This window comes from Microcaecilia unicolor, chromosome 5 (genome assembly GCF_901765095.1).
Source record: "Microcaecilia unicolor chromosome 5, aMicUni1.1, whole genome shotgun sequence".
In the NCBI taxonomy this organism is placed as follows: Eukaryota; Metazoa; Chordata; class Amphibia; order Gymnophiona; family Siphonopidae; genus Microcaecilia; species Microcaecilia unicolor.
Genome location: NC_044035.1, coordinates 21,094,984 through 21,214,144, shown reverse-complemented (window position 1 = coordinate 21,214,144; position 119,161 = coordinate 21,094,984). Strand labels below are relative to the sequence as shown.

The following is a 119,161-nucleotide window of genomic DNA, read 5'->3' as shown; positions in this document are numbered from 1 at the left end:
ATCTTTTAAGGCCCAAATCCATCATCGGTGCTTTGGCCTGGCAATGACTTTACTTATACACTGTCTTCACTAATGGAAGATAAATGCTTTCATATATCGGCCAATTCACAATTAATATGGTTCAGTGTCAGAGCATAGGCAGTGATTATAGATTTCAGAAAAACTAATTTTATCAAGAAGAGTGTCGTTAGGGTTGGATAGGAGTGCCTAGAAGTGGAAAAGCAGTGAGCATAACTGAAAGGAAATATTTGTAAGCAACAAATCTGTTTGTTAGGAAAGTAAATACAAAAACACAAAAAGAAAACGTAAGAATAGCCATACTGGGTAGGTCCAGCCCAAATTGCAGCACCTTAGTTTCTGCCCTGGACCTCAGCGTGTATAACACTAGAAGTAACTCTGTTAGGTTTATTACCTTAAAACTGAGACCAGCAATGAACCGTCGGCCAACAGGACACCCTCCCATTGGCTTGTCTCAGTTTCAATTCATAGTATAGTCTAATCAACAACCGTTGTAAATTCTTTCAATCTTTATTATATCTTTAATACATTTTAATATACCACATTATCTAACAAACATTGCCTAAAATCCCCCATATTATCCAAACATTCTTCCATTCACACTTCTCTCTATATAAAAGGCAACACCAACGTTCTATGAAGCCTCCAGCCGGAAGTGTGAAGGGGGCGAGATATCCGGTTTCCCTATGAGTGTCTGCCCCGCCCTCTCTGTAACACAGTCAGTGAAGGAAAACAGCAGAGCACGAAATCAAATCGCTGGCTCTGTAACAGTGAAGGACTCAGAGGGGGGAGGGGAGAGAGGCCAGAGGGCAGGGACACACACACTCCCACATGCACACAGAAGAAAACATTGCTAGCCCCCGTTTCATTTGCATCAGAAACGGGGCTTTTTTACTAGTATATTCATAAAATACATAAACACTACTACAATATTGTAGTACCTGGAATGAGTGTGTCACTTCTATTTCACAACAATCTAAACAACTCAGCTACTATTTAACCTGTCTTCTGCATAATGAATCATCAACAATTTAGCTTCGTTAGCATATTTACACAATTCATTTATTGCCAGCCTTTAAATTCATCTGGGTATATCAGGTCTTGTCCTTCTTGTATCTTTTAAAGACCAGCGTTGTTCAGTCACTGTTCTTTTCCACAGCAGGCATAACAAAAGGCTATCTTCACAGCGTGACTCCAATCCTCACAGAGATGAGGACTGGAGATGAATGTAACAGTCGTCATGATAAGAGTCCTCCATCTTGAGCAAGCATTCAGCCTTAAGCACAGGTACATAAGAGACATAAATACCGTCAGGCACCACGGTGAGGAAGTGTCTCCCGGTCAGGGCTAAAATCAACAAAGTTCAGGGGCCCCTTTTACTAAGCCGCTCTTTTTTTGAGGAGATACTTGTGGGTACTGAATACCGGCACCTTTTCCATTGTCTGCTAAAATTGGCCGATGGTCCCCAAGTTTTAATGAAAGAGCTCAGGCTCTACACACCAATTCTGCCTTGTCATAGATTCTGTGACTGGTTGCAGGGGGCCTGGCTATTGTGGGGTGGGTCCATACCTCACCCCTGAAGGGTGCTCTGGCATTTGAGTACCGGCACCTTTTGCACTAGAAACAAAATGCACTGGGCCTGCCCTATCCCTAGCGCAGGACAGGTCTTTCCCGCGTACAGAGGCCACTTATAGCATAGTGGTAAAATGACCCCAGTTTCATGTTTCCTATTAACAGCCCTGGACTAATTTCCCCAATAGCTCATGGCCATTAGCGTATGAGCCCTTTCCGCCACCTATTTTGTAGGTGGTAAGGGCTCATGCGCTAATCATACGCTAATCATCATGCGGTAATGTAGCTGCGCTAACTGATAAGCACAGAACACCCCTACTCTCCACCCCCCCCCCCCCCAGACCCACCTCCAGGGCAAAAAAATTAATTCTATTTTGTAGCACGTTGGTAGCACGTGCCTATCCCAAGAGTACCACAGGACACCCGAATGTGCCTCGCGGTAGAGCTTTTTAACCTGCGGTAAGCATGTGTTTGTGCTTACTGCAGCTTAGTAAAAGGGCCCCTCAGTGAGAGGGAATTAGCTCCACCGATCAGGCACAAGAGTGCCCTCCTGCTGTGTCACCTTTCTACATCAGGGGCGTAGCCAGACCTGCCATTTTGGGTGGGCCCAGAGTTAACCTGGGTGGGCCCTTACCACCCTCACCCTCGTAAATGCATACAGTTTTTTTTTTTAACCTTCCCCTCCCTTCCCTTCCATCTCCTCTGCCCCTACTCACGTTTTCATCTTTCGCCCTCCTCCGCCCCAGACCAGCATCTGCTCACCCCATTCCATCCTCATCTGTCATCTGCCCAACTCTGTCTGAACCCCCTGCCCCCCTGGTCTACCTCAGGGTCGTCGCTGGCAGCGATTTTTATAAGCAACCTGCACTGGTCCTGCAGGTTTCCCTCTACTGCGTCCCTACCAGTGAAGAAACAGGAAGTGACATCACCAAGGGTGGGATGCAATTGAGGAAAGCCTGCAAGGCTGCCGCAGGAGTGGGGAGGGAGAGAGGGGGTTCAGAGACAGACAGGCAGATGTTGGGCTGTGGGCGGGGGGAGGGAGGCACCACCGCTAGACTGGTTGGGCCTGAGGCAAGAATGGCCCACCCATAGCTATGCCACGGTTCTACATGTACTGTTCTTATCACTAAATGCACATTACTACTACAGTTTATCTGTGTCCAGTTTAGGCTACGAAGAAGAGAGCAAACCTTTTACTGTAGAATATGATTTTATTTATTTATTTAAATTCATTTTGCAGGTTTGTGGTAGATCAGTCTTCCGTAAGGGATGTGACATCCGGGGTTAGCTAAGCCCTTGTGGCCAGCAAGATGGAGAACTTACTTATCCTTGTATTCACTGTATAATGAATTGCAGATTTTCAAAATCCTTTTATACAGGATGCAGTGAATCTCCTGCTTTGTTCCGTATCTGTAGGCCAGAAGCCTCAAGTTCATTTATGTTCCTCTGTAAGTGTGACCGTAAATTTATCCTATAAAAAGAGAAAAATGATTAGTATTAGAGACTACAGAATAAGGAAAACAAGGCATGAACTGAGGGGCTCAGGCTAATATTTGGGAATTTTTTTTTCATGCCTCCTGATATTTAAAACCATTTAACTGGCCAGGAACAGCTCATGGCTGGTTAAAGAGCAGTTAACCGACTATCCTGCAATATTCAGTGGAAGATAGCCAGTTATCTCCTTGCCAGTTAGCGTGTTGTACTGGATAACTGGTTATAGCACATGATGTAACCGGCTATCCGCCTGCTAAGTTTGGCGGCCTAATCAGGCTGTCAAAGTAGCAGGCCCGTCTTTGGTCAGTTTCAACTTAACCAGCCAACACTGAATATTGATTTGGCCGGTTAAGTTGAAAAAGACAAAAAGAAACTGGATATTCAGTGCCAGTCACCGGAACCGGCCTGGCCTTGAATAGTCAGGCTCAGTGCCGACTGCAGGACTCAGCCTGGCTAACTCCCGTGGTCTGACTATCGGCCCTGTGCTGACTGAGAGGGGCATAATTGAACGGGGACAACCATCTCTAAGGGCACCCATCTCTAAGGACGTCCCGACGAAGGGGCGGGGAAACCCGTATTATCGAAACTACTACTACTACTTAACATTTCTAAAGCGCTACTAGGGTTACGCAGTGCTGTACAATTTAACATGGAAGGACAGTCCCTGCTCAAGGAGCTTACAATCTAAAAAGACAGGTGTACAATCTAAAGACAAGTGTAGAGTCCGTCTGGTAGGTAATACTATATTTCATGAGAGGTTAGGTGCCGAACGCGGCATTGAAGAGGTGAGTTTTAAGCAGAGATTTGAAAATGGGTAGGGAGGGAGCTTGGTGTAGGGGTTGAGGAAGATTGTTCCAGGCAAAGGGTGAGGCAAGGCAGAATGAGCGGAGCCTGGAGTTGGCAGTGGTGGAGAAGGGAACTGACAGGAGGGATTTGTCCTGTGAGCGGAGGTTACGGGCGGGGACATAGGGGGAGATGAGGGTAGAGAGGTAGTGAGGAGCCGCAGACCGGGTGCATTTGTAGGTAAGGAGGAGAAGCTTGAATTGTATGCGGTATCTGATCGGAAGCCAGTGAAGTGACTTGAGGAGAGGAGCGATATGAGTATATCGGAAACAAGATGGGCGTCTATCTTTCGTTTCGATAATACGGTCCGGGACGCCCAAATCTCAACATTTAGATCGACCTTAGAGATGGTTGACCTAAATGTCGAGATGGTCGACCTTAGAGATGGTCGGCCCCGGTTTTCGACAATAATGGAAACCGAGGACGCCCATCTCAAAAATGACCAATTCCAAGGCATTTGGTCAATGGAGGAGCCAGCATTCGTAGTGCACTGGTCCCCCTCACATGCCAGGACACCAACTGGGCACCCTAGGGGGCACTGCAGTGGACTTCACAAATTGCTCCCAGGTGCATAGCTCCCTTACTTTGGGTGCTGAGCCCCCCAAACCCCCCTCAAAACCCACTACCCACAACTGTACACCACTACCATAGCCCTAAGGGGTGAAGGGGGGCACCTACATGTGGGTACAGTGGGTTTCGGGTGGGTTTTGAAGGGCTCACATTTACCAGCACAAGTGCAACAGGTAGAGGGGGATGGGCCTGGGTCTGCCTGCCTGAAGTGCACTGCACCCACTAAAACTGCTCCAGGGACCAGCATACTGCTGTCATGGAGCTAGGTATGACATTTGAGGCTGGCAAAAAAAAATTATTTTTTTTTTTTAGGGTGGAAGGGGGTTGGTGACCACTGAGGGAGTAAAGGGAGGTCATACCCAATTCCCTCCGGTGGTCATCTGGTTAGTTTGGGCACCTTTTTGAGGCTTGGTCGTGAAAAAAAATGGACCAAGTAAAGTCGATCAAATGCTTGTCAGGGACGCCCTTCTTTTTTGCATTATCGGCCGAGGATGCCCATCTCTTAATCAGGCCCCAGTCCCGCTTTCGCTACGGTGCCGACACGCCTCTGTGAACTTTGGTTGTCCCCGTAACGGGAAGCAGTTGAGGACGCCCAAAATCGGCTTTCGATTATGCTGATTCGGGCAACCCTGAGAGAAGGACGCCCATCTCCCGATTTGTGTCGAAAGATGGGCGCCCTTCTCTTTCGAAAATGCCCCTGTGAGTGTATCTTTGCACCTTTTAAATTTTTAATGGACCCCCCTGGTGAAGACTCCACTTTGGAACTAAGTACCGAGACCTTAGGCAGGTCTTTTTTGCGTACCATGCCCGTTTTTTACGCAGCCATTAAAAAGCTTATTTTGTATTTCTTCAATTTATAGTCGTGCTCTACTGTTATCATTAGCAAGCAGCCACCTGAAAATACGAACCTGGGAGTCCTTAATACCTCCTATTTAGGGGGGCGGTAAGGGCTCCTATATTAACCCTGCAGTAACCAGTTAGCATATGCTAATGTGCACCTGTTGGTTACTGCATCTATAGTAACATAGTAGATGACAACAGAAAAAGACCTGCAAGGTCCATCCAGTCTGCCCAACAAGATAAACTCATATGTGCTACTTTTTGTGTATACCCTACTTTGATTTGTACCTGTCCTCTTCAGGGCACAGACCGTAGAAGTCTGCCCAGCACTAGCCCCACCTCCTAACCACCAGCCCCGCCTCCCACCACCGGCTCTGGCACAGACCGTATAAGTCTGCCCAGCACTATTCCCCGCCTCCCACCACCGGATCTGGCACAGACAGTATAAGTCTGCCCAGCACTGTCCCTGCCTCCCAACCACCAGCCCCACCTTCCACCACCGGCTCTGCCACCCAATCTCGGTTAAGCTTCTGAGGATCCATTCTCATGCTCTACATCCACTCTCTGTCCCAGAGAGGCCCCCTTAAAAAATTACAAAAAAATAAATACCACGCACACAGCACCCACTAATGCTAAACGTAATGTAGGACTCTTCAGCGGGTCTTGAATTAGGCCATTCTTCTGCATTAGCTGTGCATTAGTGCATTAGTAAAATGGCCTCTACGTTTGTATGTGATACAATGAAGTGTTAACCCCCCTAATCCTATAACAGGGTGCCTGAAGTTAAGCGCTTAAGTTTACACGTGTGAATGCACATAACTGCTAGCAGAGTGCTCATCAGTATTCTATAATATATGCATGCAACTGTCTTAGCATAAATGCAAATGAGTATATGTCTCTCACTTATAAGCACAACTTATAGAACATTGTCAGTTATGCATATAAGTAACGTGAGTAACATAGCAGATGATGACAGAGACAGACCTGTACGGTCCATCCAGTTTGCCCAACAAGATAAACTCATATGTGCTACTTTATGTGTATACCTGACATTGATTTGTATCTGCCATTTTCAGGGCACAGACCGTAGCAGTCTGCCCAGAACTAGCACTGCCTCCCAACCACTAGCTTCGCCTCCCACCACCGGCTCTGCCACCCAATCTTCGCTAAGCTTCTGAGGATCCCTTCCTTCTGAACAGGATTCCTTTATGTTTATCCCACGCATTTTTGAATTCCGTTACCGTTTTCATCTCCACCACCTCCCGCGGGAGGGCATTCCAAGTATCCACCACTCTCTCTGTGAAAAAATACTTCCTGACATTTTTCCTGAGTCTGCCCCCCTTCAATCTCCTTTCATGTCCTCTCGTTCTACCGCCTTCCCATCTCCGGAAAAGGTTCGTTTGCGGATTAATACCTTTCAAATATTTGAATGTCTGCATCATATCCCCCCCCCCCCCCCCCCTGTTTCTCCTTTCCTCCAGGGTATACATATGTTCAGGTCAGCAAGTCTCTCCTCATACGTCTTGTAACGCAAATCCCATACCATTTTTGTAGCTTTTCTTTGCACCGCTTCAATTCTTTTTACATCCTTGGCAAGATATGGCCTCCAAAACTGAACACAATACACCGTATTTAGGTGCACCCTTTTACACCTGCCAAAGACCTGGCATAAGTAGGTACCTCAATGTAATTGTGCTGATGCCAACTTACATCAATATTCTGTAATGGAATCTGGGGAACCCAAATGCCATTACTGAACAGGTGCTTCTTGAGCTGCATCGAGGCAGCCAGTTAAAGAATTGTCCCCTAAATGACTTGCCCAAAATCACAAGGAGCAGTAGTGGAATTTGATCCCTGGTTTCCCTGGCTGTGGTCAAGCTCCTTCTCTAAAAACAAACACAAAGGACAACCCAAAACCTCATGAACACAAGCAAAGCAAAAACAAAAAGTGAGGTACTGGAAAAATGAGGAAGTCCAAGCACAATAGTATAAAGCTTCTTTATTGATTCCGAAGTACTGCAATCCTATGGTTAGAAGACTCGATACGGCCGTGTTTCGGCTGGTTTGCCTTCGTCAGGAGCCTTCATAACAAAGAATATACATATAAATAATAGTACATAAAAACATAAATATCATAAGAAACATAAAAAATATATATTTAAAACATGAATCCATTATAAAAATGGGAATAAAGTTAAAAGTGTAAAAATATTAAAAAAACATAAAAAGAACAAATGGTGCACATAAAGAAATATTAACACTGTAAGCAAAAGATGTATTGTTTCAGAATTGCTCCAAGCAAACCAACTTGCAGACTTTCTGCACTTTTTCACACCTTAATCTGGTCTTTACAACATCCGTAAAATCCGCCCCTTTCTTTCCGAGCACTCTACCAAAACCCTTATCCACACCCTTGTCACCTCTCGTTTAGACTACTGCAATCTGCTTCTTGCTGGCCTCCCACTTAGTCACCTCTCCCCTCTCCAGTCAGTTCAAAACTCTGCTGCCCGTCTCATCTTCCGCCAGGGTCGCTTTACTCATACTACCCCTCTTCTCAAGACCCTTCACTGGCTCCCTATCCGTTTTCGCATCCTGTTCAAACTTCTTCTACTAACCTATAAATGTACTCACTCTGCTGCTCCCCAGTATCTCTCCACACTGGTCCTTCCCTACACCCCTTCCCGTGCACTCCGCTCCATGGATAAATCCTTCTTATCTGTTCCCTTCTCCACTACTGCCAACTCCAGACTTCGCGCCTTCTGTCTCGCTGCACCCTACGCCTGGAATAAACTTCCTGAGCCCCTACGTCTCGCCCCATCCTTGGCCACCTTTAAATCTAGACTGAAAGCCCACCTCTTTAACACTGCTTTTGACTCATAACCACTTGTAACCACTCGCATCCACCTACCCTCCTCTCTTCCTTCCCGTTCACCTTAATTGATTTGATTTGCTTACTTTATTTATTTTTTGTCTATTAGATTGTAAGCTCTTTGAGCAGGGACTGTGTTTCTTCTATGTTTGTGCAGTGCTGCGTATGCCTTGTAGCGCTATAGAAATGCTAAATAGTAGTAGTCCAGGTCTTGAATCTGACCCATATCATATATGCAAAAGAGGCTGTGCCCTACCCTCTTACCTCACAGGCACTGCTGCACTGTTCATCCTCGTCAGCATCAAAGTCTGGTAAAGGCATGCTGAATCCAACTTTACCTTTTAACCAGAATGTTCTATGTTCTCCTTTTCCCTAACAACGGGGGGGAAAAAAACAGGGATAGTCTTAAAGCACTAAATAACATTTATATATTTTGTTTGTTATGTCTGTGCTGTTTTATTTGTACTCTGCTTAGCTATAGGTGGAATATAAATGAATAAACCTGTAATCTGCTTACAGCCCTGGCTGTCACAGGCTGTTGGCATCCAGTCTACTTGGACCACGCCCAGCTACCTTACCAATCACGGCTCACCTTGATTTGAACAGTTCCTCTTTCTTGCAAGTCATAGCCACCGATCTGCTGCAGAGCCTTTCCAGTAGTCTCAGAGATATGAATTCGCAGAGCTAGGGCAAAGCAAGATTTTGTTAATTTGGTAATAATACAGAAAGCTTTTGACTAGAAAAATATCAAATGCAACAACCAGTGGCCAAAAGGTACCAGCCCACAGGCAAGAGGGCCTGGCCACAGGGGCTAAAATGCCCCAAATGCAACCAAGAAGTGACCTGTAGACCAACCCCAAGAGAGAAAACGAGACCTAGGACTCAACCAAAGAATATCCATCATGGTTGGGGTCTATAGGCGTCAGACCTCCACAAAAACAAAAAGCAGCTGCACCACCCCTTCTTGTACCATCTGCTGGAGATGGAGAAATACTGACTAGCTGCAGGTTGCACATGCTATTGTACCGGTGAGGTCACTGGGGACTGTCTGTTATTTCCCTACCTCCATCAGGGGATATAACCCACTGGTGTGGACTGGGCTAGCGGGATGATAAGGAAATGGCAATGTTCTAGTCATTTACACAAAGAAATGACCTCGTATTAAATACCAACTAGCGGAGAAGTATGTGCCATGACTTGTTAGTGTGCATTTTGCCAGTGGGCATGTGCGTGGGTAAAGTTTGGGCAGAGCACACATGTACATGCTTAAATGTTCTTGCATGTAACTACAAAGGGAGGGGCATGGATGGGGCACGGTCATTCCCACTATTTTTTGCACACGCTTTATAGAATTTCCATATTTATGAGCGCAACTGCTGCATTTAGGGATGACCATTTACACCAGCCAGGAACAGACTGACCATTCGAGCAACCGGACAGTGCCAAGGGCTAAGAGGCTCTGCCTGGTTGACCGTCAAACACTACAACCCCACCCCCCCTGGTCCTACCTTGAAGGGCCCTGGTGTTCTAGTGGCCTCTATGTGTGTGTGAGGGGGGGCAGGAAAGAACAACACTCTTTCCTGTCTGCTGTGTTTTAAAAATGGCTGCTGAGACTCCCTGCGGCAGTCTTGCGAGACTGTCAAGACCCATAAGACTACCGCAAGGAGTCTTGGCCACCATTTTGAAAACACGGCGGTGCTGGGCAGAATAACAATAGTGGGCAGGAAAGAGTGGGGCTCTTTCTTGCCCCTGAAGAAGACACAAGACCACCAGAGCCCTTCAAGGTAAGACCTACTGAGGCTCGGGGGACTGTGGTGTGTGGGAGGGACCGGCGGCTGTGGCGTTAGGGGGAGCGGCAGTGCGAAAGACTATGCTGTGTGAGAGAGGCAGCAGCTGTGGTGGTGGGGGGTGTAACAGCAGCACGGCAATGGAGGTGGTGGGGGGGGGGGGGGGGGGGGGGGAGGCAGCATGGCTGGACCCATCCAAGTTTAAAATCAACTCTGGCAAGATGTACATTCCAAATCCAACATATTATATTCACAACATTGAAAATAAAATAATTTTTTGTACCTTTTTGTTGTCTGGTCATTTTATTTTTCAAATCATATTGGTCCCAGTCTCTGGTTTCTGCTTCTCTCTCTTAACTCACTTGCCAGGGTCTCCTATCTCACATTTCTTCTTTCTCCATGTCCATCATCCATCTCCCATCTCTGTTTTCCTATATTTCCTTGTCCAGTATCTCCCCTGTGTTCATATTCCCTCATCCATCACCATTCCTCTGTGTACCTACAGTATGCACCCCATGCCCAGCATATCCCTTCTGTGTTCCTATTCTCCTCTTTGTCTGGTATCTCTCTCCCCCACCCTCGTGTCCATATACCTCCTTCTCCAGTGTCCAGCATTGTATCTCTATTCCATATCCCCTTCCCCCCCCCCTTGTCAGGCATTGTCCCTCTGTGCCCATATGCCATCCCCATACAGCATCTCACATTTATGTCCCTGTCCCCATGCTCCCACCTAATGCCCATCATCTCCCTTCTGTATCTGTATACTTACCCTATGTTCCCTTTCTCCCTCCTCCACATCAATGTGTCCCTCTCCTCTCTGATCCCACCTCCCAACCAGCTTCTCTTCCTCTCTTTTTTTTCCACTTATGCATCTGGCTCTTTCTCCCACTGTGGGTTCAGCATTTGACCCCCCCCCCCCTCTTCCTTTATCCCCTTGTCAAGCATCTCTCTCCCTTCCCTCTAACCCTTCCCATAGGTCCAGCACCTTTCTCTCTTTGCTCCAGCCCTCCTTGCAGGTCCACATCTCTCTCTCCTTTCCCTTCAGTCATCCCCTGCATATCCAGCACCTCTCCTCCAGCCCCCCCCCCCCTCTACATGTCCAGCATCTCTCTCCCTTTCATCCAGCCCCCCACTACATGTTCAGCACCTCTCTCCCTTTCATCCAGCCCCCCACTACATGTCCAGCATCTCTCTCCCTTTCATCCAGCCCCTCTACATGTCCAACACCTCTCCCCCTTCACTTCAACCCTCTACATATCCTTTCTCTCTTTGCTCCAGCCCTCCTTGCAGGTCCACATCTCTCTCCTTTCCCTTCAGCCATCCCCTGCATATCCAGCACCTCTCCTCCCCACATGTCCAGCATCTCTCTCCCTTTCATCCAGCCCCCCACTACGTTTAGCACCTCTCTCCCTTTCATCCGGTCCCCCTACTACATGTTTAGCACCTCTCTCCCTTTCATCCAGTCCCCCTACATGTCCAGCACCTCTCACCTTCACTTCAACCCTCTGCATATCCAGCACATCTCCCCTTTCCCTCCAACCCCCCTGCAAATCCAGCACCTCTCCACTTCCCTCCAACCTCCCCCCTGCAAGTCCAGTACCTCTCTCCCTTCCGTTCTCTCCAACGCATTAAATGAACAGCCCTAGTTGCTGTGTCTGGCGACACCCATACACAATAAGAAGAAATAACAAGAGAATCACAAGGGAGAGACAGAGAGATATAGACTTGGGGATAAGGAAGGACATAGATATGTCCTGGGTACAGTGGCGTTCCTAGCGTCGACGACATCCGGGGCGGATTGCCGATGTGCCCCCCCCCCCCCGGCGAAATGACACCCCTCCCGGGTGCACACTGGTAGGTGGGGGTGCCGCGGCGCACGCCTGTCGGCTGCGAGTTCGAATCGCTACGCTAAATTCTCTCGTTCGCTGCAGCTCCCTCCCTCTGCCCCGGAACAGGAAGTAACCTGTTCCGGGGCAGAGGGAGGGAACTGCAGCAAACGAGAGAATTTAGCGTAGCGATTCGAAGTCGCAGCCGACAGGCGCGCGCCACGGCACCCCCTAGCGGCATGCACCGGGGGCGGACCGCCCCCCCCCCCCCCTTGGTACGCCACTGCCTGGGTATAAGATGAGAGAAAAGAACCAAATGAAAAGAAAATGTTACTTACGTAAGCTGTTGCTTTCCATTCTTGAAGCCATGTTAACAGTATCCCCAAACAAGCAGTATCTTGGCATCGTGGTCCCCACCACACCTGCCACTACCGGACCTGCAAAAAGTGTCACCAGATGATGAGACAGAATGTGGTGTGAGGGCTGCACATGATGAGCTGCAACTCACACCAGCCCCAAAAGAGCTGGGAAGGACAAATCAGCAGTTTTAAAACCCTTGGCAGACTTATTCACCAAAAGCAACTTCAGTGGTATCGGCCCCCAAAGTGTAGCAAGTCCCTTTCAGTCAACATGCTTCCCAAGGGTGTCGCTACACCAGCTGTAGATTGTGCGTGGAGCATTTCAGTCCTCATAACTCTATTGCTCCTGCAGAAAATTGAAATCTTGGCTGTTTGCAATATCTTTTTAACAGGCTGACACAAGAATGATCTAGAGTTGATTTTTGGACATTAAAGACCAAGGAAATCCCTCTTTTGAGGCAGTGGCGTAGCCAAGGGTGGGCTGGGGTGGGCCCAGGCCCACCAACTTTAGGTTCAGGCCCACCAAGTAGCAGCACACCTATAATGTGGCTGGCAGGGACCCCAAGCCCCACCAGCCAAAAACTCCCAACAACTGTTTGCTGCCGGTGAAAATCTGCTAATTAAAAGGTATACATGGGAGAGGGGATGTTTGAAAGACCATATGGCATGCAGGCGAGAGAGGAAGAAACCAAATCACTTGTAGGACAAGGTGGAGTGCTGCCCACCCACCTTGGGTCCAGGCCCACCCAAACTTGGGTGTCTGGCTACACCCCTGTTTTGAGGTCATCTGAAAAAGGGACTGTGTAACCAGAAAAGCTCACGAGTTTGCAATCTTTTAAATTTGTTTGGGTCCCCTTAAGAGATTTCACAATCTACAAAAATTCTAGTTAGCCAAAACTAATTTCTGAGCTCAGCATATTCAGAAAGAGACATATTTAGAAGGAGTAATACAGAAAGAAATTTAAAGCTAGCATGATGCTCCAGGTTAAATGAAAACGTCAGTATTTTATGAAACGTTGAGGCCACATAGGCAGCTATTTTGAGGGTACTTTATAAAGACATATAGCCAGCTACGTGTCTTCATAAAATAGTCTTATATAAGCTGCCAAAATCATGACTAAATGGAGCCACATATATTTACACCGCAGGAGAAGGTGTAACTGTATGTGACTGAAACAGGAGTGGGTTCACATTTTATAACCAATGCACATACTTGATGACTCTCCTGTGATCAGGGGCGGCCCAAGGCAAAATGCCGCCTGAGGCAGAGATGAGATGCCTCCCGGGCCCCACCTCCCAGGCCACAGTCTGGCAACTTCTCCCTTCCTTCCTCCACCCCTTTTCCCAAGTTTACCTTTTTCCATTTTCCAAAATATGGTGGAGGCAGCGATTCCCATATGCTGCCCTGATGCTAGCACCAGCCTCTTTTCTACTGCGGCCCAGGAAACAGGAAGTTACATCAAAGAGGCAGGTCACAGTAAAGAGAAGAATCTGGTGTGTCGGCGGCAGGGCAGCATATGGGAATCACTGCCGCTGCCTTTTGCAAAATAGAAAAAGAAGGTAAATTCAGGGAAGGGGTTGGAGGAAGGAACAGGGAGATGCCTCTCCTGGAAGAGAGCCGCCTGAGGCCCCCGCCTCAGTTGGCCTAACGGTAGGGCCGCCACTGCCTGTGATTAACCCATATTATGGTCCCGAATATTCCTATACAGGGGTCATGGAAAAAGTATATACTGGGGCTCATTTTCAAAGCACTTAGACATACAAAGTTCCATACGTTGCTGAAGGCTCACTTCTTTGCCAACGCTTACTCCCCTAGTTACTCTTCTGATTGATACACCCTTCATGATCCCCACCCTGCTTGGTTTCCCATTGTTAGCTACTGCTCCTTCTGTCTATTCTCTGTCATCTTTGCAATATTTCCTTTATTGTAAATTTTCTTAATTTTCTATAAGCCACATTGTTCCTGCATGAGTGGGAAAATGTGGGATACAAATGAACCATAAATAAATGTGTGAAGAGCTGTGCATGGAATTTTGGGGGCATGGGGTGTGTGGGGTGGGGAGCATCTGAGGCAAGGGGGTGGGGGATGGGGCAACTGGGGGAGATGTCTGGGGTAGTTAGGTGTCTCTTAAAGGCACAGAGCAATGTCAAGGGTCACACTTTCCACATCACTTCACATTATCTTACCTCTGCTGTCCCTACTGTGTCCCTCTCTTATTCTTCTCTTCACCCTCCCCTCTCCTTACCTTTATTGTATTACCCTCTGATCCCCCTCTCCCACTCTCCCCATGCCTATACATGAAGCTTTCTTAGGCTGAGACTGAGTGTCAGACCCTTTGCGTTCCTGTACTACTAATTCCCCTCTGCCTCCCAATCTGGCTTCTAAACAGCTCCAGCCAGGTTGACAACAGAAGCCGTGTTTAAGCCTAGGCCCCCCCAATTTGGGTTCGGGCCCCCCCCCCAAAAAAAATTGAGGAGCTGCCTACCGCTTTGACTGTTGGGGGTCCCCAAGCCCTGCCAGTGGAAGCCCTATTCTGTGCAAAGTTAGGGAGTCTGGCAGTTGGCCGTGCTTTTCCTGGGCTGCTGATGCGCCAACCACATCCTCCCCCCCCAAAAAAACATTCTTGGTTTTTCTGTGAAACTGAGCATGTTCGAGGGAGCTCCACCTCCACACATGCTTGGTTTTCATGCATGCACACAGGGGTGGGCCTCCCTTGCATGCTCAGTTTCACAAAAAAAACGAGCATGTGCAGGGGGAGTGGCGCACCAGCAGCCCAGGAAAAACGCTGCTAATACCAGGCTTCAGATGGAGGAGGCCTTCTGCTGGTGGGACTTGGGGATCCCTGCCAGCTCAGGTATGTGGGATTGCGAGGGTGGAGAGTGGTAGGGGATTGAGAAAAATTTAGTGCCCACCCTCCCACATTGAACTCCGCCCTCCCCCCAAAAATGAGGTGTGGCTACGTCCTGGTTTAAGCAGACATCTAGTGGCATGGGCAAGGCCATACCGAGCTACAGTTGCATCCTGTGTGACTTGCCTACTGTCGCCCCTCTGCCTCACTTCACCACCACCAACGAATGAAAACAGTGAACTGGAAGCAATTTTTGCGCCTCTAAATATCTGCAACCCGTGAGGCCAAACTCCTTGCACAGCCATTGGACGATAAGTCTTGCAGTGTGAGCTGTCAGATGGGGCGTAGCTACTATGGAGCCACGGGGGCCTGGGCCCCCTTAGATTTGGCCCTGCACCCCTCTGCCGTGACCCTCTCGACCCCCCCCTTTCCGCCGGCAGCCCTCCCCGCCGCCATTGCGTACCTTTGCTGGCGGGGGACCCCAACCCCCGCCAGCCAAAGTTCTCTCCTCAACCGCGCGGCGTTGCTTGCTGAATTATCTGATCAAGTTTCTGTTTGTGCGTCTGACGTCCTGCACGTTGTGCACGTTGTGCAGGACATCAGACGCATGCACAGAAACTTGATCAGATCATTCAGCAAGCAACGCTCCGCGGCCGAGAACTTCGGCTGGCGGGGGTTGGGGTCCCCCACCAGCAAAGGTATGCGGCGGGAGAGGGTTGGTGGCGGGAAGGGGGGGGGACGAGAGGGTTGTGGTGGCGGTGTGTGTGTGTGAAAGTTGGCAGTGGCAGGCAGGGGGGGTCAGCGGCGCCGAGGGGGCTAAAATGTGCCCCCTCACCTCGGGCTCTGGACCCCCCTCCCGTTGAAGTCTAGCTACGCCCCATCTCTGTACTATTTGTTGGCTCGTGCTTGCCCAGACAGATGGACTTACCTTGACAACAGGTACTCTCACATAAGAAAGATGACTGAAATAAGTAGGGAGGGATTTGGGATTTAGCTCGTGCCTTTTTCAAAAGTCACCTACCCCACTAAATTGCTGTTATTTCCTACAGCGAGAGAAGACGGGAAGATTGCATGCACATATTTGAAGATATCATTCTGTGCAAGCACCTTACCCACATAACCTGTACAAACCCCAAGGAACATTCCTTTATAAAGCGGTTAAAAGTACATCATGAGCCCTGCATTCACTTTTCAGCTGCTCCAGAGAGCCAACTTACCCTCCCGGTTCCCAAATTAAAAAGGTTTCACTTTGTTATTCCGTAAATCAATTCACAAGAATGTAATTTAAGAATAGCACCAGCTGCTCTGATGTGGCAGACTGCAACATTCGAACAGACAGAACTATAATTACAATCTTTACTTCAGAACATGATTGTAATTTAATCGACTTACGGCACCGTTTCCAGTAGTATCAATCCATCATAGGCGTAGTTTGACTGTTTCATTTGGGGGGGGGCAAAGAATGGGCGGAGCATATTAGCATACATTTGCATATATACATATGCAAATGAATATGCTAATATGGAGAAAGGAATTGAAATTTACAGGCAAAATATCACAGATGCACATTTCAAAAAGCTGACACATTTCAATTAATAAATTATGAATAAAATACTTTTATCTACCTTTTTGTCTGATCATTTAGTTTTTCTATTCGCTTTGGTCCCAGTGTCTTCTGTTTTATGCAGTGTCTTCTTTCCAGTAGGCTTCCCTCTGCTCCCCACTCTCCCAGTCCCATCCATCTTCTGTTCCTTCCCTCTGCTCACCATCCCTCCATCCCATCCATCTTCTGCTCCTTCCCTCTGCTGTGCCTGACCTCTCCCAATCCCATCCATCTCCTGGTCCATCCCTCTGCTCCCCACCCCTCCATCTCTTGCTCCTTCCCTCTGCTCCCCACCCCTCCCAGTCCCATCCATCTCTTGCTCCTTCCCTCTGCTCCCCACCCCTCCCAGTCCCATCCATCTTCTGTTCCTTCCCTCTGCTCACCATCCCTCCATCCCATCCATCTTCTGCTCCTTCCCTCTGCTGTGCCTGACCTCTCCCAATCCCATCCATCTCCTGGTCCATCCCTCTGCTCCCCACCCCTCCCAGTTCCATCCATCTTCCTTCTACTGCCCCCCCCCCCGCGAGGTCCAAGATCGTGACTCCGTTACCCCCTCTCTTCCTCCCTCCCTCCGGCGCAGGCAACAGTCTTCAGCTTTTTCAGCGTTCCTGGCAGCGGTAGCGATGTACACGCTGCCTTCGGTCTGCCCCGGAAGCCTTCTCTTCAAGTTCCTGTTCCCACCTATGCGGGAACAGGAACTTGAAGAGAAGGCTTTGGGGCAGAGCCGAAGGCAGCGTGTACATCGCTACCGCTGCCAGGAACGCTGAAAAAGACTGCTGCCTGCGCCGGAGGGAGGGAGGAAGAGAGAGGGGTAGACAGACATGCTCCTCTCTGTCCGCTTGGCTTCCCTGCCCTCTCTGTCCGCGTCCCGCCTTCCTCTGACGTCAGAGGAAGGCGGGACGCAGACAGAGAGGGCAGGGAAGCCAAGCGGACGGAGAGGAGCGCGTGCCTGCATGTGTTTTTTTTTTAAACTAATGGCGCGGCGGCGCCTCGTCGTCATTTGAGGGGGCATTGCCCCCCCTCGCCCCCCCCCCAGTCTACGCCTATGCAATCCATGCAGTTTTAGAATGGGAAAAACTGTTGGAATGCTTGGAAGCAACAATCGTTACTGGATCACACAAGCTTCATTCACTTCACCTGTGTTAAGGCCTATTCGGAGCTTCAGTTTCTCCTTGGGCCTATGTCTTATTTTGAACAGTATAATAGCGCTGAGAAAGTGCAGGGACATGGTGGAAATCTCGTCAACATGGTGCATTCCATTGCGCAGGGGGAGGCCACTCGCCACCATGTATGCATCTCCAATGGTTTCAACCTAAGAGAGAGGCAAAATGGCATCACTTTCTTGTCCTTCTAAAGTTGGTAGAAAATCTGTGACACAAAGAGGGGAATAATCAAAAGAGGCGCCCAAGTTTTCCTGAGGATGTCCTCGCAGGACGTCCCCGCGAAGGGGCGAGGAAACCCGTATTATCAAAACAAGATGGGCGTCCATCTTTCGTTTCGATAATATGGACGGGGACGCCCAAATATCAACATTTAGGTTGACCTTAGAGATGGTCATCCTTAGAGATGGTCGTCCCCGGTTTTCGCCGATAATGGAAACCGAGGACGCCCATCTCAGAAACGACCAAATCCAAGCCATTTGGTCATGGGAGAAGCCAGCATTTCTAGTGCACTGGTCCCCCTCATATGCCAGGACACCAACCGGGCACCCTAGGGGGCACTGCAGTGGACTTCAGAAATTACTCCCAGGTGCATAGCTCCCTTACCTTGGGTGCTGAGCCCCCAAAACTCACTCCCCACAACTGTACACCACTACCATAGCCCTTAGGGATGAAGGGGGGCACCTAGATGTGGGTACAGTGGGTTTCTGGTGGGTTTTGGAGGGCTCGCTGTTTCCTCCACAAGTGTAACGGGTAGGGGGGGGTGGGCCTGGGTCCGCCTGCCTGAAGTGCACTGCAGTACCCACTAAAACTGTTCCAGGGACCTGCATACTGCTGTCATGGAGCTGGGTATAATATTTGAGGCTGGCATAAAGGCTGGCAAAAAATATTTAAAACAATTTTTTTAGGGTGGGAGGGGGTTAGTGACCACTGGGGGAGTAAGGGGAGGTCATCCTCGATTCCCTCCGGTGGTCATCTGGTCATTTAGGGCACATTTTTGTGGCTTGGTCGTAAAAACAAAAAGGACCAAGTAAAGTCACCCAGGTGTTCGTCAGGGACGCCCTTCTTTTTTCCATTATCAGCCGAGGACACCCATGTGTTAAGCATGCTCCAGTCCCGCCTTCGCTATGCTTCCGACACGCCCCCATGAACTTCCGTCGTCCCCGCGACTGAAAGCAGTTGAGGACGCCCAAAATCGGCTTTCGATTATGCCGATTTGGGCGACCCTGTGAGAAGGACGCCCATCTTCCGATTTGTGTCAAAAGATGGGCGCCCTTCTCTTTCGAAAATAAGCCTGAAAGCCTAAGAAAAAAAGACCTAAGCGCGCTCCAGATATATTCACTGGAGTTAAAAATAGAAAGGAGTGGAGAACATAACTGAAAATTCAACTGTTTAGCAGGCTTCACTAGAGTACAAGAAGATACAATTTTCCAATGGAAAGAGAAATTCAGGGACAAAATCAAGATATGAAGCTGGAGAGAGGGAGACTCTGACAAACTGCAAAATAGTAGGGATGGGCTGTCTTCTGTAATGACACACATATCCCATGACGTCGTGTGTTGTTGAGAAACAAAAATGAGCAAAAAACTGCAACATTTTCTCTCATTTTCCATACATAGTGCACAGTCTTGTGGAAAAAATGCACACTCTTTCCTGATAGTGCACACATGCACAATAGTTCTCACGAGTGCACCAATGGGAAAGAGTGTATATGCTTTTCAAAGAGGGTGCACTCTTATTGACATTGCTCCCCTGATGACAAAATGGCCATGAAAACCCAAATAAAACAACAATTCCCAGAAACAACATGAAACGAAAATTTTCCAGTTGTTCATCCTTAACAAATACATCTTTCTGAAAGGGTGGTGTTCATCTGGTGAGCAGCACGACTGATGGTGCTAGAAGCCAACACTAACTGAAGTGAAACATATTTGAAACTGACAGGGCAGATCATTTTTATCACAGCTGTAAATTCCCTTATAAAAATCTGCTGAGTTGGTGGCTGCTAGCTGAAGCATTTGTCCAGCTCTGATCTCCACCGCATTGCCTGCCCTACTCTTCCCCTCATATTGCTGCATACAGGGCAGGCACTGCGGCGGAGACCAGAGCTGGACAAATGGAGTGGAGGAGTGGCCTAGTGGTTAGGGTGGTGGACTTTGGTCCTGGGGAACTGAGGAACTGAGTTTGATTCCCACTTCAGGCACAGGCAGCTCCTTGTGACTCTGAGCAAGTCACTTAATCCTCCATTGCCCCATGTAAGCCGCATTGAGCCTGCCATGAGTGGGAAAGTGCAGGGTACAAATGTAACAAAAATAAAATAGATACTATTGGAGATTCTACATAGAATGTTGCTATTCCACTAGTAATATTCCATGTAAAAGGGTGCGCAGGCTTCTGTTTCTGTGAGTCTGACGTCCTGCACGTCAGACTCACGGAAGCAGAAGCCTGCGCGGCCACATTGGTGATCTGCAAGGGCCGACTTCTACATGGAATGTTGCTAGTGGAATAGCAACATTCCATGTAGAATCTCCAATAGTAGCAACAGTGGAGGAGTGGCCTAGTGGTTAGGGTGGTGGACTCTGCTCCTGAGGAACTGAGTTTGATTCCCACTTCAGGCACAGGCAGCTCCTTGTGACTCTGGGCAAGTCGCTTAACCCTCCATTTCCCCATGTAAGCCTCATTGAGCCTGCCATGAGTGGGAAAGCGCAGAGTACAAATGTAACAAAAATAAAATAGATACTATTGGAGATTCTACATGGAATGTTGCTCCTATTGGAGATTCTACATGGAATGTTACTACTATTGGAGATTCTACATGGAATGTTGCTATTCCACTAGCAACATTCCATGTAGAAGGCTGCGCAGGCTTCTGTTTCTGTGAGTCTGACGTCAGACTCACAGAAGCAGAAGCCTGCGCAGCCACATTGGTGATATTTGGTCCTGGGGAACTGAGTTCGATTCCCACTTCAGGCACAGGCAGCTCCTTGTGACTCTGGGCAAGTCACTTAACCCTCCATTGCCCCATGTAAGCCGCATTGAGCCTGCCATGAGTGGGAAAGCGCAGGGTAGAAATGTAACAAAAATTAAATAGATACTATTGGAGATTCTACATGGAATGTTGCTACTATTGGAGATTCTACATGGAATGTTGCTATTCCACTAGCAACATTCCATGTAGAAGGCTGCGCAGGCTTCTGTTTCTGTGAGTCTGACGTCAGACTCACAGAAGCAGAAGCCTGCGCAGCCACATTGGTGATATTTGGTCCTGGGGAACTGAGTTCGATTCCCACTTCAGGCACAGGCAGCTCCTTGTGACTCTGGGCAAGTCACTTAACCCTCCATTGCCCCATGTAAGCCACATTGAGCCTGCCATGAGTGGGAAAGCGCAGGGTACAAATGTAACAAAAATAAACTAGATACTATTGGAGATTCTACATGGAATGTTGCTCCTATTGGAGATTCTACATGGAATGTTACTACTATTGGAGATTCTACATGGAATGTTGCTATTCCACTAGCAACATTCCATGTAGAAGGCTGCGCAGGCTTCTGTTTCTGTGAGTCTGACGTCAGACTCACAGAAGCAGAAGCCTGCGCAGCCACATTGGTGATATTTGGTCCTGGGGAACTGAGTTCGATTCCCACTTCAGGCACAGGCAGCTCCTTGTGACTCTGGGCAAGTCACTTAACCCTCCATTGCCCCATGTAAGCCGCATTGAGCCTGCCATGAGTGGGAAAGCGCAGGGTACAAATGTAACAAAAATAAACTAGATACTATTGGAGATTCTACATGGAATGTTGCTCCTATTGGAGATTCTACATGGAATGTTGCTATTCCACTAGCGACATTCCATGTAGAAGGCTGCGCAGGCTTCTGTTTCTGTGAGTCTGACGTCCATTGCCCCATGTAAGCTGCATTGAGCCTGTGGAAAAGCGTGGGGTACAAATGTAACTAAAATAAAAAATAAAATGCTTCAGTTGGCAGGGGTTGGGGAACCCCCCCTCATCAGCCAAGATATGTGAAGCAGCAGCGGTGGGTGGGGGGTGGCGGGAGGCAGACCAAAATGTGCCCCCCTACTTTGGACTCTAGCCCCTTCCCACCTCAAGGTCTGGCTACGCCTCTTGGGGATGCCACTGGGATCTTTTACCCTACATATTTATAGGTGTAAACTATGCAGGGTAAACCATGAGACGGGGCGGAATGATCATTTGGGTAACCAGGCAGTGCCCAAAGGCCCAGTGGCTCTGCCCTGTTGCCCGCCAAAGCACATTGCAGCCATCCCTGGTCCTACCTTGAAGGGCCTGGTGGTCTAGTGGCCTTTGCGGGGGCAGGAAAGGACTGGGAAGGGCAGCAGCAATGCGGGAGGGGGCAATGGCACAATGGTGGGGCGGTGGGCAGTGGCTGGGGGGGGGCCCAATGACCTTTACTGCCCGGGAGCCCTGACCACTGTCAATCCGCCCCTGGCATGAGGGTTTCAGTGTAAACAAAACAGAAAAATGTGTGTGTATCACTGCCACATAACTTCTAATGAACATCGCCCTCAGAGTTTTTAACAATAACAAGCATTCAGGTATGTGGGGGCTAATTTATAATACGACATCTAAGAGGAAAGGTGTTTATTTTAAGCCTATTTTATAAAGGCAATATAGGCCCTTAAGGGGGTAATTAGTAAGGTACAGAAAAAGTTGGGCTTCTACTACACCTTCATTTCCCATAGAAGTGACTAACCTGCACTTATCTCAGTATCTACTACTACTACTACTTAGCATTTCTATAGCGCTGCCAGGGTTACACAGCGCTGTACAAGTTTAACATGGGGAAGGACCGTCCCTGCTCAAAGGAGCTTACAATCTAAAGGTTACAAACTATGTAGTCAGTGTAGGTATCATGAGTGGGGAAGGTGGTTATGCGCCAAAAGCAAGGGAGAAGAGATGGGTTTTGAGTAAGGACTTGAAGATGGGCAGGGAGGGCGCATGACGTATGGGCTCGGGAAGGCTGTTCCAGGCATATGGTGATGCGAGGCAGAATGGGCGGAGTCTGGAGTTAGCGGTGGTGGAGAAGGGTACAGATAGGAGTGATTTGTCCTGAGAGCGGAGGTTACGGGTGGGAACATACGAGGAGAGGAGGGTAGAGAGGTAATGGGGGGCTGCAGATTGAGTGCATTTGAAGGTTAAAAGGAGAAGCTTGAACTGTATACGGTAGCGGATCGGGAGCCAGTGAAGTGACTTGAGGAGAGGGGTGATATGAGAGTATCGGTTCACGCGGTAGATAAGACGTGCGGCAGAATTTTGGACAGATTGAAGGGGGGATAGATGGTTAAGCGGGAGGCCAGTGAGAAGAAAGTTGCAATAGTCAAGACGAGAGGTGACGAGCGAGTGGACGAGGGTTCGGGTGGTCTGTTCAGAGAGGAATGGGCGAATTTTGCTAATATTATAGAGGAAGAAGCGACAGGTCTTAGCTGTCTGCTGGCTATGGGCAGAGAAGGAGAGGGAGGCGTCGAAGATGACTCCGAGATTGCGGGCTGAAGCGACGGGGAGGATGAGGGCATTGTCAACAGAGACGGAAAGTGGGGGAAGAGGAGAAGAGGGTTTGGGTGGAAAGACAAGGAGCTCAGTCTTTGCCATGTTCAGTTTCAGATGCCGGTTGGACATCCAGGCAGTGATGTCTGAAAGGCAGGCCGAAACTGGCCTGGGTTTCGACCGTGATGTCGGGAGTGGAGAGATAAAGCTGGGTGTCATCAGCATAGAGATGGTACTGGAAACCATGTGATGAGATCAGCGAGCCCAGGGAAGAGGTGTAGATCAAGAAAGAAGCGGTCCAAGGACAGAACCTTGAGGAACCCCAACAGAGAGCGGGATGGGGGTGGAAGAAGAGCCATTAGAATATACTCTGAAGGTGCGTTGGGAAAGATACGAAGAGAACCAGGAGAGGACGGAGCCCTGGAACCCGAATGAGGACAGTGTGTCAAGAAGTAAATTATGATTGACAGTGTCAAAGGCAGCAGATAGGTCGAGGATGGATGGCTGTAAGGATATGCAACAATCTCAGAATTCAGTCTAGCTCTCCTGTCTTCCACAGTCCCTCCTACAATAGAAGATGTCTTCTTAAAAGATGTGCTGGTAGCAGGATGTACAGGATCCCTCATGCAAATTTTGCTAGCTGTGGCCATCATGTTTGCTTGTTTTTCCAAAAAATCAAAATATTGTCGTCTGCATCACTCAAACATAAATAACAGTCCAGCTCATTAACAGGCTTCAGGCTTCAAAGTAGAAAGTGACACAGGGACAAAGTTTGTCCCCATCTTCACGGGCTCTGTCCCCATCCCCTCCCCGCTCCCGTGGGATCTGTCCCCGCCCCATCCCCGCAGTCTCTGCGGGTCTCCGTCCCCGTGTCATTTTCTACTTTCTATTTAAAATTGGAAACTTTAGAATATTGGTTACACATACATGCAGTGCCGTAGCGAGGGTGCCTGACACTGTAGCGGGGGGCAGGCGGGAGGGCCGATCTGCCCCCAGTGCACGTCACTGGGAGCTGCGTCAGCTCTGCTGCTTCCCTGCTTTCTCTGCCCCGGAACAGAAAGTAACCTGTTCCGGGGCAGAAAGAGCAGGGAACCAGCGAGCCAACACCCCCCCAGCGTGTGCACCCGGGGCGGACCGCCCCACCGCCCCCCCCTTCCTACGCCACTGCATACATGGGGGGTTGTTTGTCCTCCTTTGGGGGTCAACATATAGAAAGACCTCCAAAGGTCTTTTTATAGCCCATCTAACAACATAACTATGCAACAACATTCATTGCAAAAGCCCTTTGGTATCCGGAATGAACTGGATGCAGTTTCTCACATATGCAGTGAAAACGTGCAACCCAAGAAATGCATATGTTGTCTGAGAAAGAACTCTGTAAAATAAGCCTACCTTGTAGACATCGTATGTTTTAATAATGTCATCAAATAAACTGTACAGGTCGTTCAGCAGATCCACCACCTCCAGCGGAGAGCTTTGAGAACACAAGTTGGTAAAGCCAACGATGTCCGAGAAAAAGATGGTCACAGAAGCAAAACTCTCAGGTTCCACCGATTTTCCAGCCATAAGTTGCTCTACAATAAAGCTGAAAGACCAGGAATGGGTTTTGCATTATTTACACTTAATTTTGTGTCTCCTGTCCTTCCATCTGAGAAGATGGCCATGTTGGAAACATGTCTATTCTGACATCATGAATAAAAGTGAATGATTGGTTTATCTCATGCAACACTATTTGTGACTTTTCCAATTTTGGTAGCTTGCAGAACATCTGGAAGAACGTCAAAATGATTGTTTCTATAAAAGTATAAATATGGCAGGGCAGGTACTTTCAGAGTTTTAAAAGTAGTGGGCTCAATATTCAGTCAGAATATTTTTTAAATGCCAGCTGCTGCATGATTCTTATTCCCGGACACTCGGCACTGGCCACGTAATCTGGCCACTGGCATTTATCCAGGTTCCAGCAATATTCACCGATACTCAGATTACTACAAAATCCTGAGTGGTGTAGAACAAGAAGAAGTGAATCAATTTTTTACTTGTTCCAAAAGTACAAAGACTAGGGGACACTCAAGGAAGTTACATGGCAATTACTAGCTAGGGGAGGTTTTGCTTTACCCCTTGTTAGTCTTTGGTAAACCCCTGATGCAGCCTATTTAGCGAAACGTGGCCACGCCGGGACTATTCTAATAAAGATACTTTTGGATTCCTGGTTTGTTCAGCTTGTTGCCTTCTGTGGTCTTGAAGAACCTCTTCTGGTGTTGTAAACTGTACCTGCTGTATACTGCCTTGGGCGAATCTCTTCATAAAGGCGGTTAATAAATCTCAATAAATACTATCTGTTGTTATGTTACTATACGCTCAATGCAGTAAAACACATCTTGTAGCCTCTCTTTGAACCTAGGCCGCAGGACACATACCTCTTTTCCTTAGGGTCTGAGCAAATGATAATTCATAATTTATAAAATGTGAAACTATACAATTACCTAGGCAACATCGTTGACAAGAGTTTGTCTGTCTTTTTCTTCTCTGCCATGAGCTGGATTGTCCTTTCTTCCACCACCTCTTCCAAATGATTGGCATACGTTTCTAACTTGTTCACCATGTTGTCCAGAATACCAACATGACTTTGAAAGAGTTCAAACAGAGAGAGATTTTAGAAATGAAACCAAGAACCCTTAGGCTCAAAAGACACAATATAGGTAATGAGGTGAATTCTATATAGGGTGTTGAAAAAAAAATGCTATTCTATAAGCTGCACTTAAAGTTAGGTGTGGTTTATAGGATAGTCCAGGAATCACATCTAACTTTAGGTGTGGCCATTTGCACCAACTGAAATGTGGTACAAATGTATGCGCCTAAATTAGATACGTATCTCTCGTATTCTAAAACAATGTACGTAAATGCTAGGAACGCACCCATTCTATCTATGCCCCTCCCATTTCTGCACCTTTTTTTTTTACTTGCGTGTAAAATTTAGACACGGGTCCAGCACCTAAATCTACTTGTGTAAGTTCTAAGTGCCAATAATTGCATATTAAAAAGCCAATTATTGAAGCTAATTAGCTCGTTCTTCAATTAAATTACATGTGCAAATTAATGCACGCAATTTTTGGCAACTTTTATAGAATTAGGCGAAACATGTCCCCAGGTTTTGGTGAATGCTTCCCAAATTTGATGTGTTAGGATTGTGAGATATGTCGTATTTTAAAATGGGCTGCTGTAGTTAACAACATAGAGGGGCATTGATGGGGACAAAACTTTCAACCATTGATCAATCAAAAGCAATACAGGAGGGGGGGATGAAGGAGGGGCCAGCATTTTTAGCAGACTGGTCCCCCCAGACACCCCAGGAGAGCAATGGGGCATCCTAGGGGACACTGCTGTGGACTTCATATAAATGTTCCCAGGTACACATCTCACCATTGCTCCCTTATCTTGTCTGCTGATCCCTCCAAAACCCACCACACCCAATTGTACACCTCTAAAATAGCCCTTATGGGTGAAGGAAGCACCTATATGGGTGCCATGGGTTTTTAGTGAGTTTTGGAGATCTCACAGTTCCCACCACAAGTGTAGCAGGTAGGGGGGAAATATGGGTCTGGGTCCATCTGTCTACAGTGCACTGCACCGACCACTAGGCTACTTCAGGGACCTGCATGCTACTCTAATAGACCTGGCTATAACAGCTGAGACTGTCGAGTATTATTTTTATTCACATTTTTAGGGGTTGGGAGGGGGTCAGTGACCATTGGGGGAGTAAGGGGGTCATTCCTGAATCCCTCCAGTGGTTTTCTGTTTATTTAGGGCACCTTTTTGCATCATATTCATTAGAAAAACAGGTCTAAACCAAAACATTGAAGTTTTCACCCTAGACATTTAGGTTTTATTCCATTATGGCTGCAAAACATTCATGTGTTAGGCATACCCTAATCCCTTCAAAACACCCCCAACATACCCCCTTCTGATCTGCATGCACTGCAGATGAAACGCATAGACAAATGTCTACAAAATAGGTTTTGAAAATACCGATTTAGACGTTCTGAGAATAAATTTGTCCAAATGCTGCTTTATGACACTTTTTGGACGTTTTTCTCTTTCGAAAACGAGCTCCATAGCCACTTAAGTTGATATTCATCACTTAAGCGGCCATGAATTACCACATAAAATAGGACAGACTTTTATGCAGTTCCATTTAAGCACTAATCGTGACCGCTTAAGTGCTGACTATCAGCACTTAAGCGGCCAAGGGCTGACCCCGCCTCCGGAATGCCCCGATAGTTGACTTTTTGTTTGGCACTAACCGCGATATTCAGTGACACTTTTAGCCGGTTAAGTGCCCCTGAATACTAGCGGCCAGCACTGACCAAGCACTTTAACCTGTCAGCAGCCAACTTAAATTATTTTGAATATTGGGCAGATAGAGTTTCATTATTATAGTGATAAAATCTCACCCATCAGGACTTGCCTCCCTTAATCTTCTTTTGATGGTTGAAAATGTTGGACGCCTCTCTGGAAGTTCATCCCAGCAAGATTTGAGCATTGCAATGATCCGCTCATTGCATTTCTCCACTGACAAGGAGGGTCTGAGTGGGATAACAGTGCTGCGGTCCTTGAGTTTGTTGATAATCTCTGGATAGAAAAGAAACATTTTCATGTTCTCATCTTGGTCTAAAGGCCAATGAAATACTCATTACCTTGAAGACATTGTACCACTCTAGAACTGAAGTTTGAGGTTTTAAATCATACTACTGCCGAATTTAGGCTTGCGCTCCCCCGGCACCAGTAATATATGTGTTTCAAACCTCAGCACATCTTGGCTTTTTCACAATCTCACACTCGCTTTCTCGTTAGTTGAAGAAACCTACATTGTTGCTACCTTCCTAGAACCTTGTGAAGCAGGTCTTGGGAAGACAAAGGTACAGGAATGGGATACAGGAATACACTCTGCTGCTCCCCAGTATCTCTCCACACCCGTCCTTCCCTACACCCCTTCCCGTGCACTCCGCTCCATGGATAAATCCTTCTTATCTGTTCCCTTCTCCACTACTGCCAACTCCAGACTTCGCGCCTTCTGTCTCGCTGCACCCTACGCCTGGAATAAACTTCCTGAGCCCCTATGTCTTGCCCCATCCTTGGCCACCTTTAAATCTAGACTGAAAGCCCACCTCTTTAACATTGCTTTTGACTCGTAACCACTTGCCTCCACCTACCCTCCTCTCCTCTTTCCTGTACACATTAATTGATTTGATTTGCTTACTTTATTTTTTGTCTATTAGATTGTAAGCTCTTTGAGCAGGGACTGTCTTTTTTCTATGTTTGTGCAGCACTGCGTACGCCTTGTAGCGCTATAAAAATGCTAAATAGTAGTAGTAGTAGTAGTAATATGTTACCTTTTGGTTCCATGTTCAGATCTTGGAAAGGGCCGTCTTCAGTATTGTAAATCAGTTCTCTCATGATTATAGCAAAACTGTAAGTGTCGCCTTTCTGAGTACCTTGAAAGGGATAAGTCCCTAATCGAAGCAATTCAGGAGCAGTCCAATAGAGATCTATGAAGAAAAGGCAGGAAAATACTCAGTTTTACCAGGACAGGTCTGACTTTTTTGAGGAAGGGGCCAAAAGAGACCCAAACATTGATATTCTAAAAAAGTTTTTTTTTAAAATTGATAAAAATCCAAATACTTATTTTCTTAGGAGGTCTTCAATTCAGAATAATGCCCCTATTTGTAAGTCTGACAAATTCACATCTGTACTGGCTTGAGAAGGCTCAGTGAAATACTTTTTCTTTCCTGGATCCCACTAAATAGAAAGGGCTTTTTGTTGACCAGATGACTCTTTGTCCATTACCCAATCAAGCCTGCACAGGGCAGGTCAAGACAGAGAGGGAAAGAAAGAAGAAAAAGAAATATAAAGCCAGCAAACACGCTTTGGCGTGTAAAGCCAGCGAATACGCTTTACATGCCAAAGGACTGCAGCTCTCGGGGGTAGACGGTGAGGACTCTTGAGGAAGCACGAGCGAAACGGGTCCGTCGGGACCTCACTCCATAAGAGAGCAGTAACGGAGCAGCACAGCACAGATAAGTGGCTTTTTGATTTAAGATATTGCTGAGGACATTTGGGTCTGAAATTATCGAAGAGACTTTATGAGAGGTTTTGGTGCCTATGATTACTTTTTCACCGTGGGTTCAAAAAGTTTTGCACAGACTTTTATAGTCTTTGTTAATAAGTCCGGTTTAAGCAACCGAGTTGAGCCACGGTAGTATGAGGTTTGTCCTCTCATTTTAGCATAAACACAAGAAGTGTCAGTCAATGTGTTCATTTGATTCACGGTATGTTTGGTTATCGTATAAAACTAACCTTGACATTGACGAGCAATAAGATGGCGGTAATGCTGATGCAGCCCATTCACTTGGAATGGGTTGTGTTGACATCGCACGCAGCTGCTAGTGTGGCTTTGCAAACGGGGGGGGGGGGGGGGGGGGGCGGCCAAGATATTTCAAAAATAGACGAAAAAGACTTCAGAAGCTCAGAAAATTGTCCTCTTATGAACATCGGACTTACAACTGAGCAAGGCTTCCTCATTAGTAAAAAAAAAACCCTCCTTATTACTTTATTATCTTTGTATTTTTATTTTAAATGAAAATCAATTTTACTCAATATCTTTTTTCTTAAAAACATATTTCAATTCTTCTAAATCAGTTCAATAAAGCAGGACACTTATCTGACGATTGAAGGTTTTTGCTGGTTCACTCAACAGGGCACCACTGTTTCACTTAAAGCTTCCTCAGGTGCGTAACCATCACTATTCACAAAAACGTGTCCTGCCCAATACTGCTCACTCTTCTATAGTCCCTCTTTCTATATCATACATTTTTCAGGGTTTTCATATTAATAATATGCTTGCTCCGTCTCTGCTGCAAGGGGTCTTAAAGCATAAACAAATATAATATGGAGGTACTATGTATGTGAATAAGATTGTCACCCAAGGCCATATGAAAGCATCAACAGATAAACATCCTTTTGTGTATAAACTTTCACAGCACCAGAATACCATGCTCACAACATCTCCAAGACAAATCACCAAGAAAAAAGTCTTTGCTATTTTCCATTGTCCTCTACTGTTATTGTCACTGATCAATACCTGTGTACTTAGTAGTTTTCATGGTTACCACTCTTAACGTAGACCCGTACTTGAATTCCCATAATCCAAACCCGGATAACTTGACTTGCATTCGACTGTCTACCAGGCAGTTTGTTGGTTTTAAGTTTCCATGAGAAATTAGAGGGCTGTTGTGGAGGAAAAGCATTCCCTGTGGAGACAAGATGTAGAGCACCATGGTCATTATTAAAATAGACTCCCCTGTTTGTGGAGAGCATTCAACAATCTGATGAAGTGTTACTTTCAGGCTTATTTTCAAAAGAGAAGGACGCCCATCTTTCGCCAAAAATCGGAAGATGGGTCGCCCAAATCGGCATAATTGAAAGCCGATTCTGGGTGTCCCCAACTGCTTTCCATCACAGGGATGACCAAAGTTCACAGGGGCGTGTGGAGGAGTAGCGAAGGTGGGACTTGGGTGTGCCTAATACATGGACGTCTTCGACCGATAATGGAAAAAAAAATGTCCCTGACGAGCACTTGGATGACTTTACCTGGTCCTGTTTTTCTTACGACCAAGGCACAAAAAGGTGCCTGAACTGACCAGATGACTGCCGGAGGGAATCGGGGATGACCTCCCCTTACTCCCCCAGTGGTCACTAACCCCCTCCCACCCTCAAAAAAAAAAATCTTTCAAAATCTTTTGTGCCAGCTTCGATGTCAGTCTCAAATGTCATATTCAGGTCTATCGCAGCAGTATGCAGGTCCCTGGAGCAGTTTTAGTGGGTGCAGTGCACTTCAGGCGGACGAACCCAGGCCCATCCCCCCCCTACCTGTTACACTTGTGGTGGTAAATGTGAGCCCTCCAAAACCCACCACAAATCCACTGTACCCACATCTAGGTGCCCCCCTTCACCCGTAAGGGCTATGGTAGTGGTGTACAGTGGTGGGTAGTAGGTTTTGGGGGGTTGGGGGTCTCAGCACACAAGGTAAGGGAGCTATGTACCTGGGAGCAATTTCTGAAGTCGACTGCAGCGCCCCCTAGGGTGCCCGGTTGGTGTCCTGGCATGTGAGGGGGACCAGTGCACTACGAATGCTGGCTCCTCCCATGACCAAAGGGCTTGCATTTGGTCATTTCTCAGATGGGCGTCCTTGGTTTCCATTATTGCCGAAAATCAGAAACAACCAAGTCTAGGGGCGACCATCTCTAAGGATGACCTAAATGTCAAGATTTGGGTGTCTCCGACTGTATTATCGAAACAAAAGATGAACGCCCATCTTGTTTCGATAATACAGGTTTACCCGCCCCTTCGCCGGGACGTTTTACGAGGACGTCCTCAGCAAAACTTGGGCGTCCCTTTCGATTATGCCCCTCCACGTGATTCCAACTTTCAAAAATATCTCTATGGGTGAAACAGTGTTTTACCCACAAAAACAAGCAATTTGAAAACTGCTCATCCTCTGTGCAGATAAAGGCACATGTGTTCTTTTATAAGGCATGATCTTTTACCCATATTTGGCAACTACAAGGAAGGAATTTCAACCACACTTGTATTTTTGTTATCGAGGGCACTGGGATTTTCCATTCATGTGAGGTTTGAGAGTAAGTCAGTGGTTCCCAAACCTGGTCCTGGAAGCATCCCAGCCAATCAGGTTTTCAGGATACTCACAATTAATGCATACAATGCATACAAATTAATCTCATGAATATTCATTGTGGATATCCTGAAAACTTGACTGTCTAGGATGCCTCCAGAGCCACTGGAGTAAGTGATATTTGTTCCACCACTAGAGACACCTGCATGATACGTTCACATATTTAATAGGTAGGGGGTACGAACCGAAGAGTTTGAGTCAGATGGATGGTGAGCTCAGGAAACTGTAGATTGGAGTGAATAAGGGAAAGTGGAAGTGGGGCACCCTATCTGAGTTCCAAAAAATTATCTGATTACATTGGGTTGGTATGGAGGAAAGTCAATCTAGGTCCAAGATGCATCTTTTGTCCTTATATCAACAAGAAAAAGAGGTATCCCTTGTCTGAAGGTGGTGCGAAACTTGAGGCACAAATGTTTTTTAGGACTGTATTTAACAGTGTAGGAGTTTGCTGAAGATTATTATGACTTTTCTGGGAGACAGAAGCAAATATCTGTTGGTAATAGTGTTTCCAAATGGAATCAGCAAGAATATAGTTCCTCATGGGTTGGCCATATCGGTGACATACATATGTTTATATACTGCTTTTCTTCCAACAAGGTAAAGCACAAACTTAACAGGAGAAATCGAAACAGTAAGGTGACCCTAGCGGTAGTACCACAAACTACTATTAAGGTTCATCGATGCCAGTAGGAATGTAGAGGGACCACTCCCATCTAGGGATACTAGGCCACCAAGGATCACTGCCATATAGAACTTGGGGGCAGGGAGGGGGGAGAAGGGTCTGGGGTGGAGGAGGGGAGGTTCCAGTGAAGGGGGAGAGTATTAGATAGGTTTGGGGAACTTTGATTAGATGGAGTGCGGGATTGGACCACCCTCTGATCTGCAGCTCCAATTCCCTCAATCATCATCCCAGTCCTTTGATCATCACCCCAATCTGAAGCCCCAATCCCCTCCTGATTATCACCCCAATTCCTTGATCCGTGGAACAGCTTTCCCACCTGTCCTGGAAAGCTATTTCATGCACTGACTACCTTTCTGTGAAGAAATCTTTTCTGCAAAGCAAAACATGTATACAAGTACACCCCATGTATTTTTGATGTAAATATCCCAAACTCTTTTTTGGTGGTGGAGATAGGTGAAAATTCTAACAACCAGGTCTCCATAAAGAGCAAATTTTGTAGAAGCCTGTGAAAAAGTTTGATAGTATCAGGACAAAAGTCCATGTTATACTTACATTGACTATGTCATATGCAAAAGAAAGTTTAAATATCCAATCCAGTTCAATGTCACTGTTCCTCAACACATCCTGAAAAACATGGTTATTGAAAACTTTACATATAACTGAGAGGTCTTCTATTGTTCTTCAAAAACATAGGCATTTTCGAAAAGACGTCCAAGTCAAAATAGAGACCTCCAGGTCATAACATCCAAACTGGACGACCATCTCACATGTATTTTCCAACTGGAAATACATCAGGATTTCCTGTTTGAAAATACACGAGATGGACGTCCATGTGCTGAGGATGTCCAGTGTGAAAAGCCATTTTACAAACTGTAACGTCCAACATCTGAACCAGGGGCGTATCTGCGTGGGGCCACAGGGGCCTGGGCCCCCGCAGATTTTGCCCTGGACCCCCCTACTGCCGCCGTGGGTACCTTTGTTGGCGGGGGACCCCAACCCCCACCAGCCGAGGTCCGCTTCCTCCTGCCGCTGCGAGGTTTTTTAAGTTCTTCATCGGGATTCGTCCTTCGTCACTCTGTGCTGCTGTTCAAAGAAGCTGCTAGCTGAATACGGTTTCGGACTGAGTCTGACGTCGCTGCTGCACGTTGTACATGAGTCTGACGTCCTGCACGTACAACGTGCAGCAGCGACGTCAGACTCAGTCCGAAACTGCATTCAGCTAGCAGCTTCTTTGAACAGCAGCACAGAGTGACAGAGGACGAATCCTGATGAAGAACTTAAAAAACCTCGCAGCGGCAGGAGGAAGCGGACCTCGGCTGGTGGGGGTTGGGGTCCCCCACCAGCAAAGGTACCCACGGCGGCGGGGGGGGGGAGGGGGGTCGGAAATGGCGGCGGCGGCTGGGGGGGGCTATAATGTGCCCCCTCACTCTGGCTTCGGCCCCCGCTACCGCCGACTTTCAGATACGCCTCTGAATTCTGAACAGGAACAGAAAAATACCTACTGTACTTGAATGTACACCACTTCAATAGCCTTCAAGCTTCCAGGTGGCTTATATATAGGTATTTTTGTTTCTGGAGGGCTCACAATAAAAGGCTTTCCTGAATACTTCTGAATTTAATTCCTTTAAACCAGAGAACTCTCAACGTAAGATAAGTACAGGTTCGTTGATCTCTACCAGCCCCCAACAATGTAACTAATAAAGTTAAATCAACTAAGCTACATCCCTTTAAAATTTTAAAAAGAAAACAGCATATCTTAAAAATAACTCTTGCTTTCACCGGAAGCCAATGCAAACTAATTAACGGTGGAGACACATGATCATATTTTGCTTTCTGAACAATAATCTCTCTATATAAAAGGTAACACCAACGTTCTATGAAGCCTCCAGCCGGAAGTGTGAAGGGGGAGAGATATCCGGTTTCCCCATGAGTGTCTGCCCCGCCCTCTCTGTAACACAAACAGTCAGTGAAGGAAAACACAGCAAAGCAGTGAAGGACTCAGAGGGGGGAGGGGAGAGAGGGCAGAGGGCAGGGACACACACACTCCCACATGCACACAGAAGAAAAGCTTGCTAGCCCCCGTTTCATTTGCATCAGAAACGGGGCTTTTTTTACTAGTAATATAATAATATACCTGTATCTCTTAGCAATATGCTCTCTACAATAAAAAAAAAACCTCCAGTGCACTTTATTCTCTAGATTAATGCTCCATTATCAGTCATTTAGATAGAAAATTACTTAGCTTTCGTATTTTCTATTCACCACTGCTTCAGTCCGATGATGGCCAGTATTTCGCTTCCTACATCAGGAACTGGCAATACTGGTATCACAGGAGCATAGTTTTGAAAACCCACAAAGCCAAAACCTGACCTGAGGAAGGTGGTTTTGGCCTCTGAAAGCTAGTCAAAAATGCAGGGCCATGCCTAGGGTCTCTGGCGCCCCCCTGCAGACCAACAGTTGGCGCCCCCCCTGCAGACTATCAGTTGGCGCGCGCCCCGATTCCACGGTGCTTTAAATTTACCTCTCTCCGCCTCCGACGTCTGCGCAGCGTCAGTGAAAGCGCTGCCTGTCCGACGTCTCTCCACCAGCCTTCCCTTCGCTCGTTCGTTTCCTCTGTGTCCCGCCATCTTCTGATGTCATTTCCTTGAGGGCGGGACACAGAGGGAACGAACGAGGGAAGGGAAGGCTGGTGGAGAGATGTCGGAGGCGGAGCGAGGTAAATTTAAAGCACCGGGGAATCGGGGATAGAGCGGAGGAGTAAGTTTTTTTTTTTTTAAATACAACTACGGCGCAGCGCCCTTGAAGGCAGGCGTCCCCCTGGGCGCTTACCGCGCTTACCGTGTTGGCACGGCCCTGCAAAAATGTATTCAATTAGCCCAATAAAAAGGATTCACCTTAGTTCCCATTTTTTATTTTTGTTTGTTATCTGTAATGTAGTAATTAGAATGTGTCAGTAGTAAGTCAAGGTGAGTTGCAGTCAGGTACATTACGTATTTTCCTGTCCTTGGAGGGCTTACAGTCTAAATTTGTACCTTGTCCAAGTGGCAGTAAAATTTGAACCCTGACTTCCCTGCTTCTCACCCCACCGCTCTAACCAATAGGTACACTAATACAGATTATACGCATTCTAAACATGGTTGGTAGCTCAACATTTAAAAAAACCTGGTAACCATTTGGCAACCTACCAAAAACATTGATAGTCAAATCATTTTATGGTTGCCAGTAACCATAGGATGTCTGATACAGTGCTTGTGAACATCACATTGGAGAAGTCCTTCCCTGTTGTGTTGAAAAGTGACTACTGACATTGGTGTCACCCCCTACCCTAAGGATTTTAACATGTCCTGCCATGCCACAGCCCAGCCCTGCCCCACTTTACCCTAGCCCCGCCCAGCCCCACCCCTCTTCAGCCTCTCCAAATGTCTGAATCACTGACCGCCTATGAGCACAGCTTGATCAAGGACTGTGAATACTTTGATACTTTTTATCATAATATGTTTTTCTGGTCTCTGGGGGCCATTCCATAAGTGATATCTCCTTTTAGGTCCTCCACTGTCATATAGTGAGACCCTATTCTTTAACAGCACCGAGGCATCCAGATTCCATGATCAAATGTTAGCGTAAGCTGGTATCGACAAGTCTCTCATTTAGGTAGCCAGCTATAGACCTGCTGTAACTGCGGGCACCCAAATGCAGCCCCACCCATAACTCCCCCATGCTCCGCCCATGTGAACGCCCTCTTGCATTTATGCACTATGCCACTTACGCATAATTTTCCAGTTTTGTCAATGCACGTTCTCAGTGCAAATATAGGCAGTGCGTTTTTTCTAGTGTAAAAGGTGCCGGTACTCAAATGCCAGGCCACCCTTCAGGGGTGGGGTGATCACTGAGTGACCCACCCCACAATGGCCAGGCCCCCTGCAACCAGTCACACAATCTATGACAAGGCAGAATTGGTGTGTTGGGCCTGAGCTCTTTCATTAAAACTTGGGACCATGGGCATTGGAGCCGACTCTGTGGGTGCTTGAGCACCCCCAATATTGAGAAAATTCCTTGTATGTGTCCAGGGAGGGGTTATTTCCATTGGTCTTAGCACCCCCAATAATTTTGAAAAGTTGGCTCCTATGACCACGGGTCAATTTTAGCAGACAATGAAAAAGGTGCCGGTACTCAGTACCCCCAAGTACCCCCTCAAAAAAAGCCCTGAATATAGGATTTACTAAATTACCATACTTACATTCTTACTGCGGTTCAGCGAATCCTATAGAAACTAGCTTGTATTAAAATGGTGCCTAAACCCGGTGCTATTACACCAGGGGCGTAGCTACGGGTGGGCCTGGGTGGGCCCAGGCCCGCCCAATTTCAGCCCAGGCCCACCCACCCAAATTGCAGCAGCAGCACGGCACGACGATGGGGACGGCACCCGCACGCACCCGCTGTGGCTCAGCTGATCAGGCTCCGACGGGCCAGAATCCAGCCCGATTTCGCTTGCTCAGGCCCGCCCCCAGCCCACCACCACCCAAGCGCACACTGCTGCAGTTTGCAGCAGCGGCGGCCTAGCGCTAGCGCACCACATCGTCCCGGGCAGCCGGGCACCCGCTCAGGTCTCCAGGGCAGGCTCCGCCTCCAACAACATCAGCCCGCCGAGCCGGCGCCTACATTCGGCTTCGGGAATGCACTTGGCTTGCAGGGCCGCGCAGGCAGCACATCGTAATTTCCCATCATCCATTCCATAATGACTGGACAACGGTCGCACGTGCACGCACACAGGTGCGAGGCAAGCCTCAGCCTTGCCCTGCCTGGACGTGGGAATTGGCTTGGGAAGGAAGTTCGAGGAGAGATCATTCCAGAATCGAGTTCCAGGCTCCAGCAGTGTCTCCACTCTCCATTCCATAACTTTACTGCCAAGGTAAGCAGCAGCTGCCAGCAGGACAGGTAATAAAATTGTAAATGCTTTTTTTTTTTCATCATAATCTTTTGCCCTGCAGTGACGAGCCCACCCCGAAGCCTACCACCATGACCTGCCAGCATTTTGATTATTCTTTTTTGTAATCAAAATGATGGCTGTGGTCTGGTAGTGGGCTTCTGGATGGGGGGGGGGGGGGGGGTAGACGTGCCGGTGCCTAGGGCAATGAGGAGCCCATCCCCACCCAAAAATTCCAGCTGGAAATTATTCTTCATGCCTGAGTAAGAACATTTCTGTACACAACCAGGGAATTTACAATGAATTTCAGCAGTTCTACAGTGCATCCGGTACCTGAGGGAGGAACGGAGACACATAACCGACTCTTTATGATAGCACTGTACCTTTAAGCTTCCCTTTTTGCAATACTGAGTAATGATGCAGATGTTGGGTGGTTCAGTACAAACACCAAAGAAGGCCACCAGATTTTCGTGCTTCAGCTCCCGCATCTGAAAGCCAGAAATAGTCATGAACACACTTATCATCTATACAAGATGGGCCAGTTTCACGAAGAAATCCATGCTAGTCAGGATAAGGATTTGGTGACTTCCAATTCCAAAAAGGAGTGACCAGAAGGCTCCTTTTTAGCAGAAAAGGCAGGACCACTCCAGGTTTTGCTGTGTTGCATGCATGAACCTGTAGTATTTTTCTTTTAAGGAAACTACTAGAAGTCCATGCACGTAGTAGGGTAGAACCAGGACTAGATCTGTCTGTCCTGCAACACTGGAGTAAGCTATAGAGTTGCCAGTTCACCCCATTGACCGAGCAGGCTGATTCAAGCCTGGTTTTGCCCCATTGCATGCATGGAGTTGTAGTTCTGACCCACTATGGGAACTTAGTGGGACAATCAGAACTACAACTCCATGCACGCAACAAGGCAAACTCAGGGCTGGATCAATCCATCCAGTTGACATGGGATTAATTGGCAAATCTAGTTAGCTGGTCATGCTAACCAAAAGCGGTTACTCACTGGTGCCACTTATTTAGATGCGTACCTCTGAATTAATTCTAATCTATAAAAAACACTGAGTTAGTCCTAGGTTTTAACATTTTACTTTAGACCTTCCTTTCTTTCTTTGGCAACATGCAGAGATGCCAAGTTTCCCAGTTCCAGCCTGGAGATTTTGGGACAGACCTGGTTTCGAACTTACAGCCTGTACAAAATTTCGGGTATTCCCCCTCCTCAAACCTCAAGAGACCAGCTCCTGTGGGGAAGAGGTAAGAATCCCAGGCTGCTTTCTAAAGTATATTGACTCCTTAATCAGGACAGAGCCGTGCACTTGCTCTTACCAACCAGGGAGACAGATAGACCAGAGTTAATAAAGAGAATTAGAGATTTAAAGTCTTTCAATAGTTTATTAAACTTACCAAAGGAAGGAATACAAGTGAAGTTTGAGAATATGCAGATATTCTTATGGGGGAGACCCGACAGAGCGACCAGCCAGGTCTTACATGTCAAAGATACTTCCCCCAACATTTGAGCTGTCAGTTACTTAAATACTCTAATGGTTAACATAATGTTCCTATTTGAAAGGTATTAATCTGCAAACGAACCTTTTCCGGAGATGGGAAGGCGGTAGAACGAGAGGGCATGAAATGAGATTGAAGGGGGGCAGACTCAAGAAGAATGTCAGGAAGTATTTTTTCACGGAGAGGGTGGTGGATGCTTGGAATGCCCTCCCGCGGGAGGTGGTGGAGATGAAAACGGTAACGGAATTCAAACATGCGTGGGATAAACATAAAGGAATCCTGTGCAGAAGGAAGGGATCCTCAGGAGCTTAGCCTAGAATGGGTGGCAGAGCTGGTGGTTGGGAGGCGGGGCTAGTGCTAGGCAGACTTATATGGTCTGTGCTGGGGCTGGTGGTTGGGAGGAGGGACTAGTGCTGGGCAGACTTATACGGTCTGTGCCGGGGCTGGTGGTTGGGCGGCGGGGATAGTGCTGGGCAGACTTATACGGGCTGTGCCAGAGCCGGTGGTGGGAGGCAGGGATCGTGCTGGGCAGACTTATACGGTCTGTGCCAGAGCTGGTGATGGGAGGCGGGACTGGTAGTTGGGAGGCGGGGATAGTGCTGGGCAGACTTATACGGGCTGTGCCAGAGCCGGTGGTGGGAGGCAGGGATCGTGCTGGGCAGACTTATACGGTCTGTGCCAGAGCTGGTGATGGGAGGCGGGACTGGTAGTTGGGAGGCGGGGATAGTGCTGGGCACACTTATAGGGTCTGTGCCAGAGCTGGTGGTTGGGAGGCGGGGATAGGGCTGGTCAGACTTATACGGTCTGTGCACTGAAGAGGACAGTACAAATAAAAAAGTAGCACATATGAATTTATCTTCTTGGGCAGACTGGATAGACCATGCAGGTCTTTTTCTGCTGTCATCTACTATGTTTACTATGTTTTACTATTAGCTCTAAGTTCTGGTAAATATGTTTACATCTAATGTTCTGACTGTTATTTTGCATCCCTAACCGCAGATTTCACAGATGCCCAAAAAGCCCCTATTTCTCCTTCTGCACCTGGTCAACTTCTCGTTTTGGCCCTGCACCCGGTGTTTTTCCTTTTTGCTTTGTCCATTCTTTCAACAGCCCCTAGTTTCAACATCTATAACTGTAACAAACTGTCACAAACAAGATATTTGTCAATCTGCTTGTTCTTTTTGAGTCAGACAGGCTTTTGGATTTTTGATCTGGCCTATTATTTCAGACCTAAATGTTCCTTGACCTATCTTTCTCAAAGACAGACATGTAGCATCCAGTGGCGTAGCCACAGGTGGGCCTGGGTGGGCCAGGGCCCACCCACTTAGGACTCAGGTCCACACAACAGTAGCACATATTTAGTGGTAGCTGGTAGGGATCCCAAGCTCCGCCAGCTGAAGTCTTCCCTCTGATGGTAACGAAAACGCTACTCTCCATGATACCGGTACCTGCACATGGTGGAAAGAAGCATTTTCCCACCAGCTGAGATTTTGTTTTGGTGCTGGGGGTGGGGGAGAACACGGTGCCCACCTAGTTCTTGCCTAGGCCCACCCAAAATCTGTTTTCTGGCTACGCCCCTGGTAGCATCCATTTTCTACAAGCCCAAAGCAGTGTCGGATTTGTACTGCCTTATTATACTGCCCATTGAAATCAAAATAGACTCCTGGGGAACCCCACAAAGAGAGTAGTATGTGGAGGTACCAGAGAGGCTGCTACAAATTTAAAATGATCTCCTGAATAGATAAGACTGAAACCAAGAAAGAACAATACCTGAAACACCAAGGGACCCTTTTACAAAGCCACGTGAGCGTCTACGCACACCCAATGCGTGCCAAAATGGAGTTATCGCCTGACTACCACATGGCTCTTGCGGTAATTTCATTTTTGTCGTGCATCAGAAGATAATTTTTATTTTTGGACGCGCGTATTGGACACGTGCCAAGTGGTATTTGACGCGCATAGGTCATTACCCCCCCGGTTACCACGTGAGACTTTATCGCTAGGTCAATGGCTGGCGGTAAGGTCGCAGACCCAAAACGGATGCGCGGCAATTTTGATTTTGTTACATGTCCATTTTCAGCAAAACTTTTAAAAAGGCCTTTTTAACAGGCACGCTGAAAAATGGATTGGCGCGCACCCAAAACCCATGCCTACACTACCGCAAGCCATTTTTCAGTGCACCTTAGTAAAAGGACCCCCAAGAGTGTGCAGACAAGAAAGAAGTAAGTCAAGGTCCATGGGGTCAAATACTGAGGAAAATTCGAGCAAAACAAGGACAACCAGTGGTGTGCTGGAGCCGGCTCGCACCAGCTCCCAAGAGCCGGTTGTTAAATTTTTAAAGCTCTTGCGAGCCGGTTGTTCTGGCAGGCGAGGCGGCGCAACCCGGTGGTAAGCAAGGTAAGCATGGCAGACATCACAGCAAGTCCTCAGCCACGGTTCAAAGTACAGCAATAATAGGCCCTAAATCCGGCCACTAGGTGTCACCCTTAAGCAGCCTGGCAATAAAGCACACCCCCATCTTGTGGCTGTATGTTGTCTGGCACTCCACTAGCTTCAGTCACATTCTGAGAGCACTCTAATTCACATTTCATTCTTACCATGCGAAGCTCTTGCAGTACTGAGGGTTTTTGAACCCTGCCCGCTGTCTGATTGTTGAAATATCTAAGAGCAACCTGATTTCCCTGAAACAAATAGGTGAAACATTAGCAGGCAAGCATCATTCACTATCAACTATCAACTATCTCTACCTCTCCCTTAGAGATCCTATGTACTCGTTCCAAGCTTCTTCTTCACCACCTTCACCAAGAGCTCGTTCCATGCATTTACCACCCTTTCTGTGAAGAAGTATTTTTCCTCAGGTTACTTCTGAGTCTATCCCCTTTCACCTTGATCTCATTTCCCCTCATTCCAGAACTTCCTTTTAATTTAAAGAGACTGCCCTCCCGTACATTTATGCCACATAGGTATTTAAATATCTGTATCGTATCTCTCCTCTCCCGCCTTTCTTCCAAAGGGTTCTTGTTCAGAACCCTTATTTTATCATCCTCACTTTAATATTCCCTCATCTCGTTTGTCCTGTTTGTCTGTCTTAATTAGATTGTAAGCTCTGTCGAGCAGGGACTGTCTCTTCATGTTCAAGTGTACAGCGCTGCGTACGTCTAGTAGCGCTTTAGAAATGATAAGTAGTAGTAGTGTTTGGGATTCCAGAATCTTTCTACTGTTGGGATTCTGCGCGGCATCTTGCTACTCTTTGGGATTCCGGAATCTTGCTACTGTTGGGATTCTGCGCGGAATCTTGCTACTCTTTGGGATTCCGGAATCTTGCTACTTTTTGTCCTTATGCCTTATTTGTCCTGATTAGGTTGTAAGCTCTGTCGAGCAGGGACTGTCTCTTCATGTTCAAATGTACAGCGCTGCGTACCTTTAGTAGCGCTTTAGAAATGATAAGTAGAAGTAGTAATTGTCAAGGCCTCCTCCACTGATTAAAATCCAGGTATGTCTGCACCTCCATGATCCCCTGGTCATAACTTCCTTAGGTAACTACGGTGAAACCTGTAGATCACTGTAGGGCAGGAACATACTCATCATATGAGAAATGGCATCTTGTACGAGCCATTGTGCTATATAAGTAATACATATTGCTTTCATCATGGTTATTACATTATCCTCCTTTCAGGGTCCCTGTCTCCTACCTGTGCATCCTGATTGCTGCTTTGGCTTTTACTCTTTGCTGTAGCTTGCAAACTGTTCACCTGTTCAGAACACCCCAGTAGCAGGAAGGAAACCAGAAGGCACAGACAGAATTAATAGCAGAAGAAGGCAGAGGGGCTGAAAGTCTGATGTTGAGAATCGTGAGGAGCAGGGTACCTGGTAAAGTCCAAGGGTGGTGTAAAAGACTTCCTTGCCCTGTTTGTCCTTGAAGCCACAGCTCTGATTGCTAGAAATGACAGCGCTGGACCCGTAGCTCTCTTTTCCTTTGGAGGTGGGCGTGTTTGCAGGTGACATGTCAAGGTGATTCTTTTGAGACAAAAAAGGAATAATTATTGATAACAAACGACTTGGGGTGAATTTTATAACCGGGTCCTACAATTTAGGCTCCAGACGTACGTGGATAGTGAGCCTGTTCTATAACAACACATAGACTCGTGAGTATTCTCATGGAATACTAGCATAAGTTGGCATTAACTCATGTACATTTAGACGCAGGGGCAACCCAAGGCAAGATGTAGCCTGAGGCTTGGCTGAGATGCCTCCCCCCCTGGACCGAGATGCCGCCCCCCCCCCCCCCCGACCAAGTTCTGGCATCACCCCCACTTCCTTCCTCCACCCTGTTCCCCGAGTTGCCCTGCCACCTCTGAGGAAACAGGAAGTTACATCAGAGAGGCGGCCGCAGTAAAGAGAAGAGGAGGGTGCCGGCAGCAGGGCGGTGCATGGGAATCGGGTCTGCCGCGAGTGGCTTTTGGAACATGAAGAAAGAAGGTAAACTCAAATGGGACGGAGGAAGGAAGGGGGAGATGCCGCTCCTCTCGAAAGAGTGCTGCTTGAGGCTCCTGCCTCAGGTGGCCTAATGGTTGGGCTGCCCCTGTTTAGACGCACCTCTAGTTACGCCAGGTGGCACTTGAGCACATAACTTCAAGTATAATATAGATTTATTTATTTAAAATATTTTATGTCCCACTTCATCTACAGTTCTGAGTGGCTTACAACATAACATTCACAGTAAAATTAATAGACAAAAATATTCTATACTCTTCAATAAAAAAAACATTAAATAAAGACAAATATATGAATCTATAAATTATTCAAAAGCCTGCATTTTTCTGTACAAACGTATATTGTAATATGTAAATTGTTATCAATAAAAACTACAATTAAAAAAAGCACAAACAAATATTGTCCACCTCTGAATACATTGGCAACCGTGGCAGGTATTCCTGCCTGTTCATCAAGTGATATGTCGATCTTTTTACCAATTTTCTCCCTACCTTTACCTGGCACATCTGTTGCTCTTGCTCATTGGTCAAGTTCACATTGACCTTGACTGCATCACTTAGGTGGTGTGGACCATCATCGTGTACATCGTCTCCTGGATTCTATCTATAGCATCCAAATTTGGGTGTACTACTGAGATCTGCATGCAAATTAATTGGTTAATGAGCTCTTATCAATAATTGAGTGCGAACAACCAATTATTGATGTTAATTGGTGCCAATGTTCCCTCTAAGCTGTGCGGGAGTCCTCCACCTACAATCCGGCCAGTGGGGGTGCTGTTTCACAATCACATTTTCAATAGGGAGGGACGGGCAAGCTCTGCAGGACAAGGGCGTAGCCAGACGCCCACATTTGGGTGGGCCTGGGCCCAAGATGGGTGGGCAGAAGAACACCGCCCTGTCCCACAAGTGAGTTGGAATGTAATTGTATTTTACATGCATTGCCTGTCACCTATTATTTCTCTGTGATTACTCTGTGACCTCTGATGTGAATTACTTAGAGAGGTCACACAGCTATGCAACTTCCTGTGGGGGCAGACACAGTAGATGCAGCAGATGCAGCACATGGAGCACATGGAGCTCATGATCTCTCCTAACCTGAGAGGATCTATGGTGGTGTGAGCATCCATTACCATCTAAGCACATGGAAGGAGCTGATAATACAAATGTATAGTAATATGTATATATAAGCCTGTCTGATTATAATCTAACTACAAACTGTGAGTAAACAGATGTTTTGTTACTTCAACTTTAAAGTGACTCAGCAGTGAATTATTCTGGGGTGTATGAGAGAGAGATGAAGAAAGAAATTAACATTTCTAAAGCTGAAGCTGTGTGTACTAAAATCTGCTAATTATTTACTACAAATAATCCAACAAAAGGGTTATGGGCCCAGGGTCCAGGAATTGAAAAAGAAGAGAAATATTACCAGGCAGAAAAAAAGGCCACATTTTTCTCTTAAGTTTTAAAGGAAAGATTCAGTCTGTCTCTCTCTCCCCCCACACAGCAGACAGAAGGCTAAGAAAATGGCTGAGGGAAGAAATTCACCATTTTTCTATTCTCTCAAGGTGCCTAAATTAACTGAGTTTAATTATCAGGAGTGGGAACTAAGATTCATATGTCTCCTTCGAGCAAAAAGATTAAATATATGCTTAGACCAAGACAGAACAGCTGAAAATATGGCTGAATGGGACAATGCAAACTATTATGTGAAGTGCATGCTTTTGGAAGCTCTCTCAGAGAAACAAGCCATATTAGTGGAGGGAAAAGATACACCAAAGGACATTTTATATAAACTGAGAACTATGTATGCAACTACATATGCAAAGCAGCAACCAATTTGGTTGGCAGAGTTGAATGAAACCAAATTAAGGGATAAAAGTGAATGTAATGATCACATTATGCATCTTATGTCTTCATTTCAAAAGTTAGAACTTTCAGGAATTCCCATGTGTGATGCATTGAAAAGAGCATTTCTTTTTACCTCACTATCAAAGAAGTTTGATGTTTTTAGGTCTGTAAATGAGGCCATTGAAGGGCAATCTTTTGAACAGGCAACATCAAAACTAAGGCAGGAATGCATAATAAATGATTCTGAGGAGATGTGTTCTCAAAGCAAGTCAGAGAGAAATGAAACAAATTTCTTGGCAAAGAACAGAGGAAGGCGGAGCTATGGGAAAACTCCACCCAAGGGCAAGCTGATTTGCTACTCATGTGGAAAGGAGGGACATGTATCTAAATGGTGTAAGGAAACACAAAACACTCCCTCTAGCTCACCTAAGCCAATGGAACTAAAGAATTTTCAAACCAGGAAATGTATGAAGGACAAAGATAAACACAAGGGCTTTCTAATGACAGAAAAATCTTTGACTATGGTAAATAATAATTCAAATGAAAGTACTTGGATTTTGGATTCAGGGAGCACATGCCATTTAACCAATTGTAAAGATTTCTTTCAGGAAATGTGTCCAGAAGAAGGAATTCTTCAAACTGCAAACGCAGGGACTGCTAAGATCCAAGCAAAAGGTATTGGATTCTTAAAATGCAAAGTGTCTAATGAAGTTAAAGAAATTCCTGTAAGTGATGTCTTGTATATTCCCCAAGCAGTTTGCAATATGCTTAGTGTATCTACATTAGATAAGAAGGGATTTGCGATTCATTTTGAAAACAGTAAGTGCACAATCTCTAAAAATGATGAAGTGTATGCTGAAGCTTTTATGCATAATGATGTTTATAAGCTGAACATTTCAGGTGAAGCCTCACATATGGCGCAAGTAAGGAAGAATGATGGTAAATGTAGTCTAGAAATCTGGCACCGCCGCCTGGGACATCGTGATTCTAAGGTGATCCAGGATCTTTACAGTAAGCAACTGGCCACCGGCATTCAGATAAGTGCAGATGCTGGTAAAATGGAGAAATGCATAGACTGTGTTACTCAAAAAGGTGTAAGACCCTCATTTCCTGCATACACAGGAAATAGGAGTAATAAAGTACTGGACTTAATACACAGTGACTTATGTGGACCGTTTAATATCCCATCATTGGGAAATAACAGATTTGTGCTAATATTCTTGGATGATTTCTCTAGATATTGTGTGGCCTATTTGCTGAAAGAGAAAAGTCAAGTCACAGACATGCTGAAGAAATACGTAGCCATGGTGAGCAATAAATTTGAAAGAAAACCAAAGGTTCTTCAGACCGACAATGGTGGTGAGTTCATTTCACAAAGCATGCGCACATTTCTAGAACAAGAAGGCATTCAACATATCACAACAGTAGCTTATACACCAGAGCAAAATTCTGTTGCAGAGAGAAAATTTAGGTCACTTGTGGAAATGACCAGATGTATGCTGTCAGATAGCAATCTCCCTAAAAGACTATGGGGGGAAGCCATTCTCACAGCAGTGTACCTACAAAATAGAATGCCAACTAAAGGCGCTGAGCGCACACCACATGAGACATGGCATGGTAGGAAGCCAAACCTGTCACACATAAGAACATTTGGAAGTACAGCATATGCTCATATACCAAAGCAAAGAAGGCATAAGCTGGATTCCACAACAGAAAGGGGCATTTTAGTTGGCTATGCTCCAGGACACAAAGGATATAGAATTTTGAATCTGAAAACTGGCATTGTTGGCATAAGACATGTTACATATTTTGATGAAAACAAAAGGGTTGATAAAGGCTGGATTATCCCAGATGAGCCTTATCATCCAGAATATGAAACTAGAACCATAATAGACATGCCAGTGTATATAAATGCCATACCAAGGCAGATGTCTGAAAGCAACTCATCTGTTTCTAACGAGGAACAGGCAGAGGAAACAGACACAGAAAGGATCATTGAAGAAGACAGTACAGTTGGAGAAGGGGAATCAATTGGAGAAGGACTCTCAGATTTAGAGGATGCGGAAAGGTCAGACCAACCTGTAGTCAGACGCTCATCCAGGGAAAACAAAGGTGTTCCACCCCCAAGACTGTCTTACCTAACAAAGTCAGCAGAAGCTCAAGAGCCCTTAACATGGGATGAGATTGAGAAAATGCCAGCAGAAGAAGCTGCTGAATGGCATAAAGCTGCACAAGAAGAAATTGATGCATTGGATAAAAATAATACTTGGATTCTTACAAAATTACCTCCTGGCAAGAAAGCTATAGGATGCAAATGGGTATTCAAGTTAAAAAGGAACGCACAAGGAAAAGTGGAAAGGTATAAAGCCAGATTAGTGGCAAAGGGATATCTTCAAAAATATGGAGAAGATTTTGATGAAGTGTTTGCACCTGTAGTGAAACACACGACAATCAGAACACTTCTGAGCATTGCAGTCTCAAAAGGCATGCAAGTCAACCACATTGATGTGAAAACAGCGTTTCTTCACGGAGATATAACTGAGGACTTGTACATGGAACAACCAACAGGTTTCATAAATACAAAACAAAGACAGCTAGTGTGTAAATTAAACAAAGGTCTTTATGGATTAAAGCAAAGTGCAAAATGTTGGAATGATAAATTGCATGAAATATTGACAAATTTAGGATTTAAGCAAGGTGAAGCAGATAAATGCTTGTACACTAGGTGCACAAATGGACAATATGCATACATTTTAGCTTTTGTTGATGATCTGCTCATTGCAAGCGAAAGTGAGCAAGAGTACAAGGACATTGTAAAGTGTTTAAACCAGAATGTTGAGATAAAAGAACTTGGTAATGTGTCATACTATCTTGGTATAGAAATTGAGAAACAAAATGATGGTTCTTATCTTCTAAGCCAGAAGCAGAAAATAAATGAGCTTATTGAAAGTTTAGGTATGCAAGATGCCCAAGTTGTAAGCACTCCCATGATCACTGATTTTCTGAAGGATGAAACAGTAAGAGAACCTTTACCAGATAACATCCAATATAGATCAGCCATAGGTAAGCTTTTATATCTAGCTACCACATACAGGGCTGATATAGCAAATGCAGTAGGAATTTTGAGCAGAAGGGTCAGCTCACCTACCAAATCAGATTGGACTGCAGTTAAAAGGATGGTAAGGTATTTAAAGGGTACCATTGATTGTAAATTAAAGGTTTCAGCCAATAGTAATCCAAAACTAATATGTTACTGTGATTCAGATTGGGCAGGGGATCATTCTGATTATAAATCCACAAGTGGATATGTGTTTATGTATGGAAATGTACAAATTTCATGGGCCAGTCATAAACAAAGTATTGTGAGTTTGTCTTCTACAGAAGCTGAATACGTGGCCGTATCGGAAGCGTGCAGAGAACTGATGTGGATTGAAAAACTTTTGCTGGATTTTGGAATAGCTGAAAAGAGACCAATCCAGATAATGGAAGATAATCAGAGCTGCATCCGACTGTCACAGAATGACAAGGTTCAGTCACGCACCAAGCACATCGCAACGAAATACCACAACGTGCGAGAGTTGGCGAAAGAAGGGGTCATCAGTCTACACTATTGTCACACCAGTGAGATGACAGCTGACATCATGACCAAACCGTTACCCAGAGAACATTTTGTGAATCTGCGTATAAAGCTTGGACTTTGTATGAATAAATAATTGCATGACAGTTATGCATGAGAAGGGGTTTGTTGGAATGTAATTGTATTTTACATGCATTGCCTGTCCTATTATTTCTCTGTGATTACTCTGTGACCTCTGATGTGAATTACTTAGAGAGGTCACACAGCTATGCAACTTCCTGTGGGGGCAGACACAGTAGATGCAGCAGATGCAGCACATGGAGCACATGGAGCTCATGATCTCTCCTAACCTGAGAGGATCTATGGTGGTGTGAGCATCCATTACCATCTAAGCACATGGAAGGAGCTGATAATACAAATGTATAGTAATATGTATATATAAGCCTGTCTGATTATAATCTAACTACAAACTGTGAGTAAACAGATGTTTTGTTACTTCAACTTTAAAGTGACTCAGCAGTGAATTATTCTGGGGTGTATGAGAGAGAGATGAAGAAAGAAATTAACATTTCTAAAGCTGAAGCTGTGTGTACTAAAATCTGCTAATTATTTACTACAAATAATCCAACAATATTGTCCACCTCTGAATACATTGGCAACCGTGGCAGGTATTCCTGCCTGTTCATCAAGTGATATGTCGATCTTTTTACCAATTTTCTCCCTACCTTTACCTGGCACATCTGTTGCTCTTGCTCATTGGTCAAGTTCACATTGACCTTGACTGCATCACTTAGGTGGTGTGGACCATCATCGTGTACATCGTCTCCTGGATTCTATCTATAGCATCCAAATTTGGGTGTACTACTGAGATCTGCATGCAAATTAATTGGTTAATGAGCTCTTATCAATAATTGAGTGCGAACAACCAATTATTGATGTTAATTGGTGCCAATGTTCCCTCTAAGCTGTGCGGGAGTCCTCCACCTACAATCCGGCCAGTGGGGGTGCTGTTTCACAATCACATTTTCAATAGGGAGGGACGGGCAAGCTCTGCAGGACAAGGGCGTAGCCAGACGCCCACATTTGGGTGGGCCTGGGCCCAAGATGGGTGGGCAGAAGAACACCGCCCTGTCCCACAAGTGATTTGGTCTCTCACTCTCTTGCCTACATGCCATATGGTCTCTCAAACATCCCCCCCCTACCCCGCATACCTTTTAAATAGCAGATTTTCACTGTAGAAACTAATACACACTGCTCATGTTAGCCCCACAGCCTTCCCTCTGATGCAACTTCCTGTTTCCACATAGGCAGGAATACATCAGAGGGATGGCTGGTATACAGTTGTTGGGAGTTTTCGGCTGGTGGGGCTTGGGGATCCCTGCCAGACACATCATAGGTGTGCTGCTACTGGGTGGGCCTGAGCCTAAAGTAAGTGGGCCTAGGCCCATCCAGGCCCACCCTTGGCTACGCCACTGCCTGTCCCTAGCGATTGAAAACACAATATTGAAGCACTGCCCCCCTCTGTCAGGAGTGCAGTTGGAGGATTCCCACTCAGCTTAGAGGTTTGATTGGTACTCATTAAAATTTTCATGTGCATCTGACTGCGCGCTATTCTATAAGTCATGGTGCCTAAATCTACTAGCGCATAACTCAAAAGGGGCGTGGCCATGGGCACGTCAGGGGCATTCCAAAATATTGGACTCATAGTTATAGAATACAGCCTCAGTGCGCCTAACTTGTGTGCCAGCATTTACACCGGGCTTCAGCAGGCGTAAATCTGGCGCCTAAACATAGACACGGGAATTGACATCCTTAGCGCCATTTTTCAGTGCCATTTACTTAATCTGGTCCTATGCGTGCAAGTGGAAGACCCGCCCATGCCCCACCCATGGTCCTCCCCCTGTGAACACCCCCTTGCATTTACATGCAAAGGCAGCTGCGCAAGTAAGTTATACAATACCATGGAACATGCAGGGGCGTAGCTACATGGGGCCATGGGGGCATGGGCCCCCGTAGATTTGGCCCTGGCCCCCCACTGCCAACCCCTTCGACCCCCCTCCCACTGCCAACCCTCCCCCACCGTCGTCGAGTACCTTTGCTGGCGGGGGTCCCCAACCCTTGCCAGCCGAAGTCCTCTTCTCCGGCGCGGCCGCATTGCTGATCTACAAGGGCAGGCTTCTGTTTCTGTGGGTCTGACATCCTGCAGATCAGCAACGCGGCCGCGCCGGAGAAGAGGACTTTGGCTGGCGGGGGTTAGGGACCCCCGCCAGCAAAGGTACCTGACGGCGGCAGCGGGGGAGGGTTGGCGGTGGGGAGAAGAGGGGTTCGAAAGGGTTGGCGCCGGGAGGGTCAAAGGTGGTGGTGGTGGTGGCGGCGGGGGGGGGGGTCAAATATGGCAGCAGGGGGGTTAAAATGGCGGGTGGGGTTGGCAGAGCCGGGGGGGGGGGATAAAATGCGCCCCCCTCACCTAGGGCTCTGGAACCCCCTCCCGCCAAAGTCTGGCTACGCCCCTGGGAACATGCGGCAAGCAATTACTCATATAACTAACAGTCTCGCGTGTAAGCGCTAGTATTCTATAAATTATGCACGCTATGGGCACCTAACTTTAAGAGACCTGTTATAATAGTAGCAAAAGTGGAGGAGTGGCCTAGTGGTTAGGGTGGTAGACTTTGGTCCTGAGGAACTGAGTTCAATTCCCACGTCAGGCACAGGCAGCTCCTTGTGAACCTGGGTAAGTCACTTAACCCTCCATTGCCCCAGGTACAAATAAGTACCTATATACAATATGTAAGCCACATTGAGCCTGCCATGAGTGGGAAAGCGCAGGGTACAAATGTAACAAAAATAAAATAGATACTATTGGAGATTCTACATGGAATGTTGCTACTATTGGAGATTCTACATGGAATGTTGCTATTCCACTAGCAACATTCCATGTAGAAGGCTGCGCAGGCTTCTGTTTCTGCATGTGCAGGACGTCAGACTCACAGAAGCAGAAGCCTGCGTGTCCACATTAGGCCACATTGGTGGTCTGCAAGGGCCGACCTCTACATGGAATGTTGGTAGTGGGACTCTGGGCAAGTCACTTAACCCTCCATTGCCCCATGTAAGCCGCATTGAGCCTGCCATGAGTGGGAAAGCGTGGGGTACAAATGTAACAAAAATACATCACCAAATCAATAAACTAGAAACAGTAAAGAGATATATATTTCAAAGCATGTTTATACCTTGATAATTTACTTGCAGCATAACTGACATATTAAAAAAAAGCTTTATGATAATAAATTATTTAAATCACCTTTAAAAATCACAACTCTAATATTAGAGGGGGAGGCAGAGAGATAGAGAAACCAGGTAATGCTAGCTGGGGGGGGGGGGGGGGGGAGAGAAAGAAAGATGAAGCCATGCTGGAAGGGGAGGGAAGAGTCTGAGAGAGACAGACCATTTTAGATAGGGGGAAGAGAGACAGAGATGGGACCATGCTGGATGGGGGGAACAGATAACATGGAGGGGCATAATTGAATGAAAACGTCTATCTCCATGGGCATTTATCTCCGAGAACGGGTCCGTGAAGGGGCGGACCGAACCGTATTTTCAAAAAAAATAGACGTCCATGTTTTATTCGACAATTTGTGAGCTGGGCGTTTTTGTTTTTCAGTGGAAAATGAAAGCGCCCAGCTCAAAAACGAATAAATCCAAGGCATTTGTTCGTGGGAGGGGCCAGGATTCGTAGTGCACTGGTCCCCCTCACATGCCAGGACACCAACCGGGCACCCTAGGGGGCACTTTTACAAAAACAAAAAAAAAGGTAAAAGAGCTCCCAGGTGCATAGCACCCTTCCCTTGTGTGTTGAGCCCCCCAAATCCCCCTCAAAACCCACTGCTCACAAGTCTACACCATTACTATAGCCCTAAGGGGTGAAGGGGGGCACCTACATGTGGGTACAGTGGGTTTGGGGGGGTTGGACGACTAAGCATTAAGCAGCACAATTGTAACAGGTAGGGGGGGAAGGGCCTGGGTCCACCTGCCTGAAGTCCACTGCACCCCCTAACAACTGCTCCAGGGACCTGCATACTGCTGCCAGGGAGGTGGGTATGACATTTGAGGGTGAAAATAAAAAGTTGTGAAACATCATTTTTTGTGGTGGGAGGGGGTTAGTGACCACTGGGGGAGTCAGGGGAGGTCATCCCCGATTCTCTCTGGGGGTAATCTGGTCATTTAGGGCACTTTTTGGGGCCTTATTCGTGAAAAAACAGGGTCCAGGAAAAGTGCCCTAAATTCTAGCTACAAACGCATACTTTTTTTCCATTATCGGCGAAAGGCGCCCATCTCTCCTCGGCCGATAACCACGCCCCAGTTCCACCTTTGCCACGCCTCCGACACCCCCCCGTCAACTTTGTACGCTTCCGCGATGGAGTTCAGTTGAAAACGTCCAAAATCGGCTTTCCATTATACCGATTTATTCGTTTTTGTGAGATAAACGTCTATCTCTCGATTTGGGTTGAAATCTAGGCGTTTTTCTCTTTCAATTATAAGATGGATAGTAACATAGTAGATGACGGCAGAAAAAGACCTGCACAGTCCATCCAGTCTGCCCAACAAGATAAACTCATATGTGTATACCTTACCTTCATTTGTACCTGCCTTTTTCAGGGCACAGACCGTACAAGTGAGTGGCATATGTCAGTTTTTAAAATTTAGATCTGCCATATGTATTTTTTTTGCAATATGGGGATAGGCATTGCTGTTTTGCTTTTTCTGGCGTTACACTGCATGCAGAGTCAGGTTTCTTGGGGGTTCAGTCTAATTTTTGTCTTCATACTTATTTTCAGTTTGTGGCTACTTATTCTCTACTTGGTGAGGGTCTATCTCTATTCTGTATATGTGAAAAAGGTCAGCTATCCTGCGTAGAATTATCTGTAATAATCCAACGTGTAGTTTTTCCAGTAGGTGTATCGCAGCACTGCGTATGCCTTGTAGCGCTATAGAAATGATAAGTAGTAGTAGTAGTAATGTACCACTTGGAAATTAGTACTGTTATGGTATGGTAGAATTGTTTTTTCAAGTGGAGGAGTAGCCTAGTGGTTAGTGCAGTGGACGTTGATCCTGGGGAACTGAGTTTGATTCCCACTGCAGCTCCTTGTGACTCTGGGAAAGTTACTTAACTACTACTATTTAACATTTCTAGAGCGCTACAAAGTGTACGCAGCGCTGTACAAACACAGAAGAAAGACAGTCCCTGCTCAAAGAGCTTACAATCTAATAGACAAAAAGTAAAGCATTTAAATTTAAAATATTTAAGCAGTCAAGCACAAGAGAACAGTCACAGAAGGACAGAAGATGTTGAAGGGTGGTCAGTGTGATTAGGTGTAACTCTGGTTGGAGTAGTGGGAGAAGGTGATAGAAGAATAGAAATGGGTGAGGTAAAGTAATGAGTGGGTTGATAGGGAGGTTATATAAGACATGTCACTCTAGGGGTGGGTGGGTAGAGGGGTAGGGTGGGTAGGATTAAGTCTAAAGCAGGAGAAGGTACTTAAGTTACTTAACCCTCCATTGCCCCTGGTTCAAAATAAGTACCTGAATATATGTAAACAGCTTTGAATGTAGTTGCAAAAACCTCAGAAAGGTGGTATATCAAGTCCCATTTCCCTTTCCCTAGTTGAGATTCTAGATGGAATGTTGCTACTAAGGAGATTCTGTTGCTACTATTTGAGATTCTACATGGAATGTTGCTATTCCACTAGCAGCATTCCATGTAGAAGCCTGCCCTTGCAGATCAGCAACACGGCCGCGCAGGCTTCTGTTTCTGTGAATCTGACGTCCTGCAGGACGTCAGACTCACAGAAACAGAAGCCTGCGCAGCCGCATTGGTCATCTGCAAAGGCAGGCTTCTACGCGGAATGTTACCAGTGGAGGAGTAGCCTAGTGGACTTTGATCCTGGGGAACTGGGTTCAATTCCCACTGCAGCTCCTTGTGACTCTGGGCAAGTCACTTAAACTTCCATTACTCCTGGTACAAAATAAGTACTTGAATATATGTAAACTGCTTTGAATGTAGTTGCAAAAAACCTCAGAAAGGCAGTATATCAAGTCCCAAATTCCCGTTCCCTTTTTATTTCCTGAATGACTTTTGTAGGGTTTTGTATTAATTCACATTATGGGCCCTGTTTACTAAGCTGCATTATAGGCGCGTTAACATTTTTAACACGCATTAACTGTGTACGCACATTAACATCCTTATAGTCGCCTACACAGTTAGGGTGTGCGCTAATTGTAGATGCATTAAAAACGCTAACGCCCCTTAGTAAACAAGGCCCTATGTCTGGTACTGGATTTTGGATTTGGATTTAACTCACATCTTTGTCAGTAATAGCTCAATGCAAGTTATGTTCAGGTACAGAAGGTATTTTCCTGTCCTTGGAGGGCTTACAGTCTAACCTGCCCCCCCCCCCCTTACTAAGCCATGCTAGCGACTGCCACACAGCAATGCCGACACAGCCCATTGAAAGCAAATGGGCCATGTTGGCATTAGTGCACGGCTGCTGTTAGCACGGTTTAGTAAACGGGGATGGGGGGGTCAAGTTTGTACGTGAGACAATGGAGAGTTAAGTTACTTGTCCAAGATTTCAAGGAGCAGCAGTAGGGTTTGAACCCTGGCTTCCTTGGTTCTTCAGCTCGCTGCTCTAACCAAAGATTTCAGTGGGGTGCACAGGTACTACTACTACTACTACTATTTAGCATTTCTATAGCGCTACAAGGCGTACGCAGCGCTGCACAAACATAGAAGAAAGACAGTCCCTGCTCAAGGTACGTGCTCTTTGACTACAGTATATGCTTGTACACCCTCTAAAATCAAGCCTCGAGAGGGGTTAACCTTAGAATTAAGGTCAGCACCCCTAATCCTTTTGAAAAGGTGGCCCTCTTTATTGTCACCAAAAGGGATAGTTAGTAACATAGTAACATGGTAGATGATGGCAGAAAAAGACCTGCATGGTCCATCCAGTCTACCCAACAAGATAAACTCATATGTGTATACCTTACCTTGATTTGTACCTGCCTTTTTCAGGGCACAGACCGTACAAGTCTGCCCAGCAGTATTTCCCGCCTCCCAACCACCAGTCCCGCCTCCCATCACCGGCTCTGGTACAGACCGTATAAGTCTGCCCTCCACTATCCTCGCCTCCCAACCACCAACCCCTCTTCCCCCCACCTGCTCCGCCACTCAATTTCGGCTAAGCTTCTGAGGGTCCATTCCTACTGCACAGGATTCCTTTATGCATATCCCACGCATGTTTGAATTCCGTTACCGTTTTCATCTCCACCACCTCCCGCGGGAGGGCATTCCAAGCGTCCACCGCTCTCTCCGTGAAGAAATACTTCCTGACATCTTTCCTGAGTCTGCCCCCCTTCAATCTCATTTCGTGTCCTCTCGTTCTACCGCCTTCCCATCTCCGGAAAAGATTTGTTTGCGGACAGTAATGAACCTCAGTCCTCAGCCAGGGTATGATCTCAATTTAATGCTAATGCTTGCCATTGGCTCTTATGAGGGGGAAGCTGGGCTGAGTGACTTGCATGTCTGCCTTTTCTAATTTTAATGTTATGTGCCATTCATGGCAAAGTCCATTGATTAAAACTTGTGCACAGATTTTGTTTTTCAAGAAATTGTTAAGGGACACCCTTCACCCAGGGTTTAACATATTTTAAGAAGTCCAAGCATTTAATCTATCCCACATACCCTACTGGATTCCACAATCAACAAGTAAAGTGTATCAAAACCCGGACGGCATGCTGTTTTACCCCATATAAAAAAGGAAACTTCTATTACCTTGTTATCCTTTATTATAATGATATCGTTATAGTTTATTCTCCACCAGGTGTCACTGTTCATTTTCCTTTGCATTTTTCCTCTTTGAACGATTAAAAAAGTCACAAAGCCAACAGCTCCACAGATTGTGACTAGAAGAGTGACTATGAGTACGATCACGGGTATACCTGAGACAGACAGGCATAAAACACGGCAATTATTATCACAGGCATGAGATGAGTGGGCATCAAATATGGTATCACTGTCAACATGATAACAGGTATAGCCATAGCCATAACAGGAGGACAGAAAATATGGGTTTAGAATGATAGAGGGCTTGGGTCAGAGAGAAGTTTACATATTTCAGCTAAAAAAAAATGTTTCTGGTGTAAATACTTTATTGATTTTGTAATAAAAGAGAAAGCAACAACAAGGAACACAACTGCACAAATTCACAGTACAGCAAAATACAGCAATCAGGTACAAGTGCCAGAGGTCATGGAAGAAATAAAAAAAAAAGAGAGGAGTTTTGTTTTAAAAAAAAAGCTAAAATAAAAAAAAAATTTTAACATTTTAAGAGTGTGTAATTTTATAAAGGAGTGCCAAGTTTCAGAGAGCAAGTAGGCAGTGGCACCCAGTTAAACATTATTTTATGAAGACACATCAGGCTCTTATAAGGGGAAAGGGAAAAGGGACTTGATATATTGCCTTCCTGTGGTTTTCTTGCAACTACATTCAAAGTAGTTCACATATATTCAGGTACTTATTTTGTACCAGGGGCAATGGAGGGATAAGTGACTTGCTCAGAGTCACAAGGAGCTGCAGTAGGAATTGAACCCAGTTCTCCAGGATCAAAGTCCACTGCACTAACCACTAGGCTACTCCTCCGCTCCAACTGGTAATTGGCAAAAATTGTACCATACAAAGATCCCAGTGCACCTCACTCAAAAGCCTTATATATTTGAATTTCAAGGTAGATAGTTCACCACCATGTTATAAACGTTTTTCTAGTGGACCTCTGAGCGGTGGCAACCTTAAGTAGACCTTCAACTTGGAAGGAATGTTCACATACCACGGGCCAGATTCCATATATGGCGCTTAAAAATTCCACATGGAAAACATTTCCGTCTAAGCGTATTCTATAAGCAACACCTAGATTAAGGCATGGTATAAAGAATACGCTTAGTCGATACCCTACTGCCCATTTACACCAATGAAAATAGGGGGGGGGGGGGGGGTTAATGCAGATGAAGATAAGATACCCAGTAAATTCTCTCAACCTTTGTTATTTACACTAACTATTTGGGTTGGAGGTTGGGCTAGACTCAGAGGCTTTTTTCCTCCCTATTCATGTCCTATAGCTTGATGCACTCCACAGAATTATAGTCGTTTGAAGAAGTATGTTTTTTTGCCATTATTGTATATTGGAGAGATTTTTGTGTAGCAATAATTCCTGGAATGTAAATGTAGGCACAGAGGGCCATATTCTATAACAATGTGCGTAAATTTTGGAACACCCACAAAATGCCCATTTCCCTGCCCATAACCACACCCTGTTGACTGCATGCATTCAAATGTAAGCGCAGTGCATTACGGAATAAGCTTAGGGAGTTGTGCGCGTAAATTCTAATTATTGTCAATTACTGCTAATTATTGCTTGTTAAGTGCTGTTACCAACACTGATTGACTTGTTAAGCAAATTAAGTTATGTGCGTTGTTATACAATATGCTTGGATTTTGGCATGGAATGCTAGGTGTGCTAAATAGAATCCAGGGGAATATATCTTCATTGGGTCCCCCCCTTTTTTTTAAAGAACACTTTAGCAGACATGAATCATGTTTTGATTGAACTGCATCAGGGAAAGTCAGTCTCTTGAAACAGCATAAGATAAATACATTCAGGGCCGCCGAGAGGGGGGGGGCAGGGTGGACAAAATTCCCCGGGCCCGGGCCTCCAAGGGGGGGCCCAGCGCCGGGATCAGGCCGCCGGCACTGCGGTCCCCAGTCTCACCTGCCTGCCTCCTCGGCTCCGGGCCCCCTGCATTCGAAGCGGCAGTCACAGATCGCCTCCCTTCGGACCTTCCCTCCCTGTGACCTACCCTCGCGGAAACCGGAAGTTAGATCAGATGAGGGTGGGTCACAGGGAGGGAAGGCCAGAAGAGAGGCAATCTGCGACTGCCGCTTCGAATGCAGGGGGCCCAGAGCCGTGGAGACAGGCAGGTGAGACCGGGGACCTCAGCGGCGGGGGGAGCGACGGGAGCGACAGCGGCGTGGGGAGTGACAGGGGACGGCAGCGGCAAGGGAAGCAATGGGGGTGGCAGTGGCGGGGGCGACAGGGGGGCAGAGGCGTGGAGGCCTTGCCCCGGGCCCGGCCTAGTCACTCGGAGGCCCTGAATGCATTACTACTACTACTTATCATTCTGTAGCGCTACTAGACATACACAGTGAGGAATCCTTTTACTAAGCCGCAGGAAAAGGGGCCCTGCGCTGGTGGCGGGGGACTTTTTCCCATGCTCCAGGGCTCTTTTTCCTGCAGCCATTAAAACCCCCCAAAAAGTGACCACGCGGTGAGATAACTCACCCATTGAGGTGGCGATATAGGCTCCGGCGCTAGCCCGGCAATAACTGTGCAGTGATGCAGGATTACCACCGGGTTACCACGTACTAGCCATCTTCTGGGGGGGAGGGGGGGGTGGAAGGTTCCCCCGGAAATGGCATGCACTTGGGGCGGGACTACTGTCGGCGGCCACAATGGACCGGAAGTAGTCCTGAAAAAATGAGCAGCATGCCGGCGTTGGGTTTACCACCTCAATGACCACCTCAACGACTGCTCCCAACACCCGACTGGCTCCATCAATCGGAAGAGGGATGAATTAAGCAAAAACTGATCTTGGACATACTGTAACTCAGATCGCCAGCACACGGAAAGGCATAATCCAGAGTGCCAGCTTCAAATCAAAAGACACCGATTGACACAGAAAAAAGGTTTTGGAGACATTTTAACTATCAGGGAAGCTGGTTATTTTCTCCCCTAAAGAACAGAATCTATGTCCAGCACCTCAGAGGCAGGAGATAGCCAGAACCTCAGCCCAATTGACAGGAAAAGCTGTAATAGTCAAAGAAGTCTCCTAAAGCTTCTCAGACTTTGCCTCCAATCAGCAGCATTGCGCCCAGAACCGCGGAGCCCCTACTCTTAGAACATCACTCCTAATCATCTGATTGTGAGTAATCTATTTATCTCCAAATTGACACTAAAATGATTACAATCAAATTATTCCTAGCAATTCACTTCCTATCATTGATCCACGTAACATTATCCATCCCACTCGCAGAAAACAACATCATACCTATCCTACAGAATCACCACAGACTGATTAAACACTCCACACCTCACCAAACCGACAACCACCAAAATAAAGGAAGAACACCTACATGTGGACAACATCAACAAAATGGAAAGAAAGGTCACAACAAACACATACCAAATAAGGAAAGACAACTAATAAAAATCCACACATCACCAAATTTAGAAGCCCCACACCAAAACATTCAAGTGGGCTACATTAACGCCAGATCCGTATTAAACAAAACAACAACTATAACAGACTGGATCACATCAGAAAACCTCGACCTACTTTTCATCAACGAAACCTGGATCCACGATCAAAAGGATCCCATAATCCTTGACCTATGTCCCCCAGGTTACAAAATCACCCATTGGACCAGAAAGGAAAAAAGAGGCGGAGGCATAGCACTAATTTACCGCTCCCACTTCACCTCCGAAACCACTGCCGAGTCCATAACCACCCAACTTGAAATAGCCTCAATCAGAATCCACAACAAATCCCTGCTTGATCACCTGAACTACATCCTGTTCTACAGACCACCCGGCAACTGGAACAAAAGCCAGTCTAACTTCATGGACTTCATCTCAACCACTTGTGTAACCAACTCCAACATACTAATACTAGGTGACATAAACCTCCACCTGGAAGACCCAAACTCTACCAACACACAAGAATGCAAGGAATTCCTCCACTCATGGGATCTCAAATGGCCACACATGCAAGCCACCCACATTAAAGGCCATACACTGGACCACTTCTCACACAAACTGTCCACAGACCAAAACATACTAATAACAGATATCAAATGATCAGAAACACCTTGGACCGATCATTACAAAGTAAACCTATCCCTAAACTGGTGGAAGAAGGGATCATACCGTACACAAGAACATACAACCTACAGCACAAGAGGCCAAATAGACCCAAAAGTATTCTGGCAACAGATATATGACAATAAATGGAAAGCGTGATCGGACTCCTTACACTACCTCTCTGACTGGGACAAAAGATGCAGAAGCATACTAGACCAAATAGCACCCTTAAGAACAAGAAAACAAGAAGACAAAACTTGATCCCATGGTTCAACAACGAATTAAAAAAAACTCAAAACAGAAACCAGGAAACTCGAACGAGCATGGAAAAAAATAAAAGATGTACATACACGCAACGCATGGAAACAAATACAAAGAAAATACAAATATGCAATAAGACAGACCAAAAGGTCTTATTACAAAACTAAAATAGGACCAGGGTCCTAATAAAGTCTATTTGGAGTTCTCATTCCATGAGTTCTGACTGGTTTCTTGGATTGGATTTTCTTCCACTCTGCATTTGTTTTCCTTGTTGGATTTGTGGAAGGTGTGAACCCCTTCTTTTTTCTTCAGTGACTTTTGGCTCACCCTTGGTGTCCCATCATGACCTTCCAACCATGGGCAGATGTCCTTAGTTATACAGGAGAAAGACTTAATGGACTTTTACAATCGCAGGTGTAAAATCAGCAAAATTCGCCCGTTTCTCTCTGAGCACACCACCCGAACTCTCATCCACTCTCTCATTACTTCTCGCCTTGACTACTGCAACCTACTTCTCACTGGCCTCCCACTTAACCATCTATCCCCCCTTCAATCCATCCAGAACTCTGCCGCGCGTCTTATCTTCCACATGGACCGATATACTCACATCACCCCTCTCCTCAAGTCACTTCACTGGCTCCCGATCAGATTCCGCATACAATTCAAGCTTCTCCTACTAACCTACAAATGCACTCGATCGGCAGTCCGTCATTACCTCTCTGCCCTCATCTCCACGTACGTTCCTACCCGTAACCTCCACTCACAGGATAAATCCCTCCTATCAGTACCCTTCTCCACCACTGCCAACTCCAGGCTCCGCCCTTCTGTCTCGCCTCATCCTATGCTTGGAATAAACTTCCCGAGCCCATACGCAAAGCCTCCTCCCTCCCCATCTTCAAATCCCTACTCAAAGCCCACCTTTTCACTGCAGCTTTCGGCACATAACCATTTACCTCTTCTCAGGAAACCTAGACTGCCCCATTTGATTGATTGATTGACTGCATACTTGTCCATTAGATTGTAAGCTCCTTTGAGCAGGGACTGTCCTTCTTTGTTAAAATTGTACAGCGCTGCATGACCCTAGTAGCGCTTTAGAAATGTTAAGTAGTAGTAGTATTACTGAGGACGAGGATATCAATGTATCACCAACAGACCGATGGTCTAATGTTATTCAAAAACAGAAGAATTCTATTAAATATGATTTGCATTATTCATTTTTATTAGAGTATTGTAGACAACAAAGGATACCCCGTGGTGTTAGGATCATGAAGGGACCCACTCCTGCTTATAATCGAAAGAGAAAAACGCCTATATTGCGACCCAAATCGGGAGATGGGCGTCTTTCTCCCGTGGGTGCCCAAATCGGTATAATGGAAAGCCGATTTTGGGCGTTTCCAACTGCAATCCGTTGCGGAAACGGGTAAAGTTGACGGGGGCGTGTCGGAGGTGTGGTGAAGGCAGAACTGGGGTGTGGTTATCGGCCGAGGAGAGATGGGCGTCTTTAGCTGATAATCAAAAAAAAGGCGTTTTTACTGCGATTTTGGGTCACTTTTTTGGGACCCTTTTTTTCACGAACAAGTCCCAAAAAAGTGCCCCAACTGACCAGATGACCACTGGAGGGAATCGGGTATCACCTGCCCTGACTCCCCCAGTGGTCACTAACCCCCTCCCACCAAAAGAAACCCACTTTACAAACTTTTTTTGCCAGCCTGTATGCCAGCCTCAAATGCCGTACCCACCTCCATGACAGCAGAATGTGTTCTATCCTCTGACAGCCTTTCCCTGGTTCTGATGTGGGTCTCGGGTGAGTGTGACACCTTTTCTGTTAAGCGCACTGCAGAGTCACATCAGCAATGCATTGTGGTGGGTGTAGGGTATTGGGCTCCGTGATTCCACTAGCTTGTGTGAAATGCTCACGATGTTGGTAGTTGGTAGGCTCTACTCCCATGGTGCTTTTCCCTCTGCTTACTGGGTCAGAGTGTGCCCTGTTTTGTTTCCGGTAGTCCATGAGGTAGTGGCCATTTGTGTAAGACAGTTTTAGATCCCTTTCATGTGTTAGCCACGTTACAGCACTTAGTTCTTACCTTGAATGTTGCTGAAAGAGGGCATTGTACAGCATTCTGCCAGCTCGGACCTACTGCTAATCTCAGTACCAGCGAGACTCGTTGCCAGTGGGGCACAGCAACCTCTGATCTGCAGTTAACTGTGAGTAAAGGTGCTTATTCAAATAAAGGACGTTTTCAGCGAGATTAGTCTTCAGGTGTGAACTGCTCTGCCAAGGTTATACAGCAGCAACAAGTCCTGTCCCTGGAGCACTTTTAGTGGGTACTGCAGTGCACTTCAGGCAGGCAGACCCAGGCCCATCCCCCCCCCCCCCCCACCTGTACACTTGTACAGGGAGGCCTCTGAAACCCACTGTACCCACATGTAGTTGCCCCCTTCACCCCTAAGAGCTATGGCAGTGTTGTACATTTGTCCCTCCCATGACCAAATGGCTTGGATTAGGACGTTTCTGAGCATTATCGCAAAAAAAACAAACCGCCCAGCTCAGAAAGGACCAAATCCATGGGCATTTGGTCCGTTCAAACCGTATTTTCGAAACAAAAGATGGACGCCCATTTTTTTTGAAAATACGGTCTGTCCCGCTTCTTCACGGTCCCGTTTTCGGACATAGACGCCCATGGAGATGGGCGTTCGCGTTCGATTATGCCCCTCCCCATGTGTGTTTTTGGAAGATCCATATTATATATGCAATTTCTAACTTTTGTAATTCCAAATTTTGATTTATACGTATAATTATATACATACATTTTCATTATTTACATTTACATTTGCATTTTTATTTTTATTCTTATTTTTATTTTTAAGTTTTTCAATAATATGCATTATTAGTTTATACACCCACATATATATATATATACCAGTAATACATTAATATTATAGTTCACTATTCAGCTTATAATCGAAAGTGATCGCCGGGCATTTCCCGACACAAATCAGGAGATGGCCGTCGATCTTGGAAAAGCGGCGAAATCGGTATAATCGAAAGCTGCATTTTTGACAGCATCACTGCTTTCCCGTTGCCTCGCCGGCGAAAGTTCAAAGGGGCGTGTCGCCGGCTAAGCGAAGGCAGGACATGGGCAGGCGTGGGCTTGGCTACCAGATGGCCGACTTTCGCCGATAATGGAAAAAAAAAACCTGGCAATAAGCAGTATTTCGCCGGGTTTACTTGGTCCTTTTATTTTCACGACCAAGCCTCAAAAAGGTGCTCGAACTGACCAGATGACCACCGGAGGGAATGGGGGATGACCTCCCCATACTCCCCCAGTGGTCACCAACCCCTTCCCACACTAAAAAATTAAAATTAAAAACCTTTTTTGCCAGCCTGTATGCCAGCCTCAAATGCTGTACCCACCTCCATGACAGCAGAATGTGTTCTATCCTCCGACAGCCTTTCCCTGGTTCTGATGTGGCTCTCGGGTGAGTGTGACACCTTTTCGGTTAGGTGCACTGCAGAGTCACATCAGCAATGCATTGTGGTGGGTGTAGGGTACTGGGCTGTACTCCCATGGTGCTTTTCCCCCTGCTAACTGGGTCAGAGTGTGCCCTGTTTTACTTCCGTTAGTCCATGAGGTAGTGGCCATGTTTGTAAGCCACTTTTAGATCCCTTTCATGTGTTAGCCACGTTAGAGAACTTAGTTATTACCTTGAATGTGGCTGAAAGAGGGCATTGTACACCATTCTGCCAGCTCGGACCTACTGCTAATCTCAGTACCAGGGAGACTCTTTGCCAGTGGGGCACAACCTCTGATCTGCAGTTAACTGTGAGTAAACGTGCTTATTCAAATAAAGGACTTTTTCAAAGAGATTAGTCTTCAGGTGTCAACTGGTGTGCCAAGCTTATACAGCAGCAACAAGTCCTGTCCCTGGAGCACTTTTAGTGGGTACCGCAGTGCACTTAAGGCAGGCGGACCCAGACCCATCCCCCCCTACCTGTAACACTTGTACTGGTAATGGGAGCCCTCCAAAACCCACTGTACCCACATGTCTAGGGTGCCCATTTGGTGTCCTGGCATGTCAGGGGGACGAGTGCGCTACAAATGCTGGCTCCTCCCATGACCAAATGGCTTGGATTTCACCGGGTTGGAGATTGCCAGTATTTATTTCCATTATAGCTGAAAAACAAACCCGGCCATCTCAAACCCGGCGAAATACAAGCCATTTGGCCGGCCTAAACCGTATTATCGAAAAAAAAATGGCCGGCCATCTTTTTCGATAATACGGCTCCGGCCAGCTGTAGCGCCGCTGCCACAATAGATCGCCGGCGACGTTCGATTATGCCCCTCCATGATTAATATATTCCAGCATTTTTGTACTGGTAACAAAAATGGAGCAATGTATGATTAATAAATATATAGAGAGATTTGTAGAGATATTCAGGGGTGGCATAAATGACATTCTCTGTTTGTGAGTTCATCCAAATGCCATAGAGTATGTATACAATTTAAAGATGTTTTAAATTAAATTCATTAGACAGCATATGGACATTTTACATGGCTAATGTTATATTTTCTGTTTTTTTAAACATTAGTTTTTAAATATCAGTTTTTATTTTGTTTGAGACATTGTTTCCTATGTTATGTGTTATGTGTAATATGCTTTTACTTAAGTACATAAGTAATGCCACACTGGGAAAGACCAAGGGTCCATTGAGCCCAGCATCCTGTCCACGACAGCGGCCAATCTAGGCCAAGGGCACCTGGCAAGCTTCCCAAACGTACAAACATTCTATACATGTTATTCCTGGAATTGTGGATTTTTCCCATGTCCATTTAGTAGTGGTTTGTGGACTTGTCCTTTAGGAAACTGTCTAACCCCTTTTTAAACTCTGCTAAGCTAACCGCCTTCACCACGTTCTCCGGCAACGAATTACAGAGTTTAATTATGCGTTGGGTGAAGAAACATATTCTCCGATTTGTTTTAAATTTACTACACTGTAGTTTCATCGCATGCCCCCTAGTCCTAGTATTTTTGGAAAGCGTGAACAGACGCTTCACATCCACCTGTTCCATTCCACTCATTATTTTATATACCTCTATCATGTCTCCCCTCAGCCGTCTCTTCTCCAAGCTGAATAGCCCTAGCCTCCTTAGTCTTTCTTCATAGGGAAGTTGTCCCATCCCCGCTATCATTTTAGTCACCCTTCGCTGCACCTTTTCCAATTGTACTATATCTTTCTTGAGATGCGGCAACCAGAATTGAACACAATACTCAAGGTGCGGTCGCACCATGGAGTGATACAACGGCATTATAACATCCTCACACCTGTTTTCCATATCTTTCCTAATAATAACCAACATTCTATTCGCTTTCCTAGCCGCAGCAGCACACTGAGCAGAAGGTTTCAGTGTATTATCGACGACGACACCCAGCTTCATTTCTTGGTCCGTAACTCCTAACGTGGAACCTTGCATGACGTAGCTATAGTTCGGGTTCTTTTTTCCCCACATGCATCACCTTGCACTTGTTCACATTAAACGTCATCTGCCATTTAGCCGCCCAGTCTCCCAGTCTCGTAAGGTCCTCTTGTAATTTTTCACAATCCTGTGGCGAGTTAACGACTTTGAATAACTTTGTGTCATCAGCAAATTTAATTACCTCGCTAGTTACTTCCATCTCTAAATCATTTATAAATATATTAAAAAGCAGCGGTCCTAGCACAGACCCCCGAGGAACCCCACTAACTACCCTTCTCCATTGTGAATACTGCCCATTTAAGCCCACTCTCTGTTTCCTATCCTTCAACCAGTTTTTAATCCACAATAGGACGTTTCCTCCTATCCCATGACCCTCCAATTTCCTCTGTAGCCTTTCACGAGACAATATTCTCCATGTTGTGTTTAACATGATTTCAATTTTTAATTTTCAACATATATATTATTCTCATTCTATTTTGTATGTTATGTTTTTAGACCCCTGGTGAAGGCTTTATAGCCGAAACACGGACCGTGTAGGTTCCTAATAAAGTCTATTTGGAGTTCTCATTCCGTGAGTTCTGACTGGTTTCTTGGATTGGATTTTCTTCCACTCTGCATTTGTTTTCCTTGTAGAACAAGACCGCCTCTTATACATTTTTCTACACGGCAGATCCAAAAACATAGTAACATAGTAAATGACGGCAGATAAAGACCTGAACGGTCCATCCAGTCTGCCCAGCAAAATAAACTCATTTTACGTGGTATGTGATACTTTATCTGTATACCCGAGTTTGATTTGTCCTTGCCTTTCTCAGGGCACAGACCGTAGAAGTCTGCCCAGCACTCTTCTTGTACTAAAAGTTCTGAAGATTCTGGAATCCTAAAGAGTTACAAGATTCCGGAATCCCAATTAGTGGCAACATTCCATGTAGAACCCCAAAGAGTAACATAGTAACATTAGTAAATGACAGCAGATAAAGACCTGAACGGTCCATCCAGTCTGCCCAACAAAATAAACTCATTTTACGTGGTATGTGATACTTTATCTGTATACCCGAGTTTGATTTGTCACTGCCTTTCTCATGTAGAGAGCTAGGTTATTGTGGCTCAAGCTGTTTCATTCCCTACCTCTGAAGATTCTAATACAGTTTCTTTAACTGATATATGGAAGACTAGTAAAAAAAAGGCCCTCGTTTCTCACACAAATGAAGTTGAGCGGCTGAATCCAGTTCGGATTCAGCCGCTCACGTCGGCCACGGCGGACGAAGAACTTGAAAGACGTCACCTCGGGTTGGCTAGCGGGGGTTGGGGTCCCCCGCCAGCTGAAGAAATATTTTTAAAGGCGCAGGCGGACCTCGGCGCAAAAGTAAGAAACGGCAGCGGGGGAGGGCTGGCAGCGGGAGGGGGCCAGGGTGAAATCTGCGGGGGCCCAGGCCCCTGTGGCCCCACGCAGGTACGCCCCTGCCTGCACCTTTGTAAAAGAGCCGCTGAGAGACAGAGAGAGAAGAGGAAATACTTTTAAAACTAACAAGAGGAAATACAAGTACAAAACGCTTCCTTTTAAAGAAATTTAAATATATATGAAAAATGATTAAAAATAGTTTATGTAGATACAATAAAGTAATTGACCTATGAGGAGGCAGGTGAACCACGGATCGAGTGGTCCGTGTGAAAAGAGTTGCAGCTAAGGTGAAAATAACATTTTAAAAGCTGAGCTCAATCTTCATACAGCAGCAACAAAAAAATGAGAAAATAAAAAGTCGTTCTCACTGGAAAACAAGAGTGGATATAACTGAGAAAGCACAAAATAGGCATTCATGGGACTCAGCCTCAACCTTATTAGTGGGGTTGTTATGACTTCATAACACAGGTATCCTGAACCACAACCAAAAGCAAAATGAAGCTGGAATTTCCCATAGGAAAATGGATCTGGGGAGCAGTGGCATAGGAAGGGGGGGTGGGGGGGGCGGTCCGCCCCGGGTGCACGCCTCTGGGGGGTGTCGGCTCCACGGTGGTGCACTGCCCTCTCTGCCCCGGAACAGGTTACTTCCTGTTCCAGGACAAAGAGAGCAGTGAACCAGCTCGGAGCCGACACACCCCAGCAACGTGCCCTCCCGTCCGTCCCTCGCCGCAGGTATGCGCTCTGGGAGGGGGGAGGTATGTACTCTGGGGGGGGGGTGCTCCAGCGGGAGGAGGGTGCGCCGTGCTGCACCCGGGGGGGGGTGCGCAGCGGCGACCCGCCCCGGGTGTCAGCTCCCCTCGCTACGGCTCTGCTGGGGAGATAGATTTAGTACTGCGTTTCAATTGCATGACTATAGATACATACTTACTGCGAGGTGTAGCTTCACACATCTCGTTATAAAATCCACAGTCTGGTCTGTCTTTGGGAAGAAAACCTCCTGCCCATTTGATGTGTGCAAATTGTCCGGTAGAGCTACAAATACAGAGAATATGTTGTTACACTTTATTGTCCAGTTAAGACACTTGGGGAACCTTTGACTAAGATGCGTGGAGGGGCAAAATTGAACGCGAACGCCCTTCTCCATGAGCGTCAAATGTCCGCGAACGGGTACGTGAAGGGGCGGGACAGACTGTATTTTCGAAGAAATAGGCGCCCATCTTTTTTTTCGATAATACGGTTTGTGCCCGGCAAATGCATCGGATTTGTGTGGATTTGAGCTGGGAGGTATCGTTTTTCAGCGATAATGGAAATCGAAGGCGCCCAGCTCAGAAACAAACAAATCCAAGGCATTTGGTCGTGGGAGGGACCAGGATTCGTAGTGCACTGGTCCCCCTCACATGCCAGGACATCAACCGGGCACCCTAGGGGGCACTTGTAACAATTAGAAAAAAAATTTAAATACCTCCCAAGTCCATAGCTCCCATCCCTTGGGTGCTGAGCCCCCTCAAATCCCCCCCAAAACCCACTGCCCACAACTCTACACCATTAACATAGCACTTATGGCTGATGGGGGGCACCTACATGTGGGTTTTGGGGGCGGTTTGGAGGGCTCCCATTTACCATCACAAGTGTAATAGGTAGGGGGGGGGGGTGGGCCTGGGTCCACCTGGGTGAAATCCACTGCACCCACTAACAACTGCTCCAGGGACCTGCATACTGCTGTGATGGAGCTGGGTATGACATTTGAGGCTGGCATACAGGCTGGCCAAAAAAGTTGTTAAAGTTGTTTTTTTTTATGTTGGGAGGGGGTTAGTGACCACTGGGGGAGTCAGGGGTGATCATCCCCGATTCCCTTCGGTGGTCATGTGGTCATTTAGGGCACTTTTTTGGGACTTGTTCGTGAAAAAAAAGGGTCCAATAAAAATGACCCAAATTCGCGCTAAAAACGCCTTTCTTTTTTCCATTATCGGCCGAAGGCGCCCATCTCTCCTTGGCCGATAAACACACCCCAGTTCCGCCTTCACCACGCCTCCGACACGCCCCGTCAACTTTGCACATTTCCGCAACAGATTGCAGTTGAAGACGCCCAAAATCGGCTTTCGATTATACCAATTTGGGCGCCTTTGCGAGATGGGCGCCTATCTCCCAATTTGGGTCGAAATCTGGCGGATAGGCACCTACATGCACCCAACGCACATCAATTTGGAGTTACCACCCGGCTACCGCATGGCCCTTGCGGAAAACTATTTTGATTTTCTGGTGCGCGGTAGAAGCCGAGCGGCAATCGTCATTCTACATGCGTAGACGATTACCACATGGTTAACGCATGAGACCTTACCACTAAGTCAATGGCTGGCGGTAAGGTCTCAGACCCAAAATGGACACTCACCAATTTTTATTTTGCCGCTCATCCATTTTCGGCAAAAATTATTTTAAAAAAGGCCTTTTTTACAGGCACGCTGAAAAATGAATCTGCGCACGCCCAAAACATGCGCTTACACTGCTGCAGCCCATTTTTTTGGGTGCACCTTAGTAAAAGGACCCCTTATTATATTACACATTTTTTTTTCTTTCTCCGCTTAAAAATGGTCCCGATTATATAAATTCATTCATATATGAAATTGGAGAGACTGAAGGATCTTTCTGTTCGGCTGAGAGCACATTCTAACTGGCGATAAAGATTCTTATGGCCACAGTGTTAACTCTTCACCTCCCCTCACATTCGTATATCCAGGATTGAAGAAATAGCTGTTGCACAAAGTCCATTTCAATCAAAATCGTTGTCTGGTATTTAGGATGGATCATTGTGGTATGTCTTCTAGAACAGGTTGGTCTTTATTTTATTTATTTTTATTTATTTGTAGCATTTGTATCCCACATTTTCCCACCAATTTGCAGGCTCAATGTGGCTTACATTTGCCGTAATGGCGGTTGCCATTTCCGGGTAACAGAATTACAAATGGTATTGCGTTAAGGTGCATACATACATGGTAACATACATGGAACACAACATACATGGAACAGATCATGGTATATATATACCATGTGCGTACATACATGGTAAAGAAGAATACATTATGGTATTGCATGAAGGTTCCTGAGTAATAATTGGATTATAACATACATTAGGTCATCGACTATGGAGAGACCATATTCGACATAAGGATTGAAGTGGTAGTGCTTGTTCACTAATAGCAAAGAGGTTAATCAGTCAAGTGATAAGATTTCGTTTGTGTCTAGTAATTTTCGGAAGGTTGTTAAGTCGGCATTGTTTTTATGGCATTTGTTAGTGCATTTCATAGTTGCGTGCTGATGTAGGAGAAGCTGGATGCATACGTTGATTTATATTTAAGTCCTTTGCAGCTGGGGTAGTGGAGGTTCAAGAATGTGCGTGCTGACCTTTTTGTGTTTCTGGTTGGTAAGTCTATGAGGTCTGACATATATGCTGGGGCTTCGCCGTGAATGATTTTTATGGCCATATGAAGTTATGCACTCAACTGACCTCACTAAGCCATTGTGACATCACTAATGAGGTTGGCTCTTATTGGTGGAATGAGCCACTATGACATCACAATAGGTTAAATCACTGCTCTATGTAATAAAACTGAGCCAAGTAGAGGACATAAGTACATAAGTAATGCCACATTGGGGAAAGACCAAGGGTCCATCGAGCCCAGCATCCTGTCCACGACAGTGGCCAATCCAGGCCAAGGGCACCTGGTGAGCTTCCCAAACGTACAAACATTCTATACGTGTTATTCCCGGAATTGTGCATTTTTCCCAACTGAAACCTGGTGTCATCCTCCTACTTACATTAGGTGCAAGATCAGTCATATTGTATAACACGGCATGCAAATTCTAGGAATGCCTCTGTCTGCCCATGCTCCTCCCATGGCCACACCCCCTTTTTGGACCACGCTTAAGAATTTATGCTTGCACCTTTATAGAATACCGACTAGGAAGATGCATGTGTAAATTAAAATTGTTGCCAACTGGCGCCAATAATTGACAGCACCCAGTCATTGCCAATTAACTGCTCATTTGCCAATTAAGTTGTGCGTGGAATTGTAGAATAAGCTCCATGTGCACCAAATTTCAGTGTGCAGTTTTGGGCGCCATACATAGAATCTGGGGGTCAGTGTGCAAAGTTGTGTGTGTGCAAGTTACAGACTTATTGGTGGAATGAGCCACTATGACATCACAATAGGTTAAATCACTGCTCTATGTAATAAAAGTGAGCCAAGTAGAGGACATAAGTACATAAGTAATGCCACACTGGGGAAAGACCAAGGGTCCATCGAGCCCAGCATCTTGTCCACGACAGCAGCCAATCCAGGCCAAGGGCACCTGGCAAGCTTCCCAAACGTAAAAACATTCTATACATGTAATTCCTGGAATTGTGGATTTTTCCCAAGTCCATTTAGTAGTGGTTTATGGACTTGTCCTTTAGGAAACCGTCTAACCCCTTTTTAAACTCTGCTAAGCTAACCACCTTCACCATGTTCTCCGGCAACGAATTACAGAGTTCAATTATGCGTTGGATGAAGAAACATTTTCTCCTATTTGATTTAAATTTACTACACTGTAGTTTCATTGCATGCCCCCTGTGTAGTTTCATCACATGCCCCCTGTGTAGTTTCATCACATGCCCCCTCTGTAGTTTCATCGCATGCCCCCTAGTCCTAGTATTTTTGGAAAGCGTGAACAGACGCTTCACATCCACCTGTTCCACTTCTCTCATTATTTTATATACCTCTATCATGTCTCCCCTCAGCCGTCTCTTCTCCAAGCTGAAAAGCCCTAGCCTCCTTAGTCTTTCTTCATAGCTGTGTTCTGGAATGATTGAAGTTTCTTTAGTTTGTGACGAGGTAAACAACATTGCAATAGTCAAAACGGATGGTTAAAAAAGAAAGGATTAATGCATGGAATTGTGGAGTGTCAAGAGGTGATGAATTGTTCGTAGTTGGCGGAAAACTAAGAAACTAACTTTAGTCGTGTGAGATTTGTGGCAGAAAGGAGAGAGAGGAATCAAGGATAATACCTAAATAATGAAAGGTAGATACTGGTGTAATAGAAGTGCCAAACAGAATAATGAGGGATGGAGGAGGGAGAGATGTACCAGAAAACCAACAGGCTATAGTTTTATAGGGATAGAATCAGGGCTTAGCGTGTCATAATGCAGGACTTTCCTGGGTACTATATTAGACCTCTCCTCAAGTCACTTCACTGGCTTCCACATACAGTTCAAACTCCTCTTATTGACCTATAAGTGCATTCACTCTGCAGCTCCTCAGTACCTCTCCACTCTCATCTCTCCCTACATTCCTCCCCGGGAACTCCGTTCACTGGGTAAATCTCTCTTATCTGCACCCTTCTCCTCCACTGCTAACTCCAGACTCCATTCCTTTTATCTTGCTGCACCATATGCCTGGAATAGACTTCCTGAGCCGGTACATCAAGCTCCATCTCTGACCGTCTTCAAATCTAAGCTAAAAGCCCTCCTTTTTGATGCTGCTTTTAGCTCCTAACCCTTATTCACTTGTTCAGAACCCTTATTTTATCATCCTGACTTTAATATTCCCTTATCTCTTGTTTGTCCTGTTTGTCTGTCCTAATTAGATTGTAAGCTCTGTCGAGTAGGGACTGTCTCTTCATGTTCAAGTGTACAGCGCTGCGTACGTCTAGTACCGCTTTAGAAATGATAAGTAGTAGTAGTAGAAGTAAAAGAATCAACGCAGCAGTATTTAAGGCATTTTCATGAGTTTGCTGGTACCACATTAATGTTTCCATTAGCATGCAGAACATGCAAAAAATTAATGCAGGAACAGTTACCGCCTCCAATTTGGGAGGTTCTGTGCTCTCGCATTAATTCACATTAGTACTTCTACTACTACTTAACATTTCTAGAGCGCTACTAGGGTTACGCAGCGCTGTACAGTTTAACAAAGAAGGACAGTCCCTGCTCGAAGGAGCTTACAATCTAAAGGACGAAATGTCAAGTTGGGGCAGTCAAGATTTCCTGAATAGAGGTGTAGTAGTTAGGTGCCGAAGGCGACATTGAAGAGGTGGGCTTTGAGCAAGGATTTGAAGATAGGCAGGGAGGGGGCCTGGCGTATGGGCTCAGGGAGCTTATTCCAAGCATGGGGTGAGGCGAGGCAGAAAGGGCGGAGCCTGGAGTTGGTGATGGTGGAGAAGGGTACTGAGAGGAGGGATTTGTCTTGAGAGCAGAGGTTACGGATAGGAACGTAGGGGGAGATGAGGGTAGAGAGGTAGTGAGGGGTTGCAGATCGAGTGCATTTGTAGGTTACTAGGAGAAGCTTGAACTGTATGCGGTACCTGATCGGAAGCCAGTGAAGTGACTTGAGGAGAGGGGTGATATGAGTATATCGGTCCAGGCGGAAGATAAGACGTGCAGCCGAGTTCTGAAAGGACTGAAGGGGGGATAGATGGCTAAGTGGGAGGCCAGTGAGGAGTAGGTTGCAGTAGCCACATATCCCCGAATTCTATATAGGATGCAGCAAGTAGTGCATGTTAAATTGTGTTGCGTGACCAATTTACATGCGCTACTCAATTGAGTAATGAGCCAATTAGTGATTATTGGCTGATAACAACCAATTATCATTACTAATTGGCAATAATTGGAATTTACACACGCACCATGGGAGGATTGTAGGTGTGTCAGGGGCATCAATCAAATTTCCTGTGCCTGGTAATAGAATTCAGGGCAATGCGTGCACATTTAGGAGCGAGAATTTACATCAGGTTTTCATTGACATAAATGGCCATGCCTAAATGTACTCTCGTTCCCCCAGCCTATGCGCTATTCGCGTCTTACTATAGATGCAGATTATAGAATAGTGCTATGTGAGCAGGGCCGCCGAGATACTAGGCCAGGCCCGGGGCAAGGCCGCCCTGCCTCTGCCCCCCGCTGCCCCGCCTCCGCCCTCCCCCGCTGCTGCCACCCCCCGTCGCTTCCCCCACCGCTGCAGTCCGTGGTCTCACCTGCCTGCCTCCACGGCTCCGGGCCCCCTTCATTCAAAGCGGGAGTTGCAGATCGCGTCTCTTCTGGCGTTCCCTCCCTGTGTCCCGCCCTCGCGGAAACCGGAAGTTACATCAGATGAGGGCAGGGCACAGGGAGGGAAGGTCAGAAGAGATGAGATCTGCAACTGCCGCTTTGAATGAAAGGGGCCCGGAGCCGTGGAGGCAGGCAGGCAGGTGAGACCGGGGACTGCAGCGCTGGCGGCCTGACCCCGGCGCCGGGCCCCACTTGGAGGCCCGGGCCCTGGGAATTTTGCCCCCCTTCTCCCCCCTCTTGGCGGCCCTGTATGTGAGTTATTCCAACACGCCTACATTTTGGCTGCAATTTACTGAATCTAGTCCATAGTGTGTTAATGCGAACATAAGAGCTGGTAAATGCTTCCACAGCCATTCTCCACCCATGATACACCCCCTCTAAAAAATAATTGGAATAAAACAGTTAACATGCACTCAGGGGTCCTTTTGCAAAGGCGCGCTGAAAAATGGCTTGCGGTAGTGTAGGCGTGAGTTTTGAGCACATGCCGATCCATTTTTTTAGCGCGCCTGTAAAAAAGGCCTTTTAAAGATTTTTGCCGAAAATGGGCGTGCAGCAAAATGAAAATTGCCGTGAGTCCATTTTAGCTCTGAGACCTTACCGCCAGCCATTGACCTAGCGGTACACACTCACGTGGTAACCGGGCGGTAATGACCTACGTGCACCAAATGCCACAGATGCGCATATCAGATGAGCGCCAAAAATGAAATTACCGCAAGAGCCACGCAGTAGTCGGGCGGTAACTCCATTTTGGCGCATAGATGCTTGCGCGGTTTAGTAAAAGGACCTCTCAGTGCACTCTAAAGGCAACATACTACAATTGCTTTAACGCGTCTTAATGATTAACGTCCTTTCGTGAAAGGACCCCTAAGTTAGACACCTAAACAACCCTTTGAAAACATGACACCTGTGTGCCAACTTCTAGTGAACCATATAGGTCCTGGAGAAAAGGTGAAGTCTTCGCAGTTTGAGTTACCTAATGTTTGACCAACACAAGTTCGGTGCGTTCTCGCTGTGCATTTGTGATTCACAGAAAATCAAGTGTAATCCATTTTGCTATTCACGGGCATTTTCACTTATTCATACCCTGAACAGTGTAGTGCAAGTGTAAATGAAAGTGTGTTCCCATGACGAAGAAGATGCTCATACAGCCGGTCACGAGTATTGTTACCCCAAAAACCTGTATAAACTGTTCTTTTACAATAAAAAGCGTATAAAATACATTTATAAAATGCGCAATTACTCTTTTGGTCTCTTTTGTATTCTTACAAGCTAAAGAAGATTGTTCATTAGGTCTGGGAATGCTGCGTTTTATAGTGGTAAACTTCTAATGTTTCCCGATGTATCTAAATGGACTCAGCTGAGAAGGAAAAAAAAACGTTGTCCGTGCGCCAATTAGTTTTTGCTTTGGGGGCATCCTTTCAACTGCATTTTCCCTGCAACTACTACTACCACTATTTAGCATTTCTATAGCGCTACAAGGCGTACGCAGCGCTGCACAAACATGGAAGAAAGACAGTCCCTGCTCAAAGAGCTTACAATCTAATAGACAAAAAATAAAGTAATCAAATCAATTAATGTGAATGGGAAGGAAGAGAGGAGGGTAGGTGGAGGCGAGTGGTTACAAGTGGTTACGAGTCAAAAGCAATGTTAAAGAGGTGGGCTTTCAGTCTAGATTTAAAGGTGGCCAAGGATGGGGCAAGATGTAGGGGCTCAGGAAATTTATTCCAGGCATAGGGTGCAGCGAGACAGAAGGCGCGAAGTCTGGAGTTGGCAGTAGTGGAGAAGGGAACAGATAAGAAGGATTTATCCATGGAGCGGAGTGCACGGGAAGGGGTGTAGGGAAGGACGAGTGTGGAGAGATACTGGGGAGCAGCAGAGTGAGTACATTTATAGGTTAGTAGAAGAAGTTTGAACAGGATGCGAAAACGGATAGGGAGCCAGTGAAGGGTCTTGAGGAGAGGGGTAGTATGAGTAAAGCGACCCTGGCGGAAGATGAGACGGGCAGCAGAGTTTTGAACCGACTGGAGAGGGGAGAGGTGACTAAGTGGGAGGCCAGCAAGAAGCAGATTGCAGTAGTCTAAACGAGAGGTGACAAGGGTGTGGATGAGGGTTTTGGTAGAGTGCTCGGAAAGAAAGGGGCGGATTTTACGGATGTTGTAAAGAAAGAAACGACAGGTCTTGGCGGTCTGCTGGATATGAGCAGAGAAGGAGAGAGAAGAGTCAAAGATGACCCCAAGGTTTCGAGCTGAGGAGACAGGGAGAATGAGAGAGCCATCAACAGAAATAGAAAACGGGGGGAGCGGGGAGGTGGGTTTGGGGGGGAAAATGAGAAGCTCGGTTTTGGTCATATTTAATTTCAGTCTAGATTTAAAGGTGGCCAAGGATGGGGCAAGACGTAGGGGCTCAGGAAGTTTATTCCAGGCGTAGGGTGCAGCGAGACAGAAGGCGCGAAGTCTGGAGTTGGCAGTAGTGGAGAAGGGAACAGATAAGAAGGATTTATCCATGGAGCGGAGTGCACGGGAAGGGGTGTAGGGAAGGACGAGTGTGGAGAGATACTGGGGAGCAGCAGAGTGAATACATTTATAGGTTAGTAGAAGAAGTTTGAACAGGATGCGAAAACGGATAGGGAGCCAGTGAAGGGTCTTGAGGAGAGGGGTAGTATGAGTAAAGCGACCCTGGCGGAAGACGAGACGGGCTTACTTTCCTATCAAAATGTTACTGTATACCGCCGTGAGTGAATTCCTTCAAAAAGGCGGTAAATAAATCCTAATAAATAAACTATGGGGATAATTCCTTGGGGTTTTTTTCTTTTTCTTTGTTCTTCAATTTCCTATGGAGGTTTCCTTTAGGATCCTCTCCTTATGTGGACTGTATTGGGTGCCTTATAGTTGATAATACTTTCCTTGTTGCTATTTCTGGATTTCTGATCAAAGCAATATCTTTGATGTATAATATGAAATGATATACATAAAATCATTTTTTTAAAATGCACAATATAATAAGTAAGCTGTTCTTTACAAGAAGGGTACACGAAATGATGAGTTTATGTTAGGTAGCAAATATGTACACTGAACAGGATGGCACAGGACCCTCACCCCCTTTTCCCCGTAGGATGAATGGTTCCGTATTCACATTTTTGGTATTCACAGGGTTTTCTAGCAGGGGCGTAGCCAGACACCCAATTTTGGGTGGGCACAAGAACCCCACCCCATCCCATAGGTGATCCCATCCCTCTCGCCTGCATGCCATATGGTCTCTCAAATATCCCTCCTCTCCTGCGCACCTTTTAAATTTCAGATTCTCAGTGAGGAGCAACTAATACACACTACTCATGTAGGCCCCACATCCTTCCCACCGATGCAGCTTCCTGTTTCCGCATAGGCGGGAATACGTCAGAGGGAAGGCTGTGGGGCCGGTGTAAGCAGTATGTATCAGTCGCTGCTTCCTGCAGGCGAAGATCTGCTATTTATAAGGTACACAGGAGGTACAGTTGGAAGTTTTCAGCTTGGGAATCTCTGCCGGCCACATCATAGGTGTGCTGCTACTAGTGGGCCTGAGCTCAAAGTTGGTGGGCCTGGGCCCACCCAAGCCCACCCTTGGCTACGCCACTGTTTTCTAGGAACCTAACCCCAACGAATAGCGAGAACAGACAGTATTATCCAACGATGATGTCATATATGAATGTTTGAGACCACACGGGTCCCTCAGGCCTATGCTCTACTGCTTTGCTCCAGAATTTTGCCGTTCACATAACACAAACCCCCCTGTTTGCTAAAGCTTACCTTGAGTTATCTGCAGAAGGGCCCATTTTATTCCTATGGGCCCTGCTGCAGATAACTCGAGCTAAGCGTCAGTAAACAACCCCCCCCCCCCCCCCCTAAATCTTTGAATCATTTAAAATAAACTTTTCTGGCTTTTGATACAAAAATGAAGGGCAAAAAAGTGGAATATGTTTGGATAGTTTACAAAAGCAGTAACTATTTTTCATGCTTTTCATTGTCATTAACTCTAGGAGATATTCAAGCCATTTTTTAAATGAAAATGAGGTGGACTTAAGATTCTTTCCCCAGCTTAAAAAGTCACCAAACACAATAGCTGCCACAGGGATTCCCATTTGGTCACAGCAGCAGGTGTGACCTTGTCCAATACGCTCCACTGTAGTCAATCAGGAAGCATTGGTGATTCAAGCATTCCCTGAGCAGTGGCGTAGCCACAGGTGGGCCTGGGTGGGCCAGGGCCCACCCACTTAGGGCTCAGGCCCACCCAACAGTAGCACACATTTAGTGGTAGCTGGTGGGGATCCCAAGCTCCACCACCTGAAGAATTCCCCCTGATGGCAATGAAAACGCTACTCTCCACGATACTGGCACCTGCGCATGCTCAGTTTTCAGTGCATGCCTGCTTCAGTCTCCCAAAGTGGAAAGAAGCATTTTTCTGCCAGCTGACATATTTCTTTGGTGGGGGGGGGGGGGGGGGGGGGGGGGGAAGAACACTTGGTGCCCACCCACTTCTTGCCCAGGCCCACCCAAAATCTATTGTCTGGCTACGCCCCTGTTTTGCAATCTGTTCTAGTTTTTTCTGTGCTGAATATAGTGGATCTTGCTGTACCTGATGCTGCGTTTGTAGCTGTCATATTGCAGAACAGGAACGAAGCTTGATATGTTCCCAGAATGCTGAAGATCATAGACAGAAAAATTCAGGTACCTCTCTCCAGAATCTCCAATGTTCACCATCCCAGTGAGTCCTTGAAAAGAAAATTTTCTGTAAGGCACAGTGCAGAATATTCTATAATGCACAGCTATCACATATCTGTACAGGGCCGCCGAGAGACCGAGCTGCCCCCCCCCCCCCCCCCCGGATCGCTGCCACCCGGCGCAACTGGAAATATCTTGGCTGGCGGGATCCCAAGGCCCCGCCAGCAGAAGAGATTTTCTCCTCCACTCCAGCGCTGCTCTTCTTCACAGTTCTGCCGTGTGTCCTGCCCCTACAGCTGCTTTTTATCTCAGGACGCCCATGCTCGGTTTCAAAACACAGCACGCGCGCCTGAGGGGAAAAGCAGCCGCTTGGAACTTGGAAGGCAATGCGGCAGTCGACTGTGAAGAAGATCTCTTCTGCCTGCTGTATCTGCTGCTCCTCCAGGTCCTCCCCAGCCTCCAAGGGGGGCCCAGCACCGGAGATTTCGCTCTTCTGCTCCTGTCAGGATGCGATCAACCGGGTCCCATCAGGAGCAACAGAGAGAGAGAGAGACCCTGGCGCCAGGCCCCTCTTGGAGGCCTGGGCCCAGGGAATTTTGCCCCCCCTTGGTGGCCCTATATCTGTTCATAAAGGCGGTTAATAAAGCCCAATAAATAAATATCTACTCTAGAGGATGCACTGCTGGAGATATTTATTAGAGTCTTTCTGAGGTACAACCAAAGTGCTTTATGTATTATGCACCAGGGGCGTAGCTGCTATGGGGCCACGGGGCCCTGGACCCCCCTGCCGATGACCCTCTCAACCCCCCCCTCCCGCCGCCAACCCGCCGTCGCCATCTGCTACCTTTGCTGGCGGGGGAACCCAACCCCCTCCAGCCGAAGTCTTCTTCCTTCGTTTGGTTTCTGAGTCTGACGTCCTACACATAACAGTGCCACAATTTTCGGTGGGCCCGAGTGCAAGATGGGTGGGTGACCCACCTGTAGCTACGCCACTGAACTGCCGGTGGCCACACATGATCCCTTCCTGGATCAGGCCCAGCATTGAATATCTGAGTCTAATTCATTCAACCGTCAGCGGCTTTAAAATTGCTGGCCGCCGTGGGCTGAATATTAGAGAGATACATTTTTTAAATTCATCACAGCAAAAGTCTACATATGATTTTTTTTTTCTTTAAAAAAACCATCCTAGAGAACTGCTTACCAAGGAATTGAGTTTTTTTGTAGCCTCTCAGGCTATTGACAAGGGCTCTTCCATCATAGATATCTTTTCCTTCATGTAACAGCTGCTGCACTGACAAAGCATAAAGAATAGCGGAGTCGTGCAGATATGCAGCATATGGGCTCACCTGAAGAAGCATAAATGAGAAGTTTAGCGTATAGAATGACAGAAGATTTTAAAAATTACCCTAAAGCCCTTCTTCTAATCTGCACAATTTACTTCCAGGTGTGAACTATAGACACTAGTTGATCTCTGAGGGGATTCTTTTACTAAGGTGCGTGTTTTGGAGGTGCGCTGGTCCATTTCCCGAGCGCGCCTGGAAAAAAGAGGTTTTTTTTTTTTTTAACGTGCCGGAAAATGGACGTGTGGCCAAATGAAAACCAGTGAGCATCCATTTTCGGCCTGAGACCTTTACGCCACCCACTGACTTAGCGGTAAGGTCTCACGCGCTAACTGGGTGGTTAAGCGTGCAGCACGTGCCAACTGCTGATTACCGCCAGGTAACGGCCCCGCAGTAGAAAATATTTTCTACCGCGTGTTTTTTTTAAAGTTTAATTTCTATTATTGGTTTTCTATACAATGCAATATAAGCAAGAGCTCACAACATAACAACAAGCAACATTTTACAAATCATGGCAATACTGGAGTTCGCACTGAAGAAGTAACTATCCACATCTAGAATCACATTAAGGAAAAGGGGGAGGGCTGGAGGATACAAATCAAGATATAAAGCTTGCATAGGACACAAAATTAATCAAACTTAGTGCTTATCGCTGTACCGAATCAAAATAAGATACAAGTGGTAGCCATTTTTCCCTATAGGAAGCGAAGCGAAAAGACTTCTTCGCAAGAAGTAACTCTAATTTGTACATTTGGAGCAACAAGTTCCACCATTCCTGATAGGTGGCCTGATGTAAGGACTTTCAGTGAGAGAAGATTACCTTCAATGCTAAAGATACCATGGCACTAACTAGGGGGTAGCAGACTCTTGAAGTACTGATCCCTGAGAATCACAAATTGATAAGTGATTGAGCCAGGAAGGTGAAAAATGTCTACCAGTTATGACCAGATTTTTAGCCAGAACTTACGAAGGCACACACAATCAAAGATAAGATGCTTTAAAGTACCCATTTGAGACTGGCAAGATCAACAGACAGTAGAGTTAGAGGGATCAATGACATGCAACCTATATGGCGTGTTTTGGGTGTGCGCCTAAAATGGAATTACTGCCCAGGGCACGCGGTAACCGGGTGTTAGTGCCAATTTGACGCATGTTGGATGCGTCTAGGCACCTACACGCCTTAGGAAAAGGGCCCCTAAGTTTCCTCTAACTTCTTGCAACTAGGTACCCTCCGAGCCTATTCCAGACTTTCTTGAATTTTGTTACCGTTTGGGTCTCTACCACCACCACCACTCTTCCATGAATCCACGATCCTTTCTGTGAAGAAATATCTTTTGTTACTCCTCAATCTGTAATCTCTGAGCACCTCCCTTTATAGAACTCCCTTTGTACTGAAAAATGTTTCTTTCTAGTGCTTGCTTTATATTTTTGAGGTATTTTGCTATTTTTATAACATCTACTTTGGCCAGATATTAAAAATCGAAAACCCATCAAGGCCCCTAAGATCTCCTTGCTCACTGTACTAAGAAGGGGGTCACATGACTGATGGTGGATTACAAACAGGAACTGGAGGGGAGAGTTGCTTCCTGTTGTGACTGTAGCTACAGTTGGTAACTATGGGGGCAGTTCTATAAAGATGTGCTTAGTTGACCAAAATACTGGTATAGCCCTATAGTCACGTGAAAAATGTTATAAAGAAGATGTTCCATGCAATGTGGAGGCTTCATAGAGTGAAACCTTTTTTCCCAAGGGAGGTATTCCGTAATTTGGTGCAATCATTGGTATTAAGCCATTTGGACTATTGCAATTCCATCTACGCAGGATGCAAAGCACAAATTATTAAGAAACTCCAGACTACCCAGAACACTGCAGCCAGACTCATATTCAGAAAAGCGAAATATGACAGCGCCAAACCCCTCAGAAAAAAATTACATTGGCTCCCACTAAAAGATCGAATTACATTCAAAATCTGCACCTTAGTTCATGTGAAAGTCATTCTTGGAGAGGCCCCATCAGATATGTCAGATCTAGTAGATTTACCAGCAAGAAATACAAAAACTTCATCACGCACTTTCTTAAACCGCCACTATCCCAATTACAGAGGACTTAAATACAAAGCATTACATGCATCCAGCTTCTCCTACATCTGCACGCAAAAATGGAATGCATTACCAAATGCCATAAAAACAACGCATGATCTAATAACTTTCCGGAAACTGTTGAAGACCAATCTGTTTAAAGAGTCTTATGAAATGAATCCTTCATAAAAGACTTAACTTCAAAACTACATCAGAACAAACCAATTTTGAACTCTGATTATTACTTTACTTTAAGCAAATTATTATTATTGTATGTTATACCTTGTCCTTGATCTCATATGCCTGATATGAATTATTTATTTATTTACTCCATATTTTTCTGTTATTTTCTATGTACCTTAATTGTATTAATAATCTGAATTTCTCATCCCGTTAATGGCGATCGCCAGTACGGCAAATGTAAGCCACATTGAGCCTGCAAATAGGTGGGAAAATGTGGGATATAAATGCAGCAAATAAATAAATATAAATGCCAATATCCGGCTATGTGCTATTCTATAAAACGGCACTTAAATGCAAGGGCAGATAGTTTGAAAATGGGCATACACAAGGGTGGCGTTACAAGGACAAGTCCTCTATAATGAAGGAGAAAATAGCAAATCAATAAGTATAACCCTATAAAATATCAACTACATACCCCCCTAATAAATCTATTAATACTTAATAATTTATTTATTTATTTATTTAACACATTTATATCCCACATTTTCCCACTTAGTTGCAGGCTCAATGTGACTTACACAATACCGTAGCGGTAGGCTCCGGTTCAATAATATAAATACATAGTAAATTCATAGGCATGTAAGAACATTAGTATAAGGCAACAAAGAGATAATGAAGGGATGGTGATAGAAGTCTAGTACAGTCCATATTGTCCTGTGTCGCAGGAAGTAGAGGATTAGTTTGGGTCTTGGGGGTAGGCCTTCTTAAACAAGTTGGTTTTCAGTAATTTCCTGAAGTTAAGATGGTTGTGGATAGATCTCACGGTTTTGGGCAAAGCGTTCCACAATTGTGTACTTATGTAAGTTGATTTGTATCTAAGTCCATTGCAGTCTGGATAATGCAGATTTAAATAAGTTCGGGATAGGCTGATACTGTTTCTGGGTGGAAGTTTTATGAGGTCCAACATGTATCCAGGAACTTCACCGTAAATAATCCTGTGGACAAGAGTGCAAACCTTGAAGGCAATACGTTCTTTGGTGGGAAGCCAATGCAGTTTTTCGCGAAGGGGTTTGGCACTTTCAAATTTTGGTTTTCCGAATATCAGTCTGGCTGCTGTATTCTGTGCGGTCTGAAGTTTCTTTGTTAGCCGTTCTTTACAACCTGCATAGATTCTATTGCAGTAATCTAACTGGCTTAGTACCATTGATTGTATTAGATTGCGAAATACATCTTGTGGAAAGAAATGTTTTATACGTTTAAGTTTCCACATTGAGTTCAACATTTTCTTTGTAGTGGAATTTACTTGACTTTCAAGTGTCAGAAATGATGGTTACACATTGATTTACTTATAGAAAATCTTGAAAAGGTAGGTCTTCAGTTCTTTTCTGAACTAATGATAATTAGTAATGCTTCTTGTGCATTATATCCTTGGTTTATAAAACTGGGTTTTGGATGCCTGGTTTTCAGGCTTCCAAAACAAGAATAGAGTTTCTAAAACAACCACCATAGGCGTTAGTGCAGTTGTGGACACTTACAACTGCTCCCGGACAGGTGTAAATATTCATACATAAAGTTCACATGTATTGATTAAAGTATTCTAAATCAATGTGTTTGCTTGTGAACTCTGCCCTCGCCCCATCCAGACTGTGCCCCCGTCAATGCCTACCGGCAAAGTATACAATTTCTTAACAAGGCACTATATTTAATCCAGTCATTATTTTGTAAAAGGCATTTTACTCCTGTAAATTACCCCACAGAGGGTAAGCAGGTCACCTAGGTTTAAAGGTCAAGAAGGTACCTATTTGTATCCTATTTTATAAAGGCTCCTGTCTAGACTGAACCTGCGGACATTTACACATACTTGGGAGTAGGCATAAATAGAAACAGAGAAAATGGAGGCAGATAAATACTATGGACTCCTTTTACAAAGCTGTACTAGCAATTCTGATCTACCCGTACTTGGAATGGGTCATACTTAGAAGTAGGAACAAAAGAGAGACCTTTAAATAATACTGCAATTTCATCATTAGTATTACCTAAAGGTTTCTCTTTTGTTCCTTCTTCCAAGCATGACCTATTCCAGTTACGAGTAGATCTAGCAAAACTGTTTTGCCTCAACATGTTAAATTGATCGTAGACACCCAAGTTCCTTTATAGACTAGGCTTCTCCCATACACTCTCAGAGTACCTAAACGAAGGTGCCCAGTTGGAATGTTTTCCCTCAATGGTCAGTGGTTGTCATAATATTTTATCTCAGAGTTGAGTTGGAGTCATGAGAACCTCGTGGACAGTCTATAGTTCCACATTTAGTTGACACTGATAAACGAGGTCCTATTCTAATCAGCTGCTAGAAAGAATTTTTGGATGGGGTGGAGCAAAAATACCTCCACTTTTTCATCCAGCTTCCATTGATGGGAATGAGAGATCGGTGTGCACCATTAGACAGACATGGCTGTAGGTGACCCATCCTATGCATCTGATTTTCTATCCCAGTTCGTCTTTACAAGAATACGCTGCATGTGACTATAGCCTGCAACTCTGTGAAGTTATTTTTCTATCATAAGCCTTACCCAGGAATCGGGAAGGGAGAGAGTGCATAAGCGAGTTATTGTCACCTTCAAAAAGAAGATTCAGCCCAGGATCCTTAACACGGATAAAACAAAGGTCTCACAATAACAGTTAGGAATTATGTTAAGAATCATTGGATAACTTATGTATATGGTTAAAGTTTCACAGTTTGGAATACTGAAAAAGTGTCATGTCAATCAGTATGATTTAGGTGAGATGAAGAATTTGGGAAATCAATATTTGCTAATTAAGATGACAGTGAAGCTTGTGCGGTTCAGTCTCCAATCTCCGGAGACGGAACAAACCATTAATTCCCTCACCCCCAGAGACTGAAGTAGTAAAGGCAGACAGTCCTAAGAGGGGAAGAGCCAAGGGGAGTAATAAGAAAGCTTTTGGCATCTGCCAGTTCCACACAAGGGTGCCAGCCTCAGAGCCAGAGATCTCAGGGATAGTGGCTTTGAAACAGATCTGATTAAATGTCATTAGAATTTAGAGGAGCCGACTCACAATTTTTCCCCAAAGTATAACACAACACTTTGTCCTGTCAGCTGATGGGTTCACTGACTAAAAATGGGTCACAAATGCTGGTCAGCTGACAACCCAGCATTACCCCCGTCTGTCCTCTCTTTCGAGAGAATAAGTACATGTTTAAATGCATGATGAGATCCCTAAGCATTACAGGTTTTTATTATTATTATCATGGCTTCACGCAGCCTGCCAAATGCTCATGGCAGGGTTTGGCACTCTAAATATCGAATCTTCCCCAAGAAGCTAGGATATTCAGAGGTATCAGCACAGGGTGTGGGCAATTCCAAGCAGTGCAGCCTTCTGCAGTTGACAGATGGTGGCTTTGTCAATGCCCAGTGTGTTCAGATGTTGTTCCAGGTCTTTCAATGTTGCTCCAAGGGCACCAATTACTCCATGACCACTGTTATTATTTTATTAATTGTTTATGAAATACACACCTGATTTGTGCATGCTGTGCAGAGGCATAGGGCTAATTTTGGTAAATGGTGCCCAAATTTGGGTGATGACAAAAATGAGCTATTTCATTAATGGCACTCTGAGTTGGTCATCATTTATAGAACAGCACTTAGCACTGGGATCTGTACCTAAGTGTGAGGATTTGCACCAGCTGAAACCTAGTGTAAAGCCTTGCACCTAAATTAGGCAACAGATCTGAGCGCAAATTATAGGAATCCCCCTGACCTACCCAAGCCCCTCCCAGGGCCTTGTCCCCTTTTCAGATTGGTGCTTAAAATTTTACACGTGTATCTTTATAAAATACTGACTGTGAAGATGCGTGCGTAAATGCAAATTGTTGCCAATTAGCACTAATAATTGATTAGCTGACAATTATTGGCACTAATGGACTCGTTATTCAATTAAATTGTACTTGCAAATTGGGTGCAAAAGTTTGCGCACTATTTATAGAATTTGGGAGATAGGAGTGATTCTATAAGGAGCCACCAAGTTTTAGACAGCAAGAACGCATGTATTCTAGTCAATGACGTGTGTGTGAACATATTTGCAAGTACGTGAGCAGTCTCTGGCTCAACAGTATTCTGCAAAACCACACCTAGATGCGATAGCACGTACTTTGTGAGTGCATATTCACTTGGGAGGAGTTTGAATGGAGCATGTGCTTTGCACGTAGATCGTAATATCTTGCAATCTATTGTTGATTCAATCTAGAATTCAGAATGAATGAGACTGTTGGGCAGACTGAATGAACCGTTCAGATCTTTATCTACCGTCACTTTCTATGCACTGTCTTGTCCACTCTAGGCAGGAGCATTTACACCAGTTCTAAGGCTGGTCTTGGTGTTCACATCTTGAATTTACAACAGCAGAAGAGAGGGTCAAAGTACACACAGCAACAGAAATACAAAAAAAGCACCAAGGGTCATTCAAGCATGGGATAGTCAAGAGTTTTATTTATTTATTTGTTGCATTTGTATCCCACATTTTCCCACCTATTTGCAGGCTCAATGTGGCTTACATAGTACCGTCAAGGCGTTTGCCCAGTTGGTTGATAGCAGATACAAGGTTGTATAGTGATCGAATGAGGTATATGTGGAGGGTCGGAAGGGATGAAGATCGTGTGTTGTCCAGTACGATCATTAGGCATGCTGTGTTTCTGGGTGAAGAGGTTTACGTAAGATCGTTGGGGTAGGTCTTTTTGAAGAGGTTGGTTTTTAGTGATTTCCTGAAGTTCAGGTGATCATGTATTGTTTTCACAGCTTTTGGGAGGCCATTCCATAGTTGTGCGCTTATGTAGGAGAAGCCGGAGGCGTAAGTTGTTTTGTATTTCAGGCCTTTGCAATTTGGGTAGTGTAGGTTTAGGTATGATCTTGACGTCCTGACTCTGTTTCTTATTGGTAGATCTATGAGGTCTATCATGTATCCTGGGACTACGCCATATATAATTTTGTGGACTAAAGTTCTTTATTAGACCCAACATGGGCCATGTCTTGGCATCAAATGCCTGAGTTAGGGGTCTGATTAATGAAAACAAATAAAGCAAAATACATATACCCCCAAACTCTATATAGTACGACTTGAGCTGCGTGCTCAAATCTAGGCATATTCTGATTTGCACATGCAACTCAATTGGTTAACAAGCCAATCAGTGCCGATTATTGGATGTTAACAAGCAATTATCGGCACTAATTGTCACTAATTAGAATTTATGCGAACTACTCACTAAGTGCCAAATTCTATAAATGGCACCTTAAAAATTGGCGCTGAAAAACAATGTGGGTAGTGTGATTCTATAAACTACGCCTAAAGTTAGGCATACTTTATAGAATATGCCTATGCACTGTTCTTCTGACTAAAATTCAGGCGCACTCATTTAAACCAGGCCTAAATACCTGTGTCTACATTAGGCGCAGATCGGGTGTATTCCATAATAGTGCACATAGTTTTTTGAAATGCCCCAAAAATGCCCATTCCATGCCATTGGCCATGCTCTCTTTTTGACTGTGTGTATTAAAATATACGTGCACCGCGTTGTACAATACATCTAGAAAGTTGTGCGTATAAATTCTAATTAAAGCCAATTAGTGCCACTAATTGGTTGTTAAATACCAACATATCGACATTGATTGTCTTGTTAGTCAATTAAGTTGTGTGCACAATTGGGCCATGCGGCCAAATTAGTACGCACAACTTAAGGCGCCATATATAGAATTTGGGGGTACAGCAATCCGTGTAAGTTCTACTACATGAATCTCATAAGGGGGCATGTCCATGGGAGGAGCATGGGCAGGTCATGGGCATTCCTAAAATTTATGCGCAGTGTTACAGAATAACCTGTTCAACTCCTAAAGTTAGGGGTGGGCAATTTCATTGGTGTAAAAGTCTGTCCCTAAATTTTAGTCGCATGGATGGAGCTACGTGTATTCTGTAAACTGCACCTAACTTTAGGTACGGTTTATAAAATATGCGTAGCCGCGTTTTCCATCTGCGCTGATTTTTTCAGTTCCAAATATAGAATTTGGCACATAGAGAGGGGCATAATCGAACGGGGCGCCCAAGTTTTCCTGAGGACATCCTCGCAGGACGTCCCCGCAAAGGGGCGGGGAAACCTGTATTATCGAAACAAGTATATGGCATAACCTAGACCAATCCACAACAAGGAATAGAAAGTCCTGATACTACTAAACAAAATAATCTCTGTAGTCTAAGTAGCAAAGTACTTTAACAAAATTATAGTCCTGTGAAGTGCAATAGAACCTTGATAGGAAAAAGGGAAAAATCCTCTGAATCCAACCCAACCTCCAACCAAAATCAATGTTTTCAAAAACAAAGGTTGAGGAAAATATATGGGTTATTTCTCTTCATTGGCATAAAAAAAACCCTTAATTCTTTGGTTCAAAATTGCTAAACATCACAGAACTGGCAATTAATGGATCCACAAAAAGAAGTAAAGAAACTACTTAACTTGAACTTAAAAGTGCAGGTCACCAAAAACGTGTGTGTGGTTGGTCAATCACACCGACGATCTTTGATCGGACATGGTTTAAAATTACTGGTCATACACACCTTGAGACAGCTACCAGCAGCGAAACTCTGGCCATAGTCGATGTGATTGACTGACCACACACACGTTTTTGGTCACCTGCACTTTGAAGTTCAAGTTAAGTAGTTGGATCATATGTGTGGAGTCCCGGACGTACGAGGGAATCTAAGGTATATAGGGTTTGAGAAAAAAGTCCACAAAGACTGAGAGTGGCTCTAGAATCGAGCCGTTGGCAGAGATAATTGGTCTGCCTGGTGGGTTGGTGAGAGATTTATGTATCTTAGGTAGCTTATAAATAGTTGGTGTTATGGGCTGTTGTACATGGAGGTATTGACACTCCTGTGTTAGAAAACCAGCTTTTGAGGATAATTCAATAATACTATTGATTTCTTGTTGCAAACGGATGGTAGGATCTGATAGCAATCGTGAGTAGTAGTTGGTATCATCTAGTTGCTTTAGGACCTCAGCAACATATGCCTCCCTGTCCAGTATGACTATTCCTCCCCCTTTGTCGGCAGGTTTTATGACGGATCTTGTCATTCTGAGATAGAGAGCGGACTGCTTCAATTTCTTCCTTGGTCATGTTGAAAAAGCGATGTTTCTGCTTCTGTTAAATTTTCTCAAGATCATTTATAACGCAAAATAAAGCCGACAGATGTAAATTCTCAACAACAACATAATTCAGTCACTAAACTGAAAATAAAATCATTGGTGACTTTATTATTCCAATCATCTTCTTTCCCATCTTTGATTCTGCTTTCCTCTGTGTGTGCTCCTAACTCTGTTTCCAAGGTCTCCTTTCCATTTGCTATTTCTTTTTTCACCTCTTGCCTTATATCTGTTTGGCGTTGATCTTTCGCATTCAGCTTTTTTCTGTTTCTCTGCCTCCTTCTCAAATCTATTTTGTTTTCCCTCTCTCTTCCCTTCATATGCAGCCTGTCTCTCCTCTTCCCTACATGTGCAGCCTGTCTCCCCTCTTGTCTACCCTCTTCCCTTCCCTTTGTTTGCAACATTTCACTCATTTTCCTCTGTGGTATCATCTCTCCTCCTCCTTCCTTCTCCACAGGTCCAACATCTTTCCCTCATTCTCAACCCCCCAGCTCCAGCATCTCCCCTCATTCTCAAATCTTTAAGGTACACCAGAAAGGGATGGGGTTCAGACACAGGAGGTCAAATGCCAGGATGCTGTGGAGGAAAAAGGGGAGAGAGCAGTATGTGGCCGCTTCTGGGTGGGCCTGTGCCTACCCATAGCTACACCTTCCAACTTGTCTTTGAGGTTGCCAATAAAAGGCCCTGCAGCTTCCCTTCTCCAATGTCCTGCCCCCCCCCCCCTTCTGACCCAATTTCCTGCTTATTCTGGCAGGGTGCAGTCAATCGAGGGAGAGAACAAGGAGGTTCAATGTCATTAAACCACCTTAGGAGAGAAGTTCTGTCAGAGGGTGGGATGCAGGAGAAGGAAAACCACAGGGGACCTCAGGCACGAGTTCGAAGGCAGGAGGGGGAGGGGCAGTTTGAGATTGAGGGGGAGAGGTGCTGGTTCGTGGACAGGGAGGAGAGGGAGAGAGACAGCAAACCACGGGGAGGGGACTGGTTCCCAAATGCATGTGAATGGTGCTTGGCATGTGAGGACAGCTGAATCCATGTTGACTTGATGAAGGATTCCTGTGGCACAGCTGGGGAGCAGCCGCAGCAAACCAGTTGAAAAACATTGTGTTAGTGGATAAAAATAAGGGAAACTTTTTCACATCAGTCAGATTGTAGTCAAACGTAACAGAAACCATGGAAAACTAAAAAATATTTTTTTGTTGTATAGTTATGCTCATATCATTTTTATTAGAGCTTGGGTTGAGGTAAATAACAATACAAATTAATATTCACATGTAGTGTTACATGGGGCCTTTTTAGTAAGCTGCGGTGCTTAAGTGCGTCATTCCTTTTTTACTGCGTGGGTAAAATGGTCGATTTTTCTGTTTACAGCATTAATGGCCACGCCCTACATTTCCCATTAGTGCATGATCATTAACTCTTGGCTTACCGACACCTATTTTGTAGGTGGTAAGAGCTCACATGCTAACCACACGCTAATCGGTTAGCACATAGCAATGAAGCTATTCTGATTAGTACAAAACACGCCTACTCTCTGCCCCAACCCAGCACTAAAATATACATTTTATTTGTTAGCGTGTGGGTAGCGCATGCACATGGAAAAATTAGCGTGTTAGTGCTTACTACAGCTTAGTAAAAAAAAGACCCCGTAGTTACCCAGAGCCCCTGTTTCAAAGTAGAGGTACCCACCTGCTCCTTTGAAGAGATTGAACTGTTAAAGGGATGCGCCTTCAATTTTTCATAGACCTGCTCCATAAAGTCCATGTAGGTAGATTTTCCATAGTCGCTAAGAGCTATCACAAACACACACTCATAGGCTTCCACGGTGCTGTTCATCGTCCAGAAATTATCCTGTGAAATGGAAGGATGGATACATTAACATAGAAACATGACGGCAGATAAAGGCCATATGACCCATCCAGTCTGCCCATCCTCTGGAACCCCTAATTCTTCCTGTTCCTAAGCTATCCCACATGCTTATCCCATGCCTTTTTAAATTCTGGAACAGTCCTTGACTCCACCACCTCCACCGGGAGGCCATTCCACGCCTCCACCACCCTTTCTGTGAAATAATACTTCCTTAGGTTATTCCTAAGCCTATTCCCATTATGACATCACAATATGAGCTCTGGTTACCAGAGACTGAAACTGTTCACACTAAGGGGGGAAAGTAAGCCAAGAATAGGACAATTGAGCCATTGTGACATCACTAATGAGGTTGGCTCTTAGGCATTGGTGGAATGAGGCATTATGACATCACAATATCAGCTCTGGTTAACAGAGACTGAAACACTCTAAGGGGGGAAAGTAAGCCAAGAATAGGACAATTGAGCCATTGTGACATCACTGATGAGGTTGGCTCTTAGGCATTGGTGGAATAGAAACATGACTGCAGATAAAGGCCATATGACCCATCCAGTCTGCCCATCCTCTGGAACCCCTAATTCTTCCTGTTCCTAAGCTATCCCACATGCTTATCCCATGCCTTTTTAAATTCTGGAACAGTCCTTGACTCCACCACCTCCACCGGGAGGCCATTCCACGCCTCCACCACCCTTTCTGTGAAATAATACTTCCTTAGGTTATTCCTAAGCCTATTCCCATTATGACATCACAATATGAGCTCTGGTTACCAGAGACTGAAACTGTTCACACTAAGGGGGGAAAGTAAGCCAAGAATAGGACAATTGAGCCATTGTGACATCACTGATGAGGTTGGCTCTTAGGCATTGGTGGAATAGAAACATGACTGCAGATAAAGGCCATATGACCCATCCAGTCTGCCCATCCTCTGTAACCCCTAATTCTTCCTGTTCCTAAGCGATCCCACATGCTTATCCCATGCCTTTTAAATTCTGGAACAGTCCTCGACTCCACCACCTCCACCGGGAGGCCATTCCACGCCTCCACCACCCTTTCTGTGAAATAATACTTCCTTAGGTTACTTCTAAGCCTGTTCCCTCTTAACTTTGTCATATGCCCCCTCATTCCAGAGCTCTCCTTCATTTGAAAAAGGCTCTCTTCCTGTACATAAATGCCCTTGAGATATTTAAGCGTTTCTATCATGTCTCCTCTCTCCCTTCTCTCTTCCAGCGTATACATGTTGAGGTTCATAAGCCTGTCCCTATAATTTTTGTATTCAAGACCACTTACTAATTTCGTAGCCGCCCTCTGGAACAACTCCATCCTGTTTATATCTTTCCGTAGGTGCGGTCTCCAGAACTGCACGCAGCACTCCAAATGGGACCTCACCAGAGACTTATACAACGGCACTATCACCTCCTTTTTCTTGCTGGCCATGCCTCTCTTTATGCACCCAAGCATCCTTCTGGCTTTGGCCATTGCTTTTTCTACCTGTTTGAAAGCTTTAAGGTCGTCCGACACAATCACCCCCAAGTCCCGCTCTTCCTTCGCACACTGAAGCACTACACCCCCTATACTGTACAGTTTCCTCGGATTTTTGCGACCCAAGTGAATGACCCTGCATTTTTTGGGATTAAACCTTAGTTGCCAAATATCGGTCCATTCCTCCAGCTTCGCTAGGTCCTTCCTCATGTCATTCACACCCTCCAGGGTGTCCATTAAGGAATCCATCATCCTTTTCTTATGTTATAATTTCAGAATTTCCCCCAAATTATATTTCAGCAGAAACATATACAGGAAATCCCTTTTATACACAAAATAAAAGTTCATAGCCCATGTCAAACAGAATAAAAAGAGAGAAAAACAAAGGGGCCTTTTTACTAAGCTGCAGTAAAAGGAGACCTGCGCTAGCGTCAGCGTATATTTTTGACGCGCTGAGGTTCCTTTTTACCACTGCGGGTAAAAGGCTGCCCAATTTGATGAGAAGGAATGGCCATGTGGCCAGTGAACCACTTACCGCACGGCCATTGCGGTGGGGAGCCCTTACTGCCACCCATTCAGATGGCGGTAGGAGCTTGCACGCTAACCCAGCAGTAAATGGGCAGTGCCAATTACCGCCAGTTGAATTCCGGTGCTACAAAAAATCAAAAACATTCCTGTAGCAGCCAGGGGCGTAGCCAGACTTCGGCGGGAGGGGGGTCCAGAGTCCGAGATGAGGGGGCATATTTTAGCCCCCCCCCCCCCCCCGGCACCGCCACCCCCCCCCCCCCCGCCATTGCTGACCCGCCACCGCCACCACCAACAACTTTGACGACCCCTGCCGACGACCCTCTCGACCCCCCTCCCGCCGCCAACTCTCCCCCGCCGCCGTCGCCTACCTTTGCTAGCGGGGGACCCCAATCCCCACCAGCCGAGGTCCTCTACTTCCCGCGAAGGCTTCGTTCTGTTTCTGATGTCCTGTGCCTTGTACGTGCAGGACGTCAGACTCGCAGAAACAGAACGAAGCCTTGCAGATCAGCCAGGCTTCATTCTGTTTCTGTGAGTCTGACGTCCTGCATGTCAGAAACAGAACGAAAACAAAACCTTCGTGGGAAGAAGAGGACCTCGGCTGGCGGGGATTGGGGTCCCCCGCCAGCAAAGGTAGCCCACGGCGGCAGCGGGGGAGGGTTGGCAGTGGGAGGGGGGTCAAGAGGGTCATCGGGAGGGGGTCCAGGGCCAAATCTATGGGGGCCCAGGCCCCCGTGGCCCCACGTAGCTATGCCACTGGTAGCAGCGGAAAGAGCGGGAACTACCGCTGGGCTCCTGCAGTAGCCTGTCAGTAGTTCTGGACTGGCATGCAGCAACAGGCTTGCCGTGCACCATCCCTTCAGTTAAAGGGCCCCAAATACAACAAAAGGAAGGTAACAATAAATCTTCCCCCCAACCCCACTAAACATCTTGAGAGGTCACATTTTGATTCTGCTGTAGAAAAAATGTCTCTAGATGTACCAGATCAGAATATACATATCTATTCCCCTGGAAAATGTTAAGAAACTTGCAGAGGAAAAAAAAAAAAGCCAGGCTTGACGAGCATTTCACCGGCTTTACTTGGTCCCTTATTTTTCACAACCAAGCTTCAAAAAGGGGCCCCAACTGACCAAATGACCACCGGAGGGAATCGGAGATGACCTCCCCTTACTCCCCCAGTGGTCACCAACCCCCTCCCACCCAAAAAATGTAAAAAAAAAAACTTTTTTGCCAGCCTCTATGCAGCCTCAAATGTCATACCCAGCTCCCAGATGCAGGTCCCTGGAGCAGTTTTTAGTGGGTGCAGTACACTTCAGGCAGGTGGATCCAGGCCCATCCCCCCCTACCTGTTACACTTGTGGTGGTAAATAGGAGCCCTCCAAAACTCACTGTACCCACATGTAGGTGCCCCACTTCACCCCTTAAGGCTATGGTGATGGTGTAGAGTTGTGGGGAGTGGGTTTTGGGGTGGATTTGGGGGGGCTAAACAACCAAGTGGAGGGAGCTATGCACCTGGGAGATATTTTTTTTTTTTTAATTTTTAGAAGTGCCCCCTAGGGTGCCCGATTGGTTTCCTGGCATGTGACGGGGGCCAGTGCACTACAAATGTTGGCTGCTCCCACGACCAAATGCCTTGGATTTTGCCGGGTTTGAGATCGCCGGCATTATTTTCCATCTCAACCGAGGCGAACTCTGACATTTGGCCAGGCCCAACCGTATTAGCGAAGAAAAAGGTGGCCAGCCATCTTTTTCGAAAATACGGTTAGCTCCGCCTGCTTGCAGCGCCGGCCCCGGAGATGGCTGGCCAGCTATTTGCCTGGCGCCTTTCGATTATGCCCCTCCACGTGTGCCCAACGCATGTCAATTTTGAGTTACTGCCCGGCTACCAAGTGGCCCTTATGGTAATTTCATTTTTGACGTGCATCTGCTACGTGCGCTGGCAAATATTTTATGTTCTGCGCGCGGGCAGTAATCGGCATTTTATATGTGTAGACCATTACTGTCCGGTTACCGGGTGAGACTTTACCGCTAGGTCAATGGCTGGCGGTAAGGTCTCAGACCCAAAATGAACACACGGCAATTTTCATTTTGGAGCACGCCCATTTACAGCAAAAAACGTTTTAAAGGCATTTTTACAGACGCGCTGAAAAATGATTCTGCGCACGCCCAAAACACGCGTCTACACTAGCGCAGGCCATTTTTCAGCGCAGCTTTGTAAATAGGCCTCTTAAATAACCGTCCACTTCTCGCAGATCTCATGGAATTCAGTTCTGCAGGGTTGAACACAAATTGTGAAAATGTTTTTTTCTGTGGTCCTCACCAACTGCGCATCTTTGGAGCCCAGTATTCACATTAATAACTTTATTAAGCCTTGAAGAAACATTGCGCATGGTAACATGATCCAATCCAACAATATAACGAGACAGGTCAGTCATTCCATTAAAACAGTTACCTCAGTACTTTCTGACAGTTTATACTTTACCAGTACTCCTCCAAGGGCAAGTGTTAAAATCATCTTCTCACCCCTGTGCCTAGTAGGCATTAGCTGAAGAAATAAACTTTACGTACCATGTAGCCAACAGACTCAAATTGCTGCAGGATGAAGAATACATATTTCCCATCCATCATTCCTAGCTGCTGAGCTTCCTGCAGCACTGACCTGACTTCCTTAGTGTTGCAGACAAGGATAACAACTGGAAATAAAGAAGTCAGAATTACAATGAGTGTGTTGATACATCTAAATAAGGTAGAAATGTGTTCAGTTTTCATAGAAACAGAGACAATGTTTGTAGATAAAGACATATGGACGATCAGTTTCGTAGAGACCTTTCTCTTCCTCTGACTTGCCCCTGTGGGGTTCGGCAAAGTTCTGTCCTGGTACCCTTTCTTTCTTAGTCCATTTACCCCTCTCATACAAGATCACAATATTGGTACGTTCCATTATGCTAATGGAATTTTATTGATCACCCATTATGACCCGTCTCAGGTTGATCTCACCAACTTTCAAATCTGTCTTGACGCCATGGCTACTTGGCCGATGGAAAATTGATTGTTACTCAGCTCTTCCAAAACAGTAGCTCTTTGGCTTACAGGTAGACCCTGTAGTCCCACGAAGGTCCCTAGGTTAGGGGGCTCTCCTATCACCTTAGTTGCACAAGTTAAATATTTAGATGTCTTGATCAACCAGTATTTGTGACAAGTGTTAAATGGAATTTTTCTGTGTTCCATCTGCTTTAGTTACATCACTGATGTATTGACACTGAGGGCCCGATATTCAAAGGATTTATGTTCCTAACTGTAAGGGTTATGCTCATAAATTGGTCTCTTTGAAAATTTACTAGGGCTAAGTGCATACATTTTTTTAAATTCTATTTTTATTCATTTTTGCATATTTCAAAAAAGCGAAAAGACAAAATGTCACTCACTGAAAAACAGAAGATTCAAACTTTCAATAACAAACTGTACTTTCTATTCTAATATAACCATTGGCAAACTTTGTTCTCCAAGCAGCATGAGTGCATAAATTTATACTCAAAATTTCACTAAAAGTGGGAGGCAACAGGGGCGGATTTAGGGTGGGGAAAAGAAGTCTGGAGCTTAGCACTGATTTTCAGCACTAAGCTCGGAAAATTAGCCTCATAAATCTAGGAACACAAATGGCAGCTCTAAAATGATGAGCTTTTTAAGTTCCTAAATTAAGATGAATTTTCAGCTAAAAGGTTTTGCTCCTAAATCTGGCTGAAAACAGGGCACCAATTTAGGAAGTTAATTTAGGAGCATAAATCTAGGAGTACCTCTCCACTCTCGTCTCCCTACGCCCCCCCCCCCCCCCCCTCGGGTACTCCGTTCTGTAGATAAATCTCTATTATCCGTCCCCTTCTCCTCTACTGCTAATTCCAGACTCTGTTCCTTTTGTCATGCTGCAGCTCACGCCTGGAATAGACTTCCTGAGCCTGTGCGTCTAGCCCCATCTTTGGCCGTTTTCAAGTCCAAACTTAAAGCCCACCTCTTTACCACTGCTTTTGACTCCTATCCTCTACTCACTTGCCCTGTCCTTTATCCTCACCTTTTTATTCCCTTACCCTTAATCGTTCTGTCTGTTTACCTGTCTTATCTAGATTGTAAGCTCTTTGAGCAGGGATTGTCTTTTTTTGTGTATGGTGTACAGTGCTGAGTATGCCTTGTAGCGCTATAGAAATGTTAAATAGTAGGAATAGTAGTAACTCAGCATTTTCTGAATATTGGGCCCTGGGTTGATGAGGTCAGAGAGATTGTGGTAAACCAGTCTGCAAGAAAGAAAGCAGTACAAAAATAGTTGCAGCAAATTGTTAAGTCCAGCAGAGAAGTAGACAGAAGAAATAGCCAGTAGTTCTCAGAATACAATTTATTAATAAAGCAACCTTTAATAGTAGAGCCAGAATGAGTGTTTTCGAGCAAGTTTTGAAGCAGTACATACTAGTCTCTTCACAGGGCGGCCAAGAGACAAAGCTGGGCCTGGGGCAAACAATCTTCAAAGCCCCGCTGCCGTCGCAACCCCCCACCACTGCCCCCCTGCTGCGTGAGCAAATGAAAGAGAGTTCTATGCTGGCTACAAATCCTTCTTCCTGCCATGCCTGCCTCCTGTGAAGTAACTTCCTGTTTCCACATAATGCTGCCAGGGCTGCGGGTTTCCCGCACAATTGGGCTCCTTTCCGAGACCCGCTGCAGCTTTTTCACACCGTGTGCGGCTTATGGGATTTTGGGCAGCTTTTTCTTGCCCCGCAGGCGTTTTTTTTCGCCCGCCACAGTTTTTTCCCACGGCCGTTGGCCACGGGTTGGCTCAGTTTTCCCGCGGCCACGGCCAGTGGAGGCGAGCTTAATGATGTCATTTGTATGCAAATGGCCTCATTAATATTTATTAATGATGTCATTCGTATGCAAATTGATTTGTGCGGTTTGGGGCTGGTTTTGGGCGTGAACAATTTTTTCCATCTGGCAACACTGATAGGCAGAATGAGGCAGGAAGAAGGATTTGTGGCCAGCAGAGCAATCTCTTTTATATGCTGGTGCCGGGCCCTCCTTGGAGGCCAGGCTCAGGGAATCTGCCACTCCCCCCCCCCCCCCCCCAGTGGCCCTGTCCCTTGGGGTTAGGGTTACCATATGGCTCCAGAAAAAGAAGGACACACTGATCCAGTCCGGGTTTTGCTAACATTGAAGCAAAGGCATGGACTTCCTTGTCACAGAAACATCCCCATTTTGGACATCCTCAAGTGCCAGGAACGGAGTCATAGCGAAGGACGTCCTTCACCCTGACGAGTTTTCACCTGGACTTGTGTTTTTTTAAGGTTGTAGACGGCTATTATACACGCAGCTTGTCTACATGTATGAAGCCATCTTTGGCATGCACAGAGCAGCCAAATGAAATGTCAGCCACGCATAATGCTTGGCTGCTCTGCACTGGCTTCCCCTCCTTAGGAAGGAAATCCATTCAGTTCCTGCATCAGGTGTCCTGGCATGTCAGGGGGACCAGTGCACTACAAGTGCTGGCTCCTCCCACGACCAAATGAGTTGGATTTGGTCGCTTTTGAGATGGGCGTCCTTGGTTCCATTATCTCCGAAAACTGGGGACGACCATCTCTATGGTCGACCATCTCAACATTTAGGTCAACCATCTCTAAGGTTGACCTAAGTGTTGAGATTTGGGTGTCCCAGACCATATTATCGAAACGAAAGATGGACGCCCATCTTGTTTCGATAAAACGGGTTTCCCTGCCCCTTCGCGGGGACATCCTGCGAGGACGCCCTCAGAAAAACTTGGGCGCCCCATTCGATTATGCCCCTCTTTGTGGACATAAAGCCTAATTTCTCTCTTTTTTTTTTTTGACAGCCCCAGTCTTATGGACCCTGATGCAGCGCAATGAGGAGAGCACATTAGCAAAATTCTGGCCGTCGTTGGTCCTGGAGGATTGGAGAAAATGGCACACACAATATATTTAAGATAAGTGTGTTTGTTTAAGTTAAATGGACTTCTTTCGTATTTAGTATTGCACTCGCATTATGAAAGTTTTGACTACAGTGTGAAGGACACTTTTTTTATTTTGTTATACGGAAGGTTTTTGTCAATGATGATGAGCAGATCTACTACATTCTTATAGCTCTAAAAGTCATTTGTACTTGGAGCTCTTTGAGGGTTTTCCTTCTGATTTAAAAAAAATATATATTTTTTTTAATTTTAAAATTGTTTTAATTTTTAAATTTTTAAAAATTTTTTTGTAGAAGCCAAAGCAAGGAGTCCAGGGAGAGCTCAGCTGATAAAGTGCTGGCGTCTGATATCAGCAGGGAGAAGGGACACAGCCATAGGACAAGAACAGGGGAAGGAGGAACCGGAAGACCAATAGGAGAGAAGCAAGGGAAGCCAGGCAGAGGAAGAGCAGACCCAGGTGGGTGGAAGCAAAGCAATTAAGGAGCCTGCAACCACCGCTCTCTGAACAAACCCAGAGAGGGCTACACAAACATGGCTCAGGCAGTGCCAGTCAAGTGTGCGTGTCGACAGGACCCCACGTGCGTTGAGGTAGGGGACATAACAGCTCGGTTTTGAAACCAAGCATGCGCAACAAGAGAGAAAAAGCAGCCGCAGGGGCTGGCCATGCGGCAGAGTGAAGAGCAGCGCTGGAGGAAGACCTCTTCTGCTGGCGGGACCTTGGGATCCCCACCAGCCAAGGTATTTGTAGTTGCGGCGGGGAGAGAGGGGGTGGCAGTGATTTGGGGAGGGGGGGCAGCTGCGATTATTGGGGGTGACAGCCCTGCCCCAGGCCCAGTGGCGGCCCTGCTCTAAAGTATGCCTAAATTTTATAGAATGGACTTAAAATTTCCACATGGTATATAGAATACTCTGAGAGCCTCTCCACGTGACCAAATTTAGGGCGTCTTTTACTAAGACGCGCTCACATTTTTAGCGCACGCTAAAATTGTGGGCCCGCTAAACATTAGAGACACCCATAGGAATGCATTGGCATCTCTAACATTTAGCGCGCCTACAATTACAAACAAACAAGCATAAGTCATAGGCCAGCTTAGAGAACAGATGGGGCTCAGGGCCGGCCCTAGGGTTTCTAGCGCCCTCCTGCAGTCTATTAGTCGGCGCCCCTACCCATCCAGAGGCGGGATCACTATGGCTCCGTCCCCACAGTAGACACACCCCTTTTACCAGCCATGGCATCATTGAAAATATTACACCAGTATAAAAGAAAAATAACTTAGCACACAGACCAGGAATTAGGAGAACAGACAGTCTTGCCAACTCTGAAAAACAATGTGTTATCAAAATTTCAGAATCTAAGAAAGAGATCCCTATTCAGACACTTGGCCTTGCAGTCACACATGTAGAACAGAGACAGCCCCTCTTCAAATTCTTCAAAAATTAACCTGAAATCCTAAGAAGTTAGACTCTGCATGCAGCACAATAGCCTTCCCATCCAGCACAGCTTAGGATCTAGCTAGGACAGACTTAATCAGCATAAATTAACATATTCTACAATCTGAGTTGGACAGACTAACAGGAGTTACTGAAGTGGGAATGAGAGATAGGTGATGGTTAGGAATTGAAAGCAGGCATCTAGCCCTCCTGTCCTGTGAGTTGCTGTGTTGGGGGTGGGGGTGGGAGTGGAAAAGGGTGGGTCAGGTGCAGCACTAAACAGCAGTCTCTGACAAAACAAGGGTCCAGGCTCTGCTGTGCTGTCTCTGTCTGAGCCCTCTCTGGGCAGAGGTTAGCTGAGCTCCCACAAGTTATTTCAGAGCAGGGTTGCCAGATGGGCAGTTTTCCCGCCCAATTGGGCGGTTTTCCGCAACCCGCCGCGGGAAATTTTTGCCCGCGGCAGGTTGCGGTTTTTTGGGCTGCTTTTTGGGCTTCGGGGCGGTTTTTTGGGCGGCTTTTTCGGCCGCGGGGGGCGGGGTTAGTGACGTGTTTGGGCGGGGTTAGTGACGTTTGGGCGGGGTTAGTGACGTGGGAGGTGGGGCCGATGATGTGGGAGGCGGGGCTGGTGACGGGGAGGCGGGGCCGGTGACGGCGGGGGCGGGGGTGATGACGGCGGGGGCAGGGGTGATGACGCGGGGGTGGGGGTGTCAGGGGCGGGGTTTGAGTTTGGGCGGGTTTTGGGCGGGTTTTATGCCGGATTGGGTGGGAAAAAAATTTTCCACCTGGCAACACTGTTTCAGAGCCAGATTCAGTTGGAGCAGTAACGTCCTCTGACAAACACAAGGAGGATATTTCTCGGCTTGGGAGGGGGGAGGGGGGAGGGGATGGGACAGAGAGCTGACAGCTTTGGAGCTAGACTGAGATGAACAGCAGAGATTAGATTGAAAAACAAAAGCCTCAGCAGAGCTTGATTGCTTGCAAAGTGGCGCCCTTGAAGGCAGGCGCCCCCCTGCAGTGCTTACTCTGCTTACCGGGTTAGACCGGCCCTGATGGGGCTCCCACCCAGGGCCGCCGAGGGGGTTACAAGATTCCCTGTGCCCAGCATCCAAGGAAGGGCCCGGCACCAGAAGGTTCTGCTCTCTTGGTCTGTCTCTCTCCTGCTCCTGTGTGCTAGTTCCCGGGAGACTGCGTTAACTTGATAACCCAGGTCCCGGCACACAGGAGCAGGAGAGTGACAGAGGGGCAGACATAGGAAAGTAAGGGGCACGGGGGGGCAGTAGCAGTCCGAGTGGGGGTGGGGGGTGGGAGGCAGTAGCTAAAGTCAGAGTGGGGGTTGCAGTGGAGGCAGCGACCTGAGTGGAGGGGGCAGTGGCTGCGGCCCAAGTGGGAGGGGGGGGGGGGTGACAGCTGCAGCAGCCCTGCCTTGGGCCTGACTGTCTCTCTGTGGCCCTGCTCCCACCCTGGTGGACAATGGGGGAACACAAGCAAGAGGGCAAGCGGAAAGAAGAGAGGAGACTCTTATCCAGATGGACTAAAGAAAAGGCCTTCCTACCAGAAGCCAGGTAGGAGAATGGACGGTGTTCCTTATACAAAGAAAAGCAAACCTATTTTTTTTTTTTTATTTATATTCTGCGCTATCTAAAAATTCTAGGTGGCCTGACGATTGCTTGGGGTGTTCATCAGATAGAATGAGAGCTGAAAACCATAAGAACATTGATTTTTAAAAAAATGCCCAATTCATCAAGGGCGATAAATCTTCATGATTCAGGCCCTTAAGGTAACATTCATCTAAACATTGAGATGTTCAGATGTAATGTTTAGCTGATAAACTGTAGCCATAACTCTTGAAAGAGAAAGCACGTTGTCTTTTTCTTCAAGAGTAGCTGGTCCTGATGGCAAGATGTTCCATTAGATATAGCTATGAGACAGAACCTTATTTCACTGGCTGCTCATTGTTCAGTACTGTACTGGAGTGTGTTTACGTTGTTACAGAGTCTGAGTACTGAAGCCTTGGAGGTAAGGGTGTTGTTACAGACACACTGAGTTTGCATTAAGAATTATAAACAGCTGTGGGGCTTGCTGCAGTATGTAAGAGTGAACTTTTGGCTCAGAGCTTTATTTCTTGATTCACCTCATCTCTGAGCAGAGTTCAGCCTGAAAGGCTTCCTATTTATGCAATCTGGTGCTAATGTAAATATGTTCCTATATTTTCAGAATAAAAATTGGTCTTATCATAAGTCTCTCATAGAGAAAAAGAAAATTATGAAACAGAAGTACCCCATTTGTTGCACTTACTTCTGGCAACAGATGAGACTTGCTGGAGGTTTTCTCGAAGGGACGCAGGATTCTTTGGGTCAAACTTCTTCTTGGTGGTGATGGTGAAGTTCGTATTTAGTTGATCATCCAAAGTTTTCCAAAGCTCATCCATTTTGTCCCATGTGGAGCCCTCTACAGCTCCTCCGAACATTGCGATGTTTCTCCAGCCAAAGAATTGTAGGGTGTGCTCTAGGGCTTCCACAATTCTGTGCAGAGGGGACACCATCTTGACATAAGTGTCATAGATGAGGGCATCATCTAATTTTGGAGTCTGGCTGACGAAGCCAAACATGGGGATGTTCCACTGAGAGACCAATAAGCCCGTTACCTAGAAAGCAACAAGTGTATGTTACTCTAGTCTACATGTTTAACATAGTAACACACTGCCTGGTATTCAAAAGGGTTTAACCGGGCAGGAGAGGCTGTTGCCCGGTTAAACCCCATGGAGCAACCCAGCACACAATATATTTAGTGGCACTTAACTGGCTAGTGCCACTACCCAGCCATCTCCTAACAGGTTAGGTTAGCGGCGGATCACAAACTTCGGGATCCTTTTACTAAGCTGCGGGGAAAAGGGCCGTGCGGTAGCAGTGGGGGCCATTTTTCCTGCGCACCAAGGCCTTTTTTTCCGCAGCCGGTAAAAGCCTCAAAAAATGGCCATGCGGTGAGAGAATTCTTACTGCGTGGCCATGCGGAGGGAGAGCCCTTACCGCCACCCATTGAGGTGGCGATAAGGGCTCCCGCACTAACCCGGCGGTAACCAGGCAGTGCAAGGCGATGCCCGATTACCGCTGAGTTACCACTGTGCAAGCCATTTCCATGGGGGTTTCTTTTCCCCCCAGAAATGGCACAAACTCAGGTTGGGACTACCACCGATGGCCGCGTTGGGCTGGTGGTAGTCTCGGAAGAGCAACTGGTGGGCCAGTTAGTGCTGATTTTCAGCGTCCTAACTGGCTAAGTAACTGCATACAGATAGAACTGATTTTTACGCAGCCCAATTTATGTGGTGAAGGGCTAAAAATCGGAATTTAACTGCATAAGTGCCAACTCCGCCCTAGAACACCCACAAGTTAGCCGGTTTCAACCTAGGCACTAACTGCAGCACTGACCGGTTAAGTGCCTCTGTATATTCGTGGCTAGACAAGTGATTTAAATGGCAAGAAGCCTCTCCATACCATTTACGTTCCTTTAAATAGTGGGCGGTTATTGTGGCCAAAAAAGTGATTTTGCTGGAGTGGATCTCAAGGAAGACCCCAACCATGCAGCAATGGAGAACCCAGATGATACAACTCATGAGAATGGAGAGACTAGAAATATCACAGATGGACAGCAAGAGACACAAGTCATTTGAGAAGCGATGGTCAGCATTCTGGCAAACCCTAACACCGTCAGCAAGCAGCTATCTGTTAAACTTTTAATACACTGGGAAGGTCGGTGAGAGAGTAAGGAACGATTTTCATAATTTGATAGACCCTGAGACGATGTGGAGCCTGGGGATCAGACTGTGTTCAAGAGAAAGGGAGGGAGGTAGGAGGAGGGGGGGGGGGGGCGTTAGAAAATTAGAAAAGTTAAAGCTTCCTTTTCTTTTGAAGTTGAATGCTTTATATAATGCCAAGTAGCCCTGATTATGTATAACTTAAGCTTGTGGAGACTAATGAAAAGATTATTTAGTGGCACTGTAATGTTACAATTGCTTCAATAAAAAACATTGAACGGTAACGGAATTCAAACATGCGTGGGATAAACATAAAGGAATCCTGTGCAGAAGGAAGGGATCCTCAGGAGCTTAGCCTAGAATGGGTGGCAGAGCTGGTGGTTGGGAGGCGGGGCTAGTGCTGGGCAGACTTATACGGTCTGTGCCAGGGCTGGTGGTTGGGTGGCGGGGATAGTGCTGGGCAGACTTATACAGTCTGTGCCAGAGCTGCTGGTGGGAGGCGGGACTGGTAAGTGGGAGGCGGGGATAGTGCTGGGCAGACTTATACGGTCTGTGCCCTGAAGAGGACAGTACAAATAAAAAAGTAGCACATATGAATTTATCTTCTTGGGCAGACTGGATGGACCGTGCAGGTCTTTTTCTGCCGTCATCTACTATGTTACTATGTTATATGTAATAAATAGTGGGCGGTGTTAGGGAAATTTAAATCTCTCACCAAAGAAAAGCACACTCTCAGGACTCTGAGCAAATCCTGCAGTTTATTAGATCTGTGCACAGAGAGAATCCATCAAGGCAAAAATCCTGATGCAGTCTGACTAGACTGATTCAGTAAACTCTTTAATAGTAAAGAACTACTGTTGTTCCAATCACCAGGTGCAGCTTCTAACTAAGTTTTTTATGAGCTTGAAAACAATAAATCTCTCTTGCCTTTCAAGTCATGTTTCTCTAATAAGATAAGTAGACTTCTAGAAGAAGGCTGTCCTAACTTATGCGGTGAAGTTAAACCGGCACCCGTTTGAATATCGGTTTGCGCCTGTTAACTTCAGGGTGACCACTGAGACCCGGATTTTCAATGCTGGGAGCCAAGGGCTGAATATCAGATATTATTTATTTATTTTAAAAATTTGTATACCACCTATAACTAGGCAGTTGCCATTAAAACATACATAAAACATATAAACAGCGAGTGACTGTACTCACTCGCAAATGCGCAGTAGAGACTTCCCTGTCTGTCCCGCCCCCGCGTCAATATGTGATGACAAGGGGGCGGGACAGAGAGGGAAACTGCGCGAAGGGGAGGGAACCGCCGAGGTCGCCACCGCTACCCCCCCCCGAGGTCGCCGCCACTGGTACCCTCCCCCCTGGAGTCGCCGCTGCCACCACCCCTCCACCCGGCCGTCTCTTCGCTATTCAACTTACATCTCCGCAGCAGGCAGATCAGCTGAGCTGTCGTTGGCCTTCCTTCCCTGCCTGTTTCCCGCCCTCGCTGATGTTACGTCACACGAGGGCGGGACACAGGCAGAGAAGGAAGGCCGACGGGACCGCTGCGGAGTTGTAAGTTGAATAGCGAAGAGACGGGCTGGGTGGAGGGGCAGTGGGGGCGGCGAACTCGGGGGAGGGGGGCGGCGAACCACCAGCCCGTTTTAACGGGCTCAACGGCTAGTAATATATAAAACAACACTATGCAAAATAAGACAAATCACTTAGCAATAAAAAAAATATCAAGTCCATATATGATTTAAAAAAAAAAAAAAACAGTCACAAACAAACGTGTTTCTGTGCAAAATTTGGACAATGACGAAGCTGGCCAGATAACTCATTCCACAAAGAGATCCCAGGTGTCTCTATCGTTAGCGCATGCTAAAAGGTTTGCACGCCTACAGAGCAGCGTAGTAAACAGAGCCCTTATGATGGAAACACCAGTGAAAGGCGCATGAAGTCTGAAAATGGGTCAGACCAGGCTGGGGGGTTCCAAAGAAACAAGTTGTCCAAAAAAAATGACCCAATACATTTCTGTGGAAGCAGGCTCTAGCTTCTATTGCAGAGGAACTTTTGGAACAGTGAAACAGTCAGAGATTTGCTCCTTTCAAAGTACCTCTCCTCTTTTTTCTACTCACAGGCACACACAGACCCAAAACATACACACACACATGTGCACCAAATAGAGACACACGCAGAGATTTATATACAACACAGACAGGCACAAACATACAAACACATAACACACTCAGGCATAGGAGCCAACTTTTCAAAATGATTGGGGGTGCTGACATTTTTTTTTTACAGGTGGTACATTCCCCCCTCCCTCCCCCCCTCATTTCCGGTTTCCACAAGGGCGGGACCAGAGCTGAGAGAGAAGGGCCGAGCCTGCACGCATTCCATCGCTGCTGCCGTCCACCGTAACCCGTCCCCGACGACGTAAGTCAAGAGATGACTTTTAAAATTCGGAGGGAGGGAGGGGGCCTGGAACTCGAAGGAAGGGAGGGAAGGAGAGACGATGACCCTGGAACTCGGAGGGAGGGAATGAACTACTTCCGGTGGGTGGAATATTGGGGGTGCTCGAGCACCCACAGCACCCACGGAGTCGGCGCATATGCACTCAGGCATAAGCTTACACCATACAAGCAAATACACACACACACAAACAAACACATGCAACCCCCCCATATCTATACACACACACTAACAAACAAAACCCACATATACACATGGATTGTAAATAATTCCATTAGGACGCTTCACATGCTTCCTTACCACGTACCACTTCCATCCCCCAACCATCATGCTGCCACGTCCCTATAGGTATAAACTGCCTCGTGGTCATTCAGGTGTGCATTTAATTTTCTTTCTTGTAACTGCTAGCTATTTATTAGGATTTATTTACCACCTTTTTGAAGGAATTCACTCAAGGCGGTGCACAGCAAGAATAAGTCAAATTTCCACAGCGGGTCCCTCTAGACCGGCACAGATGGAGTATGCCCTCCTACCAGCAGACGGAGACTGAGACCATACTGAACTTCAAGTAACTGTATATGTGGGCTGTGCCGTCCCTTGGAAATCAGTCCATTCTCAGTCGCAGCAGATGGCAGCAGCGGTTAAGTCTGTGCCGTCCCACTTTCAAAAGCTTAAGGACCAAGGCACGAGGAGACATTCTGAACTTTATGGTACTGTGAAACCTATTGACTAAACCTTACAGCTTGCTTAATGGTGACGTCCATAAAGGACGTCCTTGGCAGGCGCAGAGCAGCCAGCATAACGCTTGGCTGCTCTGCGCATGCTCGACCGGCCGACTGTTTACCGATGGAATAGAGAATGCAAGTGAGCTACAACGAGCAGCTCATTTGCATTCCTTTGCCTTGATGCATGCCCGTTCCTTACCGATTCGCTAAGGGAATCGGTAAGGGAAGGGCTTTAACGATCTTGGCCTCTGTGTACTGCCAACTAATAGCAGTTTATGAGGGACAGTGGCACCCCCTGGTTAAATTGTAAAAATCCATCCTTCTATTTATTTATTTATTTATTTAAACACCCCTCCCCCCCCCCTTTACAAAGCCTTACTAGCAGTTGCCGGTTTTGTAATGCCAACATAGCCCATTCAAAGTGAATGGGCTGTGTTGGCACTGCCATGTGACTTTGGAAAAGAGAAGGGGGGGGGGGTTAGTTAGCTAGTTGCATTTCATAAAGTATTTTATTTTTCAAATAATGCATATATACACACAAATTGCAACAGTAATATCAATCTTATCTCATAACATCCAAACATAACATCATAGAGACCCCTTCCCCCACCCCTAGAGCTGTATATGATATATTCTTTCCCAACAAACAAAATTTTTGGGTACTGCTTCCTTCATGCTGCCCCACCTCCTCTCTTTTTTCCAGGTCAAAGACACACAAACGACAGATATATATATATATATATATACACACACACGCTTCAAATGAGTTAGATAGAATTTCCTGATCCATGCTCTGCATCTTTTACCTACTTGTTATAATTACATAAGTACATAAGTATTGCCATACTGGGAAAGGCCAAAGGTCCATCAAGCCCAGCATCCTGTTTCCAACAGTGGCCAATCCAGGTCACAAATACCCGGCAAGATCCCAAAAATGTACAAAACATTTTATACTGCTTATCCCAGAAATAGTGGATTTTCCCCAAGTCCATTTAATAACGGTCTATGGACTTTTCCTTTAGGAAGCCGTCCAAACCTTTTTTTAACTCTGCTAAGCTAACCGCCTTTACCACATTCTCTGGCAACGAATTCCAGCGTTTAATTACATGTTGAGTGAAGAAATATTTTCTCCGATTCGTTTTAAATGTACTACATTGTTGCTTCATCGCATGCCCCCTAGACCTAGTATTTTTGGAAAGCGTAAACAGACGCTTCACATCTATCCATTCCACTCCACTCATTATTTTACAGACCTCTATCATATCTCCCCTCAGCCGCCTTTTCTCCAAGCTGAAGAGCCCTAGCCGCTTTAGCCTTTCATCATAGGGAAGTTGTTCCATCCCCTTTATTCACTCCACCTAAAACAGCATACCCAGAGTGCAACATAGTTGTGGCAAAAACTATTGGGCCTTTCAGCCTACAGCAGTCAGCGATTATTAAGCTGCTGGATATTCAATGTCGGACTGCGATAGAGGTGCCAACCTGGATGTTATGTGGGTACTGGCCAATATTTGATGCCTGCCTCCGCATAGTTACGCGGGCAGACATAGGACTGCCTTTTGTGTGGCCCTATCTGCCCACTTAGAATATGGCCGGTGCCTGGATAACTGCTCCATAACTCGGTCTCCAAGTCCCCCCTCCACTACTCTGGCAGTGATGCAGCAGAAAGGGACGATATTCACCAGCACTGCCTGGTTATGCCGCTGAACACTGACGGACTCCCCACTCAGAGGGGTTTAAGCAGCACTTTTCTAACAGGTAATACCTACTGAGCCATTGGTGGACATCTGGTTGGTCCACCGAGCTTATCACATCCTTTCTTTCCTCACTCACTGTTCCGAAGACTCTGTCTAGATTACTTAAGCTCCCTTGACTCGCATCATTTGGTCCTCCTTTCCCTTAAGAGAGGTCAGTTAAAATCCACCAGACGTTCCACATTTTACTTTCCAGGCCCAAAACTTTGGAATGACTCTTCCCCCTCCCCCCACCCCCACTATTAGTACAGGACTCACATTTAAGACACTACTCAAAACTTTCTATTTCAGTCGTGCCTTCAGACCCCAGCATTAGAGGGAATCATTTTGTTGTGTATGTCTGTTCTCATTATGACTGCAGTTTCCTATCATTTTTGGAGTTCTTTTCTATGCTTAATTTTAGGTATCTTTTAATTTTAATAAACATAAAGATAGTAAAAAAAAAAAAAGATCTGAAGAATCTTTCTGTACCTCTGCGGAATCTGGGCAGACAGGGCCAAAGAGCGCTGAGATCTTCTGACGCTGGAACTGGTGAATGAAAGCAGCAAGAGACATTTTGGCATTGCAGCCGCAGTCGGAATAGACAAACTCCATCGTGGAGTTTCCCAAGAAGGAACCATTTGCGTTTATCATGTCAATAGCAATCTGAATGCCGGCTCCCAGCCGCTGAAAGCTGAAAGGGTGAGAGAGGTCCCAGGGAACCTGAAGCCCCACAGTAATTTTGGAGGCACCCAACTCACCAACCAACATCTGAGCGAAAAGCACTGGCATTAGCATAGTGGAAAGAAGGAAAAGAGGTTCAGGCTGAATGAGTGAGTGGCCTGCTGCTGTAACGTCCATTCAGGGTCCCCACTTGTCTTGTATCACCTTCAGAGCTGAAGTCTTTCTCCCATCAGCACCACTTATACTGGCTGTCTGACTGCCTGTGCTAAGTCTCCAGTGTCCCCCGACAAGCTTTCTGTTATTAAGCACAACTAATTAGTAGAAATCTTCGGTCCCTGGTGCACTTCTCAGTTTAACCCCTTCCAGGCAGCATTCATGAGGAATATTCTAATGAGAGCTCCTCTCGCACCAAACAACTTGAAAACTTGTGAATGCATTTTCCTTGCAATTTCGAAATGAAGCAATGAAGGATGGCCAAGGCTCCCACCAATACCTGTTATCACATATTGTTACAGCAGCCAGGATATTAATTGCAAGACTGTGGAAGCAAACCGCGGTACCCACCGTGGATCAAGTCCTGGCTAAGGTGGATTATTGTTGTCTAATGGATAAACTTACAGCCTTGAGGCGAGGTGGAATGGTGAGGTTCCTAAAAACATGGGCCCCCTTACTTAGAGTGGCGGGGATTATCAGGGTGACAGGTGGATGGCGGGGGAGTTCCAGCGCAGGGAGGTGCTTATGTATATCTGAGATATTCTGAAGGGGGGAGGGTAGGGGGGTGGGTAATAGTGACGCTGTTTAGCTGTGATTGTAACTAGATTGATGTGATATTTTTGGTTTTTGCTTTGTATGGAAAATGTTAATAAAAACATTTCTAAAAAAAATGAAGCAATGAAGAAAAATGTGGGGGGAGGGGGAAATTCTTTCTTCAAATGGAACAGCGTCATGTGATGATGACGGTAACCATCCTGGATTAGGAGGGCCGGTGTTAGACTATACTGGGGCCCATTTCCTCAGGTTACTTCTGAGTCTATCCCCTTTCACCGTCATCCTTTGCCCCCTCATTCCAGAGCTTCCTTTCAACTGAAAGAGACTCGCCTCCTGGGCATTTATGCCGCATAAGTATTTAAATGTCTCTATCATATCTCCCCTCTCCTGCCTCTCTTCCAAAGTATACAAGATATTTAAGTCTGTCCCCAAACACTTTATAACGAAGACAACTGATCATTTTAGTAGCCGCCCTCTGGACCACCTCCATCCTGTTTTAATCTTTTAGAAGGTGTGGTCTCCAGAACTGTACGCAATATTCTAGATGAGGTCTCACCAGAATTGTATACAGGGGCATCATCACCTCCTTTTTCCTACTGGCCATTCCTCTCACTATGTACCCAAGCATACTTCCAGCTTTCACCTTCACTCTTTTCTATCTGTTTGGCCACCTTAAGATCATCACATAGGATCACACCCAAGTCCCGCTCCTCTTTTGTGTGCAAAAGTTCTTCACCCCCTAAATTGTACCATTCCCTCAGGGGTTTGCAGCCGAAATGCATAACCCTGCATTTTTGTGCATTAAATCTAAGCTGCCAAATTCCAGACCATTACTGTAGCTTCACTAAAGTCCTTCCTCATTCACACCATCTGGGGCGTCTACCCTATTGCATATTTTGGTATCATCTGCAAAGAGGCAAACCTTAACAGACAGCCCTTCAGCAATATCGCTTACAAAAAAGTTAAAAAGAACTGGACCAAAAACCGAACCTTGCGGCACACCACTGTTTAACATCCTTTTCCTCAGAATGAGCTCCATTTACAACTAAACTCTGTCACCTTCCACTCAAACAGTTCCTAACCCAGTCAGTAACTTAAGGGCCAATACCGAGGGCACTCAGTTTATTTATTAGTCATCTACACAGAACCATGTCAAAGGCTTTGCACTCTCCCTTGATCCAACTCTCTGGTCACCCAGCAAAGAAATTAATCAGATTTGTCTGACAAGATCTGCCTCTAGTGAAACCATGTTTCCTCAGGTCCTATAATCCATTGGATTCCAAAAACTTTACTATTCTTTGTTTTAAAAGTGTTTCTATTAATTTACTTACCACAAAAGTCAGACTTACCAGCCTGTAGTTCCCAACCTCTTCTTTACTTCCACTTACTACTACTACTACTACTATTTAGCATTTCTATAGCGCTACAAGGCGTACGCAGCACTGCACAAACATAGAAGAAAGACAGTCCCTGCTCAAAGAGCTTACAATCTAATAGACAAAAAATAAAGTAAGCAAATCAAATCAATTAATGTGAACGGGAAGGAAGAGAGGAGGGTAGGTGGAGGCGAGTGGTTACAAGTGGTTACGAGTCAAAAGCAATGTTAAAGAGGTGGGCTTTCAGTCTAGATTTAAAGGTGGCCAAGGATGGGGCAAGATGTAGGGGCTCAGGAAGTTTATTCCAGGCATAGGGTGCAGCGAGACAGAAGGCGCAAAGTCTGGAGTTGGCAGTAGTGGAAAAGGGAACAGATAAGAAGGATTTATCCATGGAGCGGAGTGCACGGGAAGGGGTGTAGGGAAGGACGAGTGTGGAGAGATACTGGGGAGCAGCAGAGTGAATACATTTATAGGTTAGTAGAAGAAGTTTGAACAGGATGCGAAAACGGATAGGGAGCCAGTGAAGGGTCTTGAGGAGAGGGGTAGTATGAGTAAAGCGACCCTGGCGGAAGATGAGACGGGCAGCAGAGTTTTGAACCGACTGGAGAGGGGAGAGGTGACTAAGTGGGAGGCCAGCAAGAAGCAGATTGCAGTAGTCTAAACGAGAGGTGACAAGGGTGTGGATGAGGGTTTTGGTAGAGTGCACTTCTGTGGGAATAGACCACATCTGCTCTTTTCCGGTCCTCTGGGACCAATCCCGACTGTAGAGGAGCATTGAAAAGGTCAGCCAACAGAGCCACTAGAACTTCCCCAAGATCCTTCAGTACCTTCAGAAGTATGCCATCCGGCCCCATCGCTTTGTCCACCTTTAGTTTAGACAGCTCATCATGAACACAGTCCTCTGAAAATCGTTCAGGGACTACCGCCCCTCTATTCCTATTTGTGTTTGCCTTCTACAGTCCTGCTCCTGGCCCTTCAGCTGTGAACAAATAACAGAAATAGACGTTAAGCAATTCTGCCTTCTCTTTATCAGCTTCTACATATTCCTCCCCTTCACCTTTGAGTCTCACAATGCCACTTTTGCACTTCCTTATTGCATTTGTATCCCACCTTTTCCCACCTATTTGTAGGCTCAAAGTGGCTTACGCAGTGTGGTTATGACATAATCAATTCATACTAACAGCTACATTTCTTATACTTTGAATGTTGTTAAGAGAAGGTACGCATAGTCGTTTCCTGATGATGAGTACAATTATTGCTGTTTAAAGATTGGGTAATGGAGGATAGACAGGGAAGTGTTAGGTCAGTCAGAGGTGAGGTGTGGTCATTGTGTGAGCTGTTGAGGTGGTTTGTAGGCTATATATTTTCCTTAATGTAAGTAATCTGGGGATTTATGTATGAGTGGTTTCTTAGAACGTCATACAATGCATTGTAAAAAAGAAACCTGTTATATCGCATACATTGATTCAATTCGAGTATTGAGTAACTTACCATATATCACTACAAGGTATGCCATGCCAATTAAAATTACTTAATTATTAAACAGTGCTCAGAAACTAGTGTTAGAGTTGTTCTTGAGCTGACCTGTTGCCAGCTATGCTGGAGTTTCACTCGTTAGCCCAGAAGCTCCAGTCTCGTTCTCCTGATGGCGCCTAAGGGTGAAACATGTGACCCACGTGTAGAGAATGTTGGAAAAGTTTTGTGGACATCACTTTTGTTTTTGTTTTTGGACACCAGTGTATTAGCAAGATTGAAAAAGTGAAAGAAAATTTATATCACCATTTGAGTTGGAATCTATGTATGCAGCGTATTCCATCTGGACAGCACTCCAAAGCTAAGTACCATTCTAATATAGTATTTAATAAACCATCAACAGATATATTGGTAGGAAGGCAGGGTAGTGCTGTGATGGAGGGGATGGTGTTATGATCAAACAGCTGCTCATAGCTCAACCCTAACACCAGTTTCTGAGCACTATTTAATAATTAAGTAATTTTAATTGGCATGGCATACCTTGTAGTGATATATAGTAAGTTACTCAATACTCGAATTGAATCAATGTATGCGATATCTCATTGAATTCTTTGACTGGGTGACGGGAAAATTAAATCAAGGAACTGGTTGACGGACAGACGCCAGAGGGTGGTAGTAAATGGAGTTCGCTCGGAGGAAGGAAAGGTGAGTAGTGGAGTGCCTCAGGGATCGGTGCTGGGGCCCATTCTGTTCAATATATTTGTGAGTGACATTGCCGAGGGGTTACAAGGTAAGGTTTGCCTTTTTGCGGATGACACCAAGATTTCCAACAGAGTGGACACCCCGGAGGGTGTGGAAAACATGAAAAAAGATCTGAAGAAGCTAGAAGAATGGTCTAAGGTTTGGCAATTAAAATTCAATGCGAAGAAATGTAAAGTGATGCACTTGGGGAGGAGAAATCCAAGGGAGACGTATGTGTTAGGCGGGGAGAGTCTGATAGGCACGGAAGGGGAGAGGGATCTTGGGGTGATAGTATCTGAGGACCTGAAGGCGACGAAACAGTGCGACAAGGCGGTGGCAGTAGCTAGAAGATTGCTAGGCTGTATAGAGAGAGGAGTGACCAGCAGAAGAAAGGAGGTTTTAATGCCCCTGTATAAGACGTTGGTGAGGCCCCACCTGGAGTATTGTGTTCAGTTTTGGAGGCCGTATCTTGCGAAGGATGTTAAAAAAATGGAAGCGGTGCAAAGAAAAGCTACGAGGATGGTATGGGATTTACGTTCCAAGACGTATAAAGAAAGGCTTGCTGACCTGAACATGTACACCCTGGAGGAAAGGAGGAACAGGGGTGATATGATACAGACGTTCAAATATTTGAAAGGTATTAATCCGCAAACGCACCTTTTCCGGAGATGGGAAGGCGGTAGAACGAGAGGACATGAAATGAGATTGAAGGGGGGCAGACTCAGGAAAGATGTCAGGAAGTATTTTTTCACGGAGAGGGTGGTGGACGCTTGGAATGCCCTCCCGCGGGAGGTGGTGGAGATGAAAACGGTAACGGAGTTCAAACATGCGTGGGATATGCATAGAGGATTCCTGTGCAGAGGGAATATATCCTCAGAAGCTTAGCTGAAATTGGGTGGCGGAGCAGTTGAGGGGAAGAGGGGGTGGTGGTTGGGAGGCGAGGATAGGGGTGGGCAGACTTATACGGTCTGTACCAGAGCCGGTGATGGGAGGCGGGACTGGTGGCTGGGAGGCGGGAAATACTGCTGGGCAGACTTATATGGTCTGTGCCCTGAAAAGGACAGGTACAAATTCAAGGTAAGGTATACACATATGAGTTTGTCATGGGCAGACTGGATGGACCATGCAGGTCTTTATCTGCCGTCATCTACTATGTTACTATGTTACTATGATATAACAGGTTTCTTTTTTACAATATATATTTTCCTTGTATGCCTTTTGGAAGAGATGAGTTTTCAGAGATTTGCGGAAGTGAGTTACCTCGTCAATAGCTTTCAGGCCTGTAGGAAGATCATTCCACAGCTGCGTGCTCAAGTAGGAGAAGGTGGTGGTGTGTGTCAGTTTGTATTTCAGTCCTTTGCAACTGGGGAAGTGCAGGTTGAGATATTTGCGGGAGGATCTTACCGCGTATGTCACTAACATATCTAAATGATATCTTGTTCCCCCATTTTACCATATTGGCTATTTTTTTCTTCCATTTGCATCTTTGCTTTCCTGACTACTCTACCAGCTTGTCTTAGCTTTTCCAGATATCGTTGCCCGTGTTCCTCTTTCTGCAATCTCTGGTAGTTTATAAATGCTAACCTCTTTTTACTTACCTTTTCAGCTACTACTTTTGAGGAGCAAAGCAGCCTCCTTTTCCTCTTAGTTTTATTTACTTTCCTTACAGAAAGGGATCTAGGTGTCGTGGTTGATGATACGTTGAAGCCTTCTGCTCAGTGTGCTTCTGCGGCTAAGAAAGCAAATAGAATGTTGGGTATTATTAGGAAAGGAATGGAAAACAAAAATGAGGATGTTATAATGCCATTGTATCGCTCCATGGTACAAACGCACCTCGAATATTGTGTTCAATTCTGGTCGCCGTATCTCAAAAAAGATATAGTGGAATTAGAAAAGGTGCAGAGAAGGGCAACGAAAATGATAAAGGGGGATAGGATGACTTCCCTATGAGGAAAGGCTAAAGCGGCTAGGGCTCTTCAGCTTGGAGAAAAGGTGGCTGAGGGGAGATATGATAGAGGTCTATAAAATAATGAGTGGAGTTGAACGGGTAGATGTGAAGCGTCTGTTCACGCTTTCCAAAAATACTAGGACTAGGGGGCATGCGATGAAGCTACAATGTAGTAAATTTAAAACGAATGGGAGAAAAGTTTTCTTCACTCAACATGTAATTAAACTCTGGAATTTGTTGCCAGAGAATGTGGTAAAGGCGGTTAGCTTAGCGGAGTTTAAAAAAGGTTTGGATGGCTTCCTAAAGGAAAAGTCCAGGGGCTAGAGCAGGTGAAGTCTTGCTGTTCCTATCTGAGTTCTGTCTTGTTCCTGGTGTGGGGTGGTTTTGCCTGCCACTGCCGCTCCTCGGGCTCACTAACCTAGTCCCTGCTTTGGAAACCTAACATCAGCGTTAATAAATAAAAGGTTATATTTAAGCCATGAGAAGACCTTGGAGAGACGGTTATTGAGAGCTGAGACTGGAGATGTGTCGGAGACCCTGAAGAAGATTTGAATGTCATCTGCATAACAAAACGGAGTGCAGGAACAGTCCTGGATAATAGTGAGTAGAGGGGCTAGAAAAATATTAAAGAGAGCTGATGACAATATAGAGCCTTGGGGTACTCCAGAGAGAAGAGGAAGGGAATTTGTGGTTTTCTCATGAAAAGAAAGATGGTAGGAACGATTAGAAAGATAACTGGTAAACCAGGAGAGGACAATGTCAGAAATACCAATGGTTTGAAGTCACTGAAGAAGGAGAGTGTGGTCAATGAGGTCAAAAGCTGAAGACAGATCTAAGGACACTATATTTACTGACTGGCATTGATCTAATGTGGTACGGATAAGATCATACAAAGGTAATAGGAGGGCTTCAGCCAGTTACGTTTATAGTGGCAAAGATAGAAGAGAGGACTGCTATTTAGGTGGTCCTATTTGGCCACTAAATGTAGCTGGTGATGCAATTAATATTTTTTTTTTGTTACACTTGTACCCCACGCTTTCCCACTCATGGCAGGCTCAATGCGGCTTACATGGGGCAATGGAGGGTTAAGTGACTTGCCCAGAGTCACAAGGAGCTGCCTGTGCCTGAAGTGGGAAACAAACTCAGTTCCTCAGTTCCCCAGGACCAAAGTCCACCACCCTAACCACTAGACCACTCCTCCACTGTTGCTACTATTTGAGATTCTACATGGAATGTTGCTATTCCACTAGCAACATTCCATGTAGAAGTCGGCCCTTGCAGATCACCAATGTGGCCGCACAGGCTTCTGCTTCTGTGAGTCTGACGTCCTGCACATACGTGCAGGACGTCAGACTCACAGAAACAGAAGCCTGCGCAGCCTTCTACATGGAATGTTGCTAGTGGAATAGCAACATTCCATGTAGAATCTCCAATAGTAGCAACAGAATCTCAATAGTAGCAACATTCCATGTAGAATCT

At 45.9% G+C, this 119,161-nt stretch overlaps 1 protein-coding gene across 1 annotated transcript; it reads right to left on the bottom strand.

Annotated features, from left to right (window-relative positions):
- Positions 1-2,992: 2,992 nt before the first annotated feature.
- Positions 2,993-111,463, bottom strand: LOC115471045 (guanylate cyclase 2G-like). Its single transcript, XM_030204713.1, has 22 exons — positions 111,185-111,463; positions 104,325-104,673; positions 97,205-97,329; positions 92,456-92,617; positions 81,166-81,310; positions 79,879-80,014; positions 69,124-69,227; positions 56,918-57,084; positions 43,042-43,191; positions 41,772-41,855; positions 38,049-38,153; positions 33,294-33,365; positions 30,449-30,617; positions 28,701-28,856; positions 27,762-27,939; positions 25,794-25,934; positions 24,703-24,895; positions 17,768-17,942; positions 12,158-12,256; positions 8,799-8,890; positions 8,471-8,578; positions 2,993-3,061 (listed from the first exon to the last, which is right to left on the bottom strand). The coding sequence occupies exons 1-22, from the start codon at positions 111,461-111,463 to the stop codon at positions 3,023-3,025; spliced, it is 3,228 nt and encodes a 1,075-aa protein (XP_030060573.1). The 3' UTR covers positions 2,993-3,022.
- Positions 111,464-119,161: the final 7,698 nt, after the last annotated feature.

Bases quoted from the DNA above. Each gene is read 5' to 3' on its own strand.
- LOC115471045 (XM_030204713.1), bottom strand. From the start codon at position 111,463: ATGTTGGTTGGTGAGTTGGGTGCCTCCAAAATTACTGTGGGGCTTCAG. The intron at 57,085-69,123 runs GTAAGTATGTAT...TGTCTGTCTCAG, and splicing joins GTGTGAAGCTACACCTCGCA to GTATACCCGTGATCGTACTC. The intron at 41,856-43,041 runs GTACCCTGCTCC...TATTTGTTTCAG, and splicing joins CCACCCTTGGACTTTACCAG to GGAAATCAGGTTGCTCTTAG.